The 115,136-nt window shown below is 38.5% G+C and overlaps 4 protein-coding genes across 5 annotated transcripts; 2 read left to right on the forward strand and 2 right to left on the reverse strand.

Moving 5' to 3' along the window:
• The first annotated feature begins 2,309 nt into the window (after nt 1–2,309).
• Nucleotides 2,310–7,003, forward strand: LOC145769005 (uncharacterized). The gene is made up of 6 exons (XM_082580607.1): nt 2,310–2,552; nt 2,756–2,848; nt 3,512–3,911; nt 4,556–4,683; nt 4,855–5,653; nt 6,747–7,003. The coding sequence occupies exons 1-6, from the start codon at nt 2,310–2,312 to the stop codon at nt 7,001–7,003; spliced, it is 1,920 nt and encodes a 639-aa protein (XP_082436733.1).
• Nucleotides 7,004–13,496: 6,493 nt separating this feature from the next.
• On the forward strand, nt 13,497–46,233 carry LOC145768358 (protein ABHD18-like). Its single transcript, XM_082579840.1, has 3 exons — nt 13,497–14,526; nt 27,839–28,077; nt 45,281–46,233. Exons 1-3 carry the CDS (start codon nt 13,641–13,643, stop codon nt 45,539–45,541), a joined length of 1,386 nt encoding a protein of 461 aa, XP_082435966.1. The 5' UTR covers nt 13,497–13,640; the 3' UTR covers nt 45,542–46,233.
• Nucleotides 46,234–49,358: 3,125 nt separating this feature from the next.
• LOC145768192 (parafibromin-like) lies at nt 49,359–89,442 on the reverse strand. Of its 2 annotated transcripts, none has more exons than XM_082579671.1 (11): nt 89,199–89,442; nt 73,290–73,465; nt 72,997–73,172; nt 72,359–72,524; nt 62,129–62,415; nt 60,228–60,365; nt 55,810–56,013; nt 55,556–55,698; nt 55,146–55,246; nt 50,158–50,299; nt 49,359–49,941 (listed from the first exon to the last, which is right to left on the reverse strand). In XM_082579671.1, the coding sequence occupies exons 1-11, from the start codon at nt 89,327–89,329 to the stop codon at nt 49,905–49,907; spliced, it is 1,701 nt and encodes a 566-aa protein (XP_082435797.1). In that variant the 5' UTR covers nt 89,330–89,442; the 3' UTR covers nt 49,359–49,904. The 2 variants fall into 2 exon arrangements, with proteins under 2 accessions (XP_082435797.1, XP_082435796.1); XM_082579670.1 differs by having other exon boundaries at nt 72,359–72,527.
• A 1,003-nt stretch (nt 89,443–90,445) lies between these two features.
• Nucleotides 90,446–97,281, reverse strand: LOC145769525 (uncharacterized). Its single transcript, XM_082581175.1, has 5 exons — nt 96,657–97,281; nt 95,996–96,064; nt 93,784–93,872; nt 93,493–93,616; nt 90,446–93,007 (listed from the first exon to the last, which is right to left on the reverse strand). The coding sequence occupies exons 1-5, from the start codon at nt 96,681–96,683 to the stop codon at nt 92,873–92,875; spliced, it is 444 nt and encodes a 147-aa protein (XP_082437301.1). The 5' UTR covers nt 96,684–97,281; the 3' UTR covers nt 90,446–92,872.
• Nucleotides 97,282–115,136: the final 17,855 nt, after the last annotated feature.

The raw sequence follows: 115,136 nt of genomic DNA on the forward strand, positions 1-115,136 counted from the left end.
CGTTATAACGTCCGCGTTTTGTCGCTTCTACCTTTTATAGACCTCTGCTAAGTTTGTCGTATATTGTTTTTTCTTTGTGATGGTCAGAAATAAAAACAAACCAAACTGATAATATTGTGAGCGTTCTCGAAACATTACCCATATAAACCAAATTAAGCTTAAGTTCCACGAGTGCTTGCGTGGCGTAGTGGTTTAGCCAAAGGGCTATTGAACTTGGTGACATGGGTTTGATTGCCACCCTTGCCTTTATTCTTTTTTTCTTTAATTATCAAGTTCAAAGCAAGAATTAAGCCTCTAGCTGAGTGCGAGAACGATTGCTCTGCTGCAGTCACCTGGTTCATAGGGAAAATTGTCCAATGTTAAAGTGTTTTATCGGACAAAACACTCCATCTGCTGCAGCAAACTGCAGATTACACATAAGCGGACGGGAAGGCAACGAAGCCAATCTTCGTGTCCACCTTTAGGCATGCCTTCAAGTGTCCTGCTCTTGAGCGGTGGCGAACTATATTTTGGAACGCCCAGCCAGTGCTCCTCACCACTCGGCTATGCAGCCGACTACTAGGCTTCTAGACGGCTAGAGACTACACTCTACACTATACAGGCTTATGGGTAATTCGACGTTACTTCTAGGTAATTCAATGCTACTTATGGTGCCTATGGGTAATTCGACGCGACTTATGGGGCTTATGGGTAATTCGACGCGACTTATGGAGCTTATGGGTAATTCGACGCGACTTATGGGGCTTATGGGTAATTCGACGCGACTTATGGTGCTTATGGGTAATTCGACGAGACTTATGGGGCTTATGGGTAATTCGACGCGACTTATGGGGCTTATGGGTAATTCGACGCGACTTATGGGGCTTATGGGTAATTCGACGCGACTTATGGGTAATTCGACGCGACTTATGGTGCTTATGGGTACTTATGGGTACTTATGGGGCTTATGGGTAATTCGTGGGACCCTTCTGGCAGAATAATTTTTCCGCTTTCCGCCTTAAAAGCTATCCGTGAATAAATGCGAGGCATAAAATGCGACCTGACATACGTTCGAAAAATCTTAAATAAAAGCATAATCCGCAACACGTGCCACTTAAATTTTACATGCATCGGATTTAGTATTGAATTACCTTTCCAGGGATGTGCATCAATAGGTGGGCATTTGGGAGAAACGTCCAACAGAACGGTTCAAAGATGGAGTATGTTTTTACGATATTCAATATAATAATACGACTTTGCATAAAAAACACTTCTCCAAACATCTTCAAATAGAACTATAATCAGCAACACCTGCCACTTAAATTTTACATGCATCGGATTCAGTATTGAATTACCTTTCCAGAGATGTGCATCAATAAATGGGCATTTTGGAGGAACGTCCAGCAGAACGGTTCAAAGATGGAGGATATTTTTACAATATTCAAGAAAATAATACGATTTTTGCATAAAAAACACTTCTCCAAACATCTTCGAATAGAACTATAATCCACAACACGTGCCACTTAAATTTTACATGCATCGGATTCAGTATTGAATTACCTTTTCAGGGATGTGCATCAATAGGTGGGCATTTGGGAGGAACGTCCAGCAGAACGGTTCAAAGATGGAGGATATTTTTACGATATTCAAGAAAATAATACGATTTTTGCATGAAAAACACCTCTCCAAACATCTTCGAATGGAACTTAATCCGCAACACGTGCCACTTAAATTTTACATGCATCGAATTCAATATTAAATTACCTTTCCAGGGATGTGCATCAATAGGTGGGCATTTGGAAGGAACGTCCAGCAGAACGGTTCAAAGATACAGAATATTTTTACGATAGCCTATTCAAGAAAATAATACGACTTTGCATAAAAAACACCTCTCCAAACATCTTCGAATGGGGAAAGTCGGGCAAAATGGGATACTTAAGCCTAAACAGTCATAACATTCTAGAGACTTAAGCAAAACGAACAATTTTTTTTAGCAAAAAGGTCAGGCATTATGCTGCTGTGATGAGAGGAACAACTCTTGTTACAGTTTCTGCCTTGAGCATCAACTCCTTTCCTTGCCGTTTGCTGTTCACGACTTCTGCTAAAAGCAAACGTCCTAATTTAGTTTCTCTCTTATTTGTTGTAGACGCTCTTTCAGTTAGTGTTGTCAGCTGTAAAGATGGTTGTGGTTTGGTGTAGCCTAAGCTATACGTAAGAGTATCTTATTGTACTGTACTTTATGTTTTCAGATGTTTCGTTTTAAGTGAATAAAGCCTTATGTTAGATTAATCTTGAGTCTACTTGATACGACAATTTATTCACTTAATAACATGAATAAGCATTTGAGGCCAAAAGAATTTGATGTTGATCCAAATGCACCTGAAGCTTCTAGGAAGTGGGAACACGGGAAACTTACCTTTCAAAACTACGTCAGGAGAATCGACGACGCTACCGACGATGACAAACTGGCCGTTCTGATCAACCTTCTAAATACTTCCGTGTACTCGCTCATCAGTGAAGCCACAACCTATGACGATGTCCTGGCACGTCTTGAAGGGATGTATCTGAAGCCGGTAAACGGGGTCTTCGCTATAAGACACAAGCTTAATACATGTCGGCAAAAGCTGGGTGAGCCTCTCGAAGATTTTTTTCAAAGGCTGCAGAAACTTAGTAGCCTACCGACTGCAATTTTAAAGCCGTTAGTCTTAAGGAAAACAAAGAAGCAGCCGTTCGAGATGCTTTTATTGCTGGAATTAACTCTGCGTATATTCGTCAGAGACTGCTGGAAGACAATGTGCTGCAACTTCAGCAAGCATTCGACAAAGCTCGAGCACTTAACGATGCTCGGTTAAATGCCGAGTCGTACCAAGTATCTAGGCATTGTTATAAACAAGTTTTTATCTGATGACGATGACATTAAGCGCCAAGTTAGAGCTATATATTGCACAGCGAACATGCTCCGTTCACGCTTTTCTAACTGCTCTTCCGCTGTAATGAATGTACTATTTCGCACGTATTGTTTACCTATGTACTCCAGTCAACTGTGGGCCAGATACTTATCCTCAAGTATGAATAAATTGCGTGTGGCTTACAATAATGCATTTCAAACATTGCATAAATTACCGAGGCGTGTTAGCATTAGTAGTATTCAGACGTACCATCATATTCCTACGTTTCATGCCCTATTCCGAAATCGTATATTTAATTTTGTCAACCGCTGTCAGGTCTCATCTAACAAGTGGTTAGTTGCAGTTTTTACCTCAGAGTGTTATGCTTCTTCTGACTATGCGTCTCACTATAACGTGACTATGTACGCATAATTTTTTGCTTGTATATGTAACCTTGTGTGTTTTGTGACTTGTGTTGTGTTTATGAATATGGGCCTGTCTCTTTAGTGCCTGATGCAAATAAATAAAATAAAAAAAGTGAGTGTGCTGCCATGAAGCTAGAGATGTGTTTCTTTTGTGGTGCTAAACGGCACTCCCGGGCAAACTGTCCAGCGAAAGATTGCATTTGTTTTAACTGCCAAAAGAAGGGGCATTTCCCTAAAGTTTGTCGAATGAAGAGGGGTTCCAAGGAAACGCCGAAACTTACAGCAGCTGCTTGTGACGAGTCAACAAATCTTGCTGTCTTGTGTCCTCTGCAAAGTTCTGATGACGACAAAGTTAATGTTGCTGTCACAATCAATGGTGTTTCTGGAAGAGGGCTCATCAACACAGATGCTACCCGTAACCACATCAAGATGGACTTTGCTCGCCTCGCTAAACTTGCTGTTGTCAAAAGAAACACGGAGAAAATTGACTTGGCAGTTGAAGGCGCATCTGTCAATACTTTTGGGTCTTGTTCTTCCTCAGTGGATCTATTAGATAGGAGCTATCGAGATATCGAATTCTCAGTGATGGATGGTTTGCTTTGGGATGTCATTCTCGGACGTGAGTTCCTAAAACAACACCGTAGTGTCAGGGTTGGAAGTCGTTAGTCAAAAAGCAATGACTATTTCACTATTCGATAGTGCCCAAAAAAGCAATGACTTTTCGCTATCGATACTTAAAAAAAGCAACGAATAGCAATTACTAAAAATTGATTGGCCAAAAAAAGCCCAAAAACAAGCAACACGCAAACTCGAAAAAAAAAACAATCCCAAACTTGCGGGAAAACCGCAAGGTTTGCAACATTGTTAACGGCTCTCATTGGCATGGTTTTTCTGAACTTTGTTGCCGAAAAATATTCCTTAATCCTTTAAAGTTCGAAAACCGGAAGGCGACTAGGTCGGATAGTAATCCAAAAACCAAATCTTGTAAATTCGTTTTGACGACAAGGTAAGTGAACAACAAAAAATGATTCAGCAGTTCTCCTAAATATCGATTAGTGAAAAACGAATAATGATTTCGTTGCTTGCATAAAAAAGCAGTGAATAACGCGCATTCGATATTTATTTTTAAAAGGAATGGGTATAAGCATTCGATATTCAGAAAGCAACGAATAACGCTATCGAATAGTGACAACTAGTCGTTACTTCCAACCCTGCGTAGTGTCAATTTCAACTTTGGGGGACCTGATAACTCTTTACACTTAGGTGTTCTGGATGCGTTAAGAGCGGTCAAACCAGTGCAATTATTCGAACATTTGACCTCGGATTGTCGTCCAGTTGCTTCAAAATCTAGACGCTATTCAAAAGCTGATCAGGAGTTCATTGAAAGTCAAGTTACTTAACTCCTTAAGGACGATCCATGGCGGGCGCAGCTGGTTGTTGTCAAAAACGAAAACCACAAAAAGCGAATGTGTGTGGACTACAGCCAGACCGTAAATAGATTTACACATCTGGATGCGTATCCCTTTCCCAGTATGCAGAGTATTATCCATAATGTCTCACAGTACAAGTATTTCTTCACTTTGGATTTACGGAGCGCCTATCATCAGATCCCTCTTAAACCAGAAGAACGCAATTATACAGCTTTCGAAGCTAATGGACGGTTGTTTCAGTTCAAGCGGATTCCATTCGGACTGAAAAATGCAGTACCCTGTTTCCAACGGGTTATAAGCGATATTATTTCCACATACAAATGCAAAGAAATCTACGCTTACCTCGATGACGTCACCGTATGTGGCAATACGCGCGAGGAACACGACGAAAATTTGAAGACGTTTTTAGATGCAGCCAAAGAATGTAGGTTAACCTTAAATGAAGACAAATGTGTTTATGGTACTGAGACCATAACATTGTTGGGGTACTGCATATCACATGGAGTAATGAAACCCGACCCTGACCGTGTTACACCTGTCCTTGACATGCCAATCCCAACAAGCCCGAAACAGCTCCAGCGCATGGTGGGAATGTTCGCCTACTATGCGCAATGGGTACAGGGGTACTCCGAGGAAATTAAACCTTTAGTTGCGGCACGAAGATTTCCACTCGACGACGAAGCACCGCAAGCAATCAAGGCATTAAAAGAGGATCTCTCAGCAGCTGCACTTGGAGTTATTGATGAGCAGCTTCCTTTTGTGCTAGAAACTGATGCCTCAGACAATGCTATCTCAGCAACCCTAAACCAAAGTCGCCCTGTGGCCTTCTTCTCAAGAATGCTCAATAAGAATGAACATCATCAGTCCAGTGTTGAAAAGGAGGCCTTAGCCATTGTGGAGGCTGTACGGAAATGGTCGTATTTCCTGGCAGGTAGACATTTTACCATAATTAGGCTACGGATCAAAGGTCAGTAACATTCATGTACAACTCAAAGAACTATGGTAAAATCAAGAATGACAAAATTTTGCGTTGGCGCATAAGTCTTGGCGAATATGATTTTGACATAGCATACCGTGCTGGACACTGTAACGCTGCCCCCGATGCAATTTCTCGGGTTTATTGCGCCACTACGCATAGCAACGCCTTGTATAAACTTCACGATTCATTATGCCATGCTGGCGGTACTCGTTTGTACCATTTTGTTTGGGCGAAAAATTTACCATATTCTCTCGATGAAGTTCATAACGTTGTACAAAGTTGTAGTATATGTGCCGAAGTAAAACCCAAATTTTTCAAGCCTCCTCCAGCGCAAGTTATAAAAGCTACACAACCGTTCGAACGTATAAGTTTAGACTTTAAGGGTCCCTTGCCATCCTCAACTAAAAATCGATTTGTACTGACAATTGTTGATGAATTTTCACGCTTTCCATTTGCGTTTCCTTATCGCAGTACGGATGCACAATCTGTAATTTCTTGTTTGAACAAATTGTTCTTTATGTTTGGAATGCCTGCCTATGTTCATTCCGATAGGGGCTCTGCATTTCTCTCTCGTGAACTCATCACTTACTTGCATAGTAGAGGAATTGCGTGTAGCCGCACATCTGTATACAATGCTCCTGGTAATGGTCAGTGTGAGCGGTATAATGGGATCATATGGTCCGCAGTAAAACTTGCTTTGAAATCACGTAAACTTGACATATTGCAGTGGGAACTTGTATTGTCTGATGCTTTGCATGCAATTCGGTCACTGTTGTGCACTGCTACAAATGAAACACCCCACGAACGGCTATTTTCATTTAAACGTCGCTCATCCTTTGGTGCTTCCGTGCCTACGTGGTTGAGTACACCTGGCAATGTGTATTTGAAGTCTCACAGTCGCTCTACTAAATACGAACCACTTGCTGAGGAAGTGGAGCTTGTTCATGCCACTCCAAACTATGCCCGCATTAGATTCCCTACAGGGAGGGAAACAACAGTATCGCTCAGAGATATTGCACCGATAGGGCAGTCTTCATGTGAGCAGAATGTTTCGATGGACGCAGAACTGCCAGAGTCGGCGGACTCATAGACATAACGCAAAGACATGACGTTGATGTTCCTACTGAAATTTCACGTGATGTTCCTGATAATTGTGATATTACTGATCGTGATCTTGACGTTTCATGTGAATCTAATGTACCTTCTCCTGTTGATTCCTATCCGGCTCCTCCAACTACCTTAAGGAGATCCACGCGTATAAGAAAACCTGTAGATCGTTATGAATGTGTTCCATACGTTTGAACTGTTTGTGCATAAACTTGTTTGCAAGTGTTTATGGTAATATTTTAGGGAGGATGAATGTGATGAGAGGAACAACTCTTGTTACAGTTTCTGCCTTGAGCATCAACTCCTTTCCTTGCCGTTTGCTGTTCACGACTTCTGCTAAAAGCAAACGTCCTAATTTAGTTTCTCTCTTATTTGTTGTAGACGCTCTTTCAGGTAGTGTTGTCAGCTGTGAAGATGGTTGTGGTTTGGTGTAAGCTATACGTAAGAGTATCTTATTGTATTGTAGCCTACTTTATGTTTTCAGATGTTTCGTTTTAAGTGAATAAAGCCTTATGTTAGGTTAATCTTGAGTCTACTTTATACGACAGCTGCACAAATCAAACAAAAAATATATCAAAAATGATAATGCTCATTTAAGTATCAAATAAATTCCAGGGGTGCCTTTTTCCCATTTTGTCCCATGGGTGGGGCAAAATGGGATAAGAGAAGTGAATCAGAAATTTACACAGCAACAATGCATTGACGGTCTAGAAACAAGTTTATCGTTGATGATTAAACAATAAACATGCAAAATAGCAGAAATAACATTTGAACCACAATTATGATCAGTTTTGTTCGTTTTCGTCATTTCCATTCTTATTCAATGCATAAATCACAAGTGTAAACAATAAGACTATTGTCATCCTGAACTCCTGCACAAGAACAATGTGCCCATTGCTCACAAGAACAACAACAAATCTACCCTTCATCAGATGTCGAATAAAGGTCATTACAAATACGCAAGCAGTGTCTGTAACAATGTTTAGTTTGGGTTTCTTCTGATTTTTTTTCTTTGTGAACTTCAATACTTTTGCTGCGTTTTTTTTTAATATAAGTTCTTACCATTTTACTTTTGTACCAAAAATATTAGCTAGAATATTCCTGAATGATTATAAGCTATAATTTAAGATCTATTAATAAACAAATAGTTTAATTCTGTTATGTTGTGTAGCATATAGCTTCCAGAAGTAGGCTAACAAAAATGAAGAAACCCATTTCACTTGCAGTTTCATGCAATGATGTAACTATCCCATTATGCCCCATTGCACTACACAGAAAAAACTGGCTGTAAAACACTTGCAGTGAAAGGAAATTCAAATATTTTCCTTCTTATGCTATCACTACTTCCTAAAGTATTATGAGAAAAAGCAACAACTGCAACAAATAATTATTTAGTATAAAAAAATCGCGAGAACATTTGGCCGTTTTTTTAACGATTACCTGTTTTTTAAATTCTGCTGCACAAAACACCTCTGTACATTAAAATTACATAATTGAACTAAAAACTTATTCAATTCCAAGACGGCTACTTCCTACCAAAATTTCTGCTTTGTGGCGTAAGTAGTTTTTTTAAAAAACGAGAACCTCGTTTTGCCCTACCACCTCATTTTTCCCTACTTTCCCCTAGAACTATAATCCGCAACACGTGCCACTTAAATTTTACATGCATCGGATTCAGTATTGAATTACTTTTATAGGGATGTGCATCTACAGGTGGGCATTTGGGAGGAACGTCCAGCAGAACGGTTCAAAGATGGAGGATATTTTTACAATATTGAATGAAATAATACGATTTTTGCATAAAAACACCTCTCCAAACATCTTCGAATAGAACTATAATCCGCAACACGTGCCACTTAAATTTTGCATGCATCGGATTCAATATTAAATTACCTTTCCAGGGATGTGCATCAATAAGTGAGGTGGGCATTTGGGAGGAACATCCAGCAGAACGGTTCAAAGATGGAGGATATTTTTACAATATTCAAGAAAATAATACAACTTTGCATAAAAAACACCTCTCCAAACATCTTCGAATAGAACTATAATCCGCAACACGTGCCACTTAAGTTTTACATGCATCGGATTCAGTATTGAATTACCTTTTCAGGGATGTGCATCAATAGGTGGGCATTTGGGAGGAACGTCCAGCAAAACGATTCAAAGATGGAGGATATTTTTACAATATTCAAGAAAATAATACGATTTTTGCATAAAAAACACTTCTCCAAACATCTTCGAATGGAACTATAATCCACAACACGTGCCACTTAAATTTTACATGCATCGGATTCAGTATTGAATTGCCTTTATAGAGATGTGCATCAATAGGTGGGCATTTGGGAGAAACGTCCAGCAGAACGGTTCAAAGATGGAAGATATTTTTACGATATTCAAGAAAATAATACAACTTTGCATAAAAAACACCTCTCCAAACATCTTAGAATTGCTTACCCTTTACCCTAGACTAGAGCATTGCTTACCCTTACCCGACTCGCGAAGCATTTCTAAATGTTACTGAGTGCTAAAATTGTCTAAAAAATACCGACATTACAATAGATCTCACAAGCCGCCAGGCCCGGATTTAGGGGGGGCAGAGGGTGCAGGTGCCCCGGGCCCCCCTACGTAGAAAAAGTGTGATTTTATGTTATTATTATTTTTTGTTTCAGCCTTTGAAGTTTCTGCAAAATACAGTGCAGTGCTGGATTAATGCCAGACGTAGAAGTGGTTTTTTGCGCCGCAGGCGCAAAATTAGTTTTTGCGCGGGGGACCCCCGATTTAAAAATGCCCCGGGCCCCCCATCAGCTAAATCCGGCCCTGCAAGCCGCAGATTGGTCTTAAACAGTAGGCTACTGTGCTTTCGCCATTGCTACTCTTAATATGATGAAATAATTAAAAATGCCAAATTCCGGGAAGTTGTAGGTCTATGCTTTGTGTTTCTTGATTGACAGCACTTTGATATACGAATTAGCATATCAAAGTTCGTTATAAGTTTGAAAGCTTTACAAAATCTTCTGATGATGTAAAACTTTTTCAAGTGCATTATAAAAATGTTGTCTTTATTCGTCCATTTTTCCATGTAGCCTACATTCATTTGCTGATTACTTTTGCGAAGTCTCACGTTTTTCATCAGTTTTACTCTTTTCTTTGTTGAATTTGGGTTCTGCTGGACGTTCCTCCCAAATGCCCACCTCACTTATTGATGCACATCCCTAGAAAGGTAATTTAATACTGAATCCGATGCATATAAAATTTAGGTGGCACGTGTTGCGGATTATGGTTCTATTTGAAGATGTTTGGAGAGGTGTTTTTTTATGCAAAGTTGTATTATTTTATTGAATATCGTAAAAACATCCTCCATATTTGAACCGTTCTGCTGGACGTTCCTCCCAAATGCCCACCTATTGATGCACACCCTGGAAAGTTAATTTAATACTAAATCCGATGCATGTAAAATTTAAGTGGCACGTGTTGCGGATTATAGTTCTATTCGAAGATGTTTGGAGAGGTGTTTTTTATGCAAAAATCGTATTATTTTCTTGAATATTGTAAACATATCCTCCATCTTTGAACCGTTCTGCTGGACGTTCCTCCCAAATTCCCACCTATTGATGCATATCTCTATAAAGGTAATTCAATACTGAATCCGATGCATGTAAAATTTAAGTGGCACGTGTTGCGGATTATAGTTTTATTTGAAGATGTTTGGAGAAGTGTTTTTTATGCAAAGTCGTATTATTTTCTTGAATATTGTAAAAATATCCTCCATCTTTGAACCGTTCTGCTGGACGTTCCTCCCAAATGCCCACCTATTGATGCACATCCCTGAAAAGGTAATTCAATACTGAATCCGATGCATGTAAAATTTAAGTGGCACGTGTTGCGAATTATAGTTCTATTTGAAGATGTTTGGAGAGGTGTTTTTTATGCAAAGTCGTATTATTTTCTTGAATTTTGTAAAAATATCCTCCGTATTTGAACCGTTCTGCTGGATGTTTCTCCCAAATGCCCACCTATTGATGCACATCCCTGAAAAGGTAATTCAATACTAAATCCGATGCATGTAAAATTTAAGTGGCACGTGTTGCATATTATAGTTCTATTTGAAGATGTTTGGAGAGGTGTTTTTTTTTATGCAAAAATCGTATTATTTTCTTGAATATCGTAAAAATATCTTCTATCTTTGAACCGTTTTGCTGAACGTTCCTCCCAAATGCCCACCTCACCTATTGATGCACATCCTGGAAAGGTAATTTAATACTGAATCCGATGCATGTAAAATTTCAGTGGCACGTGTTGCGGATTATAATTCTATACGAAGATGTTTGGAGAAGTGTTTTTTATGCAAAAATTGTATTATTTCATTGAATATTGTAAAAATATCCTCCATCTTTGAACCGTTCTGCTGGACGTTCCTCTCAAATGCCCACCTATTGATGCACATCCCTAGAAAGGTAATTCAATACTGAATCAGATGCATGTAAAATTTAAGTGGCACGTGTTGCTGATTGTAGTTCTATTTGATAATGTTTGAAGAGGTGTTTTTTATGCAAAGTCGTATTATTTTTTTGAATATCGTAAAAACATCCTCCATATTTGAACCGTTCTGCTGGACGTTCCTCCAAAATGCCCATCTATTGATGCACATCCCTGAAAAGGTAATTCAATACTGAATCCGATGCATGTAAAATTTAAGTGGCACGTGCTGCGGATTATAGTTCCATTCGAAGATGTTTGGAGAGGTGTTTTTTATGCAAAATCGTATTATTTTCTTGAATATTGTAAACATATCCTCCATCTTTGAACCGTTCTGCTGGACGTTCCTCCCAAATTCCCACCTATTGATGCATATCTCTATAAAGGTAATTCAATACTGAATCCGATGCATGTAAAATTTAAGTGGCACGTGTTGCGGATTATAGTTTTATTTGAAGATGTTTGGAGAAGTGTTTTTTATGCAAAGTCGTATTATTTTCTTGAATATTGTAAAAATATCCTCCATCTTTGAACCGTTCTGCTGGACGTTCCTCCCAAATGCCCACCTATTGATGCACATCCCTGAAAAGGTAATTCAATACTGAATCCGATGCATGTAAAATTTAAGTGGCACGTGTTGCGAATTATAGTTCTATTTGAAGATGTTTGGAGAGGTGTTTTTTATGCAAAGTCGTATTATTTTCTTGAATTTTGTAAAAATATCCTCCGTATTTGAACCGTTCTGCTGGATGTTTCTCCCAAATGCCCACCTATTGATGCACATCCCTGAAAAGGTAATTCAATACTAAATCCGATGCATGTAAAATTTAAGTGGCACGTGTTGCATATTATAGTTCTATTTGAAGATGTTTGGAGAGGTGTTTTTTTTTATGCAAAAATCGTATTATTTTCTTGAATATCGTAAAAATATCTTCTATCTTTGAACCGTTTTGCTGAACGTTCCTCCCAAATGCCCACCTATTGATGCACATCCCTGGAAAGGTAATTCAATACTGAATCCGATGCATGTAAAATTTAAGTGGCACGTGCTGCGGATTATAGTTCCATTGGAAGATGTTTGGAGAGGTGTTTTTTTTTATGCAAAAATCGTATTATTTTCTTCAATATTGTAAAAATATCCTCCGTCTTTGAATCGTTTTGCTGGACGTTCCTCCCAAATGCCCACCTATTGATGCACATCCCTGAAAAGGTAATTCAATACTGAATCCGATGCATGTAAAATGTAAGTGGCATGTGTTGCGGATTATTTGAAGATGTTTGGAGAGGTGTTTTTTATGCAAAGTTACATTATTATATTGAATATCGTAAAAATATCCTCCATATTTGATCCGTTCTGCTGGACGTTCCTCCCAAATGCCCACCTCACCTATTGATGCACATCTTTATAAAGGTAATTCAATACTGAATCCGATGCATGTAAAATTTAAGTGGCACGTGTTGCTGATTATAGTTCTATTCGAAGATGTTTGGAGAGGTGTTTTTTTATGCGAAGTCGTATTATTTTCTTGAATATCGTAAAAATATCCTGTATCTTTGAACCGTTCTGTTGGACGTTCCTCCCAAATGCCCACCTCACCTATTGATGCACATCCTGGAAAGGTAATTTAATACTGAATCCGATGCATGTAAAATTTAAGTGGCACGTGTTGCGGATTATAGTTCTATTCGAAGATGTTTGGAGAGGTGTTTTTTATGCAAAAATGGTATTATTTCTTTGAATATTGTAAAAATATCCTCCATCCTTGAACCGTTCTGCTGAACGTTTCTCCCAAATGCCCACCTGTAGATGCACATCTCTGGAAAGGTAATTTAATATTGAATTCGATGCATGTAAAATTTAAGTGGCACGTGTTGCAGATTATAATTCTATTCGAAGATGTTTGGAGAGGTGTTTTTCATGCAAAAGTCGTATTATTTTCTTGAATATCGTAAAAATATCGTCCATCTTTGAACCGTTCTGCTGGACGTTCCTCCCAAATGCCCAGCTATTGATGCACATCCCTGAAAAGGTAATTTAATACCGTACTAAATCCGATGCATGTAAAATTTAAGTGGCACGTGTTGCGGATTATGCTTTTATTTAAAAATTTTCGAACGTATGTCAGGTCGCATTTGATGCCGCGCTTTTATTCACGGATAGCTTTTTTAGGCAGAAAGCGGAAAAATTATTCTGCCAGTGTGATGGTGGTGAGTGATGGTGGTGAGTGATGGTGGTAGAATGACGGTGGTTAGCAAAGTCATAATTTACTGAAATACTGGACCAGCTCACTCATTTGCTCATAAAGCAAGCCAGGTTGTCTTTGAACATCTAGCGGCTTTTAATGGTTGCATTAAAATGGGTCTCAGTAAGGTGGACCTTTGGTATCGTAGGCTTATTCTAACTAAATTTTATACACGAGGGTGGGGAAAACCAGAAGACATGGAAGACATCTTTAAAATGCAAAAACTTATTTCTGACCGAGAAGTGTGTTGGAAACTAGTGGCACCAGATTATCCTATGGTTATATCTGGGATGACAAATTTGAAAAGCTGCACCCTTATCCATGGCCATTTTGTTACACCTATGATGGACATCATGCCAAGGCTTGTACCTCCAGCTGCAAAATTAGCTCAATTTGAAGTGGTGCTGCCTAGAAATTGTTTGCCAGGCCAAAGTATGCATAGTGATAAAATTAATCCTGCTTGCATTCATATGGCCGGCACTGGAGATCATGGTTATCACAGAAGGAGGGAACTTATTGCTAAACCACTTTTGCAATCCAGAATTATTTCAGTTTTACTTGAAAATCCCTTTTATGGCTCAAGAAAACCAAAAGAACAATGGAGATCTGGTTTATTGCATGTTAATGATCTGTTTGTTATGGGAGGATGCTTAATATTGGAAGCTCTTGTTCTTTTGCATTGGCTTAAACGCATGGGTTATGGACCGCTTGGGCTTACCGGTATTTCGATGGGTGGGCATATGGCATCACTTGCTGCCACCAACTGGCCTGAAGCTATTGCTCTCATTCCCTGCATGTCATGGACTTCTGCTTCTGTTGTATGGACTGAAGGTGTTTTAAGTAAGTCTATACCATGGAGAGTGCTGGAATCACAGTATTCTAAAAACCCAAAGTATGAGGAGGGAGTTATGAAGCTTCTGAGTCAAGTAGATTCTTACAAGTTTGGAAAAAATTTTATTTCCAAAGATAAATGTTCAGATGTGGACAAATCTTCATCAGGTATAGTGGGCTAGTGGCTTGTTATTTGGTGCTGTGTTGTGTAATATACCATATTTTGGTAAAAGGCATAACTAATGCCCTGGAAAATTAAAGGCATTTATAAATCAATGAAACAAAAAGTAAACTTTTCAGGTAATTTTACAGACATGTCGATTCTAAACAGATTCTTTTCTAGAAAACATACTATAAACTTAGAGTCTACTTTAGACAGACAAAACAAAGTTACTTGACCGGGTTTAACATAAGGCAGTAGTTATTTGACCGGCTCCGGTCTCTTAATCTGAAAGGATGCAACCTAGTTCGTACACTGAACAGTTAGTATCCTTAGTTCGTACCCTGAAAAGATCGAGAGAAAAAATTAAAAAAGCCGAAGTCGCTGATTGCAGTTTCCGCAAACAAACAAAAACTCTCAGGATCATTACCGGAAATCTTAAAATGTTTGCAGAAACTCAGATCAACCCTAACCCTTTTAAAATGTTTGCGGAAACTGCGATCAGCGACTTCGGCTTTTTTAAATTTTTTCTCTCGATCTTTTCAGGGTACAAACTGTTCAGGGTACGAACTAGGTTGCATCCAAACCAGACCACAGAGATAACCGATGACCTTGGGTGCCAAGTAATGGCTGTCTTCTTTGATGGCCAGAGCACAGATTCCCTTGCGACAATGCGATACAACACCTTCAGCAAGAAAGTTGTCTCTGCTTCATCATTTGTAACGCCCGAGCGTCTGCCACCAACTGAATCTGCTACCCAATTTCACTGTCGTCGTGTTTACTACCAGATAATAGTCTGGATGAGAAAAGCAGAGAGTATGGATGTCATGAATTGGGTGTGGAACCTGCAAAAGAATCGGCTCATCCCACTTATGTCAAAAATGAAGGCTGCTCCAGACAGTCTCTTGAAGGTCATTCATTGCAACTGCTCCACTGCCTGTAAGACACTCTGCTGCTCCTGTAGAGGATACGGACTACTATGTACCGCTGCATGTGGACCATGCCAACTGCAAGAATGTGACAATCCACATAACAAGTTTATGTGGATTGTGGCCTGACATAACAAGACGAGTCGGAAGATGATGAATAGAGACAGCCGTAGGCAATAAGACAACAAATGGGCTGATCACCCTGGTTTACGATTTACCTTTGTATCCTACTGTTGTAATTCCAATTATTTTCTGAATGTGTCTGTGTCCAGACTTGAATGGTACGCCATTCTTTAGAACAGATTAATCCCCTGTATTCATCTACTGTAGGAGGCCAAGTCAGGGATATCTAGAGAAGGGGATATGAAGGCTCGCAGCGATTGCCTTATTCTCGTGACACTACCAGGGCGGTAGTTTGTAGTGCTTTAAACATGTGGTTCTTTTTAAAATCGTAGAAAGTTTTGTAGTGCAGCTGATACAATGAGCTACAGAAGACAGTTAGCAAACGTTACATAGAGCATATTCAAAGAATACTTGTCTACAAAGTCAGTTGAAAAGTTGCCAGTAAGCTGTTTTTTTTAACAAAGTCTTTGCAGTAGGCCAGATGTAAAGCAAGTATATATATGAGTAGTTGAATTAACAAGCAACCATGAGCATGCTGTGAATATCCAGGCCTGATGCTAATAGCGCAATGCAAGTTATCATAACAAGATTTATTAAACTACTATTGGTCCCAATTGTCATTTTACTATAAACACAGATTATTTACGATAAACAAAAGCCCTTCTATTGTCACACGTAATAAAAGCCTTTGTATCCCCTTCTTTAGATATCCCTGGGCCAAGTATGAGCCTCCTGTTGGTTGCAGTTTTTCTTAGATGCCTGTATTGATAGTACCTGTCATGCCGCATGTAATATGCTGTTATGATAATTCCATCTTATTAAGGGAGATTGGGGATACTACGGACGGATTTTCGAGTGTTTTGTTTTCGAAAAAATGTTTTATTTTAAAGTGTACTGGAAACCGTTTTGCACCAATACATATGGAATTTGTTCAGATGAAAAGTGGGGAGTTGTCTCTGAAAATTTTACCACTATTTGGCTTATCAAGCTGCCAAAAGTATAGAAACTGAAATGTTGGAAAACCACTTTTCTCAAGCTCGTGTTACATAATGGAAGTCAAGATGGTTTTGTTTGCGGTTTATCTCAAGCCTCAAGTGAATTTGCTAATATCGTGCTCTGTCTGATGTTGGTCTATCGCTGCGTCGCAAATGTCCCCGGGCTCCCCCAGGTCGTATATAATATACAAATCATACGTACCTCAGTAGATAATCAGCCTATTGTAATTTCAACTATTTAATTCGATTCATTGACCTCGAAAACCTAGAGATAGACACCTAAACCTATTGTCAAGTTTGTCAATCTTAGGCGCCGACTTTTCAAAAAACCTTGGGGGGCGAGAAAGGTGATGGCGTCATAACCATAACACTATTTTACTCAATTAAAATAGTTTTTGATTAAGCTTAGTGTCTTGCTTATATTGACACCTAGGTCGCAAACTGAATTTATTACAACCACTGCTTGAAACGATTAGTTTTACGCATGCACTACGCCTAGTCTTAAAAATTTTGTTAGCTCATTTGGACCAGTTGGAAGACAAGCCGCTTCATTTCCTTTTCGTGCGAGTGAATAACAACGATCAAGAAAGTGAAGTTATCGAAATAAAGCGCAAAAAATCATGATCTCAAGCAGAGTGAAAACCCACCATCAGTTTTATTAACCTCATTTCGCTCGTTTTGCTGATTACTTACCCTCAAAGCGTTAACAACGACGAAGTGTTTTCTCTTCTGTTTTTTATCGAAAGTCTGTATCGTCTTTTATCGAATACCATATATATTCAAGTATAGGTCGAGATGTTCGCAAGTGATTTTCACCTCAAAGAGACAGGTTCAACTTATACACGGGACAAGCTGTTGTCTCCAGATCGGTACTTTTCAAAATCAACATATTTTTGCTGAGGCAATATCATTGCCGACGTAGATTATGGAGTGTGAAATGGCGTCGAAGTAAAAGTTTTGAATACGTTTATTTGCAGTGATTCAAGTTTAATTTTCAAATTTAATGATTTTGTCAATTCTAAACTTTATGCACTTGTTAAGCAATATGCAAAGCTCACGAGACAAAACAGCAGAAAGAGCTGTTTTAAGAGATCAATTTTTTTATTGTTGCGTGTAGAATATTATAATCGTTCTTATTACGTAACATTCCATGATCGTTGAAATCGATGCCAAACCTTAGCGGCCGCATAAAACAATGATGTCAGATTAGCTAGGTGATAATAGTGGCAATAGACGTCGTTAATGCAGGCAAATCTGCGACCAAGACCATTAAACACTTTTTCTTTTATCAGTTTTCGATTTAATTCTCACACATTGCGAACAAAACAATGCGTTCTGTTGAATCATAATTGATCTCACAGCGGGAAGACCTCGTTAAAAAGAGCTCGTCTAATATAGCTGGTTTAGGCTACTTAATATTGCAGTGAATAGTTACGTGACTATTCCAGCAGCGTAAGTTACTCTACCATCTACTTTGAAATTTCCATACCGTATGAGAAAGCCATGCGATCAGCTGCTGTTTTGCGGGCAAGAGCAAAGTAGGCTGTTTTTCGCTTTCGGCAATCTTTAAGTCCGTTTAGATGATCGAAATCTCTTTCGCGAAGTGTTTTATCTTTGAAACACCACTTGTAATAACCATTTTTGTTGCCCTTCAGCCGTAAATTTATGGAGGGCGTCGCCCCCCGCCCCCCCCCCCCCCCGGAAGTCGGCGCGTATGTTGTCAATGTCAGCAGCGCTTGCTATGTTTCTCTGGCTGGTGCCTGGTATCCCCAAGGGTATGAGTTCGATACTGCCCAGAAGCGTTTTATTTTGAACTAAAATTGCCTGCTAAAAAACACTGCCTTGATGAAACCATTTTTTTTAAAGAAGTATTGTAACTTTTTACAGCCACCAAATTCACTTGTTGAGAGCAAAAATGTAATGCGTCGTTCGGCAAACACGGTCTCATCCTCTTTTGACGAACGGAAAATTACCCAGAGAAATTCTCAAATTCCAGCAAATTAAAAATACTCTAACTTTATTACTTATATTTGAGAAGACATAAAAAAGCTACTCGAATTAAAAATTTGCCACAAAAATGCAACAGCCTAACGATTGAGTTCACTTTGGATCAAAATTTAGTTAAAAAAAAAAGTGCTGTAAGGGAGTATCAAACTCATTCACTCGCGAACACCAGCCCGAGAAAGATCGCACGCGCCACGAACTCAGTTGAATAAAATTGTCAAATTTAGAACTTATATAGGCATTTTTTTCTTCTCTTGTCTTTTGCTTTGAAAGAGAAAGAAAAAACAATACGTCATGACAGGTCAAATAGTGTTTCAGATTAAGAGACCGGAACCGGTCAAATAGCCACTGCCTTAACCGGTACAGTATGAAAACAGGAATACAGAAATGATGCAGAAATACAAAATAGCATATACATTAGGGTGATTCAAACGCCCCTTGAAATTTCAAAAACTGCCTGGGACTGCCACAAATTTTTTTATGGTGGAGGCTTGACCTGAAATGTATTTTGCCATCAAAATTCTCAAGATTAATTAACTTTTCACACTTGCCCTTTTCGTTTTATCGTTTTCCAAAAATTGTGAAAAACAGTGAAAACACTGTCAATGTTTAAAGTAAATATAAAATATTTAAAGCAATATAAAATGAATTTTATTTCAACCAAAGACTTGTTTTGCACTTTTATTTCTCAGGAAAAATTTGCTTTACTAGAAACAATTATGTCCATGTATATGCGTGCTCTAAATTTTTCAAAAAATTTGAATAAAAACCATAAATTTTTCATTTTTTTGTGATTTAAAAAAATAAAATTGCACAATAAATATTATGTTTAATGGAACATAATCTTTTCAACTTACAACACTATGCCATTTTGAACATGAGGTGAGGGAGGATTAGGTACCTAGTACCTACAGTCCTACACACAGTATATACAGACATAGTTCAGCCAAATCATACAGTGGTTTTAAATGCACAGTGCACGACACAATAAATGGTGGTTTATGAAGTTTCCATTCTATTCATGCATTTAATGTCCATGTTCTTCCTGATATTTGTTACCAATTGTCGATTTGCTTCAACTTTTTGAAGAGTATTTTGGAAATTTTCTTCTTCCCGACAGGATGAAATAAAATCTGTTGCCAACTTCACCCCTTGTTCAGCGGCGTCATTAACAACCATGATATTGTTAGCTCGTTTCTGACAATCTTGGAATGATCTATGTTCCGGCCATTTGTCAGGATCCTCGGATAGAAAGGAAGTGTCTTGTACACCCAGAGCTTGGAAGAAAATCCATGAACCTTCACCAATAAGACAGGATACATCCGATACTGAGCTTGTGAGGGTATCTATCGAGGGGAACAGGGGCTTCCCATATCCCAGACCATGAGGTCTTACATTTTGTTGGTCATTCTTGACCAGAGACAACTTCTTGGCTACAGTGACCTTTTCTTCCACTGTTATTTCTTGACTAAATAGAATGATTGGTGCAAATTCTGTTGTTAAGCTCCATAAGTGGAGTTTCAATGCATTTATCGCGAGCGTTGCTGCCTTCGAATCAACTGAATCGTACATCTGAATGTCTTTGAATAATTTCAAGTCGTTTATCGAAGCATCGATGGCACTTGGACACTTAAACCAATACTTTGCATAGACAAGCACTCCAAAATTTACAAATTGTTGTAACTTGATCATTCTTTTACTGGTAATTATTTTTTTTGTTCAATTTGAGCACCTGGTCTTTTAATAGAAACATCTTAAATACATATCAGTTTTGCCATCCACCTAGCCTTGTGAATGGCACCTGGTCGTCGAAAGGTAAAGTTAACACTGTTTTCTCTTTCACTCAGAGACAATTTGGTCAGTTGGATTAATTCATTGTAATCGTCACGAAGTAAATATTATACTTCTTATCCAATGTTTCAAGATCTATGACTGTTGTTTCTTTTAATGTGTTAGCTGCTTCATGAATGCAGATATAGTCATCATTATTCATGGTGAATATTGGCACGGATTTGGATTCAATGAAATGCCAGGAATCTCGAAATTTCGTAAATAGGTTAACTTCTGGAGAGCTTGAAACTTCAATTTCCATTGCGTGAAAAACCGATGACAGAATCACCTCAAATACGTAGTGGCGACATGCTGACCACAATTACACTTTTCCCAATCGCTCTTGTAGTTGAATACATGCCCCCGATAGGTGACCAGTATTTATAGAGGTGGTATCAAAACACATTATAGATGCATTATCAGTACTTTGCCATGTTTCCAACAAGTCATAAGTGGCATTTCCAATTGTAACTCCACTAGCTTTCAGTTTTGGAGCACCCAGTAGTTTGACTCCGTCACTTCCCAAAAACAATACCGGAAGCCGCTCCACAGAAACATGCTTGTTTTTAAGATCTTCCATCATCTTACCATCCCAATGCACAGTTCCTACAATGGAAGGCACCCAATTTTGCATAATGCGGTCTGATATAGCAGACTTATTGGATGTGTTTGCTCTGTAATTGGATGAATTTGATAAAGTGACTTTATCAGGGTCACCACCACATGCTTGGATGAACGTTGAGATGATGCATGTTGTAGCAGAATTTGTGACTCCTCGAAGTCTCTCTGTTGTTGAAGTAATTCTGTGATCTTTCATGATGTTATGTGGTAGCATTATTTCTTGATTGACCTTTTTGCACCTTTTATGTGATCGCGATGATAAATCTCCCTGGTCATAATCTGTCGGTGACTCAGTGGAATCTGTCATCGACTGAGTGTCATCATTATCTCCATTATCAATGTCGTTCTGATGTGATTCTAAAATATGAAAATCTTCTGCAACTGGACAATGTCGCTTTCTTTTCTGATCATTTCGCTTTTCTTCTTCCTCCTTCTGCTGACACCTCTTCTCTATCACTTTCTTCAGCTTTACATCTCTTACTCCGAAAGTTGCTGACCTGTTGTTCATCATGCTCTCCAAAAATTTTCTGTCTTTGTCGATTTTTATTAAGGTAAACACATTACGTGGCCAAAAAGGCATACCGGTAGTTGTTGTTAACTTTTCTTTGAAGGAATTGAAGATGTCAGTCTTTTTTCCTTTTGCTATATAGTTCTGAGTAAAATACAATTTTGGTAAAGAGGTCCCTTTTATTAACCACAGACATATACAACCAAGCAACCACACGGCATTTAACATAATCGATTAAAATTGAACATAAACTTTGTAGCTTTGTAGCTTATAGTTTATGTTCAATTTTAATCGATTATGTTAAATGCCGTGTGGTTGCTTGGTTGTATATGTCTGAGTAAAATGATATTAAAACCTGTTTATCACATAATAGAATTTAAGCAAAAGTGAGCATGAGGTCATTTTCAAATGTTTTTACCAAAAATTTACACAGGCTAAACATTTTCAATTGAGTGTTTGTATTTGATAACATTTTTCTGGATAACATAAAGCAAAATCCAGGTTTTTATCTTCACCAAGATTTTATTTCTGAGGCTAGAAACAAGGGGCGTTGAACGTTTTTTGCTTAAAAATATGAAAAAAGTGAAAATAAGGGCAATTTCAAATGCATTTTACAAAAATATGAATAAGTCAAATATGTGCAATTTATTGTTTATATTTAAAATAACTTTTCTAGACAACATAAAGCCAAATCCAGACTTTTGTCTTCAACAAAATTGTATTTATGAACTCGTAAACTAGGCGAGATAATTGTTTTTTTGCATTATGGAGCTCTTACTTCAATCGAAAAGAGCAAATGTGAAAATTTAATATTACTCAATAATTTTGATACCAATATTCATTTTAGAGTTAACCTCCATTGCAAAAAAATTTGTGGCTATATTTAAAAGGGTCGGGGCGTTTGAATCACCCTAATATACATACAACACACAACACAGCATACTGGTAAGACAAAAGCGAATATACAGTAATTAACGAGATACGGTGAGAATAAGTAGAAACAGTTATGGTACTATACGAGTTACTTATACCCAGACATTAAGTGCAGTTTTAATTTTTTAGGAAACATACTAATTGTTCGAACTTTTGTTAGCTGTTCCGGTAATTTGTTCCAAGTGTTTGTTCCAAGAAATTTAATTGAGCGTTGGCCAAGCTTTGTATGAATTCTTGGTTACAAATGCATTGCTCAAGAAGTTTATCCAAACTGTCTAAAACTATTATAAATCACTCTAGTACCAAAACACCCTCATCTAAAAGCTTTAACTGATTTTCGACCAATTTCTTTGCTGTCAACATTCTTTAGAATCATTGAAAAAAGTCTGTATCAAATAATTACTAAATTTCTCAATAATACACATATATGTAACATTTTAGTTTTACCTACTTGTCAACATGGTTTTTAAAGTAATGATTCCATTTCACTCGCTGCAACAAGAATATAATATGATGTATTGTTATCTGCTATGAATCAAAAGAAATTTACAGGCTCAATTTTTGTAAACTTAAGCATTATAAGCAAAATTTTTGTTACTGGTACTGTCTATCTCTCTATATGATTTAACCTCTTTTGTTCCCCGTAGTGCGAAGGTTGGACGCCAACAAATGTCTATTTTGTCTAATGGCATTTCTCCATGCCACTCTGTTCTGAGGTTTGACCGAAACAAAAACTTCCAGTTGCAGATCTTTTTGAATGTTGTCAAGCCAATGCTTCTTGGGACATCCTCGAGGGTTATTCCTATGGACGTCAAAGTACCGTACTGGATTTTCATTGGCCATGCATCTTCTTCCATGCGTTGCACGTTTCCATTTTAATGCAGCCTTCTCTATCTCATGACATCTTCAAGCTGATGGATGTCAAGCCTAGATCTCAACTCTTCCATCGTCACTTGGTCAGAAAGGCGCTTGGAACGGATCCATCGTTCCATGGCCTTGTCGTTGTGACATGGCCGATTTTGCTCTTCGACAGTGATGGGCCAGGTATCACTTGCATACAATAGGAAACTCCTCACACATATATCATACACGTCGTCGTTCGTATGAAGCAGAAAGTTTGTGATCAGCCGAATGGAAGGACTTGGAGCCAACTTTTCGTCAGATTGTCAATTGTGCGGAGGCCTGTTATTCCATTGGGAGGGGAATAGATGGGACACCCAAAGATGATGTGGTTAGCTGTTTGCTCCGTCGCACCGCACTGACAAGCAGCAGAGTCCCTTATGCCCCAGCGTGTCAAGCAAGCATTGAAGCGGCCAACTCCCGTTCTTATTCGGTTCAGTGTCACCCACTCCCTTCTCTGAAGTTCAGAACCAAGTGGGAGTGAAGAGGCAGGAGAGACATCGAATAGAATGAGGCGAGACTTTATTTTTGGCACAGTGCTCAATTCCTCGGACCAGGCAGCTGACGTGCTGAAATCAGCGAGCTGGAGTTTTGCAGCATGCCTTACAAAAGGGCGCCGTGATGGTAGGCGTTGTATGATTGGGACATAGGGAGTGGATACGCAATCGTGTAGTATGTGGTTCGGATCAGCACAGGCTTTATTTACCAACGAAGACACCATCGCTTCTCTGCGTACATTAGCGGGTAGGATACCTGACAGCACTGGAAGCATCCAGTAATAATGCGCATTGTCTCGTTTAGGCAGGCGTCTAATTTTTTGGTGTGCTTGCTGCGACACCATGCCGGAGCTGCGTATTCCGCGGCACTGTAGGCAAGCGCTAGGCCACCTATGCGGAGGGTAGATTGTTTTGCCCCCCATGTTGTGCCGGCCAAGCACCTCAAAAGTTCATTGCGTGCAGTTACTTTTGCACGCAGGCCTTGGATGTGCTGCTTGTACGTCGGGTCTGCTACTATTCGGTGAGTCCCTTTTTCGGTGAGAGCCCTATTCGGTGAGTTTTTTGAATTTTTTTTTGAAAATTATCGGGTACCGTAGCCTCATTAAAACCCTTAACCCCCTAACCCCTAACCCAAACCCCCAAAAAAACCCAAACCCCCAAAAAACCCTAAACCCCCAAAAAACCCCAAACCCCCAAAAAACCCCAAACCCCCAAAAAACCCCAAACCCCCAAAAAAACCCAAAACCCCAAACCCCCAAAAAACCCCAAACCCCCAAAAAACCCCAAACCCCCAAAAAACCCCAAACCCCCAAACAACCCCAAACCCCCAAAAAAAACCAAAACCCCAAACCCCAAAAAACCCCAAACCCCCAAAAAACCCCAACCCCCCAAAAATCCCCAAACCCCCAAAAATCCCCAAAACCCAAAACCCCAAAAAACCCCAAACCCCCAAAAAACCCCAAAACCCCAAACCCCCAAAAAACCCCAAACCCCCAAAAAAAACCAAAACCCCAAACAACCCCAAACCCCCAAAAAACCCCAAACCCCCAAAAATCCCCAAAACCCCAAAAAACCCCAAAAACCCAAAACCCCCAAACCCCCAAAAACCCCAAACCGCAAAAACCCTCAACCCCAAACCCCCAACCCCAACCTCAAAAACCCCCAACCCCCATACCCCCTAACCCCAAAAACCCCCAACCCCAAAAACCCCCAACCCCCTAACCCCAAAAACCCCCAACCCCCTATCCCCTAACCCTATAACGGCAATGATAATTAGGCTACGGCGCGCAATAATTTAAAAAAAAAAACTCACCGAATAGGGCTCTCACCGAAAAAGGCTCTCACCGAAAAAGGCTCTCACCGAATCGGACTCACCGAATCGGACTCACCGAATTGGGCCATTCCGTGTACGTCAGTTGCCTATCCAGTTTCACCCCGAGATAAGTTGGTTGACTCTTGAACGGTAACTGACAACCATTGACTTCGACCTTCAATTTCCTGTCGACTTGGTGATTATTGAGATGAAAAGTACTGACGGTAGTCTTTGTAGCACTGAGTTGCAGTCTCCACGTATTTAAGTATTCCGAAATTCTTTTCATATCTGACTCCAGTGAATGCTCTACATTGGACCAGATTCTATTAGTGGCTAGTAGAGGTAAATCGTCGGCATACTAGCCATATTGCTTTGACTTGGTGCAGGGGAGGTCGCTGATGTAAATATTGAATAGCAGTGGTGGCAAGGTTGATCCTTGAGGTACGCCGTTTTTCAAAGAGCGAGGTCGACTACTCTGTCCATCACTGGTGTAAAGTGTGAAGCGTCTATTAGAGATCATCTCCAAAATGAATCGAACTGTGTGACGGCTAGGGATAAAACGAAGAAGCTTGAGATTCAGTCCACGATGCCATACCGTATCATAGGCTGCAGTTAGGTCAACCAGTACCAGGCCAGCTTTCTCTCGATGTTCGAATGCATCTTCAATGTCGTCAGTGAATTTCACAACTTGATCAACTGTAGATCGTCCATGACGGAAACCAGCTTGTTCATTCGGTAGTTGAGGTTCAATGATAGGTTCAAGACGTAAAAGAAGCAGTCGTTCCAGGAGTTTAAATGGAACACAAAGGAGAGATATTGGTCTATAGCTCTTGGTGTCATCGGCAGGCTTTTTTGGTTTGAGAATAGCCATCACTGAAGCCTTACGCCATATTTTAGGGATATCATACACATGATGCAGCTACCGAAGGGAATATGCAATTCATGTCTGTAAAGATAGGGATGAGCTCAAGGAAACTCTTCCCAGTTTAAGTTTAACACTTTATTAAAATAAACGTCGGGAATTACAAACAAGACTTACAGCTAGTGATCGCAGCTGGATATATTCCCTAATATACAATAGCAAATGTTCCCGCACAATACAACAGTGGTGATTATGACGCACTGACCTAATTCTGCGGCACTCTTTGATACTATGTACATATTTTCGACAGTTAATCCATGCTCATTCCATTGCGAAATTAAATAATTGGCTAGAAGAAACCGGCGGCTAAACTCGGCTGACTGAGAAGGTAGCACCGGCGGTTATTCAAGCACTACTTAGCGGCCATGGCGCAATGGTCGCCGGTTACTTTAAGGCATGAGATATCTTCAAATTGGCTGTATTTATGTGGATTGTGGAATGACCCTATTGTTCATTTTTTCAAGCTGGATGTGGACCCGGTAGAGTTCACAATTACACAATTGATTTTTTTTAAGGATAGTATTATACAACTTTAATTTACTGCCATGACAATTTTTTTATGGGGCGGGTTAATACACCCTAGTGCTAGTATAATGTTGACTAACGTTTACATTTCTGAATAAAGTATTGATCAATGATCTGCTGTCTCAAAGGAATTAATTTGAATATAAACATAGGCTAGGCCTACATAGTACATACTGTAGTCGTATAAAAAGATTTAACTCAATATGTATATGAAATTTTTCAGTTTGTAAACCGAACACTGTTCAACACATTTTGAAATTTCACACAACGCACCTGGGCGTTGTGACGCACAGTTTGAGAATCACTTTAGTACACAAATAAAGTACAAACAATTTTAAAATATTGTAAATTATATCAATCATGCTATAAATATGGAAACTTTCACAAATCCTCAAAAACACTTTGAGGGCGCCTTGCCCTTGGGGTCCGTGAAAACTGCTAGAATGGACCTCCAACTTCAAAAACTCAAACAAACAAGTTACACTGCAATTAGCTTACATTTTTTGCATTTAACTTCACCATACACAAGAATACATAGTCTTGACTTGTTTATCGTTTGATTATTTTGTGATCCAATTATAATAATTTAGAGTAAAGTACGGTACCAGTATGTAATGTTTTATTGAGTGGATGGTTAGTTGCAGGAGGTGCACTAACCTTTACTGGTAAAAATGTCATCCCACAAGTTTGTTTTATAATAAAAATCTACGAGTCCTCAGTTAACCGGGTCTGCTACTATTCGACGAGTCCGATTTGGCGAGTGCCCTACTCGGTGAGAGCCCTTTTCGGCGAGTTCCCTATTCGGCGATTTTTTTAATTTTTTTTAAAAATTATCGGTCATCGTAGCCTAATTATTATTGCCGCTTTTACATCATTTTAAGGTCGCTAAACGTTGAAATAAGACCCTAACTCCAACCCCAAACCGCTAACCTTTATCCCAACCCCTAACCTCTAACCCCAACCCCTAAAACGGCAATGATAACTACGCTACGATACCTGATAATTTAAAAAAAAAATTCAAAAAATTGCCGAATAAGGCACTCGCCGAAACGGGCCATTCCGCAGTTAACCAGCCTCAATGGTATTATATTATTGGCATCAGACTAAGGTGTTTACGTGGTCGGTGAGATGCTTTTTGCTACCCGGCCAGCGTCTGATGTTCAAAATTAATCATTGGATTCAAACTTCAGCACTTAAAATGTATTTTCACATCATTGACAGAGGCACAATCGCGACATCAACTGGTGAAAGACAATGCCAATAAAAGAAAACTTGCTGAAAGTCGTCGGCAAAAAGAAACAATGAAGTTCATGAAAGGGGTAATGGATGAGATAACCCACCTTGGAAACTATACGGTGCCTGTTGACCCCACTGCAGTTACATTTGTTGTTGCAAAGGATGATGCTTACTTTCCACAATCCCGCTTAGAACACATGCAAGATATATGGCCTGGATGCGAGGTATGTTTATTGTGCAAATTGCATTCATCCTACACAAATCACGCCATGCCACAGTGGCCAGTGCTGCATTTGCCATTGTTTCCAAATTTAAACAACATGCTCAATGCTCATGCATTGAATAATATTTGGGTCTCTGTAACTTCCTCGGTTTCAAAAAATATTTCAAGCAATTAAGAATCTGCTTAAAGTTTAAATGCTGTTCATCATCATGAATACAATTTAACAAAGATGCAAATAGTTCAGCATCAGTTTATAAATATTATATAGTAATTGAGATGGGTTAATGTCTTGTGATCGTTTTTTCTAACATGTAAAAAATATAGATAATAAAAGAAACAATTTGCTAGTACTGTAGTTTAAATTGGGGTGAGGACTAGGAATGTTGATTTCAATTCAACTTTCACTGATTTTCGGATACTTCAAGATATTCTAAGACAGTGGTTTCCAAACATTTTTGAGATCATCCCAAGTTTGAGTTTGATGCTTAAAAAATATGTTCGTTTTTCGCATGCTTTGTCTTCAGATGTCTCTTTGATTTGTTCTTTAAATGATTTGTTCGACAGCATTTCATAGCACAGCCCACAAGGCTTCATATCACCAAGATCATAAATGAACTTTAAATTCAAAAAAAGGTTCAGAAATTTTAATTGTGAACATACTTTACAGTATGATGTAATTCACATTTCTAGTGATTTTAAAAGCATTACCGGTACCGTATTTTACGGACCATAAGGCGCACCCGACTATAAGGCGCACTGTCAATAAATTGCTTTGATCAGTTTTTTGTTCATACATAAGGCGCACCGGACCATAAGGCGCACCGGACCATAAGGTGCACCGGACCATATATAATAGCAGTATCGGTACTGGTTTTGAGTGTAGGCCATACAGCACTACCGCACTTGATCCATACATTAGGCGCACCGGACCATAAGGCGCACGATCAATTTATGAGGAAAAAAAAGGATTTACAGTGCGCCTTATGGTCCGTAAGGGGTCATGTAACGCCGAAACCCAGGTTTATTCTAAACTGCCACTTAGGTTTTAACTTCATCTTTTATGTCAAACGCTATTTGGCAACTGTATTTTTTTCGTTGACACGTTTTCGCTGGGACTTCATCTCATTAACCTCTATTGTTAATCATGGAAAATGTAAAATACTTATTTTGAACAAACCCAGACAACAAAATTCGTTATTTTTACATTGATTGAACGTCTGCAGACGTTGAATCAATGTAAAAATGACGGATTTTGCCGTCTAGGAAGGCACTCAAAGGTAAACACTGGATAAAATGCAAGAATGCAAAAGAAACAATATTGTGGAATAAAATACAAAATTCTCTAAATAAACAGAAGGCGTCGTTGGATTTAGAATAGTTGAGGATTCTAATATATTCTAAGTTTGCATGCAGACGGCGACGCAGGATACATGTCAATTTTATCTGAGCAAACATTAAGGGCGGAATTCAGAATTTGCGTCTCAAAATAAGTCAGGCTTTTGCTTAAGTCAGACTTATAAAGGCCAGGCTTATACGAGAAGCTTATTTGCGATGCAGAATCTCGACTTGTGCGCGACTTATATAAGACCGTATTAAGCCTCTGTTTGTTCGCACGAAAAATAAATTGCTATAGCAACTCATCGGTTGAGGTAATGAAGCGTAAAACTGAAGGCTGTATAGCTGGGCTACATTCATGCTGAATCAACAAATAAGGCAATGCTTTGCTTCACACTCCCAACTAGAAAAAGGTCCTTTCTTTGTGATGTTGAAATACGTTATAGTTGCATCAGTAAGTCGTTCGTTAACTATCGTAGATGCCAAGTAATCCATGAAGCAACAGATCTGGCACAAAAAGTACATTCACAAGCAAGTAATATATACTCATTTAACAATGAAACAACGTAAAACAACTTTATGCCAATATGCACAATTGCACATGGCTTTTGTTTACAATAATTCATCAATTCGAAAGAATCAAGTAACTCAAGTTATTTTTGATGCCCAAATAGGAAAGTTTTGACTTCGCTTGCACAATTTTATATTTCCAAAAGTGATGCTACAAGCAATATTAACCTTAAACTTCCTGAAGTCCAAACAATATTATGTTGAGGCAAAATGAGCAGAAATTGTTATATTGCAAAATGTGCAGTATAGCTTGTAAACATGACCTTAAAAAGGCACCATTGCCCCCTGCCCCCACCATTCCACACAAAAATTGAAGCCAGGGGGCATCCATGCCATAGGCGCCAACTTTTCAAAGAACTTTGGGGGGCGAGAAAGGTGATGACGTCATAACTAGAATGCTATTTTACTCAATTGAAATAGTCTTTGATTAAGCTTACTGTCTTGTTTATATTAACACCTAGGTCGCAAACCGAATTTATTAGAACCTCTGTTTGAAACGATTAGTTTTATGCATGCAGTAGGCCTACGCCTAGTCGTAAAAAATTTGATATTGTTAGCTCATAATGGGAACATTTGGAAAACAAGCCGCTTCATTTCCTTTTCGTGCGAGTGAATAACAACGATCAAGAAAGTGAAGTTATCGAAATAAAGCGCAAAAAATCATGATCTCAAGCAGAGTGGAAACCCGCTGTCAGTTTTATTACCGTAACCTTGTTTCGCTTGTTTTGCTAATTACTTATTTTCAAAGCGTTAACAACGGCGAAGTGTTTCCTGTTTTTTATCGAAAGTCTTTATAGTCTTTTATCAAATACCGTGTATACTCGAGTATAGGTCGAGATGTTCGCATTTTGCAAGTGATTTTCACCTCAAAAAGACAGGTTCAACTTATACGCGGGACAAGCTGTTGTCTCCAGCTCGGCAGTTTTCAAAATGAACGCATTTTGCTGTGACAAATTCATTGCCGACGTAGATTACGGAGTGTGAAATAGCGTCTGCCGAAGTAAAAATTTTGAATACGTTTAGTTAATGACTTCTTGTCAATTCTAAACTTTATGCACTTGTTGAGCAATATACAATGCTCACGAGATAAAACAGCAGAAAGAGCTGTTTTAAGAGATCTATTTTTTTATTTTTGCGTGTAGGATATAATTGTTCTTATTATGTAACATGCGATTTATCGTTGAAGGTGCTGTCAAACCTTAGCGGCCGGGTCATTTCATTATAATTCATCCAGAAAATTGAAATTTTGGAACCATAGAATTTAGAATTGTCCCATTTTTTCACAGTTTAAAATGCTTGAAATTCTGAGTTATTTGGCACAAATTTTGTCAAAATTGGTTGAGCGGTTTTTGTTTTATCGCTATTTTAATGTTTGACCACCAGGTGGCGATTTTTTTAGTGAGCCGCATAAAAATGCTCATATCTTGGGACTTAGTGGCCCAATCTTCATAAAATTGGTATCTATCCCCCCATTTTCAGGGGTGGGCTTTCCAAAAATAAAGGTTAAAATGAGCTAGGAGTTATACTTTTTGTGATATAAACATTTGTAGTGCTTCGATTGCATGGCCGATTTTGCCATGCGGCCACGTGTTTTTTTCAAAATTTTTTTGATCATTATTATTAGCATAGATGTTATATTCCAAAAATATCTTTTTAATCACTTACAATTAACTACCTCATAATAAAAATTGTGCACAAAAATGCAGAATTTTTAAAATAGTCAAAAACATTGGAATTTAATTTTTTTCATCAGCCTATACTGTGCGGTCCCCCCCCCCCCCCTTACTACGCCACTGTATGTCAATCAAAGCATAGTAGTATAATACATTATTACACAAAGTGAAGGAGTCAAGACATAAAGATGAAGGAGTTTAATACATCGACAGGATGTAATGAGCTTGTCCGATGTGGGAAATAATTATATCATTTTCCAAACATATCTCGCTGCTACTGGTACGACAGTGTGCATAGTACAATTGCGTTACTTTGATTTGTCAGAAGTTACATTAAAGAACAGCGACAGTCTTAATAGTAAAGTGAGTTGTATGCAACAATCTGAGCAAGTATGTACATTGTACAACACCCCACCGGTACATAACATTGCAAAATAAAGTCACACTATTCTGACGATATAACTACAAGTCTATACACTTCTGCTATCATTTCTGAATTGAAATATATAGGCTTTGTCTGCACTGATCATTGTAAAATTACATACATACATCATTGTAAGATTATTAGTGCCAAGAAGTGTACGAAACATTAAAGATAGTTTTAAGTGACTTTCTGCAATAAAATACAATTAAACAGGATTCAATAAACCTATAGTTTTGCATGCATAACTAGTGCATTCCATGTTTATCGGCTGCCGAGAAACATATTGTTGATTGGATGGTCTGAATGGCTAGCGTGGAAGCTACACCGTTATGGTTAGCGAATCGCAACTGCTCGCTGTACTAGTGAGTGCTCAGCCTTGTGCTGATAGCTGGGAAGAACGTCCCTTCTTCACATAGTGCATCCCATTTTGCATTTAACATCATGTGACACTGGACAAAATATGCTCACTGCAGAGCCATTACAACATGTGAGGGGCAACAATCGGAATGAATAAAAACGCAATTGAACAAGGGCCGCCATGCATGTATATAAACCGACAACCACGGTTTCTACCATGTAGCTAAACATGTGAAAAGCAGCATGAATTACTATACAATTGAACACGGGTTGTCATGCATGCAAATAAACTGCAAACCACAGTTTCTAGCATGTATTGTACAGTAACTAAGCTCTGTGAAAGGAAGCAAAAATATAAATACAACACAAATGAACAAAGGTTGTTGTATACTTGGACACATAGAACAACATGCCATTATTGTAACATTAGTCAAGACCTAGACAGCAATTTCAGGCAATCAAACCCAACCAAATAGAAGCCAATCAATGCTCTTCTTGAATGCAAATGAAGCGACGATTCACAGTTTTCATGTTTGGAGCCGAAAATGTGTATATTCTGCCTGTTATAGTGGAAACTGTCCAAATTCATCTGGATTGAAGAAATTCAGGACCAGGCACAGTGCTTCCACGCTGGAATCTTTGTTGAGTATTTCTCACTGGCACCAGTTCCTCAGCTTTTATATAGAAGAAAGTTACACTTGTTACAGCTTCAGAGCAGTATTGATAGGCAGCTGCAGCAGTCAAAATTTGGTTTGCAGTTGGTCTGCCTAGACTTTCGTTACCCAGCTTCCTTTTTACTACTCCATCAATCCTGTCACATGGAGATTTACCATGATTTGTGGCAAAAAATGACCACTTTTGAACAAAGATTCCAGCGTGGAAGCACTGTGCCTGGTACTCGTGGATACCATTACTTTAGTTCAAGTTATATTGGTTCTTTCAGTTTTAAGCGCGTATCAGATGATTCACAATTCGCTAGCAGCCTAGCACACATTGTTTCTTCGATGCAGCCCCAATGATAAACATCCAAGATGTAAGTGTCATGTCTTATGTAGCATGTGTTTATGACGGACAGTGGTGGGTTGGGCTTGTTGAATTATTGTGGACAAAGAAAAGAATGATGTTCTGGTCAATTGTATGCATCCATGTGGCCCCTCTCCAATCTCCATCTTTCGATTAGCCTGGCCGTGAAGATAAGTGTGACATGCACATTTCATGATTTTGGACAGTTTCCACTATAACAGGCAAATATACATATTTTTGGCTGCAAACATGGAAACTATGAATCGTCGCTTCATTTGCATTCTTCAAGAAGAGCATTGATTGGCTTCTATTAGGTTGGGTTTGATTGCCTGAAATTGCTGTCTAGGTCTTGACTAATGTTACAATAATGGCATGTTGTTTTATGTGTCCAAGTGTGCAACAACCTTTGTTCATTTATGTTGTATTTATATTTTTGCTTCCTCTCACAGAGCTTAGTTACTGTACAATACATGCTAGAAACCGTGGTTTGCAGTTTATTTGCATGCATGACAACCCGTGTTCAATTGTATAGTAATTCATGCTGCTTTTCACATGTTTAGCTACATGGTAGAAACCGTGGTTGTCGGTTTATTTACATGCATGGCGGCCCTTGTTCAATTGCGTTTTTATTCATTCCGATTGTTGCCCCTCACATGTTGTAATGGCTCTGCAGTGAGCATATTTTGTCCAGTGTCACATAATGTTAAATGCAAAATGGGATGCACTAGTTATGCATGCAAAACTATAGGTTTATTGAATCCTTTTTAATTGTATTTTATTGCAGAAAGTCACTTAAAACTATCTTTAATGTTTCGTATACTTCTTGGCACTAATAATCTTACAATGATGTATGTATGTAATTTTACAATGATCAGTGCAGACAAAGCCTATATACTGCATTCCAATTCAGAAATGATAGCAGAAGTGTATAGACTTGTAGTTATATCGTCAGAATAGTGTGACTTTATTTTGTAATGTACTTTCTTTCTCAGATTGTTATGTATTTCTTAGATTGTTGCATATAACTCACTTTACTATTAAGACTGTCGCTGTTCTTTAATGTAACTTCTGACAAATTAAAGTAACACAATTGTACTGTGCACACTATCCTACCAGTAGCAGCGAGACATGTTTGGAAAATGATATAATTATTTCCAACATCGGACAAACTCATTACATCCTTTCGATGTATTAAACTCCTTCATCTTTATGTCTTGACTCCTTCACTTTGTGTAATAATGTATTATACTACTATGCTTTGCTTGACATACAGTGGCGTAGTAAGGGGGGGGGAGGGGCGGACCACCCAGTATGGGCTGATGAATAGTTAGTGATTAAAGTAGAATTATTAGAATAGGAGTCAGTTATCTAAGTCAATATTAGCATTGAAAAGAAAGCTTGACTACAGTTCTGCTCATAAAATAGTTGTAATACAAGTAGTGGTAATGAAATCTAAAGTCTTATCCCAAAATTCCAAAAAAAAATAAAATCCAATGTTTTTGACTATTTTAAAAATTCTGCATTTTTGTGCACAATTTTTATTATGAGGTTGTGAATTGTAAGTGATTTAAAAGATATTTTTGGAATATAACATCTATGCTAATAATAATGATCAAAAAAATTTTGAAAAAAATGTGTGGCCGCATGGCGAAATCGGCCATGCTATCGAAGCACTACAAATGTTTATATCACAAAAAGTATAACTCCTAGCTCATTTTAACCTTCATTTTTGGGAAGCCCATCCCTGAAAATGGGGGGATAGATACCAATTTTATGAAGATTGGGCAACTAGGTCCCAAGATATGAGCATTTTTATGCGGCTCACTAAAAAAATCGCCACCTGGTGGTTAAACATTAAAATAGCGATAAAACAAAAACCGCTCGACCAATTTTGACAAAATTTGTGCCAAATAACTCAGAATTTCAAGCATTTTAAACTGTGAAAAAATGGGACAATTATAAATTTTATGGTTCCATGGCCTGGATGAATTATAATGAAATGACCCGGCCGCATAAAACAATGATGTCAGGTTGGCTTGGTGATAATAGCGGTAAGAGACGTCGTTAATGCAGGCAATATCTGCCACCTTTTCTTTTATCGGTTTTCGATTTAATTCTCACACATTGCAAACAAAACAATGCATTTTGTATCAAAAAAGTCTTGTGCTTTTGCACTAGATCAGGGCTTCCCGATTCGTTTATCACCCCACACCCCATGGGATTGATGAAGCCAATCTCGCACCCCCTGTTTTGAAGCGGAGTGGTTCTGAGAAAAAAAATCAAAATACGTACGAAAACAACGCAGAAAAGCAGCTCACCGGCCTTTATATGGCTAATGAAAAGGAAAAAAGGCAGCCTTCAACATTGCAATCACACAAAATACAAAAGCGAATAAATAAAGAAATAACACAAACTGAGAACATAATGGCGTTACTCTAGATCTTTGACTTTTCTCCTGTCTCTTCTTTGCAATTATCTGTTCAAAACGTGGAATCTTGTGGGACAATGCAATACGCAGCAGATCATTTTCGGGGTCCAGGGCGTTGCGGTATTTATTCTTCATGTAGAGACAAAAATCCCGATTCACACAGCCAAGTGGTAGCAAATGGAACCAAAACTTGCAATGCTTTCTTAGCCAGAGTTGGATTCCAGTTTGAACGCTGCACCAGAAAGTTTCGAGTGAGCTGGACCCATAAAGCAGCTTTGTCGATTGGCATACTTGCATATCTATCAGATGTTCCTTATCTTCATCCTCATCTTCCATCTTCTCTCATTTGAAGGCAAAGGGGTTGATGATCCAAGTTTCCGGTTTTTCCAGATCTCCTGGGGAGAAATATCCGTCAAATGACTCTCTCAGGATTTCCAAGTGCTGACTGATTTCTGCCTTGATATATCGCATTATCTCGCCACCAATCACGTGACGTTCGGACCACAGCCTTTTTGTTATCAACAACTTGTCGGGTGGTATTTTCTTGTTGTTGTGCATTGTGCTGTATGGGCCAACATAGAATGCTCTGAGAGATAATCATCACCTCCCTCTTTAAACAAAATCTATTTCTATATACTAGGGTGGCTCTTAAAATTGAGTTTTTGAATTTTGCTTGGGACACCCTTTCAAATGGTGAGGTTGTCAGAAAAAATAACTCTTGCAAAATTTTTTTAAATTTGAAGTTGATTTAGAGGTGGCCCTCCCCCCCTAAAGTTCTGTGCCCTCCCTCGAAATACCAAATCTGCGTATCTCGAAAACCCCTTGAGCTAGAGATACAGTTTTTGTGAACATTGAATGCATCTACCTTGAGTAGAAAAGCAGTTATTAAGAAAAAACGCATTTGACCAAATCTTGATTTTACAACCTTTTTTGTGACCACGAAACCGTCTACAAAATTTCGTTTTTTTGTCTTAATTTTTGCACCTTAGAGGGAACACTGGTAACGATATTCATTTCAAAATGTAATTCTGGTCAGTACTGGAAGAAGCAATATTATCGACAATATTTTACATATTGCCTTGCGTATCGTGGCAGGATGTCTGCGACCTACACCATCGGACAATTTCCCTGTCCTTGCAGGCAACCAACCAGCTGAGTTTCGTCGCGAAGAAGCCATCCTGTCTCTTTCTTGCAGCACTACGAACCCCAACCACTTGCTCCACTCAAGTCTCTACGAGTCTGTGAGCGAGCAATCGAGCATCCTCGGCAACTGAAATCAAGACAACCATTTGTGTGTGATGCACAACTCCTGATGAAAACCGCTGAAGACCAATCCATCAGCGCGGCTACCTGGGAGGACAACAAATAAAGCTCAGAGTGGAAGAAGAACTCCTCAAGACTCTAAAGTTGTATCTCCGACACCAGCCCCCATCCAACCGGAATGCATAATTTGCCAAGGAAGGCCTGGGTACGGCTCAACCGCCTGCGTACTGGGCTAGCCTACTGGAGTCAGACTATTCCGCTCCAACATGCACAAATGGGGGATGGCTCCATCCGCAATCTGTGAGTGTGGCAAAGAGGAACAAATCACAGACCACACCATCTGTAACTGCGCCAAATGGTGTGCGTGGTCTGCTTGAACTGGATGACGAATCAATGGACAAATAAAAGGATTGCTGCTCGACACTTGCTCAAGCATCTAAACCGCATCGCCACTGCCCAAGAGTGGTAAAAGACAGAGCCCTTGACCCCTGGAGTAACAAAGAAGGTTTAATCGAAGAAGAATCGACAATATTGTTCTTGTTGGATTTTGGAAACAGTTTCCTGTGTTCAGTAACAACTTGCAAAAGAAACTGAAGTTGGTGCTCATCTTCAGTTAAGATTTTGTTAAAATCCTGGATTAGACTTAGAGCAACTCCTCTCTCTGCTCTGTCATTCACTACTGAAAGTCCCTTCGCCATGTGTAAAGCTTGAATAAATGCACCATCTTCAGTCCAATGAGCAAGATCCTTTGAAAGTATAATTATTGCTTCATCTTCACCCAACAGCTGAAGAAGCCATTTTGAATTAGAGGTGCAATACTGTTCTAGACCCTTATTGCTAAAATTTAAAAAACGCATCTACTTTGATGCTTGGTCTCCTTGGTGGACGTTCTCCTGTTTCATCTAACATGGTTGCCACCATTAGCTTTTTACTTTCCACAGACAATCGAGAGTCAAACAAGGCTAGTCCAACCATTTCTTCGGACAGATACCATAAATGCAGACTAAGCTTTTTGCATAAATCGCCTTCGCCATCCAACAAGTGCGATGCATAGCACCTGAAGCTTGAAAGCGGATTCCACGCTCAGGAGTTTGAAGAGTTTCTCCAAGAAATATGATAAAAAACGGGCATTTTAGCTATGCATGAATGCATAAAAGTTTAAGAATACTTATTTCGTTTATTGCTTTACCAGTTTTACAGGTTAGTTTATGAACTTTGTTTATTGAATAGTTTGGGCCACAATACTTGCTTAGCACTGTTTTATGCTAGAATACCGAAAACAGGTTTTTTCTAAATAACTGCTTTTCTACTCAAGATAGACGCAATCACTGTTCAGAAAGCAGATAGGAAATCATGCTTTCTGCATCTTTTGACACAAAAACCGTATCTCTAGCTCAAGCAGTTTTTGAGATATGCAGGTTTGGTATTTTGGAGGAGGGTGCAAAACTTTAGGGGGGGAGGGCCACCTCTAAATCGATTTGAAATTCAAAAATTTTTTACAGGTGTTATTTTTTCTTAAAACCTCACCTTTTAAAAGGGTGTCCCATACAAAATTCAAATTTTTTTCATTTTTTGCCAAATAAGAGCCACCCTACTATATACGGTATGGCTCTTCTTCATCCGTGAATTCTCGTACCCCCAGTAACAGCTACTCGCACCCCCATTCGAGAAGCCCTGCACTAGATAGTATATTTTTAAAAAAATGCTGTAACAAACCTCCTACTTTTAATACCTCCAGTATTAGCCAAACACTTTTTCTTTCAACAGAGCCTTAAACCACCTCCGCAGGTGGCTTATATCTTTCGGCTTATAAGCTAAGTATAAGCCTTGCTAAAGCATAAGTCTGCTTTCTGAATTGCAAAATCGACGCTTGAGACAGACGTTTGTTCAGACAGACTTAAGCCGCCTTAAGTCTGGTTTCTGAATTCCGCCCTAATAGTTCAAAAATGAATTTATTTCGCTTTTTAGTTTTAAAATCTCAGTGGTTAGGTCTAAACCCCACTCATCTAAAGCTTTGATAATTTCAACTATAAAAGAAATGATATTGTGGAATAAAATACAACATTCTCTAAATAAACAGAAGGCGTGGTTGGATTTGGAATTTTGTAATATTTGAGGATTCTAATATACTCTAAGTTTGCATACAGACGGTGACGTAGGATACATGTCGATTTTATGTGAGCAAACATTTCAATTTAATAGTTCAAACATTTTGTGCTAAATTTCATTTCAATTTATTTTTCTTTGTCGGAATGCAAAAGAAACGATATTGTGGAACAAAATACAATTCAAAACTGTAGCCGAATAGGGAACTAGCCGAATCGGACTGTAGCCGAATCGGACTGTAGCCGAATAGGGAACTAGCCGAAACGGGCCATTTCGGTCTGATTAATGGTCCAATAAATATAAAAAAACAATTTGGCATCAGTTTTGCTAGCAGTAAGGTTTTCTTTCAAATGAACAAACTCATCTCCGTCTGAACCCATGGTTTTTACAAATTTTTTATCAAGCCAACCCCAATATCCTACAAATCGAAGGCAGGCATACTATTTTTGGTCAATTAGACATAACGCTTCCTCTGGATTGTAGGATTTTTTTTTAGTGGCCAAACTTTGACAGCATTATAAATCTCGTCTGTTCATCAATCAGTAAGAACTCTTCATTTCTATATATGGAGGAAGCTCAGAACCATGGTAGGAGATGAAGAGTTAAAAAGTAAGGGGGATATTAATATTAACCTTAGATTTCTTTCTTCTCAAACATTTTATATTTTGTCATACAAAAACAACTATTCCCAATGATAGTAGTTGTTTCATGCCATACTAATGACAGAGCAGAAGCTCTTTGCTACTACATCCATTGCAATATGGAAAGTGTAGCTTTTGTTTTGATCACCTACTTCACTGCAATGTTGGTGCCCCTAGGAAGCGCTTCAACACCCTAAAAATCACTGAAATTATGCAACTTAGACACTCGAAATTGGATTAACTCATTTGTGCCGAAAGTGAAAGTATTTAAAAAGCATTTTTCTAAATTTAAATACCATATTGCATAATCATGACCTAAAAAACATTTACAATTAATTTTTTCTTAATCATGTTTATACTGGTCGAAAAAAATACCATCCTACATATAGGACACTAGGCAAATCCGTTATCAAATTTTGCGAGTTTCTTGTGCGTAATGCGTAGGCCTAATCATTATCGCTCACAGTGATAATTGGGAAATGTCTTGTCATCGAGCATTTTATTGAAATGAAAGTTCACAAAATACAAAGATGAAAATTAGCAAAGCAACACATCACTGAAACAAGTCTTTGCAAAATAGGATATTGCTTGAAGGAGGGTGATTTGGACATGCAGACCGACATTACATTTTTTGCATCTTGTAGTAGTTTTTGCATGGCAATAGGCGCAAGGAGTTTGTTAGTCCTGGGCTAGCACCCAGTGCTCATAGGCATCGTAACGTACATCAGATAAAACCTTTTGTGGTCTGCCCCGCTATCCTTGTTGAGGTGGCTTCCCATGTTGTGACAAGTATACTCTGGCAATATATCTTCGAAAAGAAAGCAAATCCATTGAATTGCCACTATTGCAAATTCTTTGCAGTAGCCATGCATTGTTGACAGAAGTATCGAGCATGTATGAAATCAAGCACGAATACCATTTTTTACCTCTTATTGCGATGCGATAGTTCGAAATGTTCTGGTCCATTCTGTCAACGCCCCCAGTATGTTCGTTATAGAGCTTGATCGAATAAGGTTGTTCAATTTGCACACGCTTCTTTTCAGAGGATGAATATCGAGAGGCTGTAGATTGTAGAAGTTGGGTATACTCCAGCCGCATTCGAGCATAAATTTACCACACTGTTGTCATTCCATTTGCAAACCAGCATGCCGTTGTCGGTAGTGGTTCTAAAATCGATCTTGCCTCTTCCTTGTTTTTTCAGAGCATCTTTAGCGATCAGCGGACATTTTTCGGTCCTGTTGTCGTAGCACAAGTGGAAAAACTTTCTACCGCAACTGGCGAGGACTTCAGCAAAATTGTTGACAAGGTTTCCTCCAAGTCCTAAATCATTTTCTTGAGGCAATGTCGACTCTGGTTTGATCCTTATCAAGGAAAGTCAAATCCAGTACCCCGGTGGCATGGTACCACACCAAATCTTAAAACCAAAGTGTATCGGTTTACCAAAACGTTCTCTAAAAACAAACACAACTACTTTGTTATACAGCGTAGAAATGGTTGGGAATCTCTGTTTGATACCGCTTAATGCATGGGAATTGATTGACGCTTTTGCTTCATTTTGCTAACACATGTGCCTAGCGACCTATAGGACACCAATCTTTTGAACCAGTTTTCTCAAAAATTTTGCTGCCAATTAAATTTAAACATTTGCTGTAAAATATGTTGCGGAAAGGCCGTTTCGGAGAATCCGATTCGGAGAAAGCGCTTTTCGGAGATTTGTTGAAAATCCAACGACGCTTTCTGTTTGTTTAGAGAATTTTGTATTTTATTCCACAATATTGTTTCTTCTGCATTCCGACAAAGAAAAACAAATTGAATTGAAATTTAGCAAAAAATAAAAAGCAAATTAGAAATTTTTTTTTTAATTTTTATTTTATTTTATTGATATACATTGGAAATTTATCCTAGATTCCGAATATGCAGTCAGTTTTTACCTATTTGCCCTCATTAGGCTTCAAACGGAAAGTTTTCTGAACGCACCCCAGTTTAAAATGTGAATAAAAATTTGCAGTTTTGTGAGAATGTTAATTGCAAGATGTTTTGTATTTTCCCTTACAAAATCTAATAATGAATAAGCTGAATAACGCCACCTTTTCAAAAGGTTAACTAAGTTTATTGAGAATACAATGGACATAGAAGAAAAAAAGTCACATTTACAGTCAAAGGCATAAATTTACCTAATTCTATTTTTCAAATGTGATTTACTCAAAATCATGTTTTTGTGCACTAAAAATGTTTCTTCTAGAAAAGTACTTGTCAGAATTGGTTAAAATTTTTAACAGATGTACAGTAGGCCCTTACGGACATATAATGATTGAGTTTTGTTTCAATATTCAGAGTAATAAATATTTTATTACCAAATCCTGAAGTCAAATTTGCTCTCGATGCTGCATAATTGCAATTGCTATCAATAGCAATTATGAATTTTTTTTATATTTAAAAAAATAAAAGAGTTAAAAGAAATCCCTTCTATCAATTTATGGCTAGGATACCCTACTAGATGACCATGCAGTTTGAAGTCCCTACCTCTAGCCATTTTCGACTTTTTAAGGCTGCAATGGAGACAATTGGTTGATTTTATGTACAAATTCAAAATGGTATATATAAACCCTTAATGGATTGCCCCAGCCTAACAAAGTAAATATGTTTAGATAGCTTGTTTCCTCCTTTTTCCAGCAATATATGGTTTGTTGGGGTTTGTGGGTGAACTTTTGTGTGTAGATTGTTATTTATGACAAGTACGAAAAATGCGATTCTAAGTAGAACTGCCCCTTTAAATTAAAATGGTTGCTCAAATAAAATTGACATGTCGTCGCCGTCTGCATGCAATCTTAGAATATATTCGAATCCTTAACTATTAGAAAATTCCAATCCCTAGTTTAACAAGTCAATATAAAAATGCCGGAGATGATTCAATCGATGTCAAATAACAAAACAGACAAAACATAACAGTTCATGCGTCCATTTGTAAATTATGGCTAATACCACATAGGAAGTCCCACATGGACTGAGGTGGAACATTGCGATGTCCATCAAAGCGAACGACAAGTTTCTTGATGTGGTCGTCAGCATGTCTATATTTTTTCAACTTTTTTGGTGGACTATGGCCGGCTATCACCGTATCGTATGCTATTATCAGGTAGGCTATAAAAACACTTCAATCTTAATGTTAAGCAACAGAAAGCATTGTTAAAACTAACTTTTAAATTGGGTGATCATTCATTTCATTCATTCATTTCTCTATTGTAAGCTAATTCCTTTCAATATACACATGCCGCTGTGATTTTACAATTCTCCGAAAAAGGCTGTCTCTGAATAGGGATTTCTCCGAATAGTAGCAGACCCCATATGTTGATACATAGCGAATAAAGCCAATCACAAATATTTTCGGAAGCTTATTTGCATACGCGGATTTATTATTATAATTCGACCTGCGCCTTCAAAATTTCAGATTTAGCAAAATCGAGAAAATTGATAATGATGTCAAGTCTCAACCAAAAAAGAAACTTTTGAAAAAAGTTGTGATATATGCTGCAAAAGTACTCATAAATGTATTCTGACTTCGTCTAAATCTAAAAACTGAACGTGCAAAGAAAAATTGTAATTTGAGAAGGTGTCATTACTCTTACATGTAGGACGCTAGGAATAAATGGTCTGCTACTATTCGGCTAGTCCAATTGGGCTAGTCCGATTCGGCTAGTTCCCTATTCGGCTACAGTCCAATTCGGCTAGTTTTCTATTCGGCTACAGTCCAATTCGGCTAGTCCGATTCGGCTAGTTCCCTATTCGGCTACAGTTTTGAACTGTATTTTGTATTTTATTCCACAATATCGTTTCTTTTGCATTCCGACAAAGAATAATAAATTGAAATTAAATTTAGCGCAAATGTTTGAACTATTAAATTGAAGTGTTTGCTCACATAAAATCGACATGTATCCTACGTCACCGTCTGTATGCAAACTTAGAATATATTAGAATCCTCAAATATTACAAAATTCCAAATCCAAAGACGCCTTCTGTTTATTTAGTGAATGTTGTATTTTATTCCACAATATCATTTCTTTTATAGTTGAAATTATGGAAGCTTTAAATGAGTGGGGTTTAGACCTAACCACTGAGATCTTAAATCATATTTATGACACCGGAAACATCCCTAGTGATATGGTACGTTCCATATTCATAACTTTACCAAAGAAAACCGGAGCAACAGAATGCTCACTCCACAGAACAATTAGCCTTGTGAATCATCTAACAAAGATCTTACTCCGAATCATTGTAGTTGAGGATTCTAATATATTCTAGGTTCGCATACCGACGGTGACGTAGGATACATGTCGATTTTATGTGAGCAAACATTTCAATAGTTCAAACATTTTGCGCTAAATTTCATTTCAATTTATTTTTCTTTGTCGGAATACAAAAAAACGATACTGTGGAATAAAACACCAAATACTATTCAAAACTGTAGCCGAATGGGACTAGCCGAATCGGACTGTAGCCGAATAGGGAATTAGCCGAATCGGACTAGCCGAAACGGGCCATTCCGAGGCATAAATGGGTTAACCTTGCAAAAGATACAGATGCGTGGAGGCATTTGTTGCATTACTTGTTGGTACATTCTGAAGCATAACTAACTCCAAACAAATATCTTTTGTATCAATATAATCCTTCATGCGTCAGAAATGTAGTAATATTTCTAGAACTAGGTTGTAATTCAATTTGGTGACATGCCCATTTGACATCTAGTTTGGTGAATATGGTAGGCATCGGGTGACGCCTCTCTTATGACGGCTTTGTTATGTTGGTGCATGTCGATACACAAACGAATGTCACGATTTTGCTTGGGTACGATTATTGCAGGTAAAACCCCAGTGGGCGGTTAAGAAAAGGGCCAGATGGAAAGCAGATTTGGACATGGCATAAAAAGTTCGAACAAGAAGGTTGCTTGTGCAGAGTAAAGGATCTGGTCCTTTTCTTTCAAATCGTTGGGCAAATGTACGCTGCACAGTCTTATTCGACTGTGTTCTAGCATACTCCAGTAGACAAAATGCTTTTTTCTTCGCCATTGTATGGCATTTCTACATCTAAAAAGAAAAACACCTGAAAATTAAAAGATAAAAATTTATGTTGTATCTGTACAGTGTACATACTGTTAAAATTGAAGATCGTATAAACCATCATTTTCAAAGTCAAGACTGTGCATTGTGCAACGATGTCAAATTTTTTGAAACACCCCTTATATCACTTTCTCCGATCAAGAAATACTGATTTAAATCTGAAAAGTTTTGATAAAAGGAAAACTGCACGAATAGCTTAAGTGCCGGTTTATTGAATGTATTGTATAAACTATAAAACTTTTTTGTGATTAATTTGAATATTGTGTTCAGGTTCGCGTGATCAATACTGGTCATATTGCCGGATGCCTAATACACCACAATGCCTTTAGAAGAGCAATCATTGACACGTTTTCCAAACTGGCAAAGCAAAGAGAACTCGTCCTTTGTGAAGACCAACCTTCTTCAAAAGATATGGAAGAAACCATGCGAACAGATATTGACAAAGTGTCTCAGCAGCAAGAGAACAGGTTCAGACAAACCAACTCTGTGCCTATTTTTACTGTACTTAAGTCGTTTACGAGTAAGGCTTGAAATGCTTCTTGTATTTGCACTACTGGTGAATTTGAATGACGTTTTGTCTGAAGTGGCCACATGTCGTTTTGCATGTTTAATTGGTGCACATTCTTTAACTTGTTTGAAATCGTGGGAAAGGGCCGTGATCAGTTGTGCCATGCGTTGATTGCTATCATAACAAATAGCCAGGTGCAATGGTGTTTCCTACGTTTCATATTGTAGCTGCCGCACTGTGCTCGTTGAGTAGCTCTTGTGTTTTCTTTAATTGGATAGCGACATATTTGAAATTAAGTCGACATTACTTCAATCGAACTCCATTTTTTAGTTATTTAAAATCTATAGCTCATTTATATTTTTATTCTACTGTAAGTAGTTTTTCAACCTATTTAACTGTAGTTTCGCTGTGCTGCTGCGCAGGCTTAGGTATGGGCGGTATATTTAAAATGATATGACGCCCGACTGCTGTGGTGTCTAAGCCTACTGTTAGTGCGTTTTATAGTTTTATACTACACGTAAGCCCCGAAAGTCATTTCAACTAAAAGTAGGGATGTTTAGACGTGGCAAAAACAAGACGCATCTCCTCTAGTTAAGAGTTATTGATGTCATGTTGATCAATCTTAATTTGGCAATTGAAGTAGCTGTCAACACTAAGTAATTAATATTTCACTTTTTTCTGTGCTTGTTTTGGTAATAAAAATGAAAAAAACATGTTCTGTTTTTCAATGATTACTTGTGTAAGTTATAATAGGTCCTCCAGGGGTAGGACCTATTATACGCATTTCAGAAAAGTTTGTATGAGCTTTAACTTTGCAAAAATAAATCTGGTTTACAGGATATTTATACAGTCCATAAGCATTGATCTTGGCTGTATTCCCTAAAATTTTTGTTTCATCATCATCATTCTAATTCAGTTGTGTCCCCTCTAGGTGGGGGTGGCCAACTCTTTCCTCGCAGGGATTGCCTTCACTCCTATTCTCCATCGCGTCTTTTTTCCTTCTGTCTGACTTTGTCTGTCAGATTTTTGATATTAGCTGAAGATAAGAGAGCAAAGAAGAAAAAAATGTAGGCTATAATAGGTCCTGCATCTCCCTTACAAGTTAGCGGTAAAAATAATGCTATAGACAGGGTTGCAAGTATCGGTTCCAAATCGCTATTCTCTACTTTTTCAATATCGATTACGTCCAAGTCTTTTCTTTTTTCCCCCAATATCATTTATGATTTTTTCTTTACTTTTTTTGACTGAATCGATATTCTTTATTCGATTGTTTTGCGACTTTCTTCAAGCCTTTAATCCTACTTAGTAACATACGACGGACTAAAATATCATAGCGTGTTTTGACGCTCATGCGAGAAAAACGATAATTGAACAATACCGATCAAGCGAAGTAGAAAGGATACCGGTTTACAAGCATTTTGTTTGAAGTTATGCATGATTGAGCAGAAAGGGAACACTGGTAGGCAGTATAAAATCAGATACCGTACTTGTTTTGTATTTTTTTAAATTACGTTTAATATCGATTAGCCTATTCTTCATTCTTTACTTTTTTGGGAGGCTATCGAAATCAGATATTTCCCTACTTTTTTGGGAGGCTATCGAAATCGGATATTTCCCTACTTTTTTGGGAGGCTATCGAAATCGGATATTTCTCTACTTTTTTGTTTGACTATCGATTTATCTCCTACTTTTTTCAATATCGACTTGCAACCCTGGCTATAGACATGTATGAAGTAGACTCTACTACTAGAGGATATGTGAAGTGGAAGCAGGAATTTTATTTGTTTGTCTCTAATAAGATAATATCGTTCCAAGAGTGTAGGGATATATGACTTCTTGAAACAAATGAATAGCCAAATAATTGCGTGTCTTGTTTGACTATGTCTTTTAAGAGTCATCATGTCACAGTTAAAGTCTCTGGCAAAGTCCGAATGCTACTCCCACCCTGCACAGGAATAGCAGCACGTTTCAAGACATTCGCTGGAGTCTTACCACGATTGCTTACACATTTACTTGCCCTCGGCATGGTTTCCAGAACACAATACATAAATGTTAGTTGAGCCATTGTAGTTGAACACTTTAACTATACTGCCATGAAAATGCTACAACTACACCAAAACTTCATGGCACAGACTGTCGCTGTTTAGTGTTTATGCATAACGTAGCGTATTTGGTAAGCTATCAAACAAATTAAATGAACCTTTCTCAGTTAGGCCTCTTAAGTATAAAAAATTGTACGGTAAATTAAATTTAGTTTTTCTCAAAATCTACTCTTGAAGGTTAAAACACAAGTTTTTAACTTCAGCATCATGTTTATTAAATAATAGCCTAATCAAATAATCCGACCCTCCTATGTATTGTAAAATGAAAAAATTAAGAACACAAACAAACGTTTTCAATGCGCCGCTGCCTGAGGTGAATGTGGGCACCAAACCAAAACGTCTTGGCCTATACCAAATGGAAGACGATTAAAGCAATGTTGTCCAAATGAAGTGATAGGCTAAACGTAGTTAAGATTTTCGAGCCTTCCTTCCAAAAGCAGTGGGGCGTAAAATTCCTAAAACTGGGGGCGTGAAATTCTCTAAAGATAAATATTTAGGAAAAACAAGTTTTACTCAATGTGTCCGCCATTTGCGTCGATAACAAGTCGGAGACGTTTTGAAAAGGACCTGCAAGAGTAACGAATAACTCTTTGAGGTATTTTGGCTCTTTTTTCAGAGTAGCCTTCAGCGCTTCCAAACTTTGGTGGTGTTTAGTTGAAGCCTTGCTCTCCAAGTAAGACCGGATGCCAAAGTCTAGGGGGTTCAGGTCTGGGGATGAAGGGGGCCATTCTTCCTTGGAAATGAAGAACAGCACATTGGCTGAAATCCAGTTTTGCGTTCTCTTAGCTTCATGTAGGCTAAAGGGGCAGAATCTTGTTGGAATCCGGTAACCAATTACGTTTTTTGAATTGCTTCTTTGATCAAGACAACAATGAACCCTCAAGAATAATATTGCGGTAGTTTTCTTGGTTCACAAAAATCAATGGACTCCTTTCTAATTCGTTGACTGTGGCCCACACCATCACTCATGTCGTCCTTGTCTCCGAGTGATAACCCGGGGTTCCACGTCACCATCTCTTGACCAAACACGATCATTTTGACTGTTAAAATGATGCTGGACATCAAATTTCTTATCGCTGAACACTAGGTTTGGCAGAGTGCCTCCTCCTTCTATACGTGAGAGCAGAACTCTGGCTCTGAAGAGACGTTTCTCAATGGTATTGACATTTAGAAACTGTTTCTTCATGTGTTTGAATGGGCTCATCTTCAAATCCTTCTTGAGAACTGTGAACAATGAACATGGTTCCAAAGGCCACGTTCGCCTCCTTTGCCAGTTTTTGAATTGGATCTCTTGTAACGTTAATTATATTGATGACCCTGTATATTAAATATTTAATCGAATTTAAATAAACAGCATGGAATAAAAAATTCTCCTTAAAAAGGACATTTATTTTAATATAAAATCCATCTTTTGATTCTTGGATGACCTTAAGTGTTCTATTACTTTTTGATTAAAATCTCTATGTTAGCTATTATCGTTTTTCAATGGATTACTCAGCCAATGCTGGTGGTGCTTTAAAAATAATTTAATGCGCTTAGGGAACGAAAAACATCTTTCAGCTTCTGATGTTGTCATTGGAGTCACAATCAAATCTCATTCATTGGCTTGAAGCAGAACGCTCTCTCCTCATTCCGAAGACAACTTGACAGCTTGCTGTTGTTTGATACAATTTTTTTCTCTCTTTTCTAACACCGCGCAGTATCATTACCACTTCGGCTGTAGCGTTACCATCAAAATGATAAAACAGTGAAGATTCATAAGTTACCTCTCGTCATTAAAGTAATTACGTTCAGCAGTGTTCTGCTGTTATCAGGGTCGCCGGCATCAGCATCCTTCACCTCATCAAATAAAGGTATACGTAACACAAAAGATGGGATTGTAAAGTGTCGCTGCTTTTGTGGCAAACCCTATCTGCAATAAACAGTTCTCTTTTTTATAGGCTTACATGTAATGAAGCGAAGCAAAACTAGCGACAGACAGAAATAAGGAAAGTATTTTAACAGAAGGCAAACATGACGTGGATTCATGCTCCCTAACTCACATCAGCAGTCAACCAAGCGTCGAAGTTAACAACGGTGAGCAGGAATTGGAACTTTCTTTGCCATGGAAAGTCAAAAAGATTTCAAACGTTCACCACAAAATACGTGATACAGAAAATTAAACAAGGGCTTAACAATGAATGTCAAATGTGTCAAAAGGGTCATCGATTGGTCAGCAAGTCGTGGTTGCTCTTGACAACTCAAGGAGAAGAGATTGTTCAAACGACCAAAGTTCGTGAAACTCTCAGAACCGGAGTTGCGGCTTATTTTTGATCATGTACCTGAAAGGAAAACAAAGAATTCAACAATTTATGACAACAAATATTTTATTTGATTATTATTTAGTGGTATTCGTGAACCACACTTTGTGCGGTGAAGTGCACCACTCAATTCCACGGCGGCGAAGGCAAAAAAGAACAACATGGCGAAACGCATTCAATAACTCTTCAACAGCGAAGATGATATTACACAACTTTTCGACCCAGTTATTGTCTTACCTGTCTAATACTTCCCAAAACTTTAGAAGCGCCGCTCGGTCCATATGTCGTTTATTTTCGCTCAAAGGCATCACGTGGACATTCCACATCCCGATATTGGCCTCCAGCTTCTGCTCGACAAACTTCAAATGGAAGGCTTGGACTGGAAAGAAATACATTGTTAGATTGCCAGTATACAAGTAGTTGGTAAATTCCTGTTTGCAGTGGCTATTTTTTTAGAAAAGTGTTGCTATGTTTCGCATTAATCATGACTCTGCGTCTCATGTCAATGACTTTGCAGGGGTTCTAGGTTTTTTATTTAATTGAAATGTTTAATAACCCCTGCTGACAGCAGAACCGCTGCTGCCGTAACTACGCTCCGATGACACGGAAGTAACGAAATGGGTCTCAAGGAATTTCTTTATTTGTGAGTTCGAATTGCAGAATTTAGAACACCAGGTTTTGATTTGGCGTTTTTTAGAATGAATAGATTTTGAATTTCGAAATAAAATAATGTGGGTAAAACTTGTTTGTGTGGAGGTATATAAAGCACTTTCAAATTAAAAGAAAAAGCAATTAAGTAATTTAAAATTTGCAAATTTCAACAATATGTTTAGTTGTTTACGATTGTAGAACAACAAGGGTGAACTCATGGTAAGATTTCGTCACAGAGGTGAACTGCGGAGATATTGAATAGTTGTTTAACTTGTTACTTCACAGCAACTTGAAACTGACACTATTTCTTAAAAGATGAAATCACCGATTTGAAGTCATAATGTAAAGTTTTGCTAAAACGTAGAACATTGAAAGTCATCAATCGCTATTGAACAGAATCACTGATGAAAGCTGGGGTGGGGTATGGGGTGGAAAACGATTTATCAATTATTTTTGTTCACAATACGTAAAATTTTAAGGAACGCAAATATTATAGGAGAAAAACACTTTGCACAATGTTGAAAGCGATGTACTTCACGGGTCCCTACAACTTAATAAGTGTTATAATGAAGCTGTGGTGTCAGTTAAATACTGTACGAACAGTGGCGACTATGGAACTCGGGCTTAGCCCGAGTAGTAAAAGAATTGAAAAGTAATAATCCCATTCAACTTTACCACTCTAACAGAGATATGAAAATTTAAGAACACTAGTCAAAAGCAACTTTTAAACGCAGATTCGATTCTGTTATTCCCGAAGAGTTTTTGACGCTAATTCCGAAGATTACCATATTTTTTTCTCAGCACATCAGGTTTTTTAAATATTTGAATTTTTGTTGTTTAAACTTGACCTATAGCGACGCAATTTGACCTAACAAGTGAAGAATTGACCTCAAATTTGCACAATGCGGATTCCACAATGCATTGTGATTACCAGTTGCATTTTAAGAAAGTATTTTTTATAACTAAATACGTAAAACAATGAAGTGCAAACAATTTCAAAGCCTGATGTGGTGAAGAAAAAACGAGAGCAGCTTCGGAATCAGCGCGAAAAATTCAAATTCTTTTCCAGATTTCAACTTAAAATCCAAATCCGGTTACATATGACAATAAACTAACGGTACATAGGCTTAAATTTAAAAGAAACCCACAGTATACTTTGTAGACAAAAGCTTGTTTGAAAATAATCTATTGTATGTGGGCAATGCAACTAAATTTTAACAAACCTTGCAGTGTGATCCGGAAAGAAACAAACTAGTGTAAATAGACAAGCACAATTAGACCAATATCTTTAAAGTAAGAGGGGTAACTCTAGTTAAAACGTTTTAATTAGAGATGAGAGCCGCTTTTTACGCTTGTTTAAACAAAAAACATGCTTTTTTTGAAAAAAAAATAGCCGAAAAAAACAATCGTCTTTTTTGCTCAAGAAGTTTGTTTCAAATTTAAATGCTGAAACAAAATTTGCTTTTTTTTTCTGAAACACCTGTTCGGAAATAATTAAGATATAGAAAAGTAACCAAAATAAAAAAATTCACTAAACTTTCCATTAAAATCTTCTTTTGACTTCACCAAAGATCAAAAAGGATGCGCAGTGTGATAAAATAATCAAAAAAGTAAAGAGTACTACAAACTTGGCGACTTCAAGTTCATTAATTTTGAGTTTGAATTGAAAGAACTCGAATTTTCCAATTTAGTATTGGACCTGTTGGTAGGTTTTGAATCTTTATCCTCGGACTGACAAACCCTTGATGTTATTCCAGGTAGTTTCGTATTCATGTAGAGTAGAGGCTTTTGACGCAGGGCCGGTTACCGAGATTGATTAGGCTACCGAGTGAAGTTTTTCAATTGTTGAAGTGTTGTTGCCGGGGAATTATTACATCCAGTAGGTGCCGCTGAATGGAGAGCAGTCCTTAGATTGCGTTGCTCAAGCGCAAACCCCGAGAGTCGAACCAGCGCCGCTGGATCTTGAAGCCCTTTCGTTCACGAAGTCACACGCTAACCAACTGAGCTATCGAGGCCGACTCTCTACTTTTTTTTTTATCTATAAATTACCTGTATCAGTCGGCCAGGCTGCAGATTCACCAATTATAGTTTAAAAAGAACATTTACTCATCAAAAAAGTTATATAAATATAAAGAAATAAAAAAATTAACAAACTACAAGAAATTGAGACAAGTAACAAAGGAGGTTGACTGGTAACAGGGTCGCCACTGGGACCATTTCCAAGGATTTATCACCCAAACAAGTCCTCATCCTCATTGTTAGTACCATGCTTAAAGTTGGGTGGTTCATTGGAATCATATGCTGAGCATGTGGCCACACTTCTGACTTAAATACAGAATTTAGATAAACCTGAAGTAAACTAATTCATAGTGAGTTATTCAGTACCTGTAATTTTACAGTTTCTTTCTCGGTTCTTTGTTATGATAAATGAAAATAGTTGTTATATGAAAAATGTATAAAACGATTTTAAAAGTATAAAAAAAAACGACTCCCATCCCTATTTTTAATACAACGAGTGGATCAATACTAAATGAACATTGAACAATGTACTCTACTTATGTATTGTATAACTTATGTTGTCTGTATGTTATTCAACCCACTTAGTTCCGTCGTAGAGCCGTCTGTGCGCACATCCCAAGGAACCATGGTTGCGTAGTCTTGCCATTTCTTTGGTTCACAAACAGTCGCTTAACCAATGAGTTATCGAGGCGTACTTTTTTGTATCATTTTTTCAGACATATTTTACTTTTGTAGCCTAGAAAAAGTCGCAACAGACATTCCAGAAAAGCTCGTTACTCAACGTTAAATCATCATCATCATCACGTGCCGTCTCCGATCCGAAGGTTGGCTGTCATTTTCTTCCACAAGTCACGTTCTTCCGCTACTCTTTTTGTTTCTCCAATGCTTGACAAATCAGCCCACTGCATTACGTCATCTCCCCCTGCACTTCTTTCCTTCCACCATACCTTCAATAACCAATTGATGTAGCTGTCCTGCTGATCTTCTCAACATATGTCCCGCGAATTTCATTTTTTGTTTTGCTAAGTCGTTTGCCCATCTATCTTGCACTCCAATTCTCTTCCTAATTGCTTCGTTTGTAATGTGTTTTTTATATGATATTTTTAACATTCTTCTGTAGCACCAGAGTTGAAAAGAATTATTTTTTTGTGAATTTCTTTGCTGTAGGTCCAACTTTCACTTCCATATGACATGACTGGTTTGATGTAACAAGATAGAAGTCTCAGTTTTAATTACAAATTTATTTCTCCTCTTAAAAATTCCTTGCATTTCTAAAATGACGCTTTTGCTTGACCTATTCTTCTTTTTACATCATTGGTGCATCTTCCATCTTGTGTAATGAGGGACCCTAGGTATGTGTACGTGGTGACCTGATCCAATTGTTCTCCTTCCAGCTTAATTTTTATTTTATTATTTCCATTGCTTTTTTCGATCAGCATTGTCTTTGTTTTCTTCAAATTGAGTTTTATTACGTATTTTTTACTGATTTCATTGATGTTGTCCATGCTTTCTTGCAGTTTTTCTTCTGTGTCGGCGAGAATGACAGTGTCATCTGCGTATCGTATGTTGCTTACTATTTGACCATTGAATTAACTCCGTTTTTGTTTAGTGTTGTTAATGTTTCCTTTATTATTGCTTTGCTGTACAAATTGAATAATATTGGTGAGAGTATGCATCCCTGCCGAACTCCTTTGAATATCGGGAAAAAATCTGTGAGACTGCTACCACTTCGAACTGCTGCTGTTTGTTTAAAATATTTTTTTGTTGTTTAAATGTTGTTTTTGTTGTTAAAATGTTTGTTTAAAATAGTTTTTTATAAGTCTTCTTTCTAAGAACGGGACATTAAATTTTTCGAGCAATTGTAGTAATTTGGTATGTTTTATCCTGTCAAATGCTTTGCTGTAATCTATGTATGCAATGTAAGTGTGTTTTCCTTTTTCTATTCTCCGTTCACCAATTGTTTTTAGAAGGAAGATTGCATTTCTTGTTCTGGATCCTTTTTTATATCCCACTTGATTTTCATCAATTTGTTGTTGTGTTATTGCGGTTATCCTTTTTTTGATAACGTGTACGTTAACGTTAAATAGACGAGCTAAATTTGCCAAAGCACGATGCGACATGTTCAAGTTTGTTACAAGACATTTAGCAAAGTTGTTAATGCTTTTTTAAAATAATATTAACAAAAAACTGAAGGGGCCAGACAAATCTCGACCCCTCTGTCTCAGACCGGTGGGGACACCGCCTCCTTGCCTCTGCGTAATCGACACCTATGGTTACTAGTCTATGTTTGTTGTTTTATGGCATGTTCTGTTTATTGCTATATTAATTCTCATGGCGCATATAAATTTGAAGCACTACTGTATTATATTAACGTTACTTTTTTATGTCATAATTTTTCATGAGCTCGAGTAACGATCAAGACCTAGAGTCGCATTTGAGTAAACATATAGATGACAAATAGTTCTTTAAGGAAAATGAATAAAAAGCCAAACCAACTACTCAGAAATATTACAAACTGTCTAAAACATTTGGACTTAAAAAAAAAAACGCCTTACTTTTTGAAAATATATCTACAGGGGACCCGTCTTGCGTCAACCATGGCCACCCCTTGAATTGCCAGGCCGGCCCCTGGACGAACACAGCAACCACTCGCTCCCTGAAAAAATAAATTATTTGAATGAAGCTACCTGGCGGTGATTTGATTTCTCCAAGCAAAACTTCGTTCTTATTTTGTCACTAGCCAGTCAGTCAAGCAGCAAACTAGCTACCTGGTTTGACACATTGATATCGTTGTAAAACATTTAACAGCGCAAAAAATATATGCAACCTCTAATTCCAGTGCAACTATCTGTTTGTAACTTTCATAATTATTATTTTTTAACATTAAGTGAAACACAAAGCGACCTATGTTTGTGTGGCAACGGCAAGGTACGTAGCTAACGTCATAGCGCATTCGTTAACGCACCAGTCATCATTGGTTTGTAGTTTGGCAATGTTGTCTATGACTCGGTAAGGGACGGTCGTCGCCCCGTTGTCTTTCCTTCGCTGGATGAGAACCTCATTGTCTCGCTTCATGCCTTCAGCCTTCTTTTGGGACGTGGGTACAAACTAAAAAAACAACCACGTATAACAATTTAAACAATGCTCTTAGAACAAATCAGCAAAAACGAGATGCACAAATACAGTATGATTGTTAGTTCCTCCAATGTCAAGCGGCACCTTAAGTTCTTGAAGAATATCCTTCGCGTTATACAATGTGATCAGTGACGTCATAGAGGCTGGGATAATTATGATAGGAGTTCTCGACACTCTTTTGGCGGGCTTCTTGGGCTGCTCAACCACTCTGGGTATTTCAATAGGAGGTTTGGACACAACTCGAGATGGCTTTAGGCCTTGAGATCCTTTTTTCGATGTAGCGCCCTCCTGCAATAAGATCAATAAAATTAAAACCGAAAAGCAACCAAAAACAAGGAATATCATACAATCCTGTTGAAGAGGTGGCGTATTTAAAAAAATAAACAGCCCAAAATGTAGATACTAAACTCATGTTCAGGAAAGTTTCGACAACTAGCTGCTGAATGGCGGTGTTTGTAATTCAATAAAATTGATCACAAAATCATTCGAGGCAGAGCCAACGAATGCGCAAAACTACGCCAGTTGTTGGCACAGGATTCACACAGTTAAAATAAAAATAAATGAAATCACTACGGTATTATTAAAGTAACCCTAACAGTCACCACTAACGTAGCCTACCTCTCAATGAGGCTCACACAAACGTTTAAGGTTTAGCCGATGTTTCAAAGTTCAGCTAATAATCGTGCGAAACATTTCGCTCCACCACGACGACTGAAGTCATCGTCAATTGACGCTGTACTGCAAGGTTGATATGCTACGAGTTTGATTTTACCAAGACAACTCGGACGAGGTTTGTGAGGTGCACTAGTGGTGACTGGTGACTTTTGAATTTCTTCCCTTAAATCCCTTGTCGATTTAGATTTAGAAAATGAGTGTCCTTTGTACAGAACATGTCAAAACCCTAAGTAAACTAAGTGTTGGACTTAGAGTCATAATGGAGCAAAATCGGTGTCGTCTCGCACGTACAGCAGTTTCTTGAGCAATATTTTAGTTCCCACAAAAAAGATGACCTTCAACCCACGAAATCATTGCTGAAAAAATTGTGGAGATCAGGAAAACTGTTTAGAGAGTTACTATTATCGTAATTATAGCATACCCAAGGGCCAATCAATACCCATCTAAACTACGGTTGGCCTACATGATTTATTTTTTGCTCACTATGGTCTAAGGTACTTCAGAATACAACGAATCAATTTTAACTGAAACCTTTACAGGGGTAACTTGTCCAAACACTAAAGATACATTAAGGATAACAGTTGGTAATGGTCGCTTATTTAATCATTGATGAATTTAAAAACAAGATGATGTGACAATGCAAAAAAATCAGACCAATACTGTAGAATTGATTAAAAACATTCATACAAAACTTTCCATTAGATGACTAACAATACTTTAATTTGCCACAAACGATTTATTGAAAAACTTGTATTGATTTATTGAAAAATATGTAAACTCATTGCTGATGAGGATGTGATGATGTACTGTGCTATGGTCGGCTGCATAGTGCATAGCCAAGTGGTTAAAGCCATGGTTCGACGTTCGAAACTGGTTTGACACCGCTCAAGAGCATGTGGCTGTGTCTTTGGCAAGACTCTTAAAGGCACACCGTGATTGCGGAGTTCCTTCGACTATGTCTATAGCCCTTGATTTCTCTCATTTATGAACAGTATGCTGCTCTACAGAGATATGCCTACAGTCCTTCTTAGGGCTATGGCGAACTGAACTATGTTATGTATAGCTTATTCATTGTTGCATTACATTCCTGTTGCTTACTTTAACATCAAAATATAAAGAATATTCGAGTGCAGTGTACACGAATGGGCATCATGGGTATAATGTGCATTTGTTCATTGCTACATTCTATCAGTTTATATTATCCTCAAAGAAGATTTATAATCCGTTTTAAATATCGTTATACTATGTCATGCAAGAAGTATCCAGGCCATTTCAGTACAACTTGCACTGCATGTCATAGCTAAATGAGCACACAAGTAGCCTAACTACTTTGCAGCTATTTATACATACGTCATACAGGGAAATGAAAATTTTGTAACTTCAAACGTCCATTTAATATTTTGTGGAGTTTTAATGCATGAATCAAGAAAATGTAAAAAAAATTAATTTAAATCAACTTCACCCTCTAGTTTCGAAAACAATTATCTGACTTTGTAACACACATTTGGTCTTGAAAAAGTTATACAATTGCATACTATATTACAAACCACATACGAACTATCATAGTAAATTATATACTATACATTACAATACATTCTAACTACATTGCATACAAATGGGTGACATAAATATTTCTATATGGTGCATTTATTAAAATAAATTTTTCATTTAGTTTTTTTTTCTGGATTTACACAGCGGATGCAAGTCTTGTATTGCATTACTATAATTACATGCTCTGCACAGATTTTTGAACGCTGCATTGGTATAGGAGTTGGCTCTGTAGACCAAAACTTTCTGAGTGACTTCAAAGTCTTTGGATACTCTTTACAAGCTTCTGCTAGATTGCCAAAATCAGCTGCATAGAAGCAGATGTCAGCCAATGAACCATTGATGAAATAACATGACGCATCAGCTGTCCGTTGATACTTTGGTATCTTTGATATTTTTGGTATCTTTGGTATCTTTGATATCTTTGATACTTTACATTTAGTGAGAGCAGAAAGTGAGTGAAAATTAACCTTTATAAAGTTCCAGTCCAGAGCCTTTGAAAATCTTGTGGCATAATACTGTAGTCAAGAAAGGCCATATCATCTCGCCACGGATCATGTTCTCTTTAATCTAGCGGTTTTACAGTGTTGTTTGGTTATAATTAAAGTTGTTCATACTCTTCTGTTAGTCTTAAAATGAATGAGTATTGATACCGTAATTGAGATTCGATGACACTGGTGCTCCAGCATAATGATAATTCAAGACATTTTTAAACAAACTATCTGAAGTATGGTGTGAGCATTTAATGAAAACAATTTTTTTTAATCAAATATCTTCAAAGTGTTTCTGCAGCTGTGTGACTGCGAAAAATATCTTATGCAGTTGTGCCAGATACAATCGTTTTTATTGATAGCCAGAGTTCATATACATGAAGCAGCAAAAGAACTCAGTAGTCTTTGGACCTTTGAATATTCTCTCTTCATAATTGTTTTGATTTGATTGATTGATTTGATCTTTATCTTCGGACTGGGAAAGCTACTTTGAGTAATTAATCCTAGCAGTGTCACATACTTGAAGAGGCTTTGAACTACTGACGAAGGCTCGGTCAACAAGATTGACAGAATTATTCCATCCACAAGGTGCTGCTGAATGGAGAGCAGTCCTGAGATGCGTTGCTCAGGCGCACACCCTGAGAGTCGAACAAGCGCCGCTTGATATTGAATCGGCGTGTAACCACTGAGCTAACGGGGCAAAACTGTTTCACATGCTATCAACACAACTCATTCCTTTTGCTTTTCACACGTAGGAAGATAAAGTTATGTATCTATCCAAAACATGCAGTTTGTTTGGAATTTCAGCATTTGATGGAGGCAATGCACAGTTGTAAGCTATTTGGAACAACACCAAATTTGAAGACCAAATTTTATTATTCTTTTCAAAAATGCATTCTGTGATACTTTAGCTCTCAAGTTTTAAATATTGTCGAAACAGTGAAACACACTTCATTATATCTCACTAACCTGCAATGACATATTGTGTGTAAAAAAAAGTTTCAACACGGAGGGTGACTTTTTTACTTGTTAAGCTTGGTTACTAATATTTTCCTTTCAAAAAATGAAAAATCTCCACTGGGGAATAAAAAATGGGTCAGCATTTTTTTCATACATACACCTATGTCCAGTTTAGATTGAAAATAACTTATCTTCTGAAATCAACATATTGTTTTAAATACGTACTTTCAAAAATTTGAGATTTTGAGTAGAATTGAGATTGGAGGTCAATTGCCATTAACGAGTTACAAGGTGAAGAGAAGATTAGCTTTCTTTTCTCATTCAATTATGCAAGATTGACTTTAATCTGCTTTTCGTGGCTCTCCAACACTACACGATTAAAATTATCTCTTTCTCACGAAACATATTTGCCATAGGAATAACGCAACCATTTGAAATCAACATACCAACATGAAATTAAGATATATAATATACCAACAATCCAACATTCATGTCAACAAGTGAAAATAAAGAAATCAGGTAATTCTCATGACAGGTAGCGCTTCACAAAAAGTGAAATGACATGATTTCAAATCACCTTATAATTATAAGAATCAAAAATACCAACAGGCATAATTGTTGTTAATATCTTTAAATTAGTTAAGGTTTCAGGTGGGCTGGGGAGTGTACATGAGCTTGTACATGAGCTAGTCTGCCGCTCTCGGCTGGGGCTGGAAAAATCCAACACAATGTTTAATGAACCAAAATAACAATCATAAGGGACACCGAATTTCATTACAGCGATGCAAGACAGCATTTTAAGCAATCGTAGTGAATTGATTAACTTACCATTACGGATTTTAAACTCATGTCATGATAAGAACCCATTGTGTCTATTCGAAAGCCAAGTGTCTCTTCTTTACCCTTGAACCTCTCTTGGTCGTATCTACTGTAGCCCGCGGCCTGAGTTTGAGGCTTTCTGGAAACCTATAAAACACTTATAATTAAGGCAGTGATTCATTTTAGTAATAAAAACCATTACTCTACTAAGTAAATGACCACTCTCTTTGCATAGCCAAACAACATACCGTAGGCTACATAATATACAATAAACGATCAAGGAACAAAGTTTGTGCCGACTTTCTGTATAAGACATAAACACTACTTTGAACATAGCACGTTATTGTTACAATATGCCATAAAAGCAACACTCTCACTAATCTCTACAATCTCGGATGAAAAGTAGCATGCACACCTGCTAATTCTATGCGCTACTTTTGTCTTGAGCTGACACTGAAAAGCTCTATTCAAATACCTTGTAAAGTCAAAATGCCTTTGAAAACAAATAAAATAAACAATATCATATATATTGAATTTATATCTGAATTATGGAGGTATGGGGTTTTGTAAACTCATTAAGGTCTCGATCGAATGGAAAAGGAAGTTGCCATATTTGAGTTTCACCCTTGTTAGAAAATATCAGTGGTGCATACTGCATATCCGTGTTGTCGAGCGAGAATCGTACTTCCAACCTGATAGGAGTTGTGGAAGTCCTTGACTTGAGTGGGAATCGAACCTCCATCGAGATTGCACTACGGTGTTCACTGTTCAGTATGCCATTCTTAACCACTCCGCCATATCTCAAGAGTAACGGATCGATTGTGAAATCGTGTAAACAGGAGAGGAGTTTTGTTAGTGAGGATCCAACTTTACAAGAATTTGTATTTTCACATTTTTGCCTAATTGCCATTTCTTGATCATAATATGTAGCCCAAAGATACAGAGTTTTCCCTTTCAAAATGCTTGAATTTCGTTTCAATATTCCTAAGCTTCAGTCAAATCAAAGTGTACACTCCAAAAACTTTTCGCCTGAATCCCTTTACAGTCCTCATTTTTGAATATATGCATTATTAACAAAAATATTAATTTCAGTCGTTTGTGTTTCTTTGTGAGTCCCAAAAAGTCATAATTGTCACAGACAAAGATAAATAAATTCGCTAACAAGGTGTAAAAACGTGTTAGCAACGTTACTTTTATACTATTCGGTTAACCGACCACATTATATCCGGATAACAAATACTAAAACTGTGTCTGTTAAACGGCTAACCACTATCCGGATATTCAAGCCTAATGTAATATTTCAGAGAAAATGCTGCTCACTTGAATAGCCAAGTTAATTAACAATTGAAGAATTGATAAATTTCAGTGTTAATGGAGATAGGCTTTAAAGCGAAATGTGCTGTTAAAACACTATAGGTAAAGGTGGGACACCTCAGATAGACCTCTAGATGAAATTCTAGCCTGCACTAGGCTATACAACATATAATTAATATGGTGTACAAATTTTCATGAAATAAATTATTGAAATCTTTCTGTAGTCGTGAACGAAATTTTTTTGAAATGGTAAGCTAACCTAAATTTTAAACCAAACCTTCTATCCAAATCCAATTTCATGAACTTGGTTACAAACAAAGCGATCTATGATTACATACAAACCGTTTATTTTGACAGAAGAAAATTGTGCCAAAAAGGTCTAAAAGTGATCAAAACAAGATTATATTTGTCCAAATTGTTGCCCAAGATGGTGCTCACACGGCCCTGTACATTTCAGTGACCAACTTTAATTAATTTTATGTTGAATCAAATTTCAGCATGTATGGGTTGTCAGATATAAAACTGATCAACTTTTAAGCACTCTACAGCTGAAAATAAGACTTTGTTATAAAATGAAAGTTGCAGCAGCAACTTACTGTTGAGCTTGTCCTCTCCACTGACGATGACGGCGGAGCAGCATGACTAATCGCCACGGATTCTTTTTCTGAAGTCGAGGTTTTCCCTTCTTCCTTTGCTTTTATAGATGACAGTAACAAGAAGACATTTTTCCCAAAATTCTTGCCAGCACTCTGTAACACGGTGAGTCTTGTTCGCCAGTTTCGTTCCCGCGATATGATCTCAGAAGTCATATTGAAAGTGTTGTCACTGTCGTCGACAGCGTCGTCTGTCTCCGAATAATCAACACCATCAGCCTTTGCAGATTCTAAACACACCCATAAACTGTCAGTTTCTTATGGGAGCAGATTAATTTCTTAATAAAAATTTGTAGATAAACTGGAAGTATGTGATTTTATAAATGTTTGTTAAAAATGCACACATAACAACCTTTGCTGCCTATTAGAGGAGAGTAGTAGGCTAGCTACTTTTTTGGTAGAGGGACTACATTTTTGTTGGAATAGCGGTGTTACTTTTTTTTCAATGTAGCGGTAGTGGTAGTGGGCTACATTTCTTTGAGTTGCACTCCTGCTTCTTTCCAATTTAAAAGTGAAAAAAAAAATTAATCGTATTTGGAGATTTTTTATGGAATCAATACATCAAAAAAACAAGCCACATTATTACTGAAAAAGTGACACCAACACCAGTCACAACTATGAGGATGACTTATTAGGTGTGTTGGTGCCATCGCGTGAAACGTCCGCGTGGAAAGAAGTCAATTGTAAAGACCTTTTTTCAAGCAGAGGCAAGTCCTTGAGCAGTGCCAATTTAAAATGTCCCTTCATTCAATACAATGGTGATATTTCAAAAATAAAATTTGATAACAGACAGACATTGATGCGAAAATCTTTAAATTTGAAGACCACAAAAGCCCCAGCTCCGCAATATTCAGCGTGTTAGAACTACTAGGTATGATGGTTTGTGTAGGAAAAAATTTTGGGTCTAGTTTCAGTATTACCAATTTTACGGACTATTGAAATAAAGTAACAGACAGACAGATAGAATTGGGAAAAAAACACTAGTCAGCCTTCACATGCACTTTCTATCTAAATTCAGCTCCTAAACCCAATAGATCAATGTTTTTTTTAATTTGAGATCTACCCTCATCTTAAAAGTAGTATTTTTTGCTAATTCCTGATGCAGTGTTTGCGCAACAATTAGTTTAAAACCTTGATATAAAGTAACGGACAGACATTAAAAAAAGTAACGGACAGACACTATCTCATTTCTGAAGTTTTTTGCTACACTGAACCAAGGTGATGGAAAAAATGTTTATTTCCGAATAGGAAAAATTATGGTTTGCAATTTCGGAAAATTTTGGTTGAAAAAAGTTTGTTTTTTTTTACAAAAAAATTGTTTTAATATTCATAGGCTACCATTACAATTATATACATAAATTACATACATTTCCGAATTTGTTGTCATGCATTTCCTAATAGTGGTGCTAGCTAGGTCCCTGCTTTTTCCAGCCCTGCTGAAGTGTTTTTCTACCCTTGTTCTTTCATTCCTTACTACATTTTTATATTCTTATCAATATTTGCATCATCATAGCGGTCACTTTTCACTAGTGGAAGATAAAAGCCATTTATTTATTGGATATATATTCTTGAATATCTTTAATTCATGGAAATTTACGACTTTTTCAAGTTAGTTCTCACAATTTGAGTCATAGTATCACCAAATGTGATGAAGTTCTGGTATGTAAAAGGAAACATTTCTCTCTCCTCCAGGAATAAGGTGTGGAGTGGCTATAGCCTGCACAACATCACTTATGGGTAAATCATGGAAGTCCTCATCCTTTGGCCATCCCCATGTTGAATTGTTGATCTTGGACTTGGCTTTGGAATAACATTTGACAGTTACTCTCTCTTCACTTGCAATCAAAACTTGTCAATGACATTTGCAGCGAGTAACCAACAATTGTTAGAACAAACATCTTTGATATTTTCCTGACTCAAAACATGGTCTTCATTAACGAATCACAATTATAATGGGAATTTTTTTTATAAAAAACGTACAAATAATTTTTTTTTCAATCTATAAAGGGGGGGGCCTAATGTGCTAGGGCTAGTTGCCACCTTCCCTTTCTGACTACATACCCAGTCATCTTTGACAGTTTTGGTGTTTAAAGCCTTATTTACAATCTACACAAATTCATCAAAAATATGGTAACGGATAGATACAATATCAATTAACTTCCATAAATCTAGTGATTTAAATTGGAGGAAAGATAATTGTATAGGGTTGATATGTGCTGCCAAATGTGAGATAGTCAATATATGTTAGAAGTTAAAAAAACATATAGTTGTTTGTAAAAAAAACTATTTTGAGTTTTTTTGGTAACGGACAGACATGTGTGGCTTACCAAACTTGCATACCTATTTTTTAAACTATGTATCAAACACAGAGCTAATTTTTTTTATAATGTTTCATATATATGACTTCTCTAGATACATTGAAATTAGAAGAATAGAATAAAACAAAAGTCATTTACACCCTGTACCATTCTAAGTGAAATTTTAATGAAAATTTGCTTGTAAGCAGGTGGAGATTTCAGAAATTGAGAAAAAGTTTGTCTGTAATGATAAAAACAAAGTAAGATTAAATATTTGCTGTAGAGACATAACCCTAACATTTGAACCTACTCAAACTTAACTGCGTTACAATTTTATTTTTTCTTACTCTGTCACACAATTTTGAAATATGCCCCAATGCTCCCATGACTTCCAGTGCTGAGGTAAAGAGACTTTTATCCGTTGGTAAAGACGTGCTGAAGCTGAAGCGGGCAGGACTCATCAACTCGCATTTTCAAATGCTCATGTTTTTGAAAGATGTGTACTTTGTGTAGTAAGCTAACAATAAACTTCTATAACAACGTTGAAATGGCAGTTTGAACGAATGATATCACTCATCCTCAAAGGTCATTTTGATGTCACAAAGTGCTCCCTGTGTCAGTTTAAGATAAAAGTAGCGGGAAAAGTAGCGCCCGCTACTTCAGGCTGAGTAGAGGTGGCATGCTACTTTTATCGATAGGTCTATGACTATTCTGAGACGCGATTTGGATATATCCCAATTTAGAGACAGCCTTTTTCTGAGATATCTAAAATCCCTCAGTGGCATCTGTGTATTCAAAGAAATTAGCTTATAATATAGGTTAATCAAATGAAGTCTCAGCAAGAAAAAAAAGCAAAAAAACAATTGTCTAATGGCAACGTTTCATGATAAACAATAGCCTAGGGCTAGGCCCTAGGCCTAGAGGTTAATCAAAAAAGTATCAGCGAAAAAAAAGCAGTTAAAATCTGTGACGCAGGACACATGGTAATATTACGGTCTGCTACTATTCGGAAAAACCGATTGGGAGAGGCCGATTCGGAGAAATCCCAATTCGGAGACTTCTAAAATCTCACAGCGGCATATGTTTATTGAAAGGAATTAGCTTATAACAGAGTTTAATCAAACAAAGCTTGAGCAAAAAAGTAGAACAGTTGTCAAATGGCGTTTCACGATTAACAATTAGTGGTTAATCAAACGAAGTCTCAGCGAAAATGTCTCAACTAAAGTTACTTGGTATCGCTATAGTCTATACTCGTAAGATATCAACCCATTTACATCTACCTCAAAAACGTCTACCCAAATGACCTGGCTAAAAATTCTCTAAATAAACAGAAGCCGTCGCTTGATTTAAGAAATCACCGAATGGGGTATCTTTGAAAAAGGCTGTCTCCGAATTGGGATTTCTCCGAAACGAGCCATTTCGTTAATTTTATGTGAGCAAATATTTTAATTTAATAGTTAAAAACAATTTTAATTCGCTTTTTATTTTTTGCTAAATTTCAATTCAATTTATTTTTCTTTGTCAGAATGCAGAAGAAACGATATTGTTATTGTGGAAATAATATGCAGTAACAGTAAAAACAAAAGGAAAAGGTGGCAAAATCATAATGTTTTAAGTGCAGACAGTTAGGTGCTTGCCAAATAGGTGCGCACACTGCAATGTCAGAATATTCAGGTGCGGTGCCAGGTTATTTAGGTGCTACTTCCAGTTACGTCTATTTCATTGGATGCATACTGCAGACGGGTCTGCTACTATTCGGCTAGTCCGATTCGGCTAGTCCAATTCGGCCAGTCCGATTCGGCTATTGCCCTATTCGGTTAAGTTTTGATATGTATTTTGTATTTTATTCCACAATATCGTTTCTTTTGCATTCCGACAAAGAAAAATAAATTGAAATGAAATTTCGAGCAAAATGTTTGAACTATTAAATTGAAATGTTTGCTCACATAAAATCGACATGTATACTATGTCACCGTCTGTATGCAAACTTAGAATATATTAGAATCCTCAACTATTACAAAATTCCAAATCCAACGACGCCTTCTGTTTATTTAGAGAACGTTGTATTTTATTCCACAATATCGTTTCTTTTATAGTTGAAATTATCGAAGCTTTAAATAAGTGGGGTTAAGACAGGGGCGGGCAACTTCTCCAGTCGGCGGGCCTGATATGGGAAAATGAAGTACTTGGTGGGCCGGACTCATGAATTGCTACATTAAACGCGTATTTATCTACCTAGACAAGGAAAGAATCCTATTTAATGTAATGTGAACTTTAAGTTTAAAGCATAAAGACCAAAAACGGTCTTTAATGAATTTATTAACAATTAACGTAATGTAGCCTATACTTCAATAGCTGCTGAAGTCAATGAGACATCTGTGGTCGATCAAAGTTGTCACCTTCATTGCAAAGCAAACATACGGTAGCCTACTGCTTTCTTGCCGACTTGTGTGAAAAAGCGCTTGAGCATATTTGTTAAATTCGCGACACTCCTTTTCAACTTTACGTTTCTTGGCAAAATCCATAGGAAAATATTTATTGTAAATTCAAAATCTAATTCTAACTGAAAACAAAGTAACTAAAAACACAAAGAACTAAAGATTAACCAACAATCACTATTATTTGTATACGTTCTCCGTTTAATTATTACACTAATTCGCCAAACTTCACTGGTCTATTTTTCCGGCTTGACACTGAAGGAGATTCTTACAAGAGACAAAGCAAAAGGACGGAAGGGCACGTTTATGACAGAACATAACATGCTTGTCACTTGACTAAAAACCGAAAACAAATAATCAAAAACCTAAAAAATAACCAACAGTCACTATTATTTGACGTATATAGTAAGCAAGTCGTGGAGGATTGCGGCAGAGTGTGGCCGCGGGCCACATTGTGTAAAGACCGGAAACTGTCTGCGGGCCGCTCAAAATCCCGCCGCGGGCCGGATCCGGCCCGCGGGCCGTATGTTGCCGTCCCTAGGTTAAGACCTAACCACTGTGATCTTAAAACTAAAAAGTGAATTAAATTTATTTTTGAACTATTAATGTTTGCTCAGATAAAATTGACATGTATCCTGCGTCGCCGTCTGAATGCAAACTTAGAATATACAGTAGAATTCGCCTATATATAACTGCTTCGCTTATAACGTCAATTCGCCTATTACGTCACATTTTGCTCGGTCCCGGCAGAATTCCTATCTTTTACATACATTGTAGTTCGGCTACAACAACATCGCCTATAATGTCAATTCGCATGTAACAGCACCCTTTATTGGTCCCCAGACGTCTTTTGTTCATTTATAACGTCACTTTAAGCCATCACCTTCACCACGAACGGTCAGTCTTTTAGTCCAGTTAGCGCTGCTGCTTGCAAAATGTCTTCCCTTTATTTCGCTACGTCGTTCTCAGCAGGGACTTTAATAACTGAATTAACTTTTTTTCCACGTGAAAAACTATCACGTGTAAAAAGCAGCTCTACAGCTGACCTTTAAACAACTCAAAGCAACAGTTGTACAATGTACGTGCAGTACTGTATAAACTAATTAACTTTTTTTTCCCGCGTGAAAAACTATCACGTGTAAAAAGCAGCTCCACAGCTGTGTCAAATCCGTGTCAAAACCGAAACAGCTCAAGATCAATGCCTTTTTTGCTAATAAACAATGAACTTTTCTACTACTGTATGTAACGAGCTGTATTGCGCAAATTTCCTGTAGGCTACCTTTCGCTGTAGGTTATTTTTTTTAAACAATTTCTTTGTTTACTGTATTTTCTGCGTGCCTTTTGTCAGTTTGGTGGTACACAGTAACCCTGATTTGATTAAAGAAAGAGGTGTATAATCCAAAGACAGTTGTGGAATAGTTTGCGGTAGTTCGTCTATAACGTCAATTCGGCTATAACGTCAGTTTTTGCAAATCCCCTAGAGGTGCCGTTATAGGCGAATTCTACTGTATTAGAATCCTCAACTATTACAAAATTCTAAATCCAACAACGCCTTCTGTTTGTTTAGAGAATTTTGTATTTTATTCTACAATATCAATTCTTTTATAGTTGAAATTATCGAAGCTTTAGATGAGTGGGGTTTAGACCTAACCACTGAGATATTAAATCATATTTATGACACCGGAAACATCCCTAGTGATATGGTACGTTCCATATTCATAACTTTACCAAAGAAAACCAGAGCAATAGAATGCTCACTCCACAGAACAATTAGCCTTGTGAATCATCTAAAGATCTTACTCCGAATCATGATGATATTGAGACCAAAACTAAAATTCCAGGTCATGTAACGCCGAAACCCAGGTTTATTTTAAACTGCCACTTAGGTTTTAACTTCATTTTTTATGTCAAACGCTATTTGGCAACTGTCTTTTTTGCGTTGACACGTTTTCGTTAAGACTTTATCTCATTAGCCTCTATTGTTAATCATGAAAAATGTTGTTTTGATGTAAAACACTTATTTCGAACAAACCCAGACAACAAAATTTGTCATTTTTACATTGATTCAACGTCTGCAGACATTGAATCAATGTAAAAATGACGGATTTTGCCGTCTGGGAAGGCACTCAAAGGTAAACACTGGATAAAATGCAAGAAGGCAGAAGAAACAATATTGTGGAATAAAATACAAAATTCTCTAAATACAGAAGAATCGGACATACATCTCTCTGTTATCATTTTTAATGTAAAAATTCAAACTGTGCAGTAGAAATTTCCGATTTTAGTTTTGGTTTGCATACAGACGGTGACGTAGGATACATGTCGATTTTATGTGAGCAAACATTTCAATTTAATAGTTCAAACATTTTGCTTGAAATTTCATTTCAATTTATTTTTATTTGTCGGAATGCAAAAGAAACGATATTGTGGAATAAAATACAAAATACAATTCAAAACTGTAGCCGAATAGGGAACTAGCCTAATCGGACTGGCCGAATCGGACTGGCCGAATTGGACTAGCCGAATTGGACTAGCCGAATCGGACAAGCCGAATCGAACCAGCCGAAATGGGCCATTCCGACTGAAGACAGTGGCCTGTATGCAGAATTTTATCAAGCGGGAACCCTTTGAAATGCTTTTCGAAACAAAACAAATTTAAAAAAGGCCATTTTCTAATTACAACCAGCAAGTTACAATGTATAAGATTAAGGGTCACCAAATGGCAGACCGCCACGCTGTTATGTGCGGCCCACGGAAAGTATCAGCGTACAAGTATAACTAAAAATACTTTTCTTGAGGAGTTAAAGAGCATGAAGGCAAAAAATATTTTCCGGGAAGCATATTTTCGCTTTGCATACGATTCCACCGACAGACCAATTAGATTGTAGTTCTAGGTGGGGGTCGTTTAAAGTTATTCCAATGCGATGTCCAACCACACTGTCCCAGTGGTTGATTAAAACGTCTGTTTTCGATTTTCGACATTGTCTATGGGCATAAGGTTGCTTATTTTAAGTTTGTAAATGTCATGTAAACAGTAAACACTATTGTGCGTTTCACCGTTATTGTGTTTCATGAGCAGTGTTCTGTTTATGCAAGTTTTTGTTGGCAAAATAGGTCGGTGTGCCAACTCAATTTATAATAAATTGGCAAAACATTATAGCCTATATAAATTTAAAGGCTTTTTCTGGTTGTAATGCGAAAATATTTAGCTTTGTACTGCAAAATGTTGTTAATCAACAATTCTTGCCATGCTGATAAGCACCGCAAGTGACAGTTGTCTAATAATAATCAAAGAAAGACGGTTTTAGAGACTCTTACAAAAAGGATGAAAAACCAATTCATTGGTTTTTTAGAGGGAATACTGTTCATGAATTACGATAGAAACGTTTTTTAGGTGATTTCCGCAAGCGTTTGTTTCATGGTGCCTGGTTTGTTTCTTCCTGTTATTGGAGCCTATTTTTCACTGACATGTTTGCAGGTCACTATTTGTTGCCTGTATTGCGATGTGTCAAACATTTCCAGTGTTGTACGCGTCAATGAAATAAATTGACGGCATCAGCGCGAATTGCCTAAAAACTTCACGGCGTAAAGTACTGCGTAAGCTCTTAAAGAAATTGACGGCGTTAACGTAAGTGCTAATTTCTAGAGCTATTTTAGCCAGTGTCTCACAAAACGGAAGTATTTCAACCAAGTTTAGGCTTGCAATAACTATGTATACATAAAGAGCAGGTGTAATGTTTTGAGACTGTATTGTAAGTGGCTGCTTAGCCTATTAGTTATTTTCTTGTAGAAACACAAGCATTTTAAAACGTTTGTCTGACAATCTGCTGCGTTTGGGACGCATAATGTCCTTTCCAAGTGAAAACATGCATTCCACAGTCACGCTGGATGGTATTGGACTATTGGTGTGTTGTATTTCGATTACTCGAATAGGGTTCTAAGCGTGCTGTGATGGTTTAGCACAGGGGTTCCCAACCTTTTTTAAACCGTGGCCCCTTTTGAAAATTTTGAAAAATCATTGGCCCCTTTATTTTTTTCAACCTATTGAAAAAATTAAGAAACGTCATTTTAATTAAAAAAACTTGTTTACACAGTAACCGATACTAGCATTTTTATTAAATTTTAATTGATTTCTTTTGTTATATAGTGCTGGAGTGGACTTAGAGATGATAAATTAAAAAAATTATTATTGTTCAAATTTGTCCATGGCCTCCTTGAAGAAGGCTCATGGCCCACTGGGAGGCCATGGCCGTCAGGTTGGGAACACCTGGTTTAGCTTACATAAATATTTTAGCGAGGTCCACTGCACCAACATTGCTTTTTTCAGGGGCATAGAGCTCTTGAAATAAAGTATCTTCAACCTCCGCGATGTCCTTCATCGTTTTTTCGCTTCAACTCTCTCTGATCCCTCGTTCTCTATACTGGTCAGTGGTCACGATATGAGTGATCCCCATTTGACGAAATTCTTCCGCTTGTATTCCAGGTAGCCATTCCAACCAAAGTGAAAACCAGTAATTCGGATGTCACGCTAAGCCGGAATACATTGTGAAATTCTCATTGTGAAACGAAATTTTCCATGAAAACAAAAAATGACGCATAGTGCGTGACGCTTAAAATCGGCAAAATAATTGACGGCGCTATCACTTCCGTCAACTAAAAAATAAACTGACGGCGCTAGCCTCAGTGTCAACAAAAAGTTGACACCGTAAAATGACGCCGTCAAATTGACGGCGTCAACGTACAACACTGAACATTTCCATGTTTACTGAAACTGTTAATTGCAAGATATCTTTTGTGAAGCGAAGATACCAATCTTGCTTGGCGATGAATATTCTGATGAAACCGCTCACCTCGCTATAAGTGCGCAAAACAAGTGTTAGAAGTCAAAAGTGTTGTTAAAGGAGTAGTGTTGTTCGGCCTGGCAGTAGTGTTGTTCGACTAATTTTGTTGCTACGGTATTAAGATAAATAGTAACAACATGTAAAGCTGGATACGAAATGCGTTCTTTTCTAGCGTAAGAGTCAACCTTCCTAAAATTGTATTAGTGCGGCCCGTCACAGCTCTCCTTAGTGCTAAAGTGACCCGCATGCAAAAAAGGTTGGTGACCCCTGTATAAGATTAATATACCATACTCAGCTTGCATTGATGATATTTTGTTAGTTTGCAACAGCTAGGTTACTCATTTGGATAGCACCGACCACAGAGCGCACCTATTTGGCAGGCACCTAACTGTCTGCACCTGAAAGATGTGGACCCCTACTCTACTTAAATTCTGTTTTTTTTTGTAATTGTATGTTACAATAAAATTTGCAACACTTCCCAATTGCTTGCAACCCCAATAATACAACCACTCAATATCTTAAGTATATGCTTCATTGTAAGAACTACTGCAAATTAATTTATGCAAGTAGGCTAATTTTTAAACATAAAATTTATACCTGTTCCAGGATCATCTATTTCTTGAATTGTTTGTCTTTTTCTAGCCATGTACTTTGCTTTCATTGCTGCAATTTTTTCAACTGAAATGGCTTGAGAAATTGACTTGATCTGATCCGTTGCTACTAATTTATCTTCAAACTTGGCTTCCAGTCGTTCAACCAACCGCTGCTGCAATATAAATGAATTCACTTCAGTAGCCTATTCATTTTTCTAGAGCTATTCTTCTGAAATCAAATTGTCCTTTTATCTACAAAGATAAGTGAAACAAACAAGAGATAAGAGAATTATCTTGAGTATTCTAAAACCCTGCATCGCCGAAAAAAAACTCAAAATTTCTGAATTGTTTTTTTTTTTAAAAGGGTGGTACAACTAACACAGAATTTGTAGTGGTAAAATTTGTTGCAAATATGCAACATTGTATTATAGAGGGTCAATTGAAAGTATTTTTTGTTTTATTTTTTTCACAAATATTCAATATACTCTTCTTAAGTCATGTAATTTATAAAACATTTTATTGCATGCATGCAACATAGGGCGCTAGAGCCGCTACAGGGTTAAATATAAACAACACTCTGTTGTGTGTATTCATTAGAACATTTTAACTTTAAACAAAAAATTAAAACTTATGTCACATTACCCTGTTTCGTTGCATTTTCTGAGTATCTTCGAGTCTTGATCGTTTGCTTGCAGGTTCTGTTGAGTATGAATCGTCAGCGGCCCCTGAGCCTTGGCCGACAGGCAGCCGCTTAACCTTACTTGGACGCTGTAATGTGATGTCCAGGGGAGCACTTTTATCAATGCTGTTAGAAGTTGCTGAAAAGTATAGATGGCATTTAGTGAATAAGAACAATGAGAACATGTATGCGACATTAATAAAACACTAAGGTTCAAGAAAAGATAACATAATTTATTCATAAGTAAGATACTCACCAATTTCCCCATTCAAATATGCTAACAAATCTTTTCTATCGGGACGCCGAACAACAGGAATGTCTTCAGCAGCTGCATGTCTAACATACAGTGGATGAGATAATTTCACATTCTTGATTAAAAAGTAGATCGACTCCAATGTATAATATTCCTTTGCACTTCCATCTTTGCCAGACCTACAAAATTAATGATACAAAATCACCAAATGGGCTGTTTTGGAGAACCTGATTCGAAGATATCCCAATAAGGAGACTTTTTGGAAATTTTGGACAAATGACCGAATAGAATAGTCTCAGCAAAAAGTAAACCAGTTGTCAAACAGTGCTTCATAATTAATGCGCTGGGAATTTTAAATACAATTGTTTAGCTTTTGATAGAAGTTCTCTAAAATTTCACAGCGGCATCTGTTTTTTTAAAAGGAGTTAGCTTATAATAGAGATTATAATTAACGTGTCAATTAAAATACAAGTAGATTTTCAAGTTTGTACCACCAACCAACTCTTCAATTAAAATACAACTCTTCAATTATGTTAAATACAATCTTTATTACATCAGTACACAAACTCTGACTGCCAGTGTAGCGGTTCAGGTTTCCAAATATTTCATTAATTTTTTTTTGAAAAAATAATTAAATTTTTAACCTATAAAAAGTCAGTGACACTTTTGAGCATTGATTAATCTTATCTGGCAAATTATGCATTAGCTTCAGAGCAACAACATAATTATATAAACTTGGTTTCCAAAGTTGCGCTTTTGTACCATTTGCGGATGCATCTAGAAGCCCTTGTTACTGCTGGTCTGGCATTAATTTTTGGACTGCAACTCCACGATAGCAGTCCAGAAGTTACTGCCATTATTGTAAGTGGGCATGCTGTTTTGAAATTCATTTGAAAAAAATGTAGAACTATACTACAGAGTAAACTGCTAAACTATGGCTGATAAAGTCATTGGCAATGCAGAGAAAACAAGATTTTGCAGACATGTTTTTCAAGAAAGTGGCTAATGGCTATATGTACACTGTACAGTCAGGGCTGCAATTTTTGCCTTTTTCGGTGACGAGGTCACTCGACACGCGCCATCACTATTCGACAAACGCCGTGTCTTTCAGATAAAAAACAAAAAAAGGAAAATAAAAAGGAAAAAAAAAAACTGAGAGAGGACTGAACGTCGTCAGGTCGACGAACAATCGGGGGGGCATGACGTGATGCAATCATAAAAGTGCTGACTTATGTAAACTTTCTTGTGCCAGGTACTTCAAAGCAAGGTCTAAAAGCAACGCTTCACACAAGAAACTCCCAAGGCGTCAGCGCTGCCATTTTGAACACTGTGGGAAAATGCTTTGATTGAAGTTCCAACGCCGGGCATCAAACATTTCGCAACAAACGTTTCGTGCTATTCGACAGAACGGTTTTTTTTTATAGATGAAATATTGAAATAACCTAGGCTATGTTGAGTTGTCAACGTCTATGCCAGTTTGTATTTCGTTGTTTGAGCCAAAATAACAATATTGCTCTGGTAAAATGACTGTTGGATACTTGCTGTGAAAGTTTTTCACATGTAGAAAACAGCCTGGTTTCCGACCAGATGTTCAGAAATACAGATGAAAAAAGCTGCTATTTTTATCAAAAGGAGAACATTTTGAACACTGCGGGAAAATGCTTTGATCGAAGTTCTAACGCCTGCCATTAAACATTTCGCAACACACGTTTCGTGCTATTCGACACAACGGGTTTCTTTATAGATAAAATAACCGAAGTAGGCTACTTTTAGTTGTCAACGTGTTTGCAAGTTTGTATTTATGTCTGACCACAGGCGCCAGGTTTTGAAAATCGCCGGGGGGGGGCAAACTTTCTAGCCGACTGATTGTTTACATTCAAAATGCTGATGTTTGTTTGTCAGCATTGATGTTTTTTTGCGTCTATATGCCATTGTATATCGCCAAGCTTTATAATGTAGGCTCAGGCCTCGAAATTCATGGTGAACATCGGACTTGTCCGCCGTCACAGCATGTGATTTCCGGCTGTCCACGGGAAGTACCATGTAGATCGATCATATTTGTCTGCCGAGAAATAACACAGGAACTAGCGATACAAATCGTCATTGCATAGCATGAACAATTGTTCAGATAATATAATTTCCAGCGCATTCTAGCGCGCATCTAGAAAATGTGAATACAGGCAAAATCGGTTAATAGTATAGATACTGCTTAAACCAGAGGTGACGAACCTGCGGCCGCGGGCCGCATGCGGCCCGTCAAAGAATTTTGTGCGGCCCGCAAAACAACTGACAATTGCTCCTCATGCATTAAAGACAAAATACATCTCAAAGCTGTTTTATGCCTTCACTGGTGCACCTTTCCTTTGCTACTGGTCGAGGCTGACAGATGAAAATCTTAGTGTGCAGTTGAGAGTTGCCATGTAACGTTTGTTCGACCTAATATTGAACGCTTAGTCAAGCAAAATACTTTCTAAAAATCCCACTAAGCAAAAAAATTCAGTGCTTCAATGTGATTTTTTAATATTTTATGCTTCAATGCTGCATTAGATAGCTTCAGCTGTATGATTCGCATGGGCTTTTGTTTGTTGTTTGAAAAAGAAATTTCATTAACTGATTTATTGTTTCGGAGCAATTTGGTCGAAACATTTCGTCAACTTGAGCAAAAACGATAGAGCCAAAAAAAGAAGAAATCATACTCATATGAAAGCAAACGCTTAAACTGGAAAATTAAACTTAGAAAATTAAACTGTCTTCAGTGCAAGTGCTGTTGCTCTATCCTTTTTGCTCAAGTTCATAAGTTTTTCTTTTTACTGTTGTATGTTTCGATTCTGCGTAAGATAATTTCAACTGTGTGGGTTTTATTACTTTCATTTGCCGTTTGTTACTTATCATGGCAGTGTCGATATTATGGCAGTGAGCACTGCGGCACCAAACAGGTGCACAGTACTCTGCTAAAACCATAAACAGCGTCCTGCGCACAGTGACCGGATGCCTGCGTCCCACACCATTGGACAATCTCCCCATTCTCGCTGGCATCCAACCCGCTGAGCTTCGTCGCAAAAAAGCCCTCGGTTGACGGGCACTGGAGCCTAACCACCTTCTCCACCACAAAATCTCTGCTCTCCCAAACGAGCACCCCCGTTGACTGAAATCAAGACACCCATTCGTGCCAGCCACTCAACTTCTTATCAACGAAGCTGATGTACAAGACATCTCTGCGGCTGCTTGGGCGGACCATAAAAGGTGTTCTGAATGGAAGTCAACGCCACCAGACTCTATTTTTTCATCCCCGACGCCGAAACACACCCCATCGGTCTAGCACTACCAAGACAGGCATGAGTGCGCCTCAACCGTCTTCGTACGGGCGTCAGGCTTTTCCGCTCAACCATGCACCAATGGGGAATGGCCTCTTCCTCCTCCTGTGAATGTGGTGCCGAGGAACAGACCGCAGACCACATCATCAATGACTGCTCCATCTTCAAGCCACCTAACGGAGTGGAAGGTCTGCGTATCATGGATGATGAAACCAAAGACTGGCTGCTCTCTAGTAGCCTTACAGTGTAGTCCGGGAACATCGTGAATCCGGGGTGGTGAAAGGATAGACCCTCGGCCCCAGACGCTCACACAACGAGGACGATTTTTCATAAATAATATCTTGAGTCGCTTCTAAAACATTTCATAGTTGGTTACAATTAAAACGTTGTGCTGCCCGATATCTCATGTGTAATTGACAAAGTGGCTCGCGAACGCAAAAAGGTTCGTCACCCCTGGCTTAAACGTATCAATCGTTTATTTGAATCAAAACCTGAAATCCCAAACCAAATTCAATCTAATGTTAAGTAAAAACATCGGTTAAGCGTACACCGCTTAAAAGAATAAGTCGGATAAAAGCATCAGGATTTGCTTCTAGTTTGCCTACTTCATTCGTTTAATCGTACCCGTTAGCGAAAAGAGAATGTCACTTTTTTGCATCGCATAATTGTCTGCAATGTTCAAAGGCGAAATGAAGCAGAGGCATGCGATCAAAACAAAGGCAAGTGTTTGTAATCCCAGGCCATAATCTTATGTGCTAGACATCGCACTACAAAGAACCAATTTTCGCACAGCTGGGCTTCATTAAAACAGAAGAGCACACAAAAGGAATAATCACACTTCCCAATAAAGAAGTTTAAATGCTTTTGATGTCATCTGTCGGCGACTGGTCTTCCAAGGAAAGTACATGGACAAATTATTTCGGCTTGAGAGAGAAGTGTTGGAAAGCATGTCTAAAAGTTTAAACCAGAAAACTTTGGAGAATTTTTTTTAAATTGCTGAAACAAAGTAGCCTACTGTTGTGAAATGCAGTGCGTAATTTCATTTGTGCAGTTGAAGAACATTGCAAATTAATTATTTTACCAGACAGCGCAAAAGACTTGACAAAAAAACTTTTGCGATTCCAAAACAAACAATGAGTGTGAGCCGTGTTTTTCTACCATACCACAATTTTCGTAGGCCACGTTCCATACTCAAAACTACACAGCTGGTACAGAGCTAAAAATAGCCCGCTTGAATCAAAAACTTCAACGTCGAAGTTCACGTTGTGACGTCACATAGATCGGTGATATGAAAGATTGCCGATTTGCAGTCCGATTGCTGCAGTTTGCAGAAAAATGCTTTGATCGTACATGCTCTTCCAGTCAGCAAAGCTGATCTTTTTTACATTGTTTCAACGTCTGCAGACAATAAATCAATGTAAAAAGGACCAGTTTTGCTAGCTGGGACCGTAGTGGTATGTAACACAGAACTAGGAAACTCTTTAAAGTTCAACCAGAATTGTAAACAGTTGTAGGAAGTATCAGTTGTAATGTGCGTTGCAGCCTAGTCAGCACAGACATCTTCTCAACAATTACGCCCATTCACAGTAAACCTTTTTTTAGTAAATTGTTTAAACGAATCAATCGTATAATCGTATCAAAACGTCTGGCAAATAGGTGATTTGATTAACCGATTTCGTCTGTACTGTATCCCTTAGCTTCCATTCAAGAAGGAAAACTTTCGATTTTTACATTGCTTCAACGATTGATGACATTGAATCAGCGTAACAAAGGTGAATTCTTCGCTAAGAATCGATAGGAGTACAGGTACTTCTACACCAAGGGTCACCAAACTTTTTTCTCTGAGGGCCGGATTGCTGCGAGATTACAGCTGCGGGCTGGATGCAAATTGCGAAAAGCTATACAACTATTTAGAATCTCCATTGACTTAAATTGTCCAAATCCTTCTGCTTATGATGCCTAGTCTGGCAGGTATGATTTGCCTAAACAGAGATATCGCACTGATCAAACATTGGTGTTTTGAACGTTTGTGATGTCATAAGAAACAATATGGAAAAATCATTATTTAGCACTTAGCAGGACAAGCAAGTTGCGTGTAGCTCAACAGCAACATCAGTCCTTAACAGTTGTAGTGCAGCTGTTATTTCCGCAGCACGTAGCGGGCCGGATGAAATCAGTTCGCGGGCCGTAGTTTGGTGACCCCTGTTCTACACTAATCACGCGCAATTTAGTTCATGTTTTACGTCACAATGTCTAGCTTTGATCTCCGAGTAATAATGATATGGCAAGGTTGGCTACTAAATTAGATTATATACGAGTAGGCTATTACAGCAAGATGCAACAAAATTTGTTAAGTTTTGGTATTACAGTAAGAAAGAAAAGACCAAAGGAAAGTTCACTTTTGCTCATATGACACGCAAAAATAAACTTAAAGAAAAAAGCCTGTGAAACTTTGAACAGCAGAAAATAGTAGCGTTAGTGTAGAAATTTTCCGCTGCTGTCCAGAGCATTGTGACGCAATAAGCCACACGACCTTGTTCGGTGGAAGTTAATCAGTTATGTAACGTATTGACCTGATTGACCTGCTACACGGCGCTTTGACTAGTCAAGCGCAAGTCGTTGGTCTGATGAAAGCCTTTCAAAGTGACTTTACTGAGTTTTTAAAAAGCCTTCTAAAACCGTAGTTATAGTTCTGAAATGGCGAAGAATTATTATCAAAATAAAGTGATTAAGCATGACGATCGACGGCTAAAACTGGTGTGTCAGCCGTGAGACTTAATTTGTCCGCCGAGATACCTGCTCAGACCGGACACGTTTGTCCGCCGTCAACAAAAACGAATTTCGAGGCCTGTAGGCTACTTCGAATTATATGCTGGTCACTTTGAACTTTAGCTCTTAATACGCGTAGATACTAAACTGAGCAAACAGCAAACCGCACCTTGTTATTGAAACTCCCAAGAAAAAATAAAGCAGAAGAATCAAGAAAAACGTTTTTCAATCATTGTTACTATGCTTCAACGGCACCATGCTGGCATTTATCAGCTACCGTACTTCTGTTTCTTTTGTTATCTTAGGAGCAGCGATCTTGTTGCAACAAGTAGATCTTTTAATTGACATCGATCCGCAATGAAGGTCAAACTAACGCAAATCTGAAGCTAGAAACATTTGATTTAGGATTTTTTAAAATAATTTGCGGGGGGCAGCCACCCCGAGCTAAATTCACGGGGGGCACCGCCTGTTACGGCCAATCTCTGTACAAATCAAACATCATATAAAACCGTTCAAGTCTACTGAATATTACGTCATGGAAGTTGCTAGAAAATGTGCCAAAATTGCACCATCGTTCATAGACTTGTGTCAAACTTGTTAGGACTTGTTTGGGCCTGTTTAAACAGGAAATATTACATTAGCTTTAAACACCTGTTGAAATGACTTCATAATTGTCTTTCATTTATTGCGTCACAGTTACTTTCTACGTGAATTTGAGATATTGATATCTATTCTGGTCATTCGTAAAATGATTGTTTGAAAGTTGGCCGCACATTTAACTGTTGGCTTAGTGCTTGCTAGCTGGACAAAGGTTCCGTCTTTTATCCAAGTAATCTGTTGTGTAGTGACAGTTTAAGTGGTGTAGGCGTTGCACCCCCTCGTTTTCGGTAGCCTCGGGCTAATTTTACAGGAATACACTGTTTGAAAAGAAGTTCAAGTGTGTGTTTCTTCGGTCATTATATACAGACGAACGGATTAGGGAACTTTATGTTAAAATTTTCCCAAGAAGAGATAATGGTTTACCGCTGTGACCATAAAAAATAAAAGACGAGTTCTTGTTAGCTGGTAGGCCAAGAAGCACTAGAAGCATAAAAAAAAATAAAAGACGATTCTCTGTCTAGTGTTTGGCACAGAAGCACTTAGAAGCAAAAAAATAAAAGACGAAGTTTGTAGTTGGTAGGCTAAGAAGCACTTAGAAGCAAAGAAATAATAAAAGAAGATCTTATTGGTTGGTAGTCTAAAGAAGCAAAGAAAATTAAAGACATTTCTTCTCGGTAGGCAACTGAAGAACTTTAAGCTAAACAGTAAAGACATTTCTTCTCAGTTTGGTACAGAAGAAAAATAACTTTGACATTTATCGGCAAGAAAGAAGATTAAAGGCAATCCATCTGTGCTTGAAGATTCAAGTCGAAGAATCCAAGCAAGTTTTGTGGACTTTAGGACTTCATACTCGTACAGCTACGGTATCGTGCATTTAAATTCTTTTTTGTATTTTTACGGTCTTTGCAGTTAAGTTTTTTATAACTTAATTTTGTGTGTTTGTGTAACTTAATTTTTTTAATTGTTAAATTTAGCCCTAACATTTAATATGTCTACACTCGGTGGTGACAGGGACTCGACCGCCGTCGACTCGACTGAGTTTAAGCCTGATGATGTTCTTTGCGGTCGGGCAGGCCATTCTGGGGAGGGACCCATTAACGATGAGGCTAAGTCAGTTCGAGAGGCCCGGCATCTTAGACGGGATATTTTGACTCAAATTGGGAAACTTTCTGTGGCCCTAGGTTCTTTGAGTGATAAGCAGGAACTGTTAATTTTTCGATCTAAGTTATCTACTTTAGAAGAGGAATTACGGCATTTCCATGCTCTTTTGACTAAAATCTTTAACTCTGCAATCTTGGCAGAACTTCGTGATAGGGTAGATCCCGAATTTAACTCGTTAAAAAATAACTTCGAACAAAAAGAAAGTGAGTTCTCAGATAGGTTGGATGCTGACATACATCCTGAGGATAGCGCCTCAAATGTAAGCACTAGGATGTCTGAGAGCTCGTCACGGATAGTAGCACAAATTAACCTACAGTTAAGACGAGAGGAGCTCCAGATCCAAGCTGAGGCCGAAGCAAGAGCTGCTGAGGCCATCGCGAGAGCTGAGGCCATACGAGCTGAGGCCGCCGCGAGAGCTGAGGCCATACGAGCTGAGGCCATCGCGAGAGCTGAGGCCGAAGCGAGAGCTGCTGAGGCCGCCGCGAAAGCTGAAGCTAGAGCTGCTGAGTTCGCACTCAAAGACGCTCAGTTGAGGGCCGAACAACGTAAAGAGGTAGTTTTAGCTGAATATCGTTCTGAGTTGGGCTCCCGGCGTAGCTCTAGGAAGGGCTCTTCTAGGCATTCCAGAAGTGAACATCAATCGCAGTTTAATTTACCTAACCTTTTCCAGAAGCCTGTTCAATCTGTAAGTGGACCTGTACAATCCACATGTTTTCCAGCTGTTTCAGGAGGTCTCGGGGCCGCGGCTAAGGGTCTTCCGAAGGCTGTAGAGCCAAGGTCTGCAAATTACAACCGAACTCCTCCCCCAGAGCGTACAGGTCACGGGGCCGCCATTAGCAGTAATGCTTTGCCCCCTTCAAAGTTTTCTGCGCCGCTAGTTGCTGATCGCCCAGCTACACGTAATTTGGGTGGTTGTGAGAGGCGTATCGCGTCTCCTGATTTAAACGTGTGTGAGGATCGTGATCGGGCTGTGCATGTGACTGAGCCCACTCAGCCCCTTAAGGGATATAGCTTGTCTTCTCCCGCTAAATCGAGTTCTCAACAGCAGGATTGCTTTTTTGAATACCAAAATAGTAGGACGTTCTTCGATAAGGCGGCCTTGATTGGTTACGATGGTAATAATATGCCATTTGTCTTCTTTAAAAATCGTGTTATGGCCTTGATGGCAGCTTCGCCCTTTAAGGGAACTCGTTTGACTTTGTTGCAAGCAGCTTGTGTTAGAACAGCTGCACAAACGATTGCTAATTTGGTTTCCGACACTCCTGGCTTGTCAGAGGAAGACAGGATAGAAATGTCGTTAGCTCGCTTGTCCCAACGTTTTGGAGTTCGTGGAGGTCTTTTCGCAGAACCAGAAATTAGAAAGTATCGCTATGGTAGCAAATTGACTTCGATCTCTTCCAGTGATTTGAAAGAGTTTAAAGATGAATTGTCGCAGTGTTTGCTTTACGCGAAAGCTTATGGTCAGCGTGATAAATTAGAAGGACGTTTTGTTTTGGATTTGGCTAAGCGACTCCCGTTTGACGCTAAGCAGCGTTATCTTGACTTTTTAGGTGATCAGTATGGTAGCACTGAGGAACCTACCTTTCAGAGTTTGTTTGAATTTGTAGTACGAGAGGAAACGCGCAAGTCGACTGATTTTAGCATTATGCTAATGGGCGATTCTGGTGAGTCGCAGCAATTTAAAAAGTTTGGCAAAGGAAAATTGCCTTCATGTCCGGTTAGGCAGACGTCGGTAAAACCCCATGATAATGTGATTTCAGGGAGTTCGCAGTACTCGACTGCTGTTGGCGCACCGCGCGGCGGTGTGGCCAGACGTAGTGACATACCGGCATGTTTTTGTTGTTCGTCACGTGGTCAAGTTGAATATCATTTTTTGTCTAATTGTAAAGAATTTTTGCGCTTGACACCTAAAGATCGGAGAGATGTCATTGTGAAAGCTGGCAAATGCTTGAATTGTTTGCGCCAGCATATGGTTAGAGACTGTAATCATGCAAATAACTGTCGTAAGTGTGGACCTACCAACGATAGGAAACACTATTTTCTTCTGCATGATTTTTATGTGACGTCACGTGATTCTCTAGATTTGGTCGGTAAAGATGAGGCTGGTGCCAGAGTTCCTGTGCGTAATGTTAAGATTGGAAATGTTAAAGCAGCCTTTAACCGCATTACTGCTGCTCGTGTTTTGAATCCAATGACTGGCAAATCGAAGTTGGTGTATTGTCAGCATGATCCTGGTTCGCAGTTGACCTTTGTTTCGAGTGACTTGGTGTGCGAACTTGGTCTTAAACCGTATGATAAAGCGTCGTTTAAAATGGATACTCTGGCTGGTCAGAAACCTACTTGTGCTGAACTTGTTAAACTCAACATTCAGTCGTTAGAGACGAATGAACTGTTTTGTGATATAACTTCGGTGGTTAACCCAGCTTGGGCTGACGATGTTAAGACTTTACCACATAAACAAGATTTAAGTGGTTTCCGTCATTTTCATGACGTGAATATGTTTCATTTGAATGATTGTAGTACTGTAGATGTACTGATTGGCAATGACAACGCTTATTTGATGTGTGCAAAAGAAGAACGTGTTGGTGAAAATCGCAGTGAACCGCATGCTTTACTCACTCCTCTCGGTTGGTTGGCTTGTGGTGGTAAGTCACCCTTAGTTGAAAGCGTTGCTAAAGTGTGCAGAGTGCAGACGTCTTCAGAGTCGGATGTCATCTCTGGCTTTCAGCGTAAAATTGAGTCTCGCGATATGGAAATAGCAGACCTGAATAAAGTCATTCAGGATTTGACTTTGCAAAATGAAACCTGTGAATTGTCTCGCAATGATATTTTGGCTAGAGAACTTGTCGAACCGAATATTGAGTTGAAAGATGGTCGATTTGAGATACCTGTTCCGTTGAAGGAAGTTATTGATTTACCTAACAATTTTGTGTTGGCGTCAGATAGAGCTGCTGATTTAAAGAAGAAGGCTTTAAAACAATCTGAATTCCGAGGAACTTGTGTAAATGATGTAATGTCTTCTTGTCCTGAATTGTCTGACTTGTTAAACCCTCTGGCAGATGTCTTGGCTAGATTTCGGCTTGAAAGATTTGGTTTCATGGCTGATGTGACCAAATACTTTTTTCACATTTTGGACTCTTCAATTCGTAAGCCCAATTTTATTGAACTGCTTACGTACACAGGCAGTGCCGTTCGGATCGTGAACGAACGCCCTTTGGTACCTTTGAGTGACGACCCTAGGGATTTTACTGTCATCACCCCTGCCTCACTTTTGACCCCATACTTAGACCCATACTGTGCTGTTGGGCAACCACATGATCGTGACCAATTAAGAAGGGATTATCGGTTCAATTTGTCACTTTCTCAGCAGTTTTGGAATAAATGGATCGATTTTTACTTGCCAGGTCTTCAGGGCCGGAAAAAATGGCTAAAAATGGCCGAGAATTTGGAGCCTGGTCAACTTGTAGTGGTAGGTTCTCTCCAAGACATTGGTAAACGTGGGAAGTATCAACTTGGGAGGGTGCATGAGGTAGTTCCACAAATTAGGAAAGGGAAGCCTGTGGTTCGTAGAGCCAAAGTTGCCGTCTGCAACTATGATGAGAGTACGGGGAAAGTGAAAGTAGACTACGTGTTGAGGGATATTTCGTGCCTCGCCCCCGTAAAGAACACCTAAGTGTTAGGGTTTGAGCCTGGTTTTGTCTGCGGTGGCCGATACTTGTCTGAGCCCAGAACAGTCGGTTATTATCGCAACCATTGTATATAGCGTCATTTAGCGTGTACCTGTGGTACCAATTTCATGTATCGTCGTGTTTATTCTTATTGCTGTTCATTCTTTGCATGCCCTTTGTATTTGCGTATTAACTTAAACGTGAGTGATTCAAAAAATTTGTGTATCGTGTGTTTTATTCATTGGCTCACGATTGTCCTTCAATTCTTTTTTAGTTATGCCATGTTAGACTGTCATAACTAGGGGCCGCTATGTTACGGCCAATCTCTGTACAAATCAAACATCATATAAAACCGTTCAAGTCTACTGAATATTACGTCATGGAAGTTGCTAGAAAATGTGCCAAAATTGCACCATCGTTCATAGACTTGTGTCAAACTTGTTAGGACTTGTTTGGGCCTGTTTAAACAGGAAATATTACATTAGCTTTAAACACCTGTTGAAATGACTTCATAATTGTCTTTCATTTATTGCGTCACAGTTACTTTCTACGTGAATTTGAGATATTGATATCTATTCTGGTCATTCGTAAAATGATTGTTTGAAAGTTGGCCGCACATTTAACTGTTGGCTTAGTGCTTGCTAGCTGGACAAAGGTTCCGTCTTTTATCCAAGTAATCTGTTGTGTAGTGACAGTTTAAGTGGTGTAGGCGTTGCACCCCCTCGTTTTCGGTAGCCTCGGGCTAATTTTACAGGAATACACTGTTTGAAAAGAAGTTCAAGTGTGTGTTTCTTCGGTCATTATATACAGACGAACGGATTAGGGAACTTTATGTTAAAATTTTCCCAAGAAGAGATTATGGTTTACCGCTGTGACCACCGCCCCCTGGAGTCGGCGCCTATGTGTCTGACTTATGCACTTGTTGTTCCAAGATTGCAGAAATGTTTTGCAATGTGAATAAAGAATAGTAGACAGATAAACACGGTTGCAACTCGACTTCCTTCCAATAAAAGAGTTTCTGTGATTACGTAATGGGCGATTTTGCACTTGCATTCACAAAAGCACACAACCCAGCTAGGAAAACCCGTCGTTTTTACATTGAAGTGAAGCTATTTTTCCAGGGTTTTTTAAGGTTCATGATATGGCTCATAGTGTAATTGCTTTTAGAGCTCAGAACTTTTTTTTTTAAATGTGACTTTTCGTTTTCACCTTTTCAAATTCATTTTGCAAGCTGTCTGGAAGAGATTTTGGAACAACCTCAAAGGGATTCCAAATCAGGCGATAATCGAGGTCGTCCAATTCAAGAAAATATGTCCCTAACTGATTATGCAATGAAACCAAGTGATTAGGCCTATGCACTCTCACAAATACCAGAATTTCTTCTGCAATAATGGAGAACATTTAATCATGCTGTCAAAGATTTTGTGTTGACAGCATAAGCGCCTAACTATTTTTTTGGCCGTGGGGGCGAAAGCGTGTTTCATCAGCAGCAACGTAAATTCAGCGAAATGCCACGCAGATAGATGACGTAATTACAGTATGTCGTCACACTAGGATTGCTTTTATTGCCACACTCAGAGTTATCGCTACGTTCGACCTACCTTTAATTATTATAAACAAAACTCGACCAAAACACATGCTATGCGACATGCGTCTGCGTTGGCTAGCGGTTGATGGACTGCGACTCTTTAAGCTAAGCACAACATAAAGTTTAGCAACGAACTAGATTGATTAGCATGAAACAAAAGACGAAAAGGTTTACTAAAAGGTATACTGTAAATGGAATGAAAATAGTAACTTGATCATATGCTTGAAAATATACCTGTTGAAAGCAAAATCATTCATGTTTACGTCAACTCAACAGCACGTCACCTTGAATAAATTTAAAAGTTGCTGACATCCGTAAACAGCCCTTGAAAAATAGTTACGGAGAGACGTTTGATTAAGTTTTCGACTTAACATTGCTCCCTTTTTACTACAATATCGCAACTTATCGCTGACCAGCTTTTAAGTTTCAATTCGCTGTAATACGCCCGTTTTCGTGTTGCAGATGAAACAAAAGATGCGCATATTCCCCGGGCAGTGGCTATTTGACCGGCGCCGGTCTTTGAATCTGAAACACTATTTGACCGTCATTACGTCATTATACAGTCACTTTTTTTTCTTTTTCTCATTCAAAGCAAAAGACGAGAAGCGCGTATATAAGTTCTAAATCCGACTATTTTATTCAACTCGTTACGTGGCGCGTGCGACACGTCGCCGGCTCCTATTCTAGAGCGACTCAGTTCGATGCTACCCGGAAGCGTTCTTTTTTTTTTAACTAAATTTTGACCCGAATTGTATTTTTGTAGTCAATTTTTAATTTGAGTTGCATTACATTTACATACCATTACCATATTTTAAAAGAAGCATTGTATATAACTAACTTGTTGAGAGCAAAAATGTAATGCTTTGTTCGGCAAACAGGGTCACATCAATCAATCAATCGCTTTAATTTTCATCATTAACGCGTCAGGGACGAAAAAGATACTAACTACAAAAATCGATATAGACCTACCAGCACGTTAATGAACGGGAAAAGGTGGCAAAACCTTGAAAGGTTTAAAACGTGCCTGAATGAAAAATTATGTAGTAGGCTATAGTCAGCACGGCCACAAACGGAAAATTACCCAGAGAAATTCTCAAATTCCAGCAAATTAAAAAAACTCTAATTTTATTACTCACATTTGAAAAGACATAAAAAATTGGGCTGTAGACAACTCAAATTAAAAATTGACTACAAAAATGCACTTTGGGTCAAAATTTAGTCAAAAAAATAAATAAAAAAAGGAACGCTTCCGGGTAGTATCGAACTCAGTCGCTCTAGAATAGAAGCCGGCGACGTATCGCACGCGCCACGTAACGAGTTGAATAAAATAGTCGAATTTAGAACTTATATACGCGCTTCTCGTCTTTTGCTTTGAAAGAGAAAAAGAAAAAAAGCGACTGTATAATGACGTAATGACGGTCAAATAGTCTTTCAGATTCAAAGACCGGCGCCGGTCAAATAGCCACTGCCTATTCCACGCCTTTGATCGGGATTCTATGGCAACGGTCGTGTGTGCACCATACAGTTTGTGCGAGTCCGTTGTTGTGTTGATTATGCCGCGTGTGCGCAATGCGGTTTGTACCAACCCTTGTTACGTTGGTTAGCGGTTACCTCGGGCCGAGACTTCAAGTTCATCTTCACAGCAATCGATTCACTGCCGCGACAATTCTCTGCAGAGGTTTCGACTTTCGAAAGCGACATCGAGTCTGTTTGCAAGTGCATTAAGCTTAACGCACGCTGCGTCAACGTAGCAAATTATGTTGTTTTTGGGTGCATTCAACATCTGATGACATTGAATCGACGCAAAACATTGGTAGATTTTTGCTATGTCTCAGGCAGCAAAATCAGTCATTTTTACATTGATTCAACGTCTGCAGACGTTAAATCAAGGAAGTGGCTATTTTTCCACAATCAGGTGTTGCCAGAGTTAGAATTAAAGTTAGGCAGGGTTAAGATAAGGGTTAGAGTTAGGAATAAGATTAGGGTTTTGATCTTCCCAGGACTAAAAAAAATTTCAAAAATACAAGTTTTTGTTTTCAACAGATTTAAACTTTTCTCAAGATAGGGCAGAATTCCTTATCTGGCAACACTATTCAAGCTATTATTACACTATATAGTGTAAATATAGCCACAGCCTTAAATCAATGTAAAAATGACAGATTTGTTTTGTCTGGGATTGTAGCATCGCTACTTGTTCTAGTTATTATTTATCGCGAAGCTGTTGCGGTTTGCATTTAAAAATGTTTTCCTGCTGCAGATCGCTAGTTCATCTATTGTTTCATGTATCAATGCAGCATAAAAAGTTGCTCACACGCAGAAATATGCACGGGGGCCTGGCCCCCACGGCTTAGGCGCCTATGGTTGACAGTATATATTTTGTTCAGACAAGATCATACAATAACGACTGCCAAGAGCGAGAAAGTATAAGTGTCAAAACAAACCGTTATATATGGTGGAAAGATTTAATAGTTATCTACTCATTAGCATTCCAATAGTAACAATTTGTTGATGTCTAAACGCTAGTACGGTACACCAGCAGCAATAAATATGGCAGGTATATTTTTGTTATCAATTTGGTGTTGGTACAAACCAATAAACTCAAATTATGCAACAAGAGTTTGATTTAGACAAATACCGGTACCTAATGAATTTTGATTGTATAGAACTATTGAAAAGTAATTGCTATTCATACATGAAGGTAAGTTATTGCTTCTCTACGGCTTTTTAAGTGATAACAACAACTTGAAAACAATACCTCAAATTAAGGTGCGATATAGTTGCAGTTACGTGCAGCAATTTCAGTTGCACTCACCCCCATTGGACATAATTTGTCTTGGCATCTTTAGGCCATGAAAAATCTCCAAAAATAATGTGGCCATCATGTTCTACTATTGCCTTCTTTCCAGTATTATACTCCCGTAGTATGCTCAAAGCATCTGCCATTCCAAACTTTCCAACAAAACTACTGTATGTACAATTACAGGTACCTTCTGCCTCAAAAAACAGCCAGAACAAAAAATCAAACGTTTACAACACTTCTGCCCAATCAGTGTTACAAAATGTTATTAATCTTCTATTGATGCTAGAATTGTATGATCAAACTATTGTGAAATAAACCAAAACGAAAGTAAACTAAACAATCTATTTGCCTCAGTTTGAGTCGAGGTTGTGACAAATTGGTGGCAGGTGCCACTGCCGCGGCACCTGCCACTGTTTTTGTGGCAGGTGCCACCGATTTTAGTGGCAGGTGCCACCGATTTTGGTGGCAGGTGCCACGGTTTTTGTGGCAGGTGCCACCGATTTTGTGGCAGGTGCCACTGCTTTTGTGGCAGGTGCCACCGATTTTGGTGGCAGGTGCCACGGTTTTTGTGGCAGGTGCCACCGATTTTGTGGCAGGTGCCACCGATTTTGATGGCAGGTGCCACTGCTTTTGTGGCAGGTGCCACCGATTTTGGTGGCAGGTGCCACTGTTTTTGTGGCAGGTGCCACCGATTTTGGTGGCAGGTGTCCTTGATTTTGTGGCAGATGTCACCGATTTTGGTGGCAGGTGTCACCGATTTTGTTACAGGTGTCACCCAAATTCGTGACATGTGTCGCCCAAGTTTATGTTTGTTGAATATTATTCTAGTCATAATAATGCAGCGATAGATTTCACGCTACAGTGGTCACAATAGTTAGCCTCACACTGCTGTAGTAAGGTTCTGCCGATGTTCTACCACCCAAAATCTCACGCAAAATATAGCATTTCATTTGATAAAAATGAATTTATGTAAAATCAAGTTATTTTTGCCAATTTTTAAATTTCGCAGTAACCCTCCAGTTGTCCATATTGCAAGAAAAACTAGTAAAGCAAGTCGTCCCGATCTTCCACTGTCCCTATCTTATGTAAAGGCATCGGCCTATTTGAAACAAAGTTTAACCTAGATCGAGTTAACGCAGCTATAGTATAGGCCTACTAGCTTACTGCGAACTTCAAACACGTTTAATCCCTTTCATCATAGCCGTAGAATTAGGCTAAACATAGAAGAATAAAACAATTTATCATAGAAGAATATTTATTTCATTTATTATTTATTTGCGTCAGACAAAGCTGTGTCCATATCCAAAACAAAACAACGAAATAATACACAAACTGCAAATGCACAAAGGTCACAGAGAGCCACTTTGGATGCCGCCGGTTTAAAAGCTCACTAAATAGGCAGTGTGTTCACATATCTACTGTTATAATTTACTGTTTACATATTTACATATCTATTACATATCTATTTAATTTACATATCTACTGTTATAATTTACATACAATGAGCGTTGGAAGAATTGAAAGTATTCAGAACGATAAAACAATCAGATGACATCATGTCTGATATAAAGCGATTCGAGGAGTGTATGCAACGGTTAATAAACGAAAACATGTTTTTCCTCAATGAAAGCATCAAACGTTGCTACATTATTCATTACTTTAATGTTCACGGGCACTGACATAACGAGGCAAATTGTGCAATATTCTGAAAGAGTCATTGTAAGCAACAAGCAATCGTTTCATACTTATTATAGAAGAATATAGAATATATTATATTATAGAAGATCTAAACTTGTTCCACAACTGGGATGAGTAAAACGACATACAATAAGATCTAAATAAGTTACAATGTTTTTTACAGCGGGTGAGCATTTAGAAAAATGAGATTTTGCATTATTTGCAGCACAGTACTGAGAGCGTACTTGCCTTGAAATATCATTTTCATCTGAAAGAGAACTCTCAATAAATACACCGAGGTATTTTACAGAGTCTGTGAACACAATTTCAGATTTACCTAGATGTAGCAAATAAGCACGTGAAAGATAAAATTTTTGGGGAGAATAACATACCAAATTACTTTTTAGAATTGAAAGTAATTTCATGTTCAACAGCATACTTGTGGCAAACATCTAACAAATTTTGTAAGCCACACAAACTAGGCGAGATGCAGCAAATGTCATCAGCAAACATAACAGGCTATGATCTAGACAAGAGTTGCCAACATAGCAACCAACTTTTGTTTTATTGAGCTCATAAGAAAGCTAATCAATATATACGGCAAAAAGATAGGGGCTTAACACCCCACCTTGTCTGACTCCGTTGGACACAGTAAATGATTGGGACAAGTGACCTCCCCACATCACTTGCATGGTTTGTTTACTAGCCTAAAGTTTACTAACAGTATTCCCATTAGCGAACAAAATACATAGGCACGTTACGTGTGATAAGCGTTTCAAACAATAAATGATGATTGACTTTGTCGAAGGCTTTTGAAGCATCCAAAAAGACAGAATATACAGGAGTGTCATGACTGATATAAGAGGACACTGCTTGTTTTAATAAGAAAACACTCATGTCAGTACTATGACCAGACTTAAACCCAAATTGATTATCACTGGTATTCAAGAAAGGCAATAGATGATTCAAAATAAAACGTTCAAACAGTTTTGCATTAACCATTTTGGTGGTGCAAACAAAATTTTGTCAATACAAATATATTTATGAAAACGTAGTAGGCCTAATTTACAATTTGACTAAATAACTGGACAACTATCCTCTCAACGGCCCTACATACATCAGACTGTTATGCCCTTAAAAAATTTTGTTAGCCTTCACCTTCAGGCTTAGCTCATGATGTACTGGATTGAAAATCATATTGCTAATTATAAATTTCGTCACTACCAAGATAATGTGTTAGTCCGAAAATAAATACTTAACTTCTTTAGCCTATGTAGTACCGTATGTAGGCTGTTGGTTTATTTGTATTTTATTTCATGTTAAGCCAGAAGGTTCACATCAGGCTACCACGGTACGCTAAAAGAAATACAATATCTTATTAAACACGACATCGACTCCAAAATTATAAAGCAGCGGTTCCCAACCTTTTCACACCGGGGACCTGTAAAAATTACATAAAAATTGGGGACCTTCATCAAACGATCGTAGGGAATAGAATAATCCTATTTGCAATCTTTTGAGGACCAAAGTTGTCTTTGCATACCGTAATGCAAGATTTCCGCATAGACCATGAATTTAAGAAAAAAATTAAAACAAAACGTTAAATCAAAACATTTCAAACAAAAATGTCAATCCATGAAAACACACACAAAATCAATATATTCGGCTACTAGGAAATTTATTGCCGTTTCGCTGTTGCCGTTATCTGAGGAAATAAGGAATTAGAAATAATTGCCTCTACCCAGGGATCAATTTCGAGTAATGGGTAGTACCAAATTTAAGTCATAAGTAAAGTAGACAACCGGAAACAGACATTGTCGTCGGCTGCAGCGTGGGTCAGGTGTACGTCCGCGTCGGAAGGCGTACACCGATGCATAGCGCTCAAGTCCGCTTTCCCGCAATGCAGGATAAAGATAACAAACAAACAAAGGAAGATTATTTCGAACGCCTAGAACCGTTGGACGTGGAGTGAACAACAATTCAGTCTTTGACTCCATGTTTGATGAATTTCACTTTGATAGTCCATTAGGCTTCAACACATCAACAATGATGAGGGCACTAAAGTTTTGAAAAGAACCGGATTTGCAGAAAATCTGTAGAAGTTGCTTCATCTTCGCCATGGGTCTGTTTGGGTGTTGGTTAATCTGTGATGGGCAATAAAAATCGATGAAAATGAAGGCTGCATGCCAGGGCTGAGGCGCGTTGTGATATAAAGCGCGCCTCTTTCCAGAACTAACTGTTCTAATGTAGGGTAGTAGGCCTATTTTCACTGCAAGTCTGCAATGAAAGTTAGGCAATCTGTAGTGCAAAACAATATCAAGCACAATACCATCTGGATGGAATGGGCTACATTTAACCAATAGGTTTATATACTACAGTAATGTAGGCTACAGTAAAGACTACGTATGTGATAAACACGCGAAATAGTTGCCAATAGTGTACCATCGTCAGTCGCCACGGATGTTTCCTAGACTATAACAAACCAATTACTCTTGCATCTCAAAAGAAAATGTTGTTTCAAGAAATGAATTTTTGACATATTTTTGTTTTGTAGCATCACCTTATGGGCTGTCGAACATATAAGAATTTAGAAGTATGATTGTGTTGTTTAAGCAAGCTGGATTCTTACCTTGATCACAAAAATGCCACAATTGTTGGCGTCGTATTGTTTCAGATGAAACAATTCCCCTGGTACCCAGCACACCTCTCTCAACGCCATGTCCGTTTTGCTCACTCGTGTGGTACAGAATATTCTAAAGCAAACACTGTGTAGCCTAAAACACAGAAATGGCAACCAGGCTTTGCTTAAACATGTACCATAATCCGCAAAAACATTACACATGAACATATACACATTGCAATGCAAAACAATGTGAGTTATGCGAAACTAAACTTTTTTTAAATCATAGCCTACTCTCACTTTAAACTGTCACATGCTTTAGAACTTCCTTCTTTTGTCGTCCCATATGGTTCAACCAGATAAACCGTGGAAGAAGGTATGTGAACATACTGCGAACAAAATTAGTTGCATTGGACAGTGGACACACACGATGAAGTGAGAGGAACAGCCTTTTTAGGCCTACAAGTTAAGTTTACCTGGTCAAGTTGCAATCTGCAAATGTGATGATAACATAGCGAAGTTTTTCTATTGCAGTACAAAATAACATATATAGGCTATCTGAAACATTGGGTATGCGCATGGGCAAAGTTACATTATACCACCGCAAAGCAAAGTCATACGGTAAGAACCGGAATGGCCCGTTTCGGTGAGTCCGATTCGGTTAGTCCGATTCGGTGAGTCCGATCCCTTAACGGGGGATTTTTTCATTTTTTTTTTTAAATTATCGGGTACCGTAGCCTAATTATCATTGCCGTTTTAGGGTTAAGGTTTAGGGCTTAAGGTTAGGGCAGGGGTTCTTAACCGGGGGTAAATTTACCCCCAGGGGGTAAATTTCACCTACCGAGGGGGTAAATTTACTGAATCATAAATTAAAGCAAACTTCATTTTTTCAGTTATTAAAAAACTGATAGTGTTGCACTCGATTTCAATTCAAATTTATGCTTAATGTAAGTTTTCTTATTTTTCTTTTATCTCCATGCAAGTAGACTACCGGTAGGCCTACCAGTTTCATTTCAGCAGCGTATGTGTGCTACATTTTTGGAAAAAATGGATACTGGAAAAATTGGATAAGTACTTTCAACAAAATAATATATCCTGGAATCATGTGGGTTTACTTTGCATAGAAGGTGCCCCTTCTATGCTCGGTGCTAAGTCTGGTTTTACAACTCTGGTGAAAAAACGCGCACCGAACATCATTTCTACTCACTGTGCCTTCATCGACATGCACTGGCAAGTAAAACCCTTCTAGAATATTTGAAAGCAGTATTGAAACATGTGGTTGAATGTGTGAATTTTATCAGGGCACGTGCTCTTAATCATCGTCTTTTCAAAGTGGTTTGCAATCAGATGAGATCAGAACACTCTGTTCTCCTTTATCACACCAAAGTTCGGTGGCTCTCTATAGGGGTCTTGTTTTGTCTCGAGTTTTCAAACTACATGGTGAAATCGAGATGTTTCTTAGAGAACGCAAATCCCCATTGAGTAAGCACTTTAGCGACAACAAACTTATTGGTGCATTGGCTTACTTGACAGACACTTTTTTAAGTTTGAACTAGCTCATTATGCAAATGCAAGGAAAAAGTGTTACCATTATAGATGTAGGCTAGGCTACATGATAAACTTCAGGGCTTCCAGACAAAATTAGATCTGTGGAGTAGAAGAGTTCAAAAAGGAGTTTACGCAAATTTTCCAACATTTGATGATTGGAATGTCAGTAGAAGTCGTAACGAGATTTCTGATCTCGAAGTCGAAATATGCCAGCACCTTGCCGCCTTGAAAAAAAAAACTTTGACGGTTACTTCGAAGGTGAAAGTTTTAACAATACTGCTCTTTGGATAACTCATCCCTTCGAAGCCAAGTTAGAAAGTATTGCTGGCGATGATCTTTGCAAAGATGAATTGATTGATCTTCAATGTTCAACAACGCTTTGTTCCAAATTCTTATTGTGCAATGGTGACTTTTCCAAGTTTTGGTATGGATTAGTCGAAGAGTTTCCTACGCTGACTAAGCGTGCATTTGAAGTTATTATACCTTTTCCAACTACTTATCTGTGTGAAGCAGGGTTCTCTACATGGTTGACTATTAAAACAAAACATCGATCTCGCTTAGTTCCCAAAGACGACATGCGAGTAGATCTTTCAACGACTGTTCCAAGAATCTCCAAAATTGTTCGTGGAAAGCAAGCACAAAAGTCATTTGAGTAGACATTATTTTTCACAGGAACCCATCAAGAACAATCGTGTCTTCGGCAAATAAACAGCTTGTTTTTGATTATTGCCAAGGTAAATCCAGACAAAAAAGGATGTCTTGAATTTCTTCCCTTGGTTGACTGGACACGATGACATCACAAGAGGCCACCAAAACGGTGGGGGTAAATTTTACTTTTTTCATTTGGCCAGGGGTAAACGAGACAAAAAAGGTTAAGAACCCCTGGGTTAGGGGTTAGAAGTTAGGAACTCACCGAATAGTAGCAGACCCGTAAGAACAGAGTAGCCTACACAAGTATACATACCAGTAGATTCCAATGGGTTCCACTTTTGTTGTAAGCTCCCATGAATACTTCTATCCTGCTAAAATTTACCTGAAACAAAGTGAATGCATCAGACAGGCTAATCTACTTCAAACTTAAAAACATGAAATGAACATGAATTGACATAGAAAAGAACGTAGGAGCTTCCAGAAAAAACCTGATTCCTTGGAAAGTTTATTTATAAAACAACAGTCTACAAATGAAATTATCAGACGAAAGTTTACGCCTAACCATTTACAGTAAAATACAATATTTTGAAATGCCACAAAGCTTTCTGAGTTGTGCTGTCGTCCGCTATGTTGAGCATTTCAAGCAGCCCATTCGCTTTTCCATCACTAAATGTAATTAGAGCAATCCATTCAGAATTGCGAACTTCGTGCTTATGTTATTTAATTATATATATAGCTTGAATAAGTGATCATTTGAAATAATCCTAATTTAAATAATTGTAATTTTTAGTGTACCTAGACCTAATTGCCATTTCAATTAATGGTAATTGCGGTTTGCGAAATGAGATGAGATGGGAACTCAGGTCTCAGGTTATTACCAATCAATACTTTTGGACCATCGATGTTTCTGATAGTGATATATGGCTAAATTATAGTCTGAAGCCAATCGTTACAACAAGCATGGTCGAACCAACCTGACTTTGATCTGTTATATCGTGCATGCGTTGGGCCTCCTTCCATCCATGTATCCCAAAGGTGCTCTGCTTTGTACACAGTGTACATTGGCAACATTTTTCCCGATGCAGTGCCAGCAAACATAACAGATGTTGATCCTTTTGAATGATTCATAATTCTTTCAGGGTATTTGATTCCACATTTGAATATGCATCGCTTCTTGCCTGGGACGTCTGATGAGTTTGTTTCGTCATAGTTTATTATTGCCTGTGGTTCCACATCCACATTCAGAAGACTTTCTTCTAGATTGTTAAAGTACACACTCACAGTTTCAGCACTTACTTCTGCTTGACCACGCTTTATATTTTGGCAGTGGCGTTGGGTAATTTCAGCTTCACTTCGTTTTAGGAAGGAGTAACCCCAGTCAGAACCTGGAATATTGTTACGAAAGGCAGCAACAGTCTTTTCTTGTTGTGTTAGTATTCTGTGACCAATCATTCTGACGTCCAATATATCAAGGGGCTGGCCCCAATAACCACATGTTTGAATGATGTGGACTAAGGCATGCTCTTCGAGTCTTCAGCATCTGAAAATGCTGTTGGTCTTCCAACATCTGTGAATGACATTTATCACGCTTGTCGCTTATGTTTGATAGGTTGCATTGGGATTCCACACTCCTCTGCAGCTTTTCTTAGAGACAGACCAGAGTCTACTGCCTTCTGTAAGTTCTCTTCATCATAGTCCTTGTAGCTCCTTGAACCAAGTGATCTTCTATGCTTTCTAGGCATTGTCAGTCTAAGATAAATAATATTTTTGTTAGTAACTGTGTAATAAAATATATATACTGTGCAAAGTAACCCCATAAACATTTAATTATGACTTATGAATGTAAAACAGATATTTTTGCCAGAAATATATTACCAGCCTACTCCAAAAGCTATATTTATGCTAACAATAGGGTAAACTAACATTATATGCAAAATCAATAACAAACTCACATTTCTTATCTTCGTGCTTCACGGAAGTTTTCAATGTCAGAATTTTGTCAAAATAGTATTATTTAATATTTTATATATTATACAGTTACTGCTAATATTCTATGGGGAAGAGAATTACTGTCAAAAACTGAAAGAAAGAAGTGACCGATTAATATGGAATAGTTCATTTGACTTTATTTTATCTACCGGTATAACGTAGAAAAATCCAACATACCAAAAACGGTATATTGAGTAAACCGCCATGGATAGTTAGCTACCTGCCACGGATACCGGTACAGTACCGTACTAGTTAATTAACTGCCACGGATAGTTAGTTGACTACTGCAGATGTGAACTTGACGGAGCAATGTATCAAGGTATCAATCCTGACATAGATATATACATGTTGCCTTAGTTAACTGCCGCATATATAAGTTTCCTGTTATTGATTTATTGAGTAAACTGCCACGGATAGATAGTTAACTGCCACGGATAGTTAGTTAATTGCTACAGACGTGAACTTGATGGAGCAATGTATCATTGTATCAATCCTGATATGGATAGGCTACCCTATATGTTGCCTTAGTTAACTTCCGCATACATAAGTTGCCTGTTATGGGTAGTGACAGTAGATTACCGGGACGAGCAACTCCGTTGTTCCGCCAACATTAGAAGGGTAAATTGCCAATTTGACATTTTTTTCACGCTTTGCTGCTGGCTTGCTTTCAACTAAAAACTTTAAATTACTTCAAAACCAACTTCACTCTTTTTATATAACCCATAAAAAATACATTATTTTGTAAATAAAATAAAAAATTACCCTTCTAATGTTGCGGATGAACAAAAAAGCGGATGTAGTTAACAATCCCGGTAATCTACTATCCCTAGTTATGGGTATATTGAGTAAACTGCCACGGATAGTTAGCTACCTGCCACGGATAGCTAATTAACTGCCACGGATAGTTAGTTGACTGCTGCAGATGTGAACTTGACGGAGCAATGTATCAAGGTATCAATCCTGACATAGATGGGTGTTGCCTTAGTTAACTACCGCATATATAAGTTGCCTGATTGATATATTGAGTAAACTGCCACGGATAGTTAGTTAACTGCCACGAATAGTTAGTTAATTGCTACAGACGTGAACTTGACGGAGCAATGTACCAAGGTATCAATCCTGGCATTGATATATGTTGCCTTTGTTAACTTCCGCATGTATAAGCTGCCTGTTATGGATATATTGAGTAAACTGCCACGGATATTGAGTTACCTGCCACGGATATTGAGACTGCCACGAATATTGAGTTACCAGTAACTGCTGCAGATCAGGGTTGCCAGGTCCACTTATGGAAAAAATGCCAAACAACTGGTCAAAAAATGCCAAATGACCTAAAAAAAATGCTAAATAGGCAAAACGCTGCAAAATCGAAGGTTTCTTCCTTATAAAAGTAATAGATTCGGTAAAAAATGGATAAAACTGCAACAAAACTCAGCCTACACTTGCTGCTATTGCACAACCTAGTATCTTCACCAACTTATTCAACGCCCCTTTCCTCACCAACTTATTCAATGAGTGTATCGATAAAGGTGTATATCCTGATGTACTAAAGGTCGCTCAAGTTACCCCAATCTTCAAAAGTGGCTCCAGGAAAAATTGTTCCAACTATAGGCCCATATCACTATTGTCCCCCTTCACCAAAATATTCGAAAAATGCCTGTATGAACAAATGTACAATTATCTAACAAAAAAAGACCTGATCACACCACATCAGTATGGATTTAGACCTCAATATTCCACTTCGTTAGCTGTGTCAAACGTTTGTGATAACATCTTAACTAACCTAGATAATAAAGATACAACTTGCTCTGTATTTCTTGATTTAGCTAAAGCCTTCGACACAGTTGATCACACTATTCTCATACAGAAACTGCAAACATACGGTTTTCGGGGTCTTCCATTACAATTGTTAAAAAGCTATATCAGCAATCGTCTACAGCACACGGTCGTCAATGGAATCTCTTCAAACTCAAGACAGGTTACCTGCGGTGTGCCCCAAGGATCGACATTGGGACCCCTTCTTTTCTTACTCTATATAAATGACTTACCAAATTCAACAAACATGAATGTTAAACTATTTGCTGACGACACCAATCTTATGATGAGCGACAAATGTGAAATAAATTTGCAGAACAATGTGAATGCCGAAATGCAAAAAGTTTACAACTGGTTGAAGCTTAATAGATTATCATTAAATTTCTCAAAAACTGAATACATGCTAATAACAAATAAAAAACACATAAAAAATTTTAACATTAACATTGGTAACACAAGCATTCAACAAAAAGATCAAATAAAATACCTTGGCGTTTACATAGATAACAAATTAACATGGAAATATCACATAGATAAAATTTGCGGAAAAGTAGCAAAAGGTTCATGGGCGTTGCTTAAACTCAGAAATTATGTCAACACAGACACTTTAAAAGATGTGTATCACGCTTTGATTTACTGTCATTTGCAATATTGTATTTCAAGCTGGGGAAAGGCCTGTGACAGTGCACTGGATCCATTAATAAAATTACAAAAAAAGGTTATAAGAATAATTACGAAACAAAATTACTATGCTCACACTAATTTTTTATTTTTCAAAATGAACATCTTGAAACTAAAAGACATACATAACATTGAAATAAAAAAACATATGTACAAAGTTCATATGAATGAGTATCCGTCTACGTATTGTGATTTATTTACAAATGCTTCATCTATTCATCAGCATAACACAAGATATCAAACAGGCAACAATTATTTTATAAACAGATCAAACACAGAATTTGGCAAGAAGTCCATGCAGGTATTGGGACCAATGCTCTGGTCAGAGGTTCCAAGTAGGCTAAAAAACTTATCATTTCATTGTTTCAAAAAAGAGATCAAAACGTTAATTTTACAAAGCTACAGTGCATCGTAAGTGATATGTTATGGAAACCAACTTGTCAGTTGCTTCGAAAACTTTATTATTCTCTGCTTGCTTCATGGAATTTGGTTTTTTGGCCTACGTTATCATCAATATGTTGTTTTTTTTTGTGCGTATGCTGTTATTGAAGCGCGGGAACGTTTCAATTATTATTTTTCTCTTGTAAGCTTATTTTAAATGGCAAAATCGTAATTTCCGTAGGGTGGCAATTGACTAGTAGACCGTATGGTCGTCTCGTTGTCTCCCTGTCGGTATGGGAACCTGTGTAACTTTTGTACTGTGTATATTGCATATTTCAAACATGTACCTATGTTCCTGTTACTGACAAATAAAACATTGATTGATTCATTCTTGAGAGTACGATACCGTGCTCTTCAGAAAAAAAGACTTTTGAAAAAATGACAATAATACAAAAAAATCCTTTTAGATCTTGATGATATTTCCAAGATCTGGTTAAAAAACTGAGCTGAAATACCATCAAACGGCTGAGAACCACATAGAAGTTGGAACACATCACGTCATCATGCTGTTTTGGTAAAATCATACTGGACTACTGGAGCGTGAAGTAAATTTAGTCTCCAACCAAAATTGCAGACTTAATCGAAAGTAATTTTACCAAGGACTACGAAAAATTGATTTTTAACAAGAAATTTCGCTTTATTAGGGAGTTATTAACAAACCTATTACCCTGTCAACCATTTTTGGGGAACTTTTCAAAGTTTACCCGGATTTCAAAGTATCCCCATTTTACGGTAGCTGATTCCAGTGATTCGTTATGCGAAACTTGAATATATCGGAAATGAAGTAACTTCATTGTCTGAAAGCTTTTTGTCTGACACTCATCAAGATGTATGACGTCTATGATGTTACGTTTGCTAAACTTTAAAGCATAAAAGTTAGTGACTTACCGGAATAAGACCGTTTTTTGGATCAACCAAGGAGAAAATTTATAAATAATAAAATAAAACTTTTCAGGTGAATAAAGCAAGACATAGGCCTATTCTTTTAGTTTTCAAATATTTAATGATTTTGCAGGGGTCAAAGGTTTTTATTTGTTTAATTTAAAGTTTATAACTCCTGATGACAGCAGATACGCTGCTGGCGTAACAAAGCTTCGATGGCACAGAGATAACGCAATGAGTCTCAAAGAATTTATTTTATTTTGTTAGTTCGAATTGCAGAATTTAGAACGCCAAACTTTTTAACTAGCCTTTTCAGAATGAATAGATTTTTGAATTTAAAACGTAAGAATTATCGTAATGCTTATTTTATGTTGTGTGTGAAACTTGTTTGTGCGGATGTAAATAAAGCACTTCCAAAATAAAAGAAAAACAAGCAATTACATAATTTAAAATTGGCAAATTCCAACAACATGTTTACGAACTGGGGTGAACTCCTGGTGAGATTCCGTCGCAGAGGTGAACCGTTTGTTAAAGCGGAGAAGATTGAAAGCGACGAATTGCCATTGAACAGAATCACTTGGGAAAGCTGCGAGTGGAAGGTTATTTAAGTAGAAAATGATTTATCAAAATTATATTTGTGCACAACAAGTGAGTTTTTTAGAAACGTAAATGTTATGGGAGGATTATATTTTGTAGAAAGTTAAAAACAATGGAAATTACATCGCGGGTCCCTACAAGTTTATTGTAAAAATTAAATTGCTGAGAATCGGTACAAGTTGGTGAAGTTTAACTTATCACAAGATAAAGCTAGTACGGTACTTACTTTGTGTTTGTGTTTAATTGATTCGGGTAGATATATAATTGTACTTTCCAACGATGGCAAAATTGTTAAAATCCGACCACAAATGAGAAAGCTACAGCACTTTTAGTGGAAGGACTATTTATCGATTACAGCAAACAGGGGGTGGCTTATGATTACAACAAACAAACGGTGGCTTATGAGAATTAGTACAAGTTGGTGAAGTTTATGTCATCACAAGATAAAAATAGTACTTGTTTTGGATTTGTAGCCAATTGATTCAGGTAGATGTATGATCGTGCTTTCCAACAATGGTAAAATTATTAAAATCCGAGCAGTATGAGAAAGCTACAGCACATAGTGGCAAAGGTTTCATATTTTTGATGTTAAACTTTAATTAGATAAATTTTTAGTTGAATTTATGCAAATTGATAAGTTTTATGCCATCCTAGGGCCTTGTATCGAACTCTCGACGTTGGTATAATGTTTTTATTGTGAAAACATAGTAAATTGTCAAAAAAGCCATATCCATTCCGCCTTATCACCTCCATTCCGCCGCTTTTTACTTTCCTTTTTTTCACCCTCCCAATAATAGTTGCGTCCGTTTTGTGACGTCATATTGACCAGAAAGGCGAATTCCGGATTCTACAAGAGCACCGTATTTTGTACATCACTGAATCCATTTGAGCTATTGAGAAAAACAGATTTTTCTTGCCTTTTTTCCTGCAAAAACTTTAATAACTTTGTCAAAGTGAACTTGTCTAGCTAACTTTGATTCTATGCTGAGTCTTGCTACACTATGCCCCCCCCCCCCCCCCCCGGACAGGAGCATGTAACCAACTTTTATGATTTACCGTAATTTAGGGTGCTTTTAACAGAACATTTTTGCACGTAAAGCATTAAATCACCACTTCGGGCCCCTAATTTGTGCACAAAACACTCAATTACCTTTCCGGACCCTTTTGCTGCATTACGTCCCCCCCCCCCCCCAGGGACTAAAGAATAGCAACTTTTATGCTTGAATTTAGTCGTTTATGATCGTCTTAACCAAACATTTCTGCGCGTAGACGGAAAAATCACAATTTCGGGCCCCCCAACAATCACAGGCCTGGGCCCTCAAGGGTACGGTATGCCATACCTCCTCTCATAGGCCTTGAATCCATGTACCGGTACATCTCTGGTGGCCGGCAGTCGCGCAAAGTGGTGGTGGCAGTTGGGCAAATGGGTGGCAGGTGTCGCACGAACTAGTGGCAGGTGTCGCCCAAATTGGTGGCAGGTGTCGCATAAATTGTGGCAGATGCCACGCAAACTGGTGGCAGGTGCCGCGCAAACTGTGGCAGGTGCCACGCAAACTGGTGGCAGGTGCCGCGCAAATTGTGGCAGGTGCCACGCAAACTGGTGGCAGGTGCCGCGCAAATTGTGGCAAACTGTGGCAGGTGCCGCGCAAATTTGTGGCAGGTGCCACGCAAACTGGTGGCAGGTGCCGCGGCAGGTGCCACTGCCACAAATTTGTCACAACCCCTATTGCTCAGTTTTTCAAGTGCTGTTAATGCACAGAATACGGTGCAGTCGGTGCTCCTATAGATTCCGCCACCCTGGTTAACATGACGTCACAAAACGGACGCAACTATTATTGGGAAAATGAAAAAAAAAAGGAAGGTAAAAAAACGGCGGAATGGAGGTGATAAGGCGGAATGGATATGGATTTTTTGACAATTTTACTATGTTTTTACAATAAAAACATTATACCAACGTCGAGTGTTCGATATAAGGCCCACGGATGACATAAAACTTATCAATTTGCATCAATTCAACTAAAAATTTATCTAATTAAAGTTTAACATCAAAAATATGAAACCATTGCCACTATGTGCTGTAGCTTTCTCATGCTGCTCGGATTTTAACAATTTTGCCATCGTTGGAAAGCACGATCATACATCTACCTGAATCAATTGGCTATAAATCCAGATCTTGTGAAACTTCACCAACTTGTACCAATTCTCAGCAGATCAGGTAAATAGTGCTTCCACTAAACTTGCTGTAGTTTTCTCGTTTCTGCTCGGATTTTAACAATTTTGCCATCGTTGGAAAGCACGATATTATATATCTACCCGAATAAATTAAACACAAGCACAAAGTAAGCAGCCTACTAGCTTTATCTTGTGATAACTTAAACTTCACCAACTTGTACCGATTCTCAGCAATTTAATTTTAACAATAAATTCATTAATCCTTTGCAAACTAAAAGAATATGTCTTGCTTTATGCACCTGAAAATTTTCAAGTTTATATCTTATCTATAAAACGAGCAATCGTCGTTCAAACTTACTCACCTGTTGAAGCTTTTTTCCAATGCATTGTAAAGGCGAATCGATCCTTATTCAGAATAAGCCACCCCTTGTTTGCTGTGATCGGTAAATAGTGCTTCCACTGAAAGTGCTGTAGCTTTCTCATTTCTGCTCGGATTTTAACAATTTTGCCATTGTTGGAAAGCACGATTATATATCTACCCGAATCAATTAAACAGTAGCACAAAGTAAGTACTAGCTTTATCTTGTGAATGATAACCTAAACTTCACCAACATGTACCGATTCTCAGCAACTTAATTTTTACAATAAAATCATTAAATCTTTGCAAACTAAAAGAATATGTCTTGCTTTACGCACCTGGAAAGTTTCAGGTTTATATCTTATCGACAAAACGAGCAATCGTTGTTCAAACGTAGTCCCTCGGCGACACTTTTTTTCCAATGCATTGTAAAGGCGAATCGATCCTTATTCAGTATAAGCCACCCCTTGTTTGCTGTGAAGGGTAAATAGTGCTTCAACTAAACTTGCTGCAGTTTTCTCGCTTCTGCTCGGATTTTAACAATTTTGCCATCGTTGGAAAGCACGATTAGGCTATATATCTACCCGAATAAATTAAACACAAGTACAAAGTAAGTAGCCTACTAACTTTATCTTGTGATAACTTAAACTTCACCAATTTGTACCGATTCTCAGCAATTTAATTTTTACAATAAAATTATTACGTAATCCTTTGCAAAATAAAAAAGTATGTCTTGCTTTATGCACCCGGAAAGTTTCAGATTTATATCTTATCTACAAAACGGGCAATCGTTGTTCAAACATATTCAAACGTAGCCCTTCGGCGACGCATTTTTTCGAATGCATTGTAAAGGCGAATCGATTCTTATTCAGTATAAGCCACCCCTTGTTTGCTGTGATCGGTAAATATTAGGGTGTACCATTTTGCAAAAAGTTTTTAGAAATTAGTGCGGCTATATATTACGGGTTTTCACTTCTGCTAAAAAGTATTTTTGTAGAGTTTTAGAATTTTTCCGCCAAAACTGTGGTTCTGCCGCCATTTTTCAAAATGGCAGCCAGATAAGATGTTATGAAAATCTACAGCCTCAAACTGGTGTAATGTCATCATATAATATGTCAATCACGGGGTTTTTGGGGTCGCAGAACACTAATTTGGAGTAAAAATGCTCTCCGACAACAATTTTGTAAAGTAAATTTTGACATAGGCCTATGGATGTGACCACACCGTTTTGGACTGCAGATTTACATAAAAAGAGCATCTTATTGTCATTTTAACCTTGAAATGCATGTAGCCTATGCATAAACTTTTCTTGTCGGTATGATTATATCAATCAGTATGAGGGAAAAATTAACATGTTTTTGCTCGTGTACTTTCACATCCGATGAAAACCTAGTAACTAGTCTACAGTAGCCTGTACTTATAGTTACTAACCTACCTACTTACTAACTAATGGACGGCAGCAGCCAGCGGAGTAGCCTACCCCACGGCAGACCAAAAGATTCAAAAAGCCGAAGTGAACCCTCCCAAATGGGTAAATGATTTACTTCTACACAACGAAGATCATCATTAGCGCAACTACAGTGACTCGAAGAGTAGCTAGTTATCGTACGCAAGTTACAAGATTCAGATCAGTTATGCCACTGAATGAGACGGCCAGTGAAGCACACCGGTCATTGGCACAAAGACCAAATAGAAGGTAGCCTACTTCCTCATTGGGAACACTATCGAAAGACTAGGTGTTTCTAAGCTTCCAGCGAGATCAAGTAGGTTGCGCATTGGGCAGAGATGCTTTGTAGAAGAGACTGGACTTAGCTAGAGAAAAACGACACAGCGCAGCTGGTGAAAGGAAACAGAAATAGGATGTTGCTGACAATCTGAAAACAGTAAAGTTGGACTTAAGTACAGATGAAGAAACAGAAAGTGACAGTGACAACTGGAAAACTCCTGAAAGGAAGAGAAAGAAAATAGTATTATGTCGCCTACAGCTTTAACATCTGATCGACTTGGATTGAGCTTTCGGCAAAGAACAATATTTGCTGTGGCTCAAGATTTCGGCATACAAATCGAAGATACCAATATCTCAGTCATAACAGCTCATAGACTACGGTACTGTAGCTAATAAGACTAGGTCATCTCACTCCTAAAATATCAGGGAGGTTCCAGGCCCCTGATTTGGCAATAATTCACCCGGGCTGTGAGATTCTGAAAATGAGAGGAAATGTTTCATCAGAACAGTGCTGTGTAAATGTGTCTGGCGTTAGTTTTGATGATGAAGGTAATGCAGAAATGAAGCAGCTGCTTGGGGGTGCCTGAGCTACCAGACGGCACCGGATCATCTCAGGAACAGGTCGTAATAAAATTGGTGAAAGACTGGAGAGTGAAAAGTGCCATTGGTGGTAGGTGTTTGATACGACTGCCGCCAATTCAGAGAAGTGGCAAGGTGCTTGTACATTGCTCGAGGCAACAACTGGAAAAGCAATTTGGAACTTACTGATCAAGAGTGGCAACAAATGCTAGTTTCAGAATGGAAACATTTCAGTGATTATAAGAAACTACTAAACAAATTTGTTTTGAACGTAAGGGTGGTCAGCGGTATTGAGGAACGCGGGATTAAGCTAACCAGTGATTTTATTGACAAGTGTTCTCACGAGAGCCACCGGCAAGCTCTCTTGCTTGTCGTGTAGAGGCACAGAGAACAGTTCTCAGATTACAAAAAAAACTACCTTAGCCAAACTCAATTGTTAAAAGAAATGCATCAAGAAATCAGTGAATTGAGTGTTTGCATAACTCTGGTAGGCTATTGTGTTGATGACATACTAGGAAGTGAAATCAATCAAGACTGAAGCATAAGGAATAGCATGCAGAAGAAACAGGGATGGATCATATTTGAGAGTGATTTACTCAATTGGTTTGTAAATGAATCGTGTTGTTATTTCAAAAGTTTGACAATATTTCAGGAATATACATTCTGGGGTGAGGTATTCTTGGTCAGGAAATTGTGTCCATATCTGAAAAATTTCACCATAAATTTCAAGTGGTAAAATTTCACTTTTCAAAATTGTTGTCGTAGAGCATTTTTGACTCCAAATTTGTGTTCTGTGACCCCAAAAACCTCGTAATCGACATAATATATGATCACATTACGCCAGTTTAAGGCTGTAGATTTTCATGATAGCCTACCTTATGTGGCCTACCTTATATGAACCACAGTTTTGGCGGGAAAATTCTGAAACTCCACAAAAATACTTTTTAACAGAAGTGGAAACTCGTAATACATAGCCGCACTAATTTCTAAAAACTTTTTGCAAAATGGTACACCCTAGTAAATAGTCCTTCCACTTAAAGTGCTGTAGCTTTCTCATTTCTGCACGGATTTTAACAATTTCGCCTTCAAATAACAATTTGTCCTACCCCTGGCACCTGCTGGTTTTGTTGGCTCTTTTCTTTCCACAAGGATAAGAGTTAAACTGACTGGTAAAGCGGCGGACGGCCCGAAAGGTGGAGGCGGTCCTCCAGTCGCTTGATGTCGGTTCAGACTCGAAAAAAAAAAAAAAAAAAAAAACGGTTCGGACTCTTGGCCAGCCTTTTCGAGACCTGCCGGATCAACCGTCGTGTACCGGACCAGTGGAGACCCAGCAGGATCACACTCATATGTAAAGACCCTGAGGGTGACCTGCACGATGTCAGCAACTGGCGGCCCATCTCCATCTGCCGAAACATTTATAAAATCTACGCCGCCTTATTGGCCCGGCGCCTGCAGCGATGGGCGGTGGAGGGGAATGTTATCAGCCGAGAGCAAAAGGGATTCATGCCCACAGAGGGCGTCTATGAGCATGTGTTCATGCTCGACACCATCCTCTCGGATGCACAGTCACGCAAAAGGCCTGTGTCGGTTGCGTTTCTGGACATTCGAAACGCCTTTAGCGGTGTCCGGCACGAATGCATAGCCGAGGTCCTGCGTCATTTCGACGCCACCACAAACCTTGTTGAGTGCATCTCCGACATATACGTCGACAACACCTGCACCGTCCGCTGCGGCAATGGTGAAACCAACCGTATCCCTGTGGGGCGGGGAGTCCGTCAGGGCTGCCCGTTGTCTGGGCTGCTATTCAATTTGGTCATCGAGGTGCTCCTCAGGGGCGTCCGTGACAAAACGGATTGCGGCTACAACCTTCCTGCCAAAGAAGATATTAAAGTACGTTGTATGGCCTATGCGGACGACATCTGTCTCGTTTCTTCCGATCGCCAGCAGATGATCTCTCTCCTATCTGCTACTGAACCCTTCTCCTCCTGGTCCGGGCTACGGTTCAACCCACGCAAGTGTGGCACCCTGTCCTATGGGAAAGTGTCGGCGTCCCGTCTGCGGGTCGACCCGAAACCTTTCTCCCTTGCCGGGGAGGAAATTCGAGTCATCCCCAAAGGCGAGATGTATAAATACCTCGGCGCTCGAACCGGTTACGCCTCGGACGCATCCCTAACCCAACCCTTCATCTCCACTCTGGCGAAACACATTTCTTCTTTAATGCAATCTTTTCTCACCCCAAGCCAGAAACTTCTGGCACTCACTTCTATAATTCTCCCGTCCGCGTCATACCATCTGCGAGTGCGGCGCTTTAGACAGTATGAGCTTCTGAAGCTTGACCGACTGGTTTTGCAGTGTTTGAAGGTTGGCGTGGCGTCTTCCCAAGTGGGCCTGCAGCGCGTTCTTTTACTGTAAGCCTGCATTGGGAGGTTTGGGCATCACGAACTTGTGTCGCGAAAGTGACACGCTTTCGGTAGCTCATGCTTTCAAGATGCTGACGTCACCTGACAGCATTGTCTCTGCCGTCGCTCTCGGGCAGCTTAGGCGTCATGCCTGTCTGAGGTTCGGCACTCCAGATCCCACGACTGACCACCTGGCCAGTTATCTGAATAGTGACCCCTCTCCTGACGGCGCCCGTTCTAGACCGTGCCCTACAGGCGAGAGCCTGTGGGGCCGTGTCCCGGCGGCCACCCGTCGCCTGAACGTACGTTGGTCCGCCCGCCCGGATGGTGGCCTTGAGTTGGCCGCGGGGAGCTCCACAATCACTCCTCCTATAAGGAAAAAAGTGGTGCCGACCCTCCATCAACACAATGACTTGTGGTGGAGGAGACAGTGGGAATCCAAACCTGACCAAGGCAAGACGGTCAGTGCCCACTGCCTGTCCGGATTTTAAAATTCATGGACCCGGCTCCCGGAGCTCCTGGATCACGCGGACCGAGTATTTGCGTACAAAGCTAGATTGAATCTAATGCCACTTAAATCAAAACCAAGCCATGGCCGCCGTTACCTACCTGCCATTTGTCGTGCGTGTGGGAAAGCGGAAGAGACTCTCCCCCACATATTGAATCACTGCCCTACCGTGATGACTGTCGTCACGGAACGACACAATTCAGTATTGAGGGAGATCGTGGGGCACGTTCCTGCCGAATGGCAACCCGGGCTTTCCATAGATAGTACGGTTCCACAGCACGTGGAAGCGGGCGGTGCCGATCTGCGTCTTGACATCGTCTTGCAACGCCCTGACGGTGTCACGGTCGTATGTGACGTCACATGTCCGTTCGACAACGGCGCGGATTCTCTTCGAAAAGCCGCCGACAGGAAACACGACAAGTACGGCGAGTTATGTGTCAACATAAAGGAAGACAGGAAGCGCCCTTGCAGGGACGTCCTGCCACTTCCGTTCGTCGTAGGCTCCCTCGGGAGCTATGCCCCGACGAGCTCTCGAGCTCTGACGACCTTGGGCGTTCCTGCTCGTGGGGTAGCAGAGGTGGCTAGAAAAGTGGCTTCCCTCTCAATCGAAGGATCCTTCCGCGTCTGGAAAGCTTGGAACGCCGGGCTCACTTGTGGAGGGGCTACGTCATAGAAAAGACGACTTCAGCGATCAGAAACTTATTCCCCAATAACAGAAACGTTGCAATAAGTATCCGAGCGCGCAAGACAGCAAACCGTTTAGACGTCATAACCTTATATCAATTGTCTTAAAATTCATCACCTTATATCATCAACTTATGTCTATAAACCAGTGTCATCTTTTTATAATGCTCCAGTCTCATCAAACCCAAGCATTCAAAAATGAACAAAGGAAAGGAATAAAATGTCTAATGTACATAGTGAATCGAGACTGGTTTAACAGCAATTAAGTAACTTCAATCATCACTATATCTCTATGTATTAATCAATCAATTGTTTCGAATTATCTTACGCTGCCTTCGCCTTGTAACGCTGTTCTTGCCCGCTCGTATCAACCTCGTTCTGCTTTCAACGCATTGATCAACACGATCCCCTGATCAACTCGATGCAGCCTCAAAATTTCCACCCCAATTTTCTACTTTTTCCTGGTAATGTAGCCTATCAGTGCCTCTGGTTTCGATCGCTAGCCTCCCCGACCCAGCTGGGCGAACCTGCCTCAACGTCTGGCCAGTGCACATCTGTGCTCGCCGAATCAAAGCTTACTCTTCTCCAGTGAGTATGTATTACATTCCCACCTTTATTTTTTGTTTCTATTGATTAATCGAGCCTCTGCTCCACATTTTTATTTGAATTTCGTCTGCCACGAGAGCCAAATTATCCTTAAATAGTTGACTCTCTTCCTCGTGGTAGACCCCAATTTTATCCGCTCTGCCTACTGGCAGACCTGGCATAAGAGTCAAGTACCTCCGCCGAGGTCGCGTGAGGGAGACGTGGGCGCCGCCCGGCGGTCAATTACTGCCGGTTCCAGCGTCCACACGCGACGGGTCGCCCGGCCCGTCGCAGGCCATCTTTCTGGGCAATGCAGAAAGAGCCTGTCTCCCTGGCCCGCTCCGCCATTCTAAATTTGCGGACGGGTCATGTAACGTTTTCGATCCACACTCTCCCTCCACAGGTACCTCGACTCCCCAGCCTGGCCCCGCGACCTAAGCTGGTGAACTTACCCCTCCGGGTGCATCGTCACCCCTAAATCACGCCGCTCCCCGCCGCCGCGGCGTGTGGCAGGCCGGTTTCTGAAAGTCTTCGACCTGGCTATGTTTGTTTGTGCTCTCTCGCCGTGTCAATTCTTTGTACCCGTGCGCTGTTGATGCGAATAAAACTGTTTAACACCTACGGTGCGATACTGATGAGCCCAGCCTCATGGGCGAAACACGTGTCTATCGCTGTCTATTCGATGCTACAATCGGATGCCCAGAAACTTATCGTTTATTGGAGGTCTTTATGGCTAGCGTGGAAGCTACACCGTTCTGGTTAGCGAAGCGTTACTGCTGCTCGCTGTACTAGCGAGTGATCAGCCTTGTGCTGATGGCCGGGAAGAACACCCCTTCTTCACAAATTTTGCCTTCGTTAAATGGCCGCCATGGAAAAGCCGTTAAAGATATTGATCTGAAACGTAGGATTCTTTCGTTTGGTAGCCTAAAGCATAGTATGACAACTTTTCAGCAACATCTGAGAGGTACCATATTATATTTTTTGTTTAGATGTTCTTCTTGCATTTGAGAAGAATTTCTCTCATTGGACACCGGGGCCGAGGGTTTATCCTTTTACCACCCCAGGTGCCCTGTGAGTTGCGGTCTCTGATTGTTGCCATTCGCTTCATTAATATGAATTACCAGGACTCACCACGAGGAGGTTGGCAACATGAATCCCTCTATGGAAATGGAATGACCCACTTTTTAGAGCAAAACCATGAAATATCTCAAAAATTAGAGCCAATTCAAAGAAACCGATGTTATTTTCTGTAGAATTTTGACGCGAATTCTACGTTAAGGAATATCTTTCTCACTGGCGCCAAACAGTGGATTGGATTATTATATGCGTCGCTCAGTTAATATGGTTATGCGCCTACAACAGACAGAAAAACAAGCCAAGTAGATTGAATCTGAACACGGTCTTGAGTTCTGTTAGTTTATTGTGGCAGATAGGTTGCAAGATCACAAGTCAGAAGATCACAAGATCACAAGTTGCAGGTCGAAGGTTCAGCCACAAGATTGCAGGTCGCAAGGTCCAGCCACAAGGTTGCAGGTCGCAAGGTCGTTTAACAAACTTAGTGGGCAGATATAGGCTACTTCAATTCTAGATAGAGCTGGTGATTATAGTTCAGACTCACCGAGACAGCAATCAGGGCTTGAAGTGATAGTCCGTACAAATAATAATCCAAATAATAATAAGTCGTAACAGTCATACAGCAATAATTGATTCTACTTGTGCATCTTATTCAAATAGAATGCAAAATTTACAATTAGTAAATGGTCAAGAAATATTTAACATAAAGTTTCTCAATTTATGCTTAAGAGTTAAGATTTGAACATCTCGTTTTACAAAATGCAGCTAATACAAAACTCAACGGAATTTCTGGTCTATGCTCTCAAACGTTCACTTTGCTAAGCCTTTTATGCTGATATTGCAAAACACAAAGAAGATGCGCTATATAAAGACAACGATAAGAAAAAGTAGCTTCAGTAATATGCTTTGGTTGAAGAAAGCAAGCGGATAACAATCGTTCGCTAACGTTCATACAACATCTTTCAAGATGCGGCGAAAGCTTCGAAGAAATATTGTGCTACACCAAGTATTTACATTTACATACAGACAAACGACATTTAGACGTTGAATTACCGTTGGCCGTGCTATGCCAACGTTTAAACGGTTGATAAAAAACAACGATTAATTTTCAGCCCACAAGATGACATAAATTGTTTTTTAGAGCTGCAGAGTTAAAAATAGCATTTTAAAACAACACACTACAGATACTCTGGTGCCGTTTCATGAGTCACAATCCCTTGCAAGCCCAGTCTCTTGTCTAGAAACTGACAGGAATTATTTAACTTGTTTTTCGGGAAGAATAAGGAATTGCTAAAAATGTAAATTGTTTTTGTACAATTCGATAGACAACTAACTCCGTGGAGAGAGATATATGGATTTAAGTAAACACAAGCTTTATGTCTGTAAAAGTAACGTAATAATTCTATCAACACGAAAACACGATTGACGTTTCAGAGGTTTTCTTAAAACAACAAAGAAAAGAGTGGCTGCTACTTGACATGTTATTCAAGTCGATTATAAAATTAACATTTTCGGATTCAGTGCCCAAAAATCGCCCAGAAACCGTTAAAATATCTTCAGCACTCGGAAAAAAGTTTTTTTTTGTTGGCCAGTGTAGCCTAATGAACATGATCGAATCGCCTTGAAGAATGCATTGGAAAAAAGCTTCGTCGAGCGGTTACGTTTGAACAACGATTTCTCGTTTTGTAGATACCATATAAACGTGAAAGTTTATAGGTAAATAAAACATGACATACTCTTTTAGTTTGTGTTGATTTGGTATTTTTATTGTAAAAATTGAATTGCTAAGAATTGGTACAAAATAGTAAAGTTTAAGTTAGTGCTACATAAATACAATGCATATTTTGGACTGGCAATTAATTTATTCGGGTAGACGAGGCATCGTGCTTTCCAACCATAGTAGAATTGTTAAAATCCGAGCAGAAATGAGAAAGCTACAGCACATTTGGTGGAGGCACTATTCACCGATCACAGCAAACTGGGGAGGCGAATCGAATCGCCTTGAAGAATGCATTGGAAAAAAGCTGCGTCGAGCGGTTACGTTTGAGCAACGATTGCTCGTTTTGTGGATTAGATATAAACGTGAAAGTTAACAGATAAATAAAACAAGACATACTCTTTTTATTTGTGTTGGTTTGGTATTTTTATTGTAAAAAATGAATTGCTGAGAATTGGTACAAATAAAGTTTAAGTTAGCACTACATAAATATAATGCATACTTTGGACTGGTAATTAATCCATTCGGGTAGATGAAGCATCATGCCGTCCAACGATAGTAAAATTGTTAGAATCCGAGCAGAAATGAGAAAGCTACAGCATATTTGGTGGATGCAGTATTCACCGATCACAGCAAACGGGGGGCGGCTTATAGCCTACTGAACAATGATCGAATCGTCTTGAAGAATGCATTGGAAAAAAGCTTCGTCGAGCGGTTACGTTTGAACAACGATTTCTCGTTTTGTAGATAACATATAAACGTGAAAGTTGTTAGGTAAATAAACCAAGACATACTCTTTTAATTTGTGTTGGTTTGGTATTTTTATTGTAAAAATTGAATTGCTAAGAATTGATACAAAATAGTAAAGTTTAAGTTAGTGCTACATAAATATAATGCCTACTTTAGACTGGCAATCAGGGTTGATCAGTAGTCAGAACAGTGGTCATGATCAGTGGTCAGAACAAATCGGTAGGCACTTTTACGTAGTACACTGTCCGAATTCCATAACGCAATCATGCGTGACCTATATGAAATCACTGACATTTCAGTCACAATTTTCCTTATTAACTCCATTGATTGCAGTCATTGTAGAGTTTAAACCCCAAACTACAGGTTAACTCCACGAGTTGCCAACAAGTGGCCAAAGTATTCGTCTACTGCCTGAACTGAATTGCAGATCACTTCCCAAAGTCTGGTCGCTTAAGTGCTAGTTGCCCTATACTCCACTCTATTTCAAATACCACTAG

Source organism: Aplidium turbinatum, chromosome 4 (assembly GCF_918807975.1).
Source record: "Aplidium turbinatum chromosome 4, kaAplTurb1.1, whole genome shotgun sequence".
Classification (NCBI taxonomy): Eukaryota; Metazoa; Chordata; class Ascidiacea; order Aplousobranchia; family Polyclinidae; genus Aplidium; species Aplidium turbinatum.

Bases quoted from the DNA above. Each gene is read 5' to 3' on its own strand.
- LOC145769005 (XM_082580607.1), top strand. From the start codon at position 2,310: ATGAATAAGCATTTGAGGCCAAAAGAATTTGATGTTGATCCAAATGCA. The intron at 2,849-3,511 runs GTATCTAGGCAT...AACTGCCAAAAG, and splicing joins TAAATGCCGAGTCGTACCAA to AAGGGGCATTTCCCTAAAGT. The intron at 4,684-4,854 runs GTTACTTAACTC...AATGTCTCACAG, and splicing joins AGGAGTTCATTGAAAGTCAA to TACAAGTATTTCTTCACTTT.
- LOC145768358 (XM_082579840.1), top strand. From the start codon at position 13,641: ATGGGTCTCAGTAAGGTGGACCTTTGGTATCGTAGGCTTATTCTAACT. The intron at 14,527-27,838 runs GTATAGTGGGCT...CATCATTGACAG, and splicing joins TGTGGACAAATCTTCATCAG to AGGCACAATCGCGACATCAA. The intron at 28,078-45,280 runs GTATGTTTATTG...TATTGTGTTCAG, and splicing joins ATATATGGCCTGGATGCGAG to GTTCGCGTGATCAATACTGG.
- LOC145768192 (XM_082579670.1), bottom strand. From the start codon at position 89,329: ATGGCAGATGCTTTGAGCATACTACGGGAGTATAATACTGGAAAGAAG. The intron at 62,416-72,358 runs GTATAAATTTTA...GGGTGTGTTTAG, and splicing joins AATAGATGATCCTGGAACAG to AATCTGCAAAGGCTGATGGT. The intron at 50,300-55,145 runs GTAAGGCGTTTT...ATTTCTTTCCAG, and splicing joins TGTAGATATATTTTCAAAAA to TCCAAGCCTTCCATTTGAAG.
- LOC145769525 (XM_082581175.1), bottom strand. From the start codon at position 96,683: ATGCACGATATAACAGATCAAAGTCAG. The intron at 96,065-96,656 runs GTTGGTTCGACC...ACTTTGTTTCAG, and splicing joins ATATAACAGATCAAAGTCAG to GTAAATTTTAGCAGGATAGA. The intron at 93,617-93,783 runs GTGAGAGTAGGC...TGTTTGCTTTAG, and splicing joins AAAGCATGTGACAGTTTAAA to AATATTCTGTACCACACGAG.